The sequence below is a fragment of the Psammomys obesus genome, unplaced genomic scaffold (genome assembly GCF_907164565.1).
Source record: "Psammomys obesus unplaced genomic scaffold, mPsaObe1.curated_primary_1811, whole genome shotgun sequence".
Lineage (NCBI taxonomy): Eukaryota > Metazoa > Chordata > Mammalia > Rodentia > Muridae > Psammomys > Psammomys obesus.
In genome coordinates, this window is record NW_026596040.1 from 27,971,542 (window position 1) to 28,089,522 (window position 117,981).

A 117,981-nucleotide genomic window follows, 5' to 3' on the forward strand; every position below is an offset into this window, starting at 1 on the left:
TTTTTTTTTTGAGACAAGGCTTCCCTGTGTGTAGCTTTGAGTGTCCTGGAACTCAGTCTGTAGATGAGGCTGGCCTCAGAATCACAGAGATCCACCTGCCTCTGCCTCCCAAGAAATGATGGCCATTTCTTTAATCCTCTGCCTGGGATTAAAGAAATGGCCATCACACTTGGCTAAAAAGTATTTTCAATTAAGAAAGAAATTCTCACTGTTTTTGCAGAGGACCTGAGTTAAATTCCCAGCATTTACATCAGCAACCACCATAACTCCAGCTTCAGAGGGATCTGCCGCCTCTGGCTGCCACAGTTACCTGTATTCACATGCATGTACACACAGGCACACACGCGCACACACACACATGCACACTCACACGCGCGCGCACACAAACACACATACATGCACACTAACACACACGCGCGCGCACACACACACACACTATAAACTAGAGATGGCTCTGCAGTTAAACGTATGTACAGATCCAGGCTTGATTTCTAGCTCCCATGTCTGCTGGCTCACAGCCTCCTGCAACTCCAGCTCCAGGGGAACCTGATGCTTTCTTCTGGATTCCTCCAGCCCCTATACACAAAAACAGACACACACACACACACACACACACACACACACACACACAATTTTAAGGATAAAACAAAAATTTTTAGACATATGGCTAGTTCAAAGTCCAAAAAACTGTACACATTTTTGGTTGTTGTTTTATTTTATTTTATTTTATTTTATTTTATTTTATTTTATTTTATTTTATTTTATTTTATTTTATTTTATTTTATTTTATTTTATTTTATTTTATTTGTTGTTGTTTCAAGACAGTGTTTCTCTGTGTAGCCTTGGTTGTAGACCAGGCTGTCCTCAAACTCACAAAGAATCGCCTGCCTCTGCCTCCCTGAGCGCTGGGAACTGCACCCGGCTCTATGTACATTTCTTAGAAACACCTGGAAGGAAGGTACTGTGAGTGAAAAGCCCCAGTTGTTAGGCTTAGTCCCTGTCTGCAGCAACACACAGGAGAGGGAGAGAGAGATTCCAGCTGAATAAAGATAACAAATGGCCTCTTTTGGCTTCTCAGAAGTATCTGCAGGTGCCGTACCAAGTGTTTGCTTACAGTGGTGTTGACTGACCTGAAGAACAAATAGATGAGGCTAATAAAACTCATTCAGCCAGCATGAACCAATTCAAAACTGCTTCTCTGAGCACTGTCCACAATAGATCATTTATGGACTCAACCTCGGTATCCAACAGGAGAGAAACAGGTAAGGAAGATGTGTTCACATAAGAATGGATTTCTCAGCTATTAATAAGAGCAAAGCTGGGTCATCCACAGGAAAATGAATGCAGCAAGAGGTGATTAAATGGAGTTGAATTAAGCCAGTCTCAAACAAATATCATATGTCTTCCCTCCTTTGTGGTTCCTAGATTTTTATATAGATACACAAAATCACATACATATATGTGACCTGAAAGTGAAAATAAAACCATTTAGGGAACAAGTGGGAGGGGGAGGCAGAAAAGGGGAGCAGAGGGCGTGAGGTGGTGTCCTCAGCGTACAGTAGTATATACTTACAAAAACGTTAAAAATATATTTCTTAAACTCCGCTTGGTTTTAACTTTGTTGCTTGTTTTTGTTTGTTTTGGTCCGTAACTGAAACATACATTTTTTATTTTAACAAAAAAGTATGACAGTCAAGCCCATCATGGTGGCAACCACATACAAGCCTAGCACTTCAGAGGCAGAGTGAGACTCTGTCTAAGGAGTCCAGGAGAAAAAGAACACAGTGGAATTTCTGTTTATTGGAGAACTTTTTGGTTCATTGTTTGGCTAGTTACTGTTTGTGTGTGTAAGAGAGAAAGAGAAAGGAGAGGAAGAAACTGAACTGAATCATGTAGCCCAGACAGGCCTTGAATCCTGGATGCTCGAGCCTGCCTCGCCCAGACGCTGGGATCACAGAAATGCATCATCATGCCTAGCATTGTTAAATTCTTTATTCACTACCACATCTGAAATGCACAGCCCAGTCCCTTAAATAGAACATAACTGATTGACAGGTAACTGGACTTAGATGTTGTATGCAAAAAGTTAATTTTGATGGGGACTTCAGGGTATTTTTTTTTCCCATCTGTGTCTACAAGAGCAGAGATGCAGCTCCTGCAGCTGCTCTCATTTAAAAACTTGTGGGTTCACTTCTGTAGACAGCCCCAAGTCCCTCCAGTGTTTCCTGAAGAAGGAATGTTCTCCTTAAGGAGAGAAGCCCTCCCCTCCCCAGCCTTGCTCTGGGCTATTGAAAAGGAAACTGTTAAACACCTACTACAGCTTTGTCTTTCTGAATTCTTGACTCTCATTTGTATGCACATCTTCATTGTAGAAATGAACAAAATACTTTTTAGCATGAACATATGTAATGGAATTATGATTCAAGACTAAAAGAAAAAGTGTAAGCTTTCTGCTATATTTTTCAGTGATAAGGTTGAATCCAAGGCCTCACACTTGCTACACAAGCCCTCTAACCACTCCCAAACTTGATTTCATTTCTTTCTTTATTTTTTGAGACAGGATCTCACTATGTAGCCTTGACTTAGCTAGAACAGGCTGGCCTTGAATTCAGATATCACCTGCCTCTTCCTTTGTATGCGGGGATTAGAGGAGTAACAATCACATCCAACAGATATTTTTATTATTAAGCTTGTTTGGGTTAAGGATATAGCCCAGCTTTGGCTTTTTTGTTTTGTTTGGTTTGGTTTGGTTTTGGTTTGGGGTTGTTTGTTTGGTTGGTTGGTTGTTTGGTTGGTTGGTTGGTTTCTATCAATACAGGTTTTTTTCTGTGCAGCCATGGCTGTCCTGGAACTTGCTCTGTAAACCAGGCCGGCCTCAAATTCAGAGACCTGCCTGCCTCTGCCTTCTGCATGCTGGGGTTAAAGGTGTGCACCACCACCACCTGGATGATAGGATGATACAGCCCAGTGTTAAGACACTTTCCTAGCATGTGTGAGGGTCTAAGTTCAATTCCTCAGAATGCAAAAAGGAAGGGAAGGAAGGAAGATTTGGAAAGATATATATACATCAGATGCATGCCTAGTACCTACAGAGATCAAACGAGGGTGTTGGATCCCCTAGAACTGGAGATACAGATGGTTCCCTCATGTAGGTGCTGAGAATGGAACCCAAGCTGCAAAGGGCAGCAGGTACTCTTAACCACTGAGCCATCTTTCCAGGCCTCATGTGTTATTCTTTGATGTATGAAGGTAAGGATTTGTGTTTCCCTTGAACTTTTTAAGAATGTAGATGTGACTGCTTAGTTATAAATGAAAATTTTTTTTGACTGGCCTAGACTCACTACGTAGCCAAAGCTGGCCTTAAACTTTTTTTATTATTTTATTTTCACTATTTATTATATATCCGATTGAAGCCCCCCCCCCCTTCAATTGCTCCCAGTCCCACCCTCCCTCTTTGCCCCATCCCTTCCCCTAGTCCACTGAGAGGGGGAGTTCTCCTCCTCTGCCATCTGCCCATAGCTTATCAAGTCTCATCAGGACTGCTTGGATCCTCTTCCTTCACGGCCTGGCAAGGCCAACTCACCAGGGGCGAGTGATCACAGAGCAGGCAACCGACTTCATGACAGAGGCAGCCCCTGCTCCCCTTACTCAGGCACCCACATGGAGACTGAGCTGCCAATCAGCTACATCTGAGCAGGGGGTCTAGGTCCTCTCCATGCATGGTCCTTGACCTTAAACTCTTGATTCTCCAGCCTCTAGCTTCCAGGTACTGGAATTACACATACGCACCATCACAACTGGCTTTATCATTTAATTTCAATGTGCTAACAGTTATAATGTGCTCACCATTACACCCACTATAACCATGTAAACTCACGAAGAACAGTTCAGAGACAACTTAAAGTGAGTGAGGTGCTACATAGTTTTGTTGTTGTGTTTATAGGCTCAGGAGTCAAACCAAAGCCCTTCCATATGCTAAGCATTCATTCTTGCCCTGGGACTCAGTTCCACCTCAGATACATGGTTTTGCAGCATCCCTGTAAAGTTGACTAAGTGAACATTTTAAGATCACTGAGCCCGTAACCTCTATCAGATCCCCTTGGAGTAGACGGAAATTAGCACAGAGCTCCATGACTGGACAATGTGCAGAGAGTGAGAGACTTTGGAGCACTCCATCCTAAATGGGATGTCTTCATCAAAGTCCTTCTCTCAAGGCTTGGGGATCCATGTGCAAGAGGAGGCAGAAAGATTCTAAGAGCCAGAGGTGATGGATGACTCCAAGAAAACACTGTCTTCTAGACACAACAGGACCAATGCACACATGAACTCACAGAGACTGTGACACCACACACAAGATCTTCACAGGCTCAAAACAGAAAAATCTCAGCACTGAGAAGGGGATGTGATCACAAATCGCTACCCCTAGGCAAGATGCTAGCTGCATTTGATGCTTGCTGGGAAAGGGAATATTGGTTTTCTCCAATGTCACTGAGTAGATCGACCACACTCCCCAGCAGGCTCCATACCCAGGAGTAGTCAGCCAACACTAAGCAAACTCTGTGTTTGTTTGTGGGTGCTTTTTGTTCTGTTTTGGTATTTTCCTTTAGTTGATTTCTTTCCTTCCTTCTTTCTTTTTTGGTTCGTTTGTTTGCTTGTCTAATTTGATTTTCATTTTATGGGAGTTTTGTTGTTTTTCTTGTTTTGTTTTGTGTGTGTGGTTTTTTTTTTGAGAGAGAGAAAAAAAACATGAAGTTAGGTAGGTAGGGAAGTGGAAAGAATATGGGAGGAGTAGGGAAAGGGGAAAGAATATGATTAGAATATATTATATAAAAATTTTTAATAATTTTGTTTGTTTTCTGAGACAAGGTTTCCTCTGTGTAGTCCTGGCTGTCCTGGAGCTCACTTTGTAGACCAAGCTGGTTTTGAACTCAGATCCACCTGCCTCTGCCTCCTGAGTTCTGGGATTAATGGCATACACCACCAGTTCCCAGCTAATAATTTTTTTCAAGACTTCTGAGCTTGATGAGGGAGAAAGCCTCTTTCCATCCAAATTAAGGAAGTTGAGCATCCCCCCCCCCTTTTTTTTTTTAAACACAGAGTCTAATCTTATTCCTACACAGTTGGCAGGAGCTACATGGTTACCAGGGAAACAGCACACACCTGAAAGCATTCCACTCAGCGTCAGAAGAACCAGAGCTGGAAGGTTATTTACATGATGCCAATAAAAGTCATTCCAGTAAATAAAGTGTAAGCCACAGGACACCAGCTGCCTAACTTCACCACAAGTTCTGTATCTCTGTTTCCCTCTATTTTTTCTGACTAGAGTTCATGCTGTAGAAAGCACTTTGTATACTACTGGAGGAGACCAGTAAACACCAATGTCACCTAGCTACCTTCCTGCAAGACCTACATGGTGCAGTGGTGGCGCAGACGTTACCAGAGCAACCAACTACTGTTTGATTGGACTTAAGGCCCACTCCATGGAACTCCTGTCTAACACTGCTAAAGTGGCTATAACCTAAGACTAAACAGGGCGTGGGTTCTAGTTGAAAACCTGTTATTAGTCTGCTAAAGGAACATGGCAGCAAAATGATTCCTTATAAAATATTTCTACTTGGACACTGAGTTGCCATGGGCTACATCTGAGCAGGGGTTCTAGGTTATCTCCATGAATGGTCCATGGTTGGAATATCAGTCTCAGGAAACAACCTTGTGTCCAGATTTTTTTGGTTCTGTTGCTATCCTTGTCCCCTCCAGCTCTTTCTATCTCCCCCTTCTTTCATAAGATTCCCTGTACTCTGCCCAAAGTTTGGCTATGAGTTTCAGCATCTGCTTTGATACTCTGCAGGGTAGAGTCTTTCAGAGGCTCTCTGTGATAGGCTCCTGTTCTCGTCCCTGTTTTCTCCCTCTTCTGTTGTCCATCCGCTTTGCCTTTCAGAATGAAGATTGATCATCTTACCCAGTGTCCTCCTTCTTGATTAGCTTCTTTAGGTGTACAGATTTTAGTATGTTTATCCTATATCCATTTGACTGCAAATTTCATGATTTCCTTGTTTTTAATTGCTTCGTAGTATTCCACTGTGTAAATGTACCACATTTTCTGTATCCATTCCTCAACTGAGGGGCATCCGGGTTGTTTCCAGCTTCTGGCTATTACAAATAAAGCTGCTACAAACATGGTTGAGCAAAGGTGGGTTCTCTAGTAATGGGAACAGGGTCTGTCTCTGACAAACTGATTGGCCTGCTCTTTGATCACCTCCCCCTCAGGGGGGTGCAGCCTTAGCAGGCCACAGAGGAAGACAATGCAGCCACTCCTGATGAGACCTGATAGACTAGGATCAGATGGAAGGGAAGGAGGGCCTCCCCTATCAAGTGGACTGGGGGAGGGGCATGGGTGGAGAAGAGGTGAGTGAAAGTGGGATTGGGAGGGGAAGAGAGAGTAAGCTACAGGTGGGTTACAAAGTGAATAAAGTGTAATTAATAAAAATAAAATATAATAATAATAATAATAAATAAAATATTTCTATATCCATAGATCAGTGCACTGCTCAGACCTGAGCAGAGATGCTTCTTCTTGCAGTGCATAGGTGATTTCTTATCGTTGAACATCTCCCAGCACTGAAAGTCTCGCTTCAGGGAAACTGTCTGGCATACACATTCCCTGCATCAGGCACACTGCAGCTCTCCTGCACAGCAGCTCTATGTTGGGACCTTTCAAGATAACGGAGCTATAACCCCAAAAGTACCAGAATTTGAAGGCACACAGTACTATTCAAATAGCCTGTGCAAAGGTCACATTTTGACCAGAGGAGCTGAAAATAAAAATCACCCTAGGTCTGGGTTCCTTCCAGGAGCTGGAGGAGCCCCCTTCCCCCCTTAAGCAAGAAGAGTCTGCCCAGCACTCAGCTTACATTCTATCCTGCCATCCAGGTCATCTCCGTATATATACTGGGCTCAGAGTGAGGCCACTATTGGAGAGTTAGTTAATCAAAGCAAGCCACAGCTTTAAGTGTCCCAGGGTAGCGTGACATTGAAACACGGCCTGGCTGCTCATGTAAGGATTCCCCAGCCACAAAAGCTTCTGTGCAGATAGTTTCTCTCTGCTGCCATCCCCACTGCTTCTCATCCATAGTGGATCTAATAAATTGTGCTTGTCTTTTTCTACCATAGTGGATTGTTTTCTAGCATTGGCCTGTCACTGTTGTCTCACACAGTAGAAAATGAGGGAAGGGGGACAGAAGAGGAAGGGAAAGAGGGAAGAGGAAATAACGCTATGAACAAAAGCATCGAGCGTGTGTTTGTCTGCTAGACCAGTGTTTCTCAACCTGTGGGTCACGACCCCTTTGGGCAGGTCGAATGACTCTTTCACAGAGGAAAACACATATATTTACCTTACAGTTCCTAACAGTAGCAAAATTACAGATGCGAAGTACAATGACGATAATTTTATGCTCGTGGGTCACCACAGCAGGAGGAATTGTATTGAAGGGTTGCAGCATTAGGAAGGCTGAGGACCACTGCGCTGGCCCATATCCTACAGGTTATACCCTAATTCTCCAGAAGCATTACGAGAATATGCATGACCTCTGTCAATCTCCCAGAAACATACAGTCTAACCTAGAGAACTGTTTCCCCGCCTGCCTGCCGAAGTTTCGTTCCGTTGCCATGGAGAGATCCGGAGCACCTCATCCCTATTCCTTTCCTCCTCCCCTCTCGCCTTATAGGACTCTGACACTGGCTGACAGGTGCGTGGGAGGTGGGGGATGGGTACAGAGACAGACATTCTCACAAGCCCCACCTGATCCTGTAGATTTTAATAGCTTGTTAAATCCCCACTAGGGGATGCAGACGCCTCCAGAGTAAAGTCCCCATCCCCCAGGTGACTTTTAAGAAACAGCTTTTGTCTGGAAAAACTAACTATAACACTGGGGTGAGGTTGTGGGTGTTTCCTGAAGCCAAGGCTGATCCATGAACATACTTTGTGGCTGAGACTGACCTTGAACTTCTGATCCTCTTGCCTCCCAGTGTTATGACTGTAAGTATATACCACCACACATACATACATACATACATACATATACACATATTTTTACATAATATATTAGTTTTCTAATGGATGATTACTAATGTTGACCATTCACAGTCTTGGCTATTTACATGTCTTTTTGAAAATGATATGTATTTATTCATCTGTTTGAGGTGGGAAGTATGTGTCCCATAGCACAAATGCAGAAGTCAGAGGACAACTTGCAAGAGTCGGTCCTCTCCTTTCAGCATGAGGATTCAAACTCAGGTCTTAAGGCTTGGTGATGATCACCTCACCAGCTAAGCCATCTCACCAGCCAGTTTTCAGATCTCTTACATCATCAATTTACTCAAATACATATAATGTATTCACAATATGTAACATAGAATATGATATATAATGTGTTAGAGATTCCATATCTGTTATGTTATATATATATATATATATATCATTTATATAATGTAGAGTCAAAATTATAGCCTTCTGAGTTGTCAGCCCCCTCTAAGCTACTCTCAATATCATTTTTTATTATTTTATGCGTATGGGTGTTTTGCCTGCCTGTATGGCTGTGCACCCTGAGCGTGGGCAGTGCCCATGGAGGACAGAGACGGATGGTAGTAAGCTGCCATGTGGATGCTGGGAATTAAACCTGAGTCCTCCGGAAGAGCAGCCAGTGCCACTCTCAACACCTTTAGTATCTTTAGCGCTCCTCGGACTTAAAAGTCACGTGAAGATCCTTTTCTTTCACAGCTGGCCAATAAATGCTGGCATCGTTCCTAATAGCAAACAGATCTTTGCAGCTTTGCTTTGGTTCTTCAGTCACTCGCTCCAAAATTAAAATCTTCTCCATGGAGAAAATATTGATCATGTAGCTGTGTGGTCATGTAGGAAAACTACAATATTCCCTCATATCTGAGACTGTGGAAGATATAGAACTATTTTAGGTGCATAATGAAGAAAAAAGGGGTGGCCTGTAGCTCTTGACTACAGCCTTGAGTTTGATCCCTAGAAGAGGAAAGGGGGGAAGGGAGGGGGGAGGGAGGGAGGGAAGATGAGGGAAACTGTGGCATATGCTATTATATAAGATGCACTTCAGTGTAGGTCTTAGGATGGCTGGAATAATTTCTTACCACCTACCGTTGAAAACAGAAGTACTATTTTCCTAGGGTATAGTGGGGGCAGGGTGTTAACACCCAATTTGCTGGCTAATGATTTGGTTCACAACAAATAATACAGAACTTCACAGCAAAAAGTTGACACTTAGCAAAGCGCCGTCTTCTCACAGCTTCTCAGCTGAGAAATTCCAGTGTGCTTATCTGGAAGACGTGACCTGGATGTCTTAGAAGGCTGCATCAAAGCCATCAACCAGGCTTGTTCTGGCTATTAGCCAGAACGGATGGCTTGCAAAGATTACCTTCTCATTGGCATCCTGAATATTTCAATATCTCCCCCAGTGTGAGAAAACTAAGAAGCCAGAAGTCACAGCCTCTTACAACCTAATCTCGGAAATGACATTTCATGACTCTGTACATCATACTGATCCCAAAGACAGTTGTGTAGGAGGCTAGGGACTTGGCTATGGGTATAGAGAGGCTTGTTTCCACAGAACACATCACAGAAGTAAAACTAATTTTCTTCTAATTTTAGGTGACATCTCTTGAGCACTTACAATATACCTTTTGTATTAGTTACTTTTCTCATTTCTCTGACTAAATACCTGATAAGAAGTAGCTCAAGGCAGCTGGAAAGAAGGCTCAATGGTTAAAAAACACTGGCTGTTCTTCCAGAAGATTCAAGTTCAATTCCTGGCACCTACCTAGAAGTTCACAATTCCAGTTCCAGGGAATCTGACACCCTCATACAGACATACAAAACACCAATGCACATAAAATATAAATAAATAAATCTTTTTTAAGACTGAAAAAAAAAATGAATCTTTTTTAAGACTGAAAAAAAGCAACTTAAGAAAGGACAGGTTTTGGGAGGGGAGGAGGGAGGGAACTAGAGGAGGGATACAAAGTAAATAAAGTGTAATTAATAAAAAAAATTTTTAAAGAAAGGATAGGTTTATTCTATCTCACAGTTTGAGGGTTCAGAGAAGTTGTCAGGACATGAGGATCAGGAAGCAGAAAGCAGAGAATGCCGGCGTGAAGCTAACCTTCTTTCCCCTTTTCCCCCCTCTCAGTCTGGAGTCCTAGTCCGTGGAGTGGTGCCACCTACATCCAGGACAAGTATTCTCCTCAATTGATTCTCTGTAGAAAGATCCTCTTAGACACAGCAAAAGCTGTGCCTAACTGATGCGCTAGACAGACCTTAATCAAATAAAATTAACCGCCATACTGTGTTCCTTACTCCATAGCAACAACTCATTTAAGATAATTAAGTAAAACCCAAGCACGGTGGCTCACAACCATATTCCTGACACTTAGGAGGAATATGATAAGTTCTAGGCTAGTTTGGACTACATAGTTGAGCTCCAGGCCAACCAGGGCTACAGTATGAACTCCAGTTGAAAGAAAGAAAGAAAGAAAGAAAGAAAGAAAGAAAGAAAGAAAGAAAAGAGAGAGAGAGGAAGGAAGGAAGGAAGGAAGGAAGAAAAAGAAAAGAAAAAGAAAGGAAGGAAGGAAAAAGAAGGAAGAAGGAAGGGAGGACAATTATATATTTTAATAAGAAAAACAAACAGCTAATGAAAGGAAGTCACTACCCTCAGTATTTTACAATAAAATGGAACTAAAGTTGAGAAGGGCATGTAGCTTTCCCAAGGTCACACAGTGACAGCTGGGACTCCTTATGTTTCACTAAAATGCAATTTATCCAAGCCTTGCTTCAATATATATGAATGTAAAATGTCAACCTCTGAAATCCTAAACCTATAAGCTTCTAGGTGTCTTTACTTCCTTCACCACACCACCGTTTCCTTCTCCAGGCCTATCGTTTCCTTTACCACGCCCATCACTGGCTCCTAAGGTTCCTAAGGTTTGCCTTGGATTATGTTCAGCCTTTCCTCCACTAAGCACAGACTCTAACAGAGTGACTGCTCCCTCCCCAGTCCTGTTACTTACTTTGCTATGGTCATTATAAAATGTAGAGTGGTCTGTGGTCTTGGACTCTCTGCATCTTGGATAAGGAAATGCACACACACTAACAGGCACATCCACACATGCATTCACACATGTCCTCACATGTACAAGCAGAACTGGATATCGCAGCACTTGGCTCGCAGCACAGCAGGGGTGAAGAATGAAGCCAGAGCCTTACATATGAGCAATTTCTCCTGAAGACGATTACCTCTAGTGAAACCATTTCAGGTTGTCATCCTTCAGGAAAGAATGATAAGACAAAGACTACTTTTTATACGGTGATGTCCAGATCGGAATGAGCTCTAGCTCTTGGCAGGCCTAGGGTGCCAGGCTCACCCTACCCCACCCCCATGCTTGGTCACACGAGGAAGCTGGAATAGAGCTTCCAGACTGCTCTGCAAGCACACAGCGCGGGTGTCCTTCCCCTGCCTGGATTCACCCTCCTTATTTCCAACAGATCATTAGAAATCTTTCTATAGAAACGCCGGCTTCTGGAATTAGGTCCTGGGCTTTCTGGTTCATATTAAACGAAGCAATTTGTGCAAATCTCTGCCAGAGAAATTCACTGTTGTCATAATACAGACTACTGTGACCTCCAAGGGAAAGCAAGGGTCTAAATGCAGGCTGGCTCCAGTCACGATCAGGCAGAGACAGTTAGGGACCAGGAACTCAACTCACAAGAAGCCCTAACCCAGCAGCACACGAATGGATGTTCATCAAAACCTAGGATCCAAGGAATCCCAAGCCAGGAAGCCGGACGGGGTGCTTTTCAGGAAGTGGTGGAGGTTCCCACAGCTGTCTGCTCAGTGAAGGAAAATGCAGGAGACGAGTAAGGTCCCCACTAGGTGGCGCGCAAACTGCGTCTGCTGTCAGAAGATGCGGAGAATTCGTTTATTTATATTTTTAGGGGGTTTTTTGGGGGAAAAAATGCAATATTTCTTGATCATGTTTTACTCTCCCTCAATTCTTTTGAGATCCTACCCACCAAATTTTATGTTCTTTTTCTCACTCAAAACACCCCTCCAAAAAAATGAAAATTTAAAAAAAAGCAAGAGACCAATAAGACAAAACAAACAAACAAAAAAGGCCAAAACAAAGCAAAATAAAACAAAGTCCACAAAATACTATTGAGTTTGTTTTTCGTTATCCAATTACACCTGGCTTGGAGCCTGCCTTCGACTGTGGCTGCTCTCCTCAATGATGCATTAAAGAAAACCAATTTTCCCTTTGCCAGAAAGTATCAGCTGCAGCTGGCTTTTTGGTTAGAAATGGAATCCTGTGCTTAACCCTCTCAGTGCTGAGACCCCATTTGACTTGAACCTGTGCAGGACCTTCCACAAATACCTGCGAGTTCAGACATGTGTACCATGTGGTCTTGTTGTGTCTGGAAAACACTGTTTTCTTTGGAGAGTCCCACCACTCTGGCTCTTACAAACATTCAGCCTCTTCTGCATAGCTCCCTGAGATTAAAACATCCCATTTAGGCATGAGTGATCCAAAGTCCCTCACTCTATACATTGTCCAGTTATGGGTCTCAGGATTAGTTCCCGCCTGCTGAAAGAAGAAGCTTTTGTGATGTGGGTTGAACGAAGTATTGCTCTGTGGGTATAGAGGTATGTCGTCAGGAGTAATTGTGTCGCTATGCTCCTTTAGCAGAATGATAATAGTAGGTTTCCGGCCCACCCTCCAGACCTGTGACCTACCTAGTCTCAGGTTAGTGACCACTTTAGCAGCTATAGTCTCTCTCTCATGAAGTAGGCCTTAAGTCCATTCAAAAAGTGCGTGGTTACTCTCCTGATAGTGATGTCACGACTGTACCAGTATCTCTTGCAGGTAGGCCAGTGTGGAATATCACAGGGTTCGTAGCTGAGTGATATTGCTGATTAGTGTTCAGATACCTCCAGCAGCATGAACGCTAGTCAGTAGGGGGCGAAGCTTCTAGTTAATCACGAGCTCAATTTCTCTGTGTTGGATGGCATTAAATAAGTTTTTCCCCCCCAAAAAAAGGCAATAGGGCCTTGCTGTTAGGTTGTTGAGGGTGACCAATATCCTTGGCAATGGCCTGTGATGTTTGGGTGTTTCATGAGGCCCCTTTGGATAATGATCCAACAAGATGCAAACCTATCCTAGGCACTGGAGGTTTTACTCGGTGGCATTGTCTCCCCTGTTATTTGGCAACTCTACTTAGATCCCTTTCATAAAGGTGTTTTAGGGAGCTTCTACAGTAGTAGGCTTCCATATTGATTTTCAAATGACCTTTTAGGATTAGTTGTCCCTTCATATAGTCCTTCCTTTGCCCTTCTCCCATTTAATCAACCTATTCTAGATTCCCCATTTTTTTAGTTTGCTTGTTTGATTGTTTTAGGACAGAGTTTCTCTGTGTAGCCTTGGCTCTCCTGGAACTCACTCTGTAGACCAGGCTGGCCTCAAACTCAGAGATCCATCTACCTCCCTGAGTGCTGAAATTAAAGGCATTCCCCATTATCTTTTTTAACAATATAGTCTATTTCCCCTTCCTTGAAAGATTCCCTCTTCCACCCCAGACCCTTAACTTACCAGCTACTTAACCGCTATGGTTATCTGATTTAAATACATTTATTGGACGCTTAAGAGCTAACATCCACAAGTAAGAGAAAACATAACAATATTTGTCTTTTGTGGATAGGGTTATCTCAATCAAGATGATTGTTTCTAGCTCCACCCACTTATGTGCAAACATTATAATTTCATTTTCAGTACAGCTGAATAACATTCAATTTCACGAGGTCCTATTTATTAATTATTGGTCTCAATAGCTGTGCTATTGCTAATCTTCTCTGAAAGTCCTTTCCTGTACCAGTGAGTTCAAACTTTCTCTTCTCTAAGATCCAGAGTATCTGGTCTTAAGTTCAGGCTATTCATCCGTGAGAAGGTGAGTTGTCTGCAGGACATTGTGCACTTGCACCATAGTTTTGACCAGCATCATTTATCAAAGACACTGTCTTTTCTTCAGTGTGTATTTTTGACTTCTTTGTCAAAAATCATGTATTTGTGGGTATTATAACTGGGTCTTCAACACATCCGCTGGAAAGGTTGCTAAGAGTTCTACATCAGGATCAGGAAGCAGCAGGAGGAGAGAGAGAGAGAGTCACTGGACCTGGCTTGAGCACTGGAGACTTCAAAGCCTTCTCCCAGTGGCACACTTCCCCCAGCAAGGCCACACTGCCTAATCCTTTCAAACAGTGCCACTAAGCATCCAGGATTAAGACCCAAGATTCAGGAATTAAACCAAGAGTTTCAGACACAGGAGCTGGACCAAAAAGCCAGGCAAGGCCCCTTTAAGAACCATGGTGGCAGGCCAAACACTTGAGGGAGCAGAGGCTGGTAAGCAGTGGAACTGGGAACTGGAGCCTGACACAATTTGCTATGGAGAATCAGGCCTGGTTTCTTCAAAAGAAAGCAAAAGCAGACCAGAGCCTCAGGCACTGCCTGAAGGCAAAAAGCTTTCCAGAACAGCAGAGCAAAATGAGCCCAGACAAAGAGGCCAGGCAGAATGGTGCATGGCTTTTTTTTTTTTTTTTTTTTTGGAGGGGGGGGGTACTGCTTATTAAAAATAAATAAATAAAACTGTGCTAGGAAAACAGAAGCCCAGTTCAGGTCCAAGCAAGTAAAGGCCTAAAAGTTGGAAAGACTTAGCCAGGGCCAGCAGAAGGTGGAGCCAGGAGCCCTGATCTGGCTGATCGGCTGGGTTGGGTCTAACAACAGCACTAGACACAAAATGAGAAGCCCCAAGCATCTTAACTGGTAAGGTATGGAGTTCAGAAAACAAAAAAGAGAAGGAAAACTAAGTATAAAAAAAAAATCAGAGAAAAAAAATGGGTTGAAAATAGAAAAATAAAGTTCTTAAGGAGAGAGTTGGGGAAAAAAAATAATTTCTGTGTTATAAAATGTAAGAGGACACAATGACACCAGGCATCTGGATTCCATTTGAGCTTGTTTCTCTTAGCATAGAAATAATTTTTTTTCAGTGATGATTATAGTTTTGTATACCCTCTTTGAGAGAGATCAGAATGAGACAGACTTGAAGAAAGTAGAAACAGAGAAATTAGATGCTAGATTGGAGACCACGGAACAGAGGTTAGAAGATTATTTGAATCAAAATAGGGAACCTTCAGAAGAATCCAATGTGGGACTTACAATAACACCAAAAGAGGTAGTTCTGGATGAGAGAAATCTACAAAGGCTCAAAGAATTAAAATAGCAGCCCATAGAGATGTTAGATAAAAAGGCTTCCATTATAGCCCAACATAGTCAGACTGGATATTATATCTATGCAGTCAAGGATCAATTACTAGGTGAAGGTTTGTATTCTGTTGAGAGTACAGATCATGTTTGATGCTACAATAGAATGATGTTATGCAATAGATTATCTTTTTCATTCTGTAGAGCTTGGGAAATTAAGATATGCACACATATTGATATATTATTGATGTTTGTTCAGAATTCCAAGGGGCCTCTACCTTGAATTCTGAAAAAGATAATTTTGAGATTCTACATTTGTTAGAGATGGTAACTGTTGGAGATGCCTTTGCAGATTGGGCCTGATGGTGCTTCAACATGTTTATTCACTGGAATACAACAGTTTCGTAAACATTATGGCATAGAAAATATTACAGACATAACTTACAATCCTACAGGTCAAGCAATTATGGAGAGATCTAACGAGAATTTAAAGAGGTGCTCATAAACAAAAGGGGATAAGGAATATCCTGTTGATAGATTAAAGGTGCTTTGTTGACTTTGTATTTTTTTTAAAGTCAATGACCACTTTTAATCCCAGCACTCAGGGAGGCAGAAGTGGGTGCATCACTGTGAGTTCAAGGCCAGCCTGGTCTACAAAGCGAGCCTGGGACAGCCAAAGCTATGCAGAGAAACCCTGTCTTTGGGAGGTGGGGGTGGGGGGAGATGAGACAAGCAGCACAGCTGTTAAAAAGCACTGGAATTTAGAAAGGACTGACCAATTAGATCTACATATACCCGGGATAACTTCCGAATGGAAGAGATGAGGTATATTGCATTGGAGAGGAGATTTTGCATTTGTTCCAAGAGGAAAAGAAAAGCTTTGCCTTCCATGCAAACTGTTAGAAATCAGATTTGACAGAGGAGGTCCCTCCCCCCCCCCCCACCGGAAGATCTTGGCTGCAGACAGGAAGAAGGAAATCAGAAAGACCAAGCCAGGTAGGTATATGCTGATGCCTCTACATGGGAACAGCTCTGAGACTGGCTGAGACATGAATGTCCTTTGCCTAGCCAAGAGATCTTGTTGGCTACAAGAGTCCTCATGACTTTTAGTATATGCCATCCTTTCATATGGTGTGGATGGAGACTCATATTGCACTTTGGTCCAAATTGGCTTATAAAGAAAGACACATCTTTTACCTGCTCAAACAAAGAACAGAGAATCATCTTTCATTGATCTCTGCCCATTACACATTCCATTTAAAATAATATGTTATTACAGAACTGCATATTACTTGTCAGAATTTATATGTTTACAGAACAAGAGGACCAAACGCCAAAAGAATGGAGACGGCCTTGACAAGACTCATCCTTCAGGATGCTGAGATGCTGAAACATGTTTATTCCCACACCGTGCATGATCCAGACTCAGGCTGCTTCAGTTGCTGTTTCATCAAAGCTTGCTTCCAGGACAGCTTCAAAGAAAGCTGATGATCCCAATTGGTCCAGCCTTTCAGACTGATCCAAACAAGACTTCATTTAAGCCTGCATTTACACAACACTTAGAGACTGGACAACAAATATTACATCTAGTTTTCTTAACCATTTTTCCAATTTTCTTGAGCCCTCCCCCCAAAAGGAATACTATGCTCCAAAACAGAAGGAAGCAATTCTTTTGTTTTGTCTTGTTCTGTTTTGTTTTTCAAGACAGAATTTCTTTATGTAGCCCTGGCTGTCCCAGACTTGAGGCTGGCCTTGAACTCACAGAGAGCTACCTGCCTGCCTCCACTTCTCCTCATGCTGGGATTACAGGTATGTCCTACTGGGTCTGGCTAGGAGGAAGCAACTCTAAGAGAATTCCCTTAAGGTGAGGTGTAAAGGCATACTTTTTAAAATTATTTTATTTACATTTCTTATGCCTCTTTTCCCCTTCGCCACCCCAATCCACTCCAAAACCCCAATACCAGGTAGGAGAGAAAGGTTAGTGGGGAGAGGGAGCATATAGCTTTCCTTAGCTACTTTCTCCTGGCTAGGGTTTCTTGGGGCGAATCCAATCCTCATTTCAAGATATCTCCAAATTCTTCTTGTCAAATGGCATCAACAGCAACCAGGAGTAGTAGGGAGGTTGTGGGGGAGGTTGGGGGAGAAGTGGGACCAGCAGCCTTCTTCCTTGGAGCTCCCTTTCTCTCTCTAGAGTCTAACATTTATTCCCTCTCAGAGTCCCCAGAATTAAACCATCTGCAGCTGGCAAACAACCCTTCTCAGAGCCCGCAGAGGCAAATAGTCTGCTGCTGTGTCAGTCCCATATCCCACACCTGGGATTAAAGCAAAACCATGTTCCATGTCATCCCTATCCCTTCCTGGCTGCCAGAACAATAAAAACTTTCTAAGGTCCAGTTAAAACAAAACAAAACAAAACAAAACATGTTTACAAATCATGAATCAAAACTTCCACAACAGAGGTGGGTAGTTTTTGGTCATTCTATTGGATGATAGATGCTTTGTTAAAAAAGGGTTGGTTACAAGTTATTAATTGGTCTTGATCAGGGAGGAAACTAGTTATATAGGAGTTTGGACTCAGGGATTTCTCTCATTTTTTTTTCAGCCTTTCTCAGCAAGAGGAAAGGGGTTAAAAAGGGGAAAATATAGGAATATCATATAAGAATAATGGGTTAAAATGGTAGATTATTGAACCTACTCTTAAACCAAAGAAAATTTATAAGTCAATAATCTAATATTGGTATAGATTTTGAATATTGATACAAAAATAAGGTTATTTTTGTTTATATTAGTAGAGATTTTTGTATAATCTTAAAAATTTAAGGTTTACATTGCTTTATATTATTGTATATCAATACAAACTTAAAGTTATTTATTTGGGGTGGCTTTTGGGGGTTTTTTTGTTTTGGTTTGGATTTTGGTTTTTGCTTTGGTTTGGTTTTTGAGACAGGGTTTCTCTGTAGAGCCTTGGCTGTCCTGGACTTCTTTGTACACCAAGCTGGCCTTGAACTCACAGAGGTCTGCTTGTCTCTGCCTCCCTGAGTACTGGGATTATAGATGTGTACCACTGTGCCCAGCTTAAAGTTCTTTTCGATACATATAACATATATATGTTTCAACTATTGTATAAGACATTGGACCTTCTCAACTCACTTATAAATATAAGATCTTTAAAAAGTCTTTTAAAGCTGCTATTACAAACTGTTTAGGATAATTAAGTATTGCAAGTTAATAGTCAATCAAACCCATGGTCATATCAGATACTAGTCTAGCTCTGCACAGAAATATACGTTCCAGGTTGAATAGATAGTAAATAGCTAGAAACAAGCATCATTTGATGTAGCTTTCTCTAATCTCTACTCTTTGCCACAGCCTGCCTACCACAAAAGAACTCAGATTCTTGCTTATAACATAAGCACCTTTTCTTCTCTTGGGCCATAGAAGTCAGGCAGTTAATAAAGTACAGTTGTCTCCTTTAAGCAAACAGTAACAACAAGGAAACCATTTTGCCCAGCATGACATTGGGCCACCTGAGAATGAATTCAGTTACTGTTGGTTTTCACTCTGTAGTCAGCTGAAGGTGACTGTGTGGAGCCCCAAACTCAGGATGAGAGTTCTGAGATAGAGGCTTAAAGGCCACACTGCTTTCCTGGCTCTTTTTTAACTAAGCAGTGACAAGCAGATAAGGGTTGCTGCCTGAAACACTGGCATTTGAAATTTTTTTTTTAATCTTTACTTTTAATTTTTTATTTTTATTGTATGTTCATTGGTATTTTGCCTGCATGTGTTAGGAAGTCAGATCCTCAGTAACAGAATTTACAGTAACAGGAATTACAGACAGTTGTGAGCTGCCATAGTGGATCCTGGGAATTGAACCCAGAGTCCTCTTAACTGCTGAGCCATCTCTCCAGCTCCAGCATTTGAAAGTTTTAAGCTGCTTCTTTCTGCGTCTACTCTTCTCCCATTCTCTAATTCCTTCCCTGTCCCATCCAACTTTGATCATAAGATTTTTAAACCACAACAAAGAAATGGAGATGACTCAGTACATGGAAATTCAGAGCTTAGACCACGAACTTCTGCCACAGATGCTCAATTGTAAAGGCTTGCCAGTGACAAGGACGGGTTAGCATGCGGGCGTCAGGAGCTCAGCTGCAGATGGTGGGGTCTAATGGGCACACCCACTTTGGAAAAGCATGTAACATGACCTACTATGGTAAAATACACACCTGTGCTGTGACTCGATAACTCCTCTTCAAAGACGCACCTACAAATGCACACTACCATGCATCAAAATTCATGTGCAAGAGGCTGGAGAAATGGCTCAGCGGTTAAGAGCACTGTCTGCTTTTCCAGAGGTCCTGAGTTCAATTCCCAGCAACCACATGGCGGCTCACAAGCATCTGTAGTAGGACCTGATGCCCTCTTCTGGCATGCAGGTATACATACAGGTAGAGCACTCGTGTATGTAAAATAAATAAATCCTTAATATAAAAAAAAAAATCATGTGTAAAAAGTATTTGAGGCAGCACTGTATGCAGCAGCCAAAGTCTACCCAGTGAGTGGATAGGGGAGGCGTGAGGTTCTCGCACGGTGGAGTGCAGAACAGTCACGAAGATTAATGAACTATAGCTATGGAACAATGATCACCGAGTCTCACTAAGTGAGTCAAAGAAGATGAATTAGTGCGGGGACAAATCAAGTGTTTCTATAGTCAAGGTCCCAGAAGAAGAGAAACCGAGAAACCGCACCATGTATCCTAGTGAGGTGTGACATGAGCAATCGTTAAGTAGACATATATCAGTAAGAGAACTTCTAACATTAAAAAGATGAGCCAGGCACAGGCGGTACGCTCCTGAAATCCCAGTGCTCAGGGAGGCAGAGGCAGGCGGATATCTGTGAGTTCGAAGCCAGCCTCATCTCCAAAGCGAGTCCAGGACAGCCTACAGAAAAATCCTGTCTCAAAACAACAACTAAATAAATAAATAAATAAATAAATAAATAAATAAATAAATAAATAAATAAATAAATATAAATAAATATAAATAAAAAGATGGTACCTACAGGGTCCTACTACACCACTAGATGTGGAACAGAAGAAAAGATCATGTAAGTATGAAAACAAGGCGCTGGTACACGGGTATTATCTTGGGTGGAAAGGAAAGTTCGAGAAGCTTGCAACCCTCCTGCTGCTTCCAGACTGCCGTTCCCAGCCATAGACACTTGGGGGCGCTGAGGAAGGGGAACGGGCTGGTGCTGGCTAGAGAAGGAAGTAGCGATAGCTTGATAGCTGCTGGCGCAGGCTGTTTCTGGGAAGCTCAGCTGAAAGCCCGCGATACCCCTACCCCTCGCATCACGGATGCCCGGGCAAGGGGAGAGGGCAGCGGCTGCCGCAGGAGCCCAGCGTCCGTAACAGCTCGTGGACGGCGGGCACAGGCTGTGTGAGCACAGCTCTGAGTTAGCGCCTGGCCTTCTCGGGGTCCGCTTGGCTGTCTGAGGTTGCCAACACTGGGACCCTCTCTGGTGCACGTCCCAGAACGTGTCCTCACTCCCGCTCCCACCTCCCGAGGCTTAAAAAAGCTTATCATCCCGACTTCTCGGAAGCCCCCAGAGAATGCAAAACCAGTTCTACCCATACGCCTCTTGCACCGAGCCCCAGGTTACTCTAGAGTAGCAGAGCTGGGGGCTGGAAATTGATGGTGTCCGTGAACGTGTTATCTGAGGGTCAGCTTCAGGCGGGAGTTAAGTAGCCTCTGCTTCACCCCACCACCACCACCACCAGATAACCAGGAACTTGGGGGGGTGGGGAGGAAGGGATGCGCTTTGGGGTAACTGCCTGGAAGAAGGCCACAGGGTGACGCTGGAGCACATCACCTGATTGTAAAGCCAGTCGCCGAAGTCTCTAGAAAAGCCCCTTGTTGGAAACTGGAGAGGAGCCTGGAGCTGAGCTGTGCGGTGCAGCACTTCCGGAGACCTTCGCCCTACTTGTAGCGACCTGGTTGGCTGCCTATGAGGAGCCGGCCTTTTGAGGACCTGTTCTCTCTGTTCTCACGCTTGAACTCGAACACGCACTCACCACTCACCGAACAGCCCTTTCTAGAGCTATTTTTAAACTGCTCCTGAAAGTCCCCACACCGAAGCAGCAGGTCTCTGGCCTGCCGCGCTGCCTTCCTGCAGGCTCTGGGAAGCCGCTCCCAGTCAGAGCTCCAGCTCAGGGAAGAAAGGCAGCTCAGCTGGAAACCCTGCTTGTCGCCAAGTCTGATGACCAGAGTTCAATCTCCAGGCCCTAAATGATGGAAATAACCGACACACAAAAGCTGTTCTCTTACCTACCTACAAACACACACACACAATGCATATTGAAATAAAACTATTATAGTATTTTTATTAATTCTTTGACAATTTTATACATGAATAAAATGAGTTTTATCATATTCACCCTTTTATGTAACTGTATAACTCCCTTACTTAACTATATGGAAAATTAACTCAGTTCAAAGACCTAAGACTGTATGACTCTCAGAAGAAAATAAAGCACAAAACTTTCATGACATGGGGTTCATCATTGAGTCTTATAACACTGAGTACAGGAAACAAAAGCAAAAGGGAAATTCAAGAATCTGGAGCCAGGAAGGTGAAGCCTGACAACCAGAGTACGATCCTTGGGACCCACATACAGGTGGGGGAAGAGTCCACAAGCTGTCCTATGACCTCTGCACGTACCCTCCCGTTTCAGAAGTAGCCTGCCATTTAGCACACCTTTTGACTCCTCTTGGCATCCAGCTGGTGTCCCAATCTTTGGCCTTTTGTTGGTGGTGGTCCTGGGTTCGGAACCCGGGCCCGGGCCCTCACCTCTGCTAAGCGGGTCTACTGTTGAGTGGCATCCCCAGGCCTTGTTTTTAAATGGGCCCAGACCCGAGGCTCTGGGTTGCAGGGTTGGCTGCATGGGCAGCGCTGTAGGGTTCACAAAGGCATAGTCCAAGAGTCGGCGGCACAGCAGTGATTGATGTACATTGTATTACAGCCCTCCGGATGCTGTCATGTCTCAGAGTAATTAGGAAGATCGTCACCCAGCCTGCACTGCGCCAACTCTTTCTTAGTGCTGTGTCTCGTCTGGTGGCCTGAGCTGATGTGTGTCACATCTGCCTCTGTGCAGGCGGTAGTTTAGAGAGTGAGTCATGAAGCCACTGAGGGTGACAGACAGCTGTGGCCTTACTCCTGATCTGTGAGAGAGGTTGTTTGGTGGTAGGTGGTGACATTAGAATGGTACTTGTAGGTCACTGGAAAGAAAGAGAAGTGGCAGAATCGATGACTGCATTGGCTCTTTACAAAGGGCCAGATCCTTGGGGAGCAGGGCTAAGTAACAAACTGGTCACCTCAAGTTCTGGAGGCCACCACACCTGGTCTGTGTGGTGCTGGGAGCCCAGCCCTCGGTGTTGTGCGCCTTGGCCAACACTGCTGAGTTACACCTCCAGCCCAGGTCACACATTTTAACTTTGAATGAGGACTCAGGAGTTTAAACCTACCCCTCTTTGTTCACAGGTGTCACAGGGCAACAAATCACCCAGCAAGTTCCTTAGCTCAGGTTTTCCTCTGTGAGATGGACGTAACAGTAGCAGTCTTCTGGGGCATTGGGTTACTGTGTATATTTTTTTAGATCATTATAGGCAGGTGTTAGAGCCTCTGTGATGTTGTCACTTTGTATTAATGTCCTTCCTCATAGTGTTTTATGCAGTAACTGATGTGTAGCCACTCAGTGGTTTCCTTTAGGTCCTCAGTCCTGTGTGGAGCTGTGCAGGCCTTGCGAGGTGCTGCATGCTGGACATGCTGCTCTCTGTTTGTGACAGACTGACACCATCACCCACACACCTCACATCCCCATCTCCTGGAGGTGCAGGTGGCCAAGGAGGAAGTACCACAGCAAGAAAGGATATTCTCACTGGTGGCCCAAGTTCCTGAAGTTTTGATTTATTGATTTATTTAGTCTTAAATAATTGTTCTTCCTTGCATGTTTCTTCATCTACATTCTGTGTGGCACATAAATCGATCCAAGACCATTTATTTGGTTGACAACCTGACTGAAAACATCATTTTCAACAACAAATCATGTATGAACAAATGTATCTTCTATTACCTTTTCTTAAAATTTCTCACTTGGTGTGCTGGAAAGATGGCTCAGCAGTTCAGAGCACCTCCTAATTCTTCTCAAGTAGTAATACTCCCTGTTGACTAAACATTCAAATGTATGGAGGGGAGCCTGTTTGTTTGTTTGTTTGTTTGTTTTTTTGAGACAGGCTTTCTCTGTGTAGCCTTGGCTGTCCTGAACTCACTTTGTAGACCAGGCTGGCCTCGAACTCACAGAGATCCTTCTGGGAAGCCATTCTTATTAAGGCCACCACAGATGCCCTCGCCTTGGTGCCACCATGTCCCATCTACTTAAAGTCAAGGGTGAAGGTGCCTACATCAGAAGAAGTGCAGTCCATGCAATCTTCCTCTCAAATGCTAATTGCTTTGAAGCCTCTTTGTGTGGACCCAACATGCTAACTTCCAGGGCTAATAATGATCGTTTTCTCCTCTTACCTCTAGAAAAATACTCCAAAGCTAAATGGAGTCGCATAACAGTCTTCTTTTAGGTTAAGGGGCGGGGGGGAAGGAAAGAAACTTTCATGAATACAAATGGAACATAATCTTTCAGGGAAAAAAAAAAAAAAACCTCAAAGAAACATTGCCCCAAGAGCAATCTAGTTTTAAATCACAGAAAAGGTGGAAAATTTGTGTGTACAATTCCATTCCTGTTCAGTCTCATCCCCAGACTCCATTCTCTCCCATGTGAGCAGAAATCTGAAGCTTTATCCACTGTCCTAGTAAGGCTTCTCTGGAGGAACAGAACTGATAGACGAACTCACACAGATTATATTATAATATATTATACATAATATATTATATAAGCCAGGCATTCATACACACACGTAATTGTTGTGGCGTTCAAGCACACTAAAAGACTCTTGGTCAGCTCTTGGTCAGATTTGAGGCTGCAGCCCTGGCTGGAGACAAGTGGGGGGGGTATTAAATTCATTTCTGGGACATGCACTTCTGCAGATGCAATTCCTGTGGACGCGCACCCTGGGTCTTTTGCATTCCTGGAATTCCTGGAATGTTCTTAACTCACCAAAATGTCTGACAGGCCACTCTTAGACCTTTAGGATGGTTGCTTAGGCCAAAATGGAACCATTTTAGCTGCTACTATATATATTATATTAAAAGGAGATTTATTAGAGTGGCTTACAGGCTGTGGTCCAGCTAGTCCAAAATGGTTGTCTACCAACAGGAAGTCCAAGACATCAGGAGTTGTTAAGTTCACGGAGCTCTATGTCTCAGCACCCGGGAGGCAGAGGCAGGCAGATCTCTGTGAGTTTGAGACCACCCTGGTCTACAAATCAAGATCCAAGACAGCAAGGGGGCTTTTACACAGAGAAACCCTGTCTCTGAAAAAAATAATAATAAACAAGAAAACAAACAAAGCAAAAGAAAATCTCTCATAGGCATATCCAGCTGCTTAGATTTTAGTTGATTCCAGATATGGTTAAATTGACAACCAAGATTAGCCATCATACCTACCCTACAGGGATGGGGCAGGCATTGGTTAAAGGAAAAACTCAAAACAAACCCATGCCATATAGTATAGTGCTGACAAAGAAAATAAAACAAATTGACAGCGATAAAAGGCTGTATATGAGAGCACTGTGAACCTTCCTCGTCATTTTGCTGTGAACCTAAAACAAACGAACAAAACAAAAACAGTGGGAAGACATCTGCCTTGCACACGTGAGACCCTGGTTTTGGTTCCCAGCACCACAGGAAAGTAAAGCACATCTGGGATGGAGGTGAAGAACCAGCTTGCCTCCATCTTAGGCTTAAAAACCATCATATAGTAAAGACAAACTAGGTTCATTCCTGTTTATGATTAAAATGTTTAGGATTGTGCTATGCCCCACCTGTCACCTTAACTAAAATGGTCTATCCTGCCTGTTCCAGGAATGGTAGTCATGCCTTTGTTTCAAAAAATTAATAACCATCTTGTATCCCTCTCTTTGCTGCAAAAGGGTTGTTATGGAGATCTTATGATCTCTTATCATACCTGTTGCTATGCTTACCCTGCAACCATGTCTTTGTTTCAGGAGGTGGTTGTGACTAACTTGCCATGCTTATGTTCTGATCCCGTAACCCTGCCTATTTTGCCCCTTCCAAATCCCCCATTTGGAACTCCCTTACCCCTGAGCTATAAAAGCCTTGTCTTCCTCATATCCAATACTGACCTCTCAAACCATGGTGTAGGGGAAGGCAGTCATGTACACCAATAAAAAAGCTTGCTTTAATTAATACCAAGGAAGCAAGCCCCCAGTTTCCTTTAACAGGACATTGGCAGGAGAAGGGGTGCATGGCAAAGCAGAACACCCCAACCGAGGAGTGTGGCAGGCATCCCAGGCGCTTGAGGCGTGGGACAAGGGACAAAAGTCATATAGATAACTGGTTCTCAACCTTCCAATTGTTGTGACCTTCTAATACAGTTTCTGATGTTGTGGTGACCCCCAACCATGAAATTATTTTTGTTGCTATTCATAACTGTAGTTTTGCTACTGTTGTGAATCATAATGTAAATACCTGTGTTTTCCACCGGTCTTAGGTGACCCCCATGAAAGGATCGTTCAACTCCAAAGGGGTTGTGATCCACAGGTCGAGAACTACTGCTCCAGGGAACTCTGACTAAAACATGCATCAACCATCAATCAAGAAACTAAACAAGAGGGAGAACTCAGGATGCTCAATCCCCATCCTGAAAGGCAAAGAGGATGGACATCAGAAGAAGGAGAAAACAGGGAACAAGTTAGGAGCCTGCCACAGAGGGCCTCTGAAAGGCTCTGCCCTGCAGACTATCAAAGCAGATGCTGAGACTTATGGCCATCTGTTGGGCAGAGTGCGTGGAATCTTCTGAACGAAGTGGGAAATAGTAAGATCTGGAGAGGACAGGAGCTCCACAAGGAAAGCAACAGAACCAAAAAAATCTGAGCACAGGGGTCTTTCCTGAGACTCATACTCCAACCAAGTACCATGCATGGAGATAACCTAGAACCCCTGCACAGATGTAGCCCGTGGCAGTTCAGTGTCCAAGTGGGTTCCATAGTAATGGGACCAGGGACTGCCTCTGACATGAGCTGATTGGCCTGCTCTTTGATCACCTCTCCCTGAGGGGGGAACAGCCTTACCAGGCCACAGAGGAAGACAATGCAGCCACTCCTGATGAGATCTGATAGACTAGGATCAGAAGAAAGGAGAGGAAGACCTCCCCTATCAGTAGACTTGGGGAGGGCATGCATGGAGAAGGGGAAGGGAAGGTGGAATTGGGAAGGGAGGCAGGAGGGGCTTATGGGGGAATACAAAGTGAATAAAGTATAATTAATAAAAATTAAAATAAAAATAAAAAAAGAAAATGCCTCACAGATTTGCCTGCAGGCCAATCTTATGGGGGAAATTTTCCAATTGAGGTTCTGTTATTCCAGAAGACCCTAGATTATGTCAAGCTGACAAAAACTAACCAGCACACCAGAGTACCTTGAATCTGTGTTCCTTCCTATGTCTAGTCACTCATATTTAGCCAGAATAATCTACTTCCTTTTTTTCCTTTACAACAGAGTCCTTGCTTTCCATTAACATGTCTGAGCTGTTTGAGAGCAAGCAAGTTGTTTTCATCCTACCAGGAGGAAGGGAGGCAAGAAACCGAACTTCAGTGAAGGGAAATGAAAAGAGCTACACACCACACAACTGACTCTCTGGACCACAGAATGCCAAATGCTGTGCCAGCACTGTTAATTTTCATTAATGTCACCATGAACAACTACAGACGCATAGGATGGAAAATTTTAGAGGACTATGGCCTTGTAGTTCAAGTTTAATAGAATGAAGGTGGTGACAATAGTTGAAAGGCCATTTCATAGCATCCAGGATCTAAAAAAAAAGGAGACTGAGGAGTGACTGCAGGGCAAAGCAAAGACAAAAGACAAGTCCAGAGAAGCTTTGCACTGAGTTCTCAGGGAGAAGCGGGGACAAGGTTCCACTCAGCAGGAAGGAGACTGATGAGCACGTTAGTATCTCTTCCACGAACAGGGAGGGGGCATGTGATTTTGGAGATTTTCCCAGAAGAAAAGCATCTCTAGTTTTCTAGTGGAAATAAGTGAGAAATATACTCTCAGGAGAATTATTTAAGAAATGACTCTTCTAGGGGAGAGCTACAAAGTGGATACAAGAATTGTTCCTGTTGCAGATCCAGGCACAGTGTGAGTAACATGTACCTGCCCAGCATTTGTCGGCAGCCACCCTTCTGACTTGATTTAGTAAAACATCTGGGGCTGACTGACTCCAAGAGCTAAGCGGCTCTGGGCTCTTGAGCCAGGTGATAGGTAGGCAGGGGTCTGGCTCTCCATTGCAAGACTTGTCCGCTGAAAAGAATTCTTTATAACCTGTATCTCGGGTGCACGGGGCACCACCTTAATTCCCTGTGTCAGTCTGAGGTGCCAATACAAAGTGTCATAGCTGGGGAGGTTTGCCTACTTGTGGCGATAGGGTCTGAGGCCAGGACCTGGTACATACTAGGAAGGCAGTCCACCACTGAGCTGCATCCCAGAGCATCTAGGAGGCTCAGCCACCACAAATCCTTGATGTTCCGGAGACTGCTTATCTACGATCAAGGTGTGGGCAGGTTAATTTTTTTCCCAAAGTATCTCTACTTGGCTTGTGGTAGCTGCCCCACACGTCTTTCTATATACAAGCTCCCACTTCCTAGAACTTCAACAAGTCCCTGACCAAATCCAATTCTTTAAAGCAGCCCCCCACCCCTGCCCCCAAGGCTGTGGTCCTGCTCCACATTAATCCCAGCATTTGGGAAGCAGGTAGATGTCTGTGAGACGGGGTTTCTCTGTGCAGTCCTGGCTGTCCTGGAACTCAGTCTGTAGACAAGGCTGGCCTCAAACTCCAAGATCTGCCTGCCTCTGCCTCCTGAGTGCCAGGATTAAAGGCATGTGCCATTACACCCAGTTAATGGTGGGGGGGCAGGTGGGGAAAAGACAAAATAAAATTCAGCTCTAAACAGCAGCCTTCTACACATAAGGTTTCTAATGCTCAGACATTATCAGGAGTCCACTTTCAGGGAAGCATTAATAAAATGAAACCCACAGAAAAGTAGATACAAAGTCCAGGCCAGTTTCTTTGACTTATTTGGCCTTGGAACATAATATGTCATTTCAAAGCAACCTTTTGGAGAGGTAGATAGAAGATACCTTTGCCTGGCATTTTACTTCTTTGGCCTTTGCTCTGCTCCGGAAAGGACAGAAGAGTCCTTGCACACTGCCGCCTCCTGATTTTTGGGCCCCTGCCCACATACTTTGCATGAGGCCTCCTGGTGACCTATGTGCACATTGAGGGTGTACCCTGGGGACCTCAAAGGAAGTGGAAGTTGAGAAGGAGTTTTTCAAGCCAGAGCACACTGAGACTTTCGGAAGTTAAATTCGGCAACAGGAGGCTGGCAGGTGGAGAGCTCTGTCGCTTGTCCACAGAGACTTGTCATTTAGAGGTGTGGAGTGATTTTTGTTTGTTTGTTTGTTTGTTTCATTTTGTTTGTTTTTTGAGACAGTGTTTCTCTGTGTAGACCTGGCTGTCCTGGAACTGGCTCCGTAGACCCATACTGGCCTGGAACTCACAGAGATCTGCATTAAAGGCATGTGCCACCACCACCCAGCAGGAAGGGGAGTGTTATCTATTATAAAAGGCTGATTTCAGTATTCAGTGAGTAACAGATTTATTTAATTTATTTAATTTTTGTAATGCCAGAAATTGAATTTCTTCAAGCATTCAAGGCACATAACTTAGACATATTAAATATCAGTTATATGGCACCCGGTATATTAGGCTCTTGAGGCTATGTTGGTGCATTATTAATCAGCACCTTTTGGGGTTCTTAAGGTCCTGTTCTGAGGACAGGACCCAGGGCCCCTGCACAGGCCACTAGACTGTACCTACAGAAAATGCATGAGTGTCAAGCACAGGAATATTAACTCATGTAATAATCACAAAAACCACTGTGTATTTGAATGGGAAAACAGAAACCTGGCTGGCTTCAATCTTCATACTTGTCAAAAGCACACCGTTCTGCCTCTGTCAGAATAATGTCAGTTAGACAACGACGAAGTTATCAAGATTTTCTGCAGGTGTTGATATATGCAATAACATTTTTATTATTCTAGATTGGACCGCAGTGCGGGGGGTCGGGAGGGAGGTGGCAACTTTTATTATCCTTAGCTGTCATCTGCAATGAAAATCAGCAGTGCAACACCGACCGCTTTTTACTTTTTGTTGGGGTTCAAAGAAACCCCGGGACAAGTCTCACTCAGTGCCTGTGGCTCCTCCCAGCACTCCTCACCCTTCCCCTACCCTAAACCTCTCCCTCCCAGGGGCTGGGCTTCTCTTACCCCAGCTTCTCTTCCCTATGAAAGGTAGTCGTTTTGGCTGCTCGCTCTCTTTGGTTCTCTTAGTTCTTGGCTCCCTTACTCCTCTCTCCTATCCCCAGCCCCCCATGGCCTGGTACAGTCCAGTGGACACGTTCAGGTTGGACTCTTCTTGATGTCTCTGGCTGTACAATAAACCTTTTCAGCCATACCTTGGAGTGGTCATGCTCTCGTTTTTTTAATTAAAAAAAAAAAAAAAATCTTGCATAGCCGGTCGTGGTGCTGCACACCTTTAATCCCAGCACTTTGGAGGCAGAGGCAGGCGGATCTCTGTGACTTTGAAGCCACCCTACTGGACAAAGGGAGTCCAGGGCAGCCAGGGCTTTGTTTCATAAAGAAACCCTGTCTCGAAAAACAAAACAAATCAGACAACGTATGCATGTGGTTAGAAGGCAATTTTTGGGAGTGGGCTCTCTCCTACCATGTAGATTTCAGGGGTCGAACTTAGTTTATCAGGCTCTGCAGGGAACATGCTGAGCCATCTTCACTTGTCCCACATTTCACTTACAGAAGAGGCATTCAGAGCAGTTTCAGGCATATTCTGAAGCCCAACACTCTTGAACATTATGGAAAAACCAACCAAAGAAAAAAACACGAACAAAGATGGAGGAGAAAAATGCCTTCAGAGGCTTCACACTAACCGCAGCAATCATTGGTCCCCTTTTCTGTGTCATGGGGCGAAGCAGGGTCCTTAAAGTTGACTGTAGCTAAAAGGGTTTACTGCCATCTTTAGGTTAACTCAGGAAAAAAAAAAGTCTCATCAAGGTTTTTACACAAATAACCATTCTCCCAGACTGTGAGAAGTGGCACTCCAGAATAATTTTATGTGGGTCGATTTTTGTTTTGTTTTGTTTTTCTTTGTGTGTAACCCTTGCTGTCCTGGAACTTTCTAGACCAGGATAGGCTCAGACTCCCAGAGATCCACCTGCCTCTGCCTCCCCAAGTGCTGGATTAAAGGCGTGCGCCACCGCGGCTGTGGGTTGATTTGTATAAAAGTGGTGGTTTAGAGGGACTCCTGAAGTTAAACTCTTGGACACTCAGGGGAACGCCTTCCTAGTATTTGCATTTTCATAACAGGCCTGGAATAGCTTTTTGCGGCCAAGGTTAAAAAGGTCACTCCTCGCTACAGAAATCCTAATCACAGTCACAGCGAGGGCTCCAAACAAGTTTTGAGTCTAAACAGTTTAGGAAACCCAGGGACCGTCTGGGTGTTTGGCCTGCAGCTCCCTCCCACCTGGGGACGGCGCAGTTACGTATGTCTGCGGGATGAGTTCCGAGGCCGCCCATCACCAGCCGCCAGGGGCTGGAAGTGCCCACCCTGATCTCCCGCCTAGGCTAGGACAAGCTGGGAAGTGGGCCCGTCTTGGAGCGTGGCTAGGCGGAGCGAGCACGGGCGGGGCAGGCGGGGCAGGGAGTGAGATGGGGGCGGGAAGAGGGCGGAGCTAACTCCGCAAAGGGCGAGGGGGAGGGGCGGGCCTATCGTGGAAGGCGGAGCTAATGCAGAGGGGCGTGGTCTTAAGGGAAAGGCGGGGCAAGGTCTTGAATTGGGGCGGAGACGGGGCGGGGCGGGGCGCGAGGCGCGCCTACTTGGGCTGCAGCCCCCTGTGGGCCTTCCTGCTGCAAGGCGCGCGGGAGGAGGCACGGCTTGGCGGGAAGGCGAGGAGAGCCTGCGGGAGCCTCCGGGGCTGGCGGCGGCAACGAGTGGGAGCCGAGGTTCGTCCGCAGCACACGGAACGGAGCAGAAGGTGGCTGGGCCCGGCGAAGCCGCGATGAAGCCGAGCAGCGAGGAGGAGGAGGTGGTCCAGGGCGTGGGCCCCTGGGACGAGTGCTTCGAGGTGGCGGTGCAACTGGCGCTGAGAGCCGGACAGGTGAGTGCGGCGGTCGCGTCCAGCCCCTCAGAGCCCCCGAGGCACACCCGAGATGGGCGGTGTGGGCGGGAGCGGGGTGAGTTGCAAGGACAGGGCCTGTGTCGTTTCTAGGGCGCACCTTTCCCTGGCCCTTGACCTCCCTGCAGTGGGAGGAGGCTTGCCTGGGGAGCATGGGGTCAGCACCTTGGGGAGCAGGACACAGCCACCGGGAAAGCGTGAGAGACGCGCTCCTCATTGGACGATGGAATGGCCAACTGCTGAGTACTTGACCTTGGCGTTTGAGTCACCTGGAACGCAAACGTCCCTCCCTGGCCAGAATACGGCAGCTGTTTCTTTTTAAGGAACCAATCTTGCTGCCGGGTTGTAGGTGCTACCCGTTTTAACCCCAGGTGCTTGGAGCTCTGGCTGGGTTGCCGCCGATTGTCCTTCTCCAGGCATCATGAGCCCGGGCGCCTAGGCTCCCAGCCTGAGAGCGCCTCCAGGGAGTGACTGGCCCAGACCCGAGTTTAGGAGGAACTCGTTAGACTGCCGGAAGGATGGAAACCAGCGCAAAGCTGCAGAGAACCAGACTGGGTTTGAAAACTAACTGTGGCGCCTCTGTTTTCCTTTTTCACTTTTGTGTTCGCTCCCTAACTGTTCTCTGCTTCTTCAGCAGCGCCAAATTTACAATATTGGTGGAGTGAATATGCAGTGGTTCCCAAGACGTTAGAGCAGGCCCTGTTTAAGTTAGGGCTTGTTCCATTCTCTGCTCCTAAGACATGTGTTTGCTCGCTGCTGACTTGGGAGAGGGGAGGAGGAGTTACAATAGAACTGTGGACGGAAAGGCTTATATCCAAAAAGCGTTATTTTCAGGTGTATCTGAAAAGACTCTGAAGTGTTGCCATGGTGCTGGGGATGAAGCCCAGTGGTATAGTGGTACCTAGCATGCACAAAGCCATCCTTAATTTAGCAACAACCGGAAGGACAGTACTTTGAAACTACCCTGTGCAATATGCAGAAAAGGGGGGAGGCAGCCCTTCCCTGACAGCTGATATAGCTTGTAGCTCTGGGCAGACGCTCTTCCTGGAAAGTAGCTCCTCTGTGAACTGGCAGCCCTGTTTCCCATCTCCACGCTTCTGCAGCATCCTTCAGAGAGAGCTTTGTCAGTGTATGCAGGGACTTTTAAGATTCCACCACAATGTTTTTTTGTTTGTTTGTTTCCTGGTGACTTCGAGAAGGAAATTTAGGACTCAGGCACTACTATGTAAAAGCTGATGAGTGAAGTTATAGGTTCTGAGGCTTTCCGGATTTAAAGCTTTAAGGAATTAGAGGCTTAAGCAACTTTTAATATTCAGTGATGCTCACTGGAAGCTTGCAGTACCACAGGCACAGTTCTTAGGGGTTTTATAAATTTTAACTTAAAGATATTGTTTTTGCAATTTCCCAACAAAAACAAAAAAAAAAGCTTTAAAAAAAAAAAGGCAGTGAACTAAAGATTCTGACATTAGGAGTCTGGTCAGGAAGCTTAGGAGTCGAGGCTCCCTCTTGGAATTATGCAGCTTCCTGCCTGCCTGGCATTGAGTGAGGGAACGGCTGAGAGACCAAAGGCACACAAGGACATGGTAACCTGTGATGAGGAAAAGAGCCTCTAAATGATGATCTAGAGTAATTAAGCTGTGACCGGAGAAAACAGCCCTTAGCAAGCAAGGCAGCATAGATGACCGGGAGTGGCCTCCCCTTAGCCACAGGCTCCTCCTATGCCAATGCTCTATTTCCTTGTGGGCTACTGTCAGTTACCAGCTGAGGGTCTGGCTGCTCTATGCTAAAAGGCCCAGGGCCTCAAAGGGAGGGATCTCCCAAGATATATGCCCAGGATCCCCAGATTACACTGTCTCCAAGTTTCCCTTGCTCCATCCTGAGAAAGCTTCCTGCTTCAGAGATGACCCTAGCCTTGCTGTTTCCCAGTTTTCCCCCTTACCTCTTTTGCATTCATTTAACCTCAACCTACTGGAGTCATTCCTGCCCTTAAGAAGTCCCAGCCGTGTGTGTGTGTGTGTGTGTGTGTGTGTGTGTGTGTGTGTGTGTGTGTCAGGGCCTCTAGCACGTTCCCTACCACTGAGCTACACTCCTAGTCCTTACAATATTTTCTTCCTCTTTTCCTTCTGTTCTTTCCTTCCTTCCCTCCTGACAGGGACTCCATGTTTAGCCCAGGTTGGCCTCATGATCTCTTTGGCTCTGTCTCCCCAGTAGTGGGATTATAGGTGTGTGTCATGATGCCAGCTCATTATAGTGTTTTCCCTGAGGGAATAGAAAGGTAAACAGCTGTTCCTACTGCAAAACTGAAATTATCCGTAGTTTAGAAGAATTACGCTAGTACAATTAAAATTTTTATAGTGGTCATCAACTGAGAACTTTAAATTTTCTTTAATGTTGCCATATGCTACATGGTACTTATACTGTGGAGAGAATGTTGAGCAGGCTGCATGTATTTAAAACCTCTGTTCTATCCAGTCATCTCCTTTCTCACACTGGCTGTCCCATACAGGTATATTCCTTTCTCTGTACTGAGTGCAGGTAGCAAATGGCCAGAACAATTGGTGTGGTGGACAGGAGAAGCATTTTTGAAAGCCATCCCTTTCTAGGCTGGCTAACAACTTACAGTTCAGTATGCCTGCACACCTGATAGATAGGTCTCATCAGACCTGAGTATGTCTGCTTAGACCTCCTTGCCCAAGCTGTTTACACCCACTTCAGTACCAGCTGAGGCCAGGTCTGACAGGGTTGGTCATGGATGAAAGAGACAAGGTCAGGTATACAGTCAAATAGCTGACTCCTGCCCATTTGCAAAAGGTGATCTGGGGAACTGAGACTGCGTTTCATTAGTTTTAAATGTTTATTTACTTCTTTGATACTATTTGTTTGTTTTAAAACTGTGGCACTGAAACACTGAAGTTGGCTCACCAGGCAGTGTGTGTTGATTGACTCTATCTGTAGCCTTCGCTCTGAATGTGATGTGAGGTATTGTGGAGAGTCCCGTGAGACCCAACAGCCAGAGCCCACCTGGCTGCTGCATAGATCCTACAGGGATGTGACTGAGCTGTGGAAAGAGATGGTGATTTCAAAGGCTGAGGTGAGAGTTCAGGTTGGATGTAGGTCATGAGGGAAAGATGCTAGGATGGCATCAGGGATTTGGGCCTGAACAGTAGGTTTCTTGAAGGATTTGCAGTGTCCAGAGATGGTGAGCTGCAAATAGAGCAGGTGTGGGGATGATCCAAGCTTATGGCACGTGCGTGGCCAGTGGCCAAGAGACTGACCAGATGCAGAGTGCTGGAGACATAGAATGAAGCAAGGCTGGCCAGCTGGCTGTCCACAGGACCACGTCACCCCTGCCTGGGCTCCTGCTGTTTTCTCTCTCTTTTAAATAATTTATTTTTATTTTATGTGCACTTGTGTTTTGCCTCCATGTATGTTTGTGTGAGGTTGTCATATCTTGAAGTTACAGACAGTTGTAAGCTGCCATGTGGGTGCTGGGACTTGAACCCTGGTCCTCTAGAAGAGCAGTCAGTGCTCTTAACAGCTGAGCGGTCTCTCCAGCCCCCTGCTGTTCTCTTTGAGAGAGTCTGAAGTGCCTCTGTATGAAGGCTTCCCTCTGGTGACTACCTTTCTCCTGCCTGGTCTGGGCTGAGACATCTGCCAGTGAAGGAAGTGCAGAGAAAGAGGGGAGTGAGCTCACATTGCCACAGAGGCACCCTGTCTGCTTCAGCCCCTGTGTTACCTACACACACACACACACACACACACACACACACACACACACTTCCCCAGGATCCAGCCTGTGAGGTAAACTGAAACTTTTGCCAAGATTTAGTCCTTTCCCTGCCTGCCACCCTAGTGCTGGGGGTGAAATCCAGGGTTTCAAGTAAGAATTCCACCACAGAGCCACACACAGAGCTGTGGTAGGTAAGGACAGAGTTCCTGTAAAGCAGCAGCTCATGAGTACTAAGACACAGGCGCCCTTTAGAGGCTGTGCTGGTTTCCCAGTATCCTGACCCCACCTAAGAAGCCAACTGTTGTTTTCTTTATACAAAGTCATGATAAATGGATGTGTTTCTTTTCATTTCTTTGGTTTGTTTTTTTTTTTTTTTTTTTTTTTGAGACAGGGTCTTACTAAGTAGCCCAGGCTAGTCATGACTGCAGTACCTTCCTCCGTTGGCCTCTTGTGTGCTGAGCTTACAGGTATATGCCAGCAAGCATAGCTCCTCCTTGTTCTTTTCCTTCTGTTTCATTTTCTTTAAATGAAAAAAAATTATATGTGTGTATTTGAAGGCAAAGGTTGAAGTTGGATGTCTTCCTCAGTTGCTTCCCACTGTATTTTAAAAGAATATTTTTATTTTATGTATATGGGTGTTTTACCTGTATGTCTGTGCACCACATAGGGGCAGTGCTGAAGAAGGACAGAAGAGGGAGTTGGGGCCCCCTGGACCTACAGTTACAGTGTTTAACTGCATGTAGACGCTGGGAATGGAACCTGGGTCCTGAGCAAGAGCAGCAGTTAGTGCTGTAAGCCATCTCTTCATCCCACCCCACCACTGATGTGTTTTATGAGACAGGGTTTCTCACAGTATCTAAGCTAGACTGACTGGCCAGCGAGCCTTAGGAACCACACACACTCACTCACTCACACACACCACGCACCACGTACCACCCCCATTCCTGTCTCTGTCTCCCTGGCTCTTGGATCACAGGTGTGTGTCATCATGTTTGGCTTTTTATGTAGGTTCTAGGAATCCCAAACTCAGGTTATTAAACTTACACGGCAAACATTTCACTGACTTGAGCCTTTGCCCCAGCCCCAAATTTTATTTTAGTTTTGTAATTTTTTTCCCCAGTGGGGAAGGGACTCCGGAGCTTTGGGTCCTCCTCTTTGTACTTCCCACACTCATTTTGCTAACAAAAGTTGTCTGAGAAAAAAATGGGAATGGAGTGCCTTTCCCATAGAGGGAAGATGTATAGCTGTGCCTGGTGCCTTTAGTTCTTGACAAGTAGGGAGTCTGGTGGGATTCCTCCTTGGTCTCACCTGAGCAAGAGCTGGTAGAGAGGCAGTTCTGATCTCTGAGGCCCTGAGGTGGTCCTTTGCTAACCCAAAGGAAGCTCTGCCTAGTGGTGATGATAAGTCCTTGGGGTTAGGGGAGGATGAGGCTGAAACCGTGTAGCCAGAAGAGTGAAAAGCTGGGACCCAGTTCCAGGAATTCCCCTTCCACGCCCAACCCAGCACTGGAACAAAGTGGGATGCAGAAGAGGGGATCCTGACCCGCCCTCACTCAGACTCAGCTGGCTTGACCCTTAGACTGGCCTGGTTCGCTGCTGTCTTCTCCAGGGAGTGAAGGGAAGACTTCAGCTGAGGGGAGGCTTTGGTTTCCCCACACTGAGCCAGTCTCAGGATCCTGGCGTTGCTGTCTCTGCTGGCTGCTGGCCTCTGCCGAGCACAGTCAGATGTCCCTCTGCAGTGGGCGGACACTAGCCACAGAAGCACGCCAAAAGACCACAACCATATGAGGGAACCCGAGAGGTGGGGACAGCTTCCCAAAGATTTGTAATTTGTTATTTTGTATTCTCAAGAAGGGCTAGGTGATGGGTTCAGGAGGGTGGGGGGGAAGGCACACATGATGGAGGCAAAGGTGCATAAGAAGATGGCATGGCTGACATAAAGTAGAGAATCCAGGAGCTGCAGGAGCCTTAGATGAGACCTGGAGGTCAGCCACTGGACGGGAGAAGGGGAGATGCGCACATGACTAGAATAAGCACTCGGCTTGGAGGATGATGTTGGAGGAGATGCATACTTTTCTTTTTGAGTTTGGAATTCAGGCTTTGGTGACTTGGGTACACATTTCATATATTAAACATTAACCACAGGCTGTTTGGAGAGGGGAGAAAGTCACACCAGGAGGTCTGAAAAGCTCATGCTGTTGAGAGTAACTATAAAAAATAAGATCTAAGCACACACTAACTTGTTGATGGTAGAATGATTAAAATCTCTTTAGGACTGAAGGGGAAAGAGCCATGGAAAAGGGCTTAAAAAATAACAATACACACTAACTTGTTTCTGGCAGAATGGACTAAAATCTCTAAAATTAAGGGGAACAAGTCATGGGAACAAGCTTTAGCTGGTACTCCGCATATACTCCCATCTCCCGCTGCAACTCAGCCTTAGCTATGGAGCAGGGTGGCAGGTTTTTAAGTCTTATCACTTGATTGAAAACATCCTATTGCCTTTCCTTTCAGTGTAGGAAGATTTAGAGGTTAAATTTTCTTTTGCTTCCTTTCTTCCTTCCTTTTTTTTTTTTTTTTTTTTTTTTTTTTTAAACAATGTACAGAGCTAGCCTCAGGAATCAAACTTTTCTCAGCTTCCGATTTTAGGTTCCTGCTTGACATTTACGTGAGGTATGTGTGAAATGTCTGGTCATAAGCCTTTAAATTTTGTCATGTCTGTATTCTAAGAAAAACCAGAGTGGTAAGAGTCTGGGAGTGTGTTGGCCAGCATGGGCACCTGGCCTGTACTCTTAAGACACCTCCGTCCCTTGGATGCCACTGTTGGGGCAGACAAGAACACTGTGGCTCTGGGTCTCAAGGTGGTGTTGAACTTAGAGCTCTGGCTGTGAAAGGTAGCTTATCTCTTGTCAGTGATAGGAAATGGGTAAGAGCAAGAAGGTGGATGAGCCCATAGACTGTAATTCGATAGCTGAGGTGAGTTTATGTAGCTTCCCTATGTGTGGGTCCACTAAGCAGGCAGCATCCAGGACATGCTGCTGAGGCTTACCTCCTCACCTGTGGAGGGAGAGCTTGTCCTGAAGCTGCTAAGGTTCAGGACAAGGCTTACTGCCTTGAAAAGCACAGTCCATGGAAGCGACAGTCAGTGCCACCTCCCCCCCGGTAGCCAAATGCTGCTACTACCATCCACTGACCCAGGAGGAGGGGGCTCAGCCAAGACGTAGATGTGCTGAGGTGAGCCTGGGAGAGTAGTGCGGGGATTGGGGCATAGCTGGAGATGTCATCATAACTATAAGGGACCTTGTGTCGGGAGAGACAGAGATGAGGGGAGGCATGCAAGAGGGTACCAGGCTGAGCCTGGTATGAGATGGTCCCAGGGTGGCCTCAAGCCCTGGCACAGTTCAGGCTGGGTATGAAGGGAATGCCACAGAAGATACAAAGGCTAGTTACCTCTCTGCTCTCCTGTAATCCCCACACTCCAGAAGTTGAGGCAGAAGAAGGACAGTTCAGTGCTGGCCTGGCCTGCATAGCAAGACCCTGTCTCCAAGAACAAGGGCAGGGTGGTGAGAAGACGTATTTAGTGGGAGACCAGGACCTGATGGAAGGGATGTGCTGGGTAAGAGGAGCAACATCACTTGGGGGGGGGGGTACAGGCACATTCCACCCCTAGGGCAGCCACAATAGCACAATAAAGCCAAAAGCGAACAGTGTGTTTTTTGAAAGAGCACAGTACAACATATCACCCCCAAACCAAACTGTTCACCTTCTGTAGAATCTGTAATGAAGCAAGGCTTAGTGTGGATGGAGGCTTTGGGGTCATGTCGAGCAGCCCCGAGTTGCCCCTGAGCTCCACACTCAGCTGTAGGTCCTTTGGACCTGGAAAACCAAGTTTGTAACCACCCCTGGGGTTAGACACAGCACCGCAGGAACACTTACTAAAGCCCTCCGGGGGGTTAGTGGGCGGCTCAGTGTTTGACAGCGAGGCGTCTTCATCCGCCCCATCAACAAGTGCCCCTGGAGCCCTCCAGTGTGGCAGCCCTCGCAGAGGCTCACGCCTATGAGGAGGTGGGGTCCTCACCAGTCAGCAAGTGCTGTGGGGAACTGCAGGTTGCGCCGTGCTGCAGTCAGGTGGGCAGATGCTGGTCTCTCTGGGAGGCTCCTTGTGGAGGAGGACATCTTCTGGCTGAGTCAGAGAGAAGAATGGGCGTCTTACTCACTGACCTCTGGCTATGAAGACACACCACGACCAAGGCAACTCTTAGGAAAGAAAGCATTTAAATGGGGCTGGTTTACGGTTTCAGAGGCTTAGTCCATTATCATCTTGATGGGGAGCATGGCCTCACACCTGGCGCTGGAGCAATAGCTGAGAACTATTTCCTGATCCACAGGCAGAGAGAAAGAGAGAGAGACACTAGGACTGTCAGGGGCTTTCAGAATCCACCTTCTCCACACGGCCGCACCTCCTAATGCTTATAGTCCTTTCAAGCAGTTCCACTCCTTGGTGACCAAACATTCAAGTATAGAAGCCTATTGAGGCCATTGTCATTCACATCATCACCAATGGGAAAATCTGGCATCCGAAGTGTCCTAGAAGGATGCCACCCTTAGAGTGACAGCATGGGGAGGAGGAGGGTGGACGTGAGAGACAAGGCTCTTGCTGGCCTAGAAGCTCTTCAGACCCCTATAACCAAAGCAGGTGAAGTGTAGCTAGTGCATGACCCAGAGAGGGGCTCTGCTTGTGGAGCCCCCAGGAGCCAAGCTTCTCTCTCCTGTGCCAAGGGCCTCTTGTGACCGCCCTGGTATCATTACCAAGGCTCACAAACTCTGGAAAGGAAGAAACCCACCAAAGGGAAAGTATGGTGTCTTTTTGAGGACTCGGCTCTGAAGGTGCAGAGGTGTCTCCATTTGCACCCTCCAAGCAGAGCTTGCCAAGCCCAGTTATACAAGAGGGAAGTCTGAGTAATTGATCTTTGAAGGCAGCTCTGGGCCTTCCTGAAACATGGGGGCCCTGTTCCTAAAAGGAAGAGGGGGAGGTAGCTGTCTAAGGCCAAGTCCAGAAAGTTGCCACACCCCTGCCTCAGGACCTTGACCGGCCAGGGTAGTGAGGACCACCTGTGCATTATGCCAGGGAGATATGCAATTATGGAGGTACACCTGGCTGGTTATGATGGGGGTGAGCACCTCAGGCAGGCTAAGTTTGGCTTTGAAAGCAGAGTAGGAAATGTGGCCATGTTCTCCAGCAGTCTAGAGGATAGCAGGTTCCAGATAGCAGGTTCCGGGCACACTTTGTTAGCACAACCAGAAAAAGAGCCAAGAGAACAGGCACTGGGGTGGCCAGTGTTCACACGGACATCAGTGGTCCTGCTGGAAGAAACGTGGCAGGAAGCACTCTATCCGTCCACGTGCCCTCCATTCCTTAGCAGTTACTGTTCTCCAGGCACATCTCCACACAGACAGCTAGGCAGTGTCAGGGAACGACCTCTGCTGTCAGGGAGTTCATACTGCAGTGAGAGCCACACAGCCAAGTACAGAACATACAAAAGAGCCGCAGGTGGGAAGAGGGGGTAGACAGAGGACCACACTGCAGAGGCCCTGGGTAGAAACCAATCCTGCTGTGAGCAGCAGGGATGTCGGAAACTGGTGGAGGAGAGCAACTCAGTATGGTCGCCTGCAGAAGGTGAGTGGGAGGCTGGCTGTCTAGCATTAGGGGTTCTTCTGGCTACAGTAAGAAGCCACTGGAGGGTTTCAGAACTTTTCTCATCTTTGTCTTAAATCCTCAGTCCAGCTTCTACATGGAGGTGGCAAGGGTGTGCAATTGGGATAACTGACTGGTTTCAGGTCTGCTTCCTCTTAAGCATGTCCCAGGGGGCACTGGTTCAAAATGGAGATTTCCTTATGTGTGCACACATTTACACACACCCACACACAACTGCCACGTGAGTCTGCCCCAGCCTCCTGGGTGACCCTCCTTCCTCCAAGGTATGAAACTCTCCTGGCTCCTTACCACAATGGAGCTTGCCAGAAACACTGATCTCAGACCCCAGGGCCAACCTAGTGAGCGGTTTTCTGTGAGATTCCAGAAGCCTCTGTGGACTCTTGAGATGGACCCCTCTCCTCTGCCTCCCCCACCACAGCACACGTGTTACCAGATACATTTGCTGCACCCCACATACGGAACCTCCCTCCCTGTATATACACACAGTCCCAAGTGGCCTGCCTGGACTGGCCCAGAATCTGGGATTCCTGAAGGATGTCAGGCTCCCTGTGAGCCAAACATTGAAGAGTGTTGAATTTATGAGTACCTGTGGAGACTGATTTGACGAGCGATACTGTGTGTAAATTGGTGTTGTAAGAGAATAAGCGTGGTGGTAACAGGCAGGATATTGCACATTCAAGACAGGAAGCCCTGCAGCGCAGGCTGGAGGCTGGCAGGATGTGAACAGTAGTGCTGAGCTGAAGTTAATGGACTGCAGGTGACCTCTTGGATGTCTGTGGTGTTGATCGTCTTTCAAATCATCTAGCATGCAGATCTGTTATTTTTGCAGCCCCAATTTTCTTTTTTTTTTCCAAAACACGGCTTCTCCGTGTAGCCCTGGCTGCCCTGGACTCGCTTTGTAGACCAGCCTGGCCTCAAACTCACAGAGATCTGCCTGCCTCTGCCTCCCTGAGTGCTGGGATTACAGGCTTGCACCATAGCCCCCAGCTCTTTGCGGCCCATATTTAAAAACAGTGTCACCTAGGTAGACACATGGTGTGAGCTCCTTCAGCTTGGCATCACTGGCACATAGCGTGGGCCAAATAGTGCTGGTTAGATACCAGCAGTCATAATGGGCACAGGGTGTCAAGTCTGCATAGCCAGTCTGGGTAGTACTTTATTAGTTCATTATCAGTGTGCTCCATGGCGCACAGGTGGAGACAAAAGGACAGCTTTGTGCATCGTGTTTCTCCTTCCACCTTTACGAAGATTCTGGAGACCGGATTCAGGTCATCTGGCTTGCATAGATGAGCCACTTGCCAGTCCTTGATGGCACTTTGAAGAGAAATACATGATTTGGGGAGGTAGCTGGTTCTGGAGGGAATATGTCAGGTCTACTTAGGTGTCCTGACTTCACCACTTTTATACAGTTTTGGACAGACAGACATGGAGAAAACAGCCCCACATAGAACTGGAGGTGGCATTTTTCTTTCACAGACTGGAGCTGATCCTCCTGAAGCATTCAGAGATAGACGGACTGTGCTCTGGTTTCCTGTTTGAGCCTCCAGGGTTCCTGGAACTACAACAGGACAGCAGAAATGGTGCCAACTAGGCCTTACCCTATGTTTAGTCATAGTGGGTTCAACAGATGTGCTGGCAGCTTGCCCAGCTGTAGAGCCTATGCTTTTGTGGTTCCTGAGAAGCCTCCGGTATCACTGATGTGTTCCTGTTGGTGGCTGGCTCGTGCTGTTCTGGATACAGCAGCATCGAGCCAGCCTCAGTTCCTATGACACAGTTCAGCTCTGGTGGGGATGTCTGTAGCCTGCATCACAAGCACAGCAAATGCTCGTGTGGTTCATAAGGTGAATCAGAAGAAAGTTTTCATGCACAAATCTTGCAAATTTTAAATCAGGGACTTCTAGGAAGCAAAACTGTTCTGCCGCCTTATTTTGGGGAATACCTGTTGATGAAACTTCAGCCTTTTTCAAAACTTATTCTTTCAGAGAAAACTTCTTTCAAAGGTAGTTCCAAGTAAAATCTGAATGTAGAATTTCAGGTGGGGTGTCTGGTGGTCAGAGCCAGCCAGTTCCCAAAGAATGCTGGGGTTGGTGAGGAGGAGACCCACAGATCTCACTGGCCCCCACGTTTTTATTTCAGATAATCAGAAAAGCCCTCACAGAAGAAAAACATGTCTCCACAAAAACATCAGCTGCAGATCTTGTGACAGAAACCGATCACCGAGTAGAAGATCTAATTGTTTCTGAGTTGCGAAAACGGTTCCCTTCACACAGGTAAGTGCTCTCTCCAGGAGGCTCACCCTAGTCACTCTCACCACACAAAGGCAGACTAGCTGAGAGGCATGGCCGCTTGTCACTGGAGGGCATATGGGGAACCCCCAGTTGCCAAGAACAAGCCCTGGTCCCTCCATTTTTAGGGAAGAAAACCGATTGCTTCTGTTCTCTTTACTGTCATCTTGACGACCATCCCTTCCTTCTGTCTCCTTAGGAATATCAAAGAGCCTCTACTCTCTTAAATCTCTATTTAAGATAATTTTATTAGACTCTTCTGTAGGTTTTTCCAGAAATACTTACATGTGTGCAGTCAGTAACTAAATACAGGGTTTTTGTTTTCATGGTAGGAACTAGTCATTTACTTTACATTATACTTATCTGTTGTCTTTGAAATATATTAGAATTCTTTATCCAGACACATGAGAGCTTTAGGGTTTTGTTGTTTGGGTTTTTAAGATTTTTATTAGCATATATATCATTATAACATTTTTATACACTCCTCTTTACGCTCTCTAGTCCAACTTCTGATACTGCTCTTCCCAACTGGTCTCCTGGTCGTCCTTCTTCCATGTATGTCTGTCAGTCTATCCCTCTCTCCTCTCTGTGAACCAATGAGTTTTACAAGAGTTACTTATAGGAATATAGGTGAGTTGCTTATAGGAACATAGGTGGTGAGTTGCTTATAGGAACATAGGTGAGTTGCTCATAAAAACATGGATAAAGGGGCTACTTAACAAAGCCCAGGCAACTCATCAGTGGTTGCTTCACTAAAGAATATGCTTCTTCCCTTAGCAACCGTTAACTATAGATCCTCAGGAAGGGCTGGGCCTCACAAGCCCCTCCCTATTCCGTGATGGAGTGTTGACAGACCTAGTCTTGTGCAGGTAACTATAGCCGTTAAGAGGTCAAGAGTGTAGCAGCCAGGTCCCACCTAGAAGCTAACATTCCACAATACTCCTCACCTTCCTCTGACTTTTAAATTCTCTCTGTCCCCCTTCCTCTCTGTTCCCTGAGCTGTGGAGTCGGTGACGCACCTCAGTTAGGGCTCAGCTTTCAACAGTCACTCATTCTCAGCGCTTAGACCTGCTTAGTCCTGCTTAGTCCCTGCAGTAACTGTCATCCACAACAAAAAGAAGCTTCTCTCCTCATAATTGACAACAGCACTGATATACAGACTTAAACATAAATATTTGAAAGGCAATTTGACAGGCACATCATGGCCATTTACAAAAACAAAATAGTAACGTCTCTACTAGGATCTATGATGTCCCCAGCTGCAGACTTTCCATGATACTATATATGACTCTCTCATCTGGAATGGGCCTCAAACCAGTCAGAAAGTGGGCACATCTTGCCTGGCAGGTCGGAAATACACATGCAGTGTCCACAGCAGAATAAGACCATTGGGGTCATTTCTCCCCTTAGAAGCCTTTCTAGCACCTTCCAGCTAGTTAGCAAGGAGTCAGCTTTCAGCTCATGTCCAGCTTGATTTCTCTTCAGTCCTTCAACCAAAGCATGCCTTCAGCCTTAGGAATTGCCATCTAGTTCTAATGGCCAGCCACCAACAGTGGCAATACCCTGTATTATTTTGGGGGCTTCAGGGACTAGCCAACAGCTTGTAAGGAGGTAACCCACCCAGCACTGGGTTTTTCACTTAATAATTTGTAGCTTCAGGGACAGCTTTATCTACTCACAGAAGATACCTGCTCAAACATATACATTTTTAGTTTTTTAAAACTCTCTGTGTGTGGGAGGGGGGGCTCTACTTTCAACAGCACATGCTCAGAAACACCCCCTCCTCCAGCTCCAGTCTTTTCTATAGAAGTATGCCCTACTTCTGAATCTCAGACAATGATACTTCCCTGGCCACCCAAGAACATATCTTAAGAGCACAGGGTAAAATGTGGAAGACTCCATTCATGGCCAATGTTCAGTGGTATACCCTTTGCAGGGAACAAAATCCATGGTGAGACACAGGCCTTCACAAGGATGTCACTTTTCTCCAAAGGCCAGAGGTCTTCATCTTCTTGAGCCATCCCTATAGAGGACTGGATATAAGCCATTCATCTTTTCCTTAGAAATTAGAATATTTTTTCAGCATTTTTCATGTAGCTCTAGAAGAGCCATGGACTCTAGAAGAAGCTATAGAGCAGATCCTCCCTGGACCCTGGTTTCTGCAGGATGGATCTTGAAGACCAGGGCTTTGGATTTAGGGCCTCCCTTTCCTTCCACGTGTGATATCTCATAAAGACACTGAACTTCTAAAACTGGGATAGCAGTTCTGCAGTTCTGAGTATTGATTATTCTAGTCTGGCTGTGCATCTGTGTAACCATGGGTGACAAAAAGACATAAGGTGGTCTCCTCAGAATCTATTTTGTTCATGATAGGCATCACCCATTTTTTTCTCCTGTGGATAAATACATGAATTAAAGAACAAGTTTTGGTTAAAACACAGATTCTTCTACTGCTTTTTGGTGCCCTCTTTGGGGCTCTGAGGGAGGTACATCAAGTTCGAACCCATGGCCTGAGCAAGTTATACAAGTTTTCAGCCACTAAACTAAACCTCCAGTTCCCAATTTTAGCTTTTCAAATCTACTTGTAATTCAAGAGTAATGTGAAAAGAATCTATCACATATCTTGCTTTATTTTTTGAGAGGAAAAAAGTGCTACAGCAGCCAACCAGCTATAAAGAGACAGCATGACCACAGCAACTCTTACAAAAGAAAGCATTTAATTGGGGCTTACCAATAGTTTCAGAGTGGCAGAGAGCAAGGCAGACACACAGACAGACCTGGTGCAGGAAGATAGCTGAGAGTTTACCATAGGGATCTGCAGGCAACAGGAAGAAAGAGACACAGGGCCTGGCTTGAAACTCAAAGCCCATCCCCAGTGACATACTTCCTCCCACAAGGCCACACCTCCTAATTCCTCTACGTAGTGCTGTTCCCTGGTGACTGAGCATTTAAGTATATGAGCTTATGGGGACAACTCTCATTCAAACCACCACAGTTTATTAAATCGAGAAGTTTTCAGGTGGGGTCCATAGGATCTATTCTGCATAGAATCATACCAGCTATAAGTAGGGCTACTTTGATTTCTTCTCTCCTGTTTTTAATCTTCCTCTTGTCTTACTGCTTGACCTACAACTCTGAACACTAAGTTGATTAAGAATGGAGAGGGTGGTGGTACTGTCCTTGTCTTGTTCCAGGTTTTAGAGGAAAAGCTCAGTTTTCAGTATTGAATGTAACTCTGCCTATAGTTTTGTCATATATACTTTTTATTATTATGTTTCATCTGTTCCTAGTTTCTTCAGGACTTTTTATCATGAAGTCATTTTGAACTTTGTCAAATGCCTTTTTGGCACCTATCTAGATGGTTTCCATCCTTAAGTCTGTGTGTCTGTGTGTGTGTGTGTGTGTGTGTGTGTGTGTGTGTGTGTGGTTATATGGAGCATTATATGACTTGTAATATTGAACCAACTTTGTATCTTCTTGGTTGTGATGTAGGATCTTCTTAATGTGTTCTTAAGTCATTTGCAAGTACTTTGTTGTGAATTTTTGCATTTTGTAGTGTGTGTGTGTGTGTGTGTGTGTGTGTGTGTGTGTGTGTGTGTGTTTTCAGTCTTTATCCAGTTTGGGTATTTAGATGATACTGACTTGGCAGAATGAGTTTGGTGGTATTCTCTGCTTTGTAGAACAGTTGAGAACTGTTGTCGTTAGGTCTTCCTTAAAGGTTTTGTAGGATTCAGTAACGAATCCATCTAATCCTGGGCTTGTACTTATACAGTTACTGTTTCAGTCTCATCTCTTCCTATGGCCTCTGTAAATTGTTTATGTCTTCTGTTTTTAATTTTGATACATTTATAATTAGAAAATTTATGTATTTCCTTTTATCTAAACTGGAGTATTCTGGGATCTCCTGGATATTTCTGGACTCTATTCTAACAACTCCCTTTTTTATCTCTAATTTTATTAATTTGTATTTCCTCTTTATGTTTGGATAGGGACTGTATGTTTTGTTACTCTTTTTAAAGAACTGGCTGCTTGCTAGATTCTGTTTTGTTCTCATCATCTCTTTCATTCATTCTGGTGACCTGTCACAAACCCTGTGCTCATCCATATCCTCTTGAGATAAGCTGGGGAAGAGGATGGTGGCTTGAACAGCTGCACACTGTATCCCGCTGTCTTTTGCTCCCCCTGAGGTCACTGTCATCTGGTGCCCTGTGGTGTGCCTAGCACAGAACAGTATCTGTTGAATATGTAAGTCCTTCAGAACATAAGGCTGGGCCCTTGACATAGGAAAAGCCCATTCTTGCCACCAAAGCTGGACGTTTGTGTCCATTCATCCTCCCATTGTGCTTTACCCTGGACTCACCTGTGGGCCAGCTGGTGGACACAGAACTGCTGCTTGGGAAGAGAGGACCAAATAGCATCAGTCAGCTCCTTCATGAACTGAGGAGACAGCCATGACCTACTTGACGCCACGCTCAATAGCCAGAAAAGAAGAAAGCGTCAGAAGCAGTTGACTGTCAAATTGCATGGAGATCTTGTTATAACTCTTGACTCTGAGGTTTATCTTTTCACCACTTTTGTCTGCTTGGTCCTGCATTCAAGCTTTGGCACCCATTCCTTGTTTGTGTTTTAAGAGTACAGTGTGTACTCCAGAGGTGGAGAGATGGTTCAGAGTTAAGAGCACTGGCCACTCTTCCAGAGGACCTGGGTTCAATTCCCAAAACCCAGATGGGAGCTCACAACTGTCTGTAACTCTACTTCCAGGGGACCCAACACCCCCACACAACACAGATATGCATGTAGGCAAAACACCAATGCACATAAAAATAAATAAAAAAATCTTTCTTTTAAAAGAGTATGATGTGTTTTCTTTAAAAACATAACTCTAAGATTCTCTGAAGTTGGGTAACTACAGAGGACGGTGCTAGAAAAGGTATGACTCCTTAAGACTGCCCAAGGAAAGTAGCAGAGCAAATGCCACAGTCAGTGTTACCTAAGTGGGCCAGATCTCTTCAAGCCCACATGTGGCTGGAAATGAAGTAGGAGGAGCTTCTCTGCCTTTGGTCCAAGCAGCTGGTACTAGCTGGCCCCATTTTAACAGTCAGGCATTCCCTTCTGCATATGTTCAGCTTGAGGTTTTGGCTCCTAGCAGGACAGAGATCATACTCGAGGGAGCCTTATCTACAGAGAGCCTTGTTATAAAGAGGGGTCAGCCCAGAGCCCCTTGTTAAGAACCCCTGAGCTGGAGATGGCCAATGTGGCTCCGAAGGAGCATATAAAGGGGACCACTGTGAGGACAGACACTCAGGACAGGGAACACATGAAGCATCCTAATAACTATACCACTCCCTGGTCCAGCCCAGATTTTTTCCCAAAGGGGAGCAGAGATCAGGGAAGGAAGGGTAACGGGTCCAGGTGGGGAAGGGAGACGTGGGTGACAGTTACCCTTCTATGGCCCAGCTTCTGCTTTGCATGCTAGCCAGACCTCGTGGGCCCCTGCTGCCTCGCCGCCACCTCTAGCTCCATGCTGAATTGGGAACCAAGTTTTGCTTGCCTCTGCTCTTTCGGGCGCTCTGCACTCCTGCACCTCTGCCTGGCCTGCTCTGTTTTCCTTGTGTGCCTCCAAAACTGCAACAGGGAGACTCACTCTGGTTTGGGGGTGCGCGTTTTGGTACCGGGGCTGGAACCTGGAGCCTTGTGCCTGCTACATACACTCTTGTGCCGGGTGATGGACGTTGACTCAGGCTGAGCCCCCTGCCCCAGCAGGTTCATTGCAGAAGAGGCCACAGCCTCCGGGGCCAAGTGTGTGCTCACCCACAGCCCGACCTGGATCATTGACCCCATCGACGGCACCTGCAACTTCGTGCACAGGTGAGCAGGAGTTGGGAGCTGGCCGCTGCGGGGCTCCGTGTGGCTTCTAGGTTCTCAAGAGGATAAGTCTTGAAAACGTCAACAGATGGTAGGTTTCTAGTCTTGCGGAAGAAAATCAAATCATGACATTTCAAAAAGGTTTTCCCTTTGGGAAATCTAAAGATCATGTAAGGAAATTTTATTTTAAAAAATAGTTTTGGCAAGGCATGTTGGCCCATGCCTTTAATTCTAGTACTCAGGAGACAGAGAGGGGTAGATCTCTCTCTGTGAGTTCAGGCCAGCCAGGCCCCTCCAATAAGACCCTCTCTCTCATTCATGTACGTGTTTGCGTGTGTCTGTGCACAACCGTGAGGGGGGTGTGACTAGGTAGATGCTGGGGGGAGGGGTTATGTGTGGTGGCATGCACCTGTTATCCCAGCACTGGAGAGTTAGAGACAGAGGAGAGTCAGAAGTTCAAGGCCAGCTTGAGCTACATTTTGGGGTTCTGTTTCTTTTAAAAATGTTTTGGCCTATAATCCAAAGGCCGAGATGGGATCACAAGTTTGAGATCAGCTTTCCCTGCACTTAAATATTTTACTGTTACTTTAAAAATTAAAAGCACAATTGCCTATAGATGAGACTCATTTAGGAGACTGGCTAGAATTAAAGACACTGAATTGAAGGGCGGCTGCTTTAAGATGCCACCCTGGAAAAGAGGTGGAGTTAGGAAAGGAAGCCTGGGGCTGAGGTGCACAGCCCAGATGTGCCACTGAGATTTGAGAATCACAGGAGCTGGCCTCGTGACTGCAGACAGGGCTTGTGGGAGTAAGGCTGAAGAGTGAGAGGTCCCTGACAGTGACAAGGCTGGGAGCTGTGTGAACTTATCCACAGCCGTGTAGGAAGAGCCAAAAAAAAAAAAAAGCCGAGAGGTGCAGTAAGTGAGATGGCTTCCACAGAGGCCAAGTATTTTTAACTTGCCTTTCCCTGGAGATATTGGAGATATTTCTATGCTACCAGCACTTCCCGACTCACAAGTTGCATATACATACGTCATGTTGAAACCATAGGTGGACAGAGCCAGGTATGGTACCTAGCTCTCTGGCTGCTGTTGGCCTCCATGCTATGCTTACATGCAAGGCAGTTCCAAGCACACATTAAGTGTGACCTCTGCGTAGTGACTGTTACCTTGAGAACTCAGTCACGCATGAACAAGGAGACCCTTCTGACGCTGTGGGATTGGTGCATAACGACCCCTCCCCTCAGTAGGCTTTGCTAAGCGACACACCTCTCACTTCTGACCTATTTGTCATCCAAGGGATGACATTCCACCTAAGGGCTACGTATTCCTGTTAAGGTCTTCTATGGCTCTGTTGTCCTTGGGGTCTCCAGTACTTCCTGAACTGCAGCCCAGTGGGGGGGGGGGGGAATCTGGGGCCGGAAAGAGTGTTCTCTGAGAAACAGGCTCTAATATTGACCTGGCAGTCCCAGTATTTTCAGGCCACAGATGCACCCTGTGACCTAAACCATTAGAAATCCTGCAGTGCTGGGCCATAGCCAACACGGCTGAGGGAAAGCCGGGAGGCGCCTGCCTTGGAAGCAGGGGAGACTCGGCTTTGCCTTTGAGGGTTTCTGCACAGGATTCTGCTTGTGGTCTAGGTTGGTATTTTTCCCTGCAAGTTCATAGTACTTGGTCTTTCCTTCCCCCTTCCTGTTTTTTAAGCTCCTATGATCTTCACACAAAGGAGGGATTATTTTGAGACACAGCAACAAACTGACGAAACTCAAACCACAGTCAGACTGTGGCATAAAAACCATCCCTCTACCACTGGCTCACCCTACTGTTGCCTGCTGGGAGCTCAGGCAGGAGACGGGATGGGGATATTAGCACTGTTGAAACATCGTCTGTCTGGTGGCTACAGTCCAGGGTCTGTGACATCGTCCACAGGGTCCTCCACATAATCTCTGAAATTGGGGTTGGTCTTTTGCTGAGAACCAGAAGCGTGGCTATTGTCCTCATCCCTAGTTAGTAACCTGTGGTCATTGTTACATTGCACCAGTCTTACTGAGGCTTCCACATACTGCTGTGGCTCTAAGTTAGCTACCTGACAGCATGGCTAGTTGAGCCTGTTTATACAGGAAACAGTGAGTGAAACTGAAAAGTCATTGTGAACAATCAAACCCAGCCAGAGTGCAGAAAGGGCCTGTGTGCAGGAGGAGGGCCTTTGCACAGCCACACACATGTAGCTCCTGAGGACCTGTGTCTACACGTGTCGTGTAACCCATTCTGTCTTCCCTTGCAGGTTCCCCACTGTGGCAGTTAGCATTGGATTTGCTGTTCACCAGGAGGTAATGTGGCCCCCCCTGTTTATTTTCAACCTCTGCATTGCTCTTTCACATGTGCCTTAGGCGTGCCCAGTATGTCCAAGTGTGTGTTTTTTAAATCTAAGAAATTAAAGAACCACTGACTAATGTTTGTAGGGGGAGTGTGGCTTTAGGGCTTATTTCCCAGGGTGGGCTAACCCTTTTTTTTTTCCCCTGTGGTCTAGTCATAGCTGCTGTGGAAAGCAACGTTCTGAGCAGATGGTCCGAATGAGTCTCGTCTGACCCCTAGAGCGTGTGATCTAGTCACAAACAAAAGGGAGCTCCTATTTTTGGATGACAGTTTTCATCTCGATATTCTATTAATTATTCTTCTTTTCCTCCTGGCTATTAGTATGAGAACTTGGCCCTATCAGGATTCCCAGGAACCTTTTGTACTAAGCCATGGTGTGAGACCTGCAGGAAAGGCAGAGGGCGGAGGCTAATGCAGGAAGACAACAAGAGCCCTAATTTCTTGTAGTAGCATAAGCAGAGTTGGGGTGCCATGTCTTCTACAGCTGCCCCTCTTCAGAACAGCATAATACTGTGTTCCTCAATATCAACATATGTTCCCCTCCTGGGAACAGGAGTGTGCACATACCTCAAAGCATTTCTGGTGTAGATGCCAGTTAGGTAAGGAATTGAAGAGCCGCTGGTTTCTCTGTTCAGTGTTGTCATGGAAACCAGTGAGCATTAATTCTCTCCTAGCCACCAGGTTATCATAATAGGAGTCAGGGCTTCCAGCAAAGAAGACCGGGGTCCACAAAGTTCAGTCAGGTCCTCAGCATATCTAAGTCCCACTATCCTGTCCTGTGTGTCTAGTTACAGAGCACAGGAATACTTTCAGTCACGGCCTAGTCTAGGGAGCAACTCTACCTTCCCTCCTGCCCACAGGAAATTTCCCTTTATCTTGGGACCTCATCACAGGTGGCCAAGACTCAAACAATTCTATGATACCTGGATTCGGCCACCAGGTTGCAGGCAGGGTCAGGGGAGTGGGCAGGTAAGTATCTCCAGAGAACCACACACTGCTGGGAAGTCCTCTCCAAAAATAAAACCTGTTCTACAGGCTAAGGAGCCATTTCTGGGTGGCTAAGCTTCTATCAAGACTACCTAGGACTCTTGGAGGCATCCTGACCTCCCTGAAGATGAGCGTATGGTACAAAAGCCCAGGCGTTGAAAAGCAGTCAGAGAAAGAAGCAGAATGCTGAGGGAGAGGCTCATCATGTCCATATTTGCGTCTTCCTCCTGCTGCTGCCTGTTGGGAGGCTTTATCTGATACACTGTTGATTCTGCCTGCACAGGGAGGAGCCCTCCCTGGGGCTGCCCCTGGGTTCCTGGTTCTGTTGGCTCTATGGATGTGTGCTCAGCTCCTCACATATCAGCAACCTGGAGGATGCTTATGTTTTTTGTTTTTTTTTTTTTTTTAGTCACAGTTAGCCTTTTTTGCCAGAGGAAGGATAGAGAGTAAGGCCATTCTAAACAATGAAACTTTCAGTAGTTTATTATGACGATTTTAATGTAATTTTATTAGCATTAATACAGTTTTAATATGTTTGTTTAAGAAATGGCTTGCCCTCGTGGCTGGGTGCAGTGTGAAGCCTGCTTTTCTCCACTGCTTTTTGGAAGGCGGTTTCAGTCCCACGGTCAAGGCTCTAAGAGGAGCCTTCTTCTTTACATCGCTATTACTTCTGTGTCAAGGAGTGACGTACGTTCACTTTCTTCCTGCCCCTTATAGCTGGAATTCGGAGTGATTCACCACTGCACAGAGGAGCGGCTGTACACCGGCAGGAGGGGCCAGGGTGCCTTTTGCAATGGCCAGCGGCTCCAGGTCTCCAGGGAGACAGGTGGGGTTCATTCAGCTCATCTCAGGTTGTTTCAGGTAGAGATAGGTGACTGGAAAATGCCCAGTGTTGCTATTACACAGGTAGTGGTGGACGTCTTTGGCAGAGAGTTCTAGCTCTTCTTAGGGATGCAACATCCCTAGTAGACATGGACAAGACTTATTCTGTGTGATGGCAATGTCTGTGTGGTCAGGAGCTGTGAATGCATTATTGTGTCCTCTCATGTCTATCAGCTTTAAAGTGGCAGTGACTGGTGCCAGTTTGGCCTTCTGAGACTAAGAGAACAGCTTAGGCCCAAGGCCAGCGGAGCATCCAGGTACAACTTGCTGGTACCCACGACCACAGCCATTGCTGACCCGGCTGTTGGAAGAGCAGACACCATGGGAACGAGCTATGTGGAGAAACAGTGTTTGCATGTGTCCCAGGCCTGCCACCAGGATTGTGCTTATCCTTTTTTCCCCTTAAACATAGAGATTTCCAGATATCATTTGCTTTGGGGAGGTAAACCATGGAACTGCCTGCCTTTAACAGTGTGCCAGCTGGAGGTTCTCCTTCCTTCCTTTGTCCCACAGTGATTAGTAGTTTGGGTTTTGTTTTGTTTTCTTTATTGTGTATAGCCTAGTTATGGTAGGCAACAGAAATGCCAGGACATTTGTGTATGTTGGTGAGGCAGAGACGTGGCAGTGTGGCAGTGTGCAGGGTCAGAGGAGAAGAAAAAGGATCCCGGAAGAGAAGCAGCTGTAGAAGAGGAAGACTTCAAAAGCTCCTGAATGGCCACATAACTGAGTTTGGAAAGTAGTGAGGGCTGGGGATGGGGCTGCTGGTGAATGCTCGCCTAGCAGGCCCTAGGTGGCCCTGCAGCGCTGGGCAGGACATGGTGGCAAGTGCAGCCTCTGCTCTTGTCTAACCTAGGTGCCAGAGGCTGCACATCAGAGAGTGCCTCGACCTCCGTCCCTGCTCTCTGTTTGCTGACACTGGCCTCAGTCCCAAGATGTCAGCACTTGGCTCCCGGCCCGTCTGCCTCCTTTAACAGCCTCTTCTCTGTGCCGGTTGTTGGTTTATCTTTTCACAGTTCCTCTCCATGCACCCTTACTCTCCATCTCTTCACTGTTTGGTCCTTCCTGGTTAAGGCTGGTGTGCCAAGGCAGCCTGTGAGGAGCTGACCTACTGTGAGAAGGCGCTGTGTGGATGTGCTCACAGGCCTCAGGGGAGGAGAGGTTGGATGTGAGAGTCCTGCATGGGCCCAGAGCAGAAGACGGGAACTCACAGGGCACCCCAGCAGGATGGTTGGCAAATCAGTGCTCTGACCCTGGAGCGGGCCCGGAAAACTACCTTGTCCCATTTCTCCTGCCAGAGTGTTTAGTTTGGCTTCGGAGTGGTGTTAATTCCAGCCATGCTGGCAAAAGGCCTCCATCCAAGCCTAGCTGGGAAAGGCAGTGGGAGGAAGCCAGCCATTAAACATGCTTGGGTGAACTTTGCTCCAGATTTCACTTGATATGACACTGAACTATTCACACACCCGCTTCCTGGTTGGCTACCTTCACAGTTCAGGCAGACGGTGACTGCAGGCTCTGATAGGTCCACTTCCCCTCTGTCCCCTCCCCCAACCCCAGAAGGGTGGTCTGACTTCCATTCTCCTGCCCCCCCTTCCGATAGCACCCAGGTTAGAACGGGTAGAAAGAAGCTGCTGTCCCTGGAGCTCCTGCCCCTACCAGTCACCTCCCTCCCTCTGCCTCCGCACACTGCCATACTGTGTCCTGGCCTCGCCAAAGCACAATTGTGCCTTGAAGTCCAGCGAGCTGTTCTTGCCTCTGGTCACGGATGTGAGAGAGTTCTGGGCAGAGTGCAGACTGGCTTCCAGCCCCCATTCTCCCCCCTGATGGCTGTGCAAGTCAGCAAGTCAGGTAACCTCTTGAACTCAAGGTGGAAGACAGAGTGAGTTGTGGAGGCTGGGCATGGTCTTACAGGACTTTAATCCAGTACTTTCTGGGGGCAGAAGTCAGTGGGTCTCTGTGAGTTCAAGGCCATTCTTGTCTGCATGGTACATTCCAAGAAAGCCAGAGCTGCAAAATAGAAACCAAACAAGCAAACCAGAACCTGTGATTTGTAGGTAGAAAGGCGTGGTGGTGCATGCCTATAAGCCCAGCACACAGGAGGAGGAGGCAGGAGGCCTGAAGTCTTAAATGTTGGGGAAATCTGTTTTGATTTTTTGAAATGGGCTCTCAGTATTGTAGACTTGAACTACCTTAAACTTGCAACGGTCCTTCCTTCCACCTCTGCCCCGTCAGTGCTGGGTCACAGTCACGTGCTACCATCGCTGACACAGGCTTTCCTGGATGCCAAGCTCCTCTTGAATTCTTATCTGGTGGTGTTGATGAAGCGGTGGGCTCACTTTTTCTTCTTCACTCCCAAATGTTCAAGTCCTAACAATTTTACTTTCTCAAGATCCCCTGCCTGCTTGTTTCCTTACTGTAAAGGTTACTTCCAAAGAAAAAGCCACTCATGGTTCAAGGTTCAATGCATTTGGTAGTATTCACAGCTTCGTGATTGTGCCCGCCACCTGCTGCTCTCCTACTGTGTACGACAGGAGAATGCCGAGCCTTTTAGCGCTAGTCCACGGTGAAACCAGCGGCTGCTTTGGTGAAGACGCCCACACTCCTCTGGTTGTTGTTGGCCTCTGAGTGCACGAGGCAGCATGGTGAAAAAGACAAGTGTGTTTCGATTTAATGGGGCAAATGCTTCTAACAGAGCAGCCCACGGGGAGATGGTGTCTCACACAGGCTCAGGAGAACAGTATTCCCTGGTTCCTTGTGTTCATTTCTGCTTATCATTGGCCTTATTGCTTGTAAGTTTGTTTCAAGACTTACCTCTTCTTGTGTCGAATCTCTAAAACGTCCCCACTGTGTGCTGGCAGACAGTGTTGGTGAAAGGTGAACAGTTCAAAGATGGGTTTCTTTTTTAAGACAGGGTCTCACTGTGTAGCCCACTCTGGCCTTTAACTCATCCTTCCTGCCTCACCCTGCTGGATACTGGGATTACAAAAGTGCCGCCATACTTGTTGTCAGTTTGAGTTTCTTCCACTTGTAAGGACTTTGGTTTTCCTCCTAGATACACATGGACATTTTGCTATTTTATTTTAGGGGTCTTTTGTGTGTGTGGAGGGGGTATTTTTTTTGTATGTTTTATCTACAGACTACAATAATTTTATTGAGGTAGATCTCAGAGCTGAGTCAGTTCTCCTACAGACATAGTTCTTTGAATATTTCCTATCTCCTTTTACTTCAAAAAAACTAGTCTTTAATCATAATCATTAGTATTTTTTTTCTAACTCTGTTGCTTCTGTCTTTTAAGATATCTGTTATAGGAAATTGGTGCCCTCTACTTACAAATCTGCCACGTGCAGATGCCCTCAAGAGTCCAGAAAAGGGCCTCTAGTCCCCTGAAGCTGGAGTTACAAGTGGTTTTGAGCCATGTGTGGGTGTCAGGAACCAAATTGTGGTCTTCTGGAAGAGCAGGATGTCTGACCACTGAGCCATCCTTCCCTCCAGCTCCTTTTATTCACTATCTTAAATATTTTCAATTTTTTTTTTCCTAAGCTCTGTGGCCTCTAATTTTGAGTTTTACTGTTTTCCAGGCTTTTTCTGTTTGATGGGCAGGTCTTCGGTGTTCTTTTATTGACTGTTGAGATGTTACTCCGCCCATTTTGTGTACCCCTTTATGGCTGTGTATAGGAGTCACTGTGGTTCGTTGTAGTATAAAACAAGAATGTGCCTGTGTAGAAAGGAGTGAGGGGATCTGGAATGCGGAAGGTTGTTTTGGAGGTGTCACACAGAATAAGGCCTGCCAAGTAAAACAGCACAGTAGAGGCTGTTTCCCCTGGTTGTGGGTTGGCTGAGGTTTCTACCTGAGGACACCAAGTGTGGCTCCATCATGGCTGTCCACTGAAGCAGGACCAGGTAGGCACATGTGGCAAAGCAAGGACAAAGTGCTCCTGACTCCCCCAAAGTGAGTCTCAGTCATGTCCTTGACCCACCAGCCAGGCTCTCAGCTCAGGTACCTCACACATCTGGGTGTGGGCACTTACGCAGCCCCCAGGTGAAAGCCGCCATGAGTTTCCAGGTGTCAGCCCCTCTGCATCCAGATCACACCACAGAGCCTAAGTCACCTTCTCCACGGGAAGCTATCCACTCCTATGATCAGAGCAGACAGCAGACAAAGGCCTTGAAACCCTCACAGAAAGATTTATCTGATGTGCTGGGTTTATTTTTAGTCTTCAAACATGGAACATTGCCACTGTGGGATGGTTTGACAGCTATTTTTATAAGCCACTGGATTCTCCTCCTAAAGTCTTTGTGCTCCTCTGTGTGGTGGGGGTGGTCCCTGAGAGGAGACTGGAGAGTTTTCCTCAGCATGCAGTCCCAAACAAAAACAACACAGGGCAATGACAACTAGAATTGGAGCGGGTTAGTTTCTCCTTTGCCCATCACCGCAGAAAGACCACATAATCTCAGCCACTCTAGAGCGAACTCAGGTGATCCCGTTAGAGCCGGGGCTCAGTCTTTGTGTTGACGGGGGAAATTCTTTCTTGCAGATCTCGCGAAGGCCTTGGTTCTGACAGAAATCGGGCCCAAACGTGACCCCGATACTCTGAAAGTATTCCTGAGCAACATGGAGCGGCTGCTACACGCAAAGGCTCATGGGTACAGATCCTCAGTCCCGTAGCCAGTGGGTTAAAATCAAATGTGCTCTTGGCTAAAGTGTCCCAAGGGATGTGAAGAGGCATGGAGAGGTAGGACAGGAGGCTGCTGACATCAGGCTCAGAGAGGCACGCAGTGCGCCATCACCCACCCTGGCCGCCGGGTGTCAGGAAGTGGATGGGTTCTGTGTCCTTCCAGTCTGTGTATGAAAGCCAAGTAACTAAGTTTAGGCCCTCAATCAGTGAGTCTTATGGGTCTTTAGAGTTTCTCTGTGCCCTTGCTTTGGACCAGGGGTATCTGTCTTAGTTACTTTACTATTGCTATGGTCAGATACTGTGAACAAGGCAACTCATAGAGGAAAGAGCTCACTTGTGGCTTACAGTTTCGGAGGGTCAGAGTTCACGACTGTCATGGTGGGGAGCATGGCATTAGGCAGGCGCAGTGCTGGAGCAGACAGCTGAGAGCTCACGTCCTGAGACAGCAACCACAAGGCCAAGGGAGGTAACTGGGAACATGGGCTTTTGAAACCTCAAAGCCCACCTTAGTGACACACTCCCGCCAACATGGCCACACCTCCCAATCTTTTCCAAACAGTTCCACCAACTGGGGGACCAAGTACTGAAATACATGCACCTATGGGGGCCGCTCCCGCTCAAACCACCAGAGTGTCCAACCATCTGATGTTGTGGTGTGGTGTGCTCGCTTATAAACAGGTTGGCTCACAATCCATACCTAGCCTAGGACAAATGTGGTCTGCCTGCCACAGGTTGGGCCTGCCTGCTAGATAAACTGTTGGTTATTTATTGTTCCTATGCGCTTAAGTCAAAATGACTTCATCTCATCTACGCGGTAACCCACCAGCCACTTGAAGGCCCTACATGTAACCTTCCAACGTTGAGTAGAGTAAGAACTTCAGGCTTCTGGCTGCACTGGCCACAGTTCACACTCAGGAGCCCCTTGTCACCAGTCTTGGTGCAGCGCATTGTGGAAAAGTCGACCGCCCAGGCCACTCCCTCCAGGCCTGCCTTCCGCACCCCGAACTTGCTGGCAGAATCCTGTGGCTCATTTCTGAGTGCCTAGTGTGCCTAGCGGGGGGTGGGTGGCGGGGTATACATCAAGCATGCCCTGACAGGGGCCCTCTCTCACCCATATTCGTCCTTCGCGCCCTCTAGGGTCCGAGTGATTGGGAGCTCCACCTTGGCTCTCTGCTACCTGGCCTCGGGTGCCGCCGATGCCTATTATCAGTTTGGCCTTCACTGCTGGGACCTGGCGGCTGCCACCGTCATCATTAGAGAAGCGGGTGGCATTGTGATGGACACCTCAGGTAAGCTCTGTGGCCCTTGGCCACCCCCTCACAGACACTAAAGCGGGTGACACAGAATAGGACATGCCCAGGGTCAGAACCACACTGGATTCCTCCACTTCCTCTGAATTCTGCAGATAAGACTGCACCAGGGTGCATGCCAGGCAGTGGGCAACCACAGAGGGCTGTGGTCCTGCCCTTGCTACCGCGTAAGTTAGAGTCACTGGGCTAATGGCAGAAGCAGCAGTGTTCACCACCACTGGCAGTTTTCCCACGGCTCCTGCAGCAATCCAGTGGCTTAGACAGAGTGGATGCTTCCCCAGGATCGGAGCCCAGTCAGCCCAGCACCCAGCAGTTGTCCTGTTCTCCTGTCTTTGTGCCACCGAGTCCCATCCACAATCTGATCATTCACTTACTGCTAGAAGCCCCCACCCCTGACTTCCGACAAATCTTTCTAAGTTGTGCTGCCTTTTGGTAGTGAGCAGTACAGGGCAGTCTCACACGAGAAAGCACCTTACGCTGTGGGTTTTTATCACTCGAGCACCTGGGGGCTTGAACCTGTGCTGGTTGTGAGGCTCCTATATCATACACCTCTGAAGGTGCATGGAGCATGTGGGGAGGCAGGCTCGGGCCTCCCAGACGATGCATTTCAGCCACTGCAGCCTGCTGTATGGTGAAATACAGGGCACTCCACGCCCATCCTAGTCTCACCCAGTTGCACATTTCACAGAATCATCATAACTCCAAGACGGGATGGCTTAGGGGCTCAGTTCCGTGCAGTCTTGGCCGCATTCCCACTAGGGCAGAGTAGGTAGCAAGCGTCACCGTGCCTTCCACATAGCCAGGTTCATTTCTTGGCTGCTGGCTGGGTACCGGCCCTGGGACTCCGCCTTAGGCCTGGGGGCTGTTTTTCTCTGCACGCATATGTGAGAAGTTGTACAGGCTTCCATTGCTCAGCTGTCTTCCCTCCTCTCTGTCCACAGGCGGACCCCTTGATCTCATGTCGTGTAGAGTCGTTGCTGCTGGCACCAGAGAGATGGCGGTGCTCATAGCTCAGGCCTTACAGACTATTAACTACGGACGGGATGATGAGAAGTGACGCACAGGCAGAATGCGGCTCAAAGGCTGAAATCCAACACCTCCCTGGGGAAGAGCTGTCCCAGTGGCCTGGGCTCCGAGACAAAAGTCCACCATAGCTTTCACTGGACTTGGTGCTTAGCTGACTTTTTTGTACACTCATATAGCCCTTTTCAGGTCGGTACACGTTCTTTCATCAGAGCCAAACCCAAATCTCATGTGAGGTGTGCATTAGTCATTCATCTTGATTGTTTCTCCAGAATGCAAATCTCAGGTCATAAAGCTTTAGAACTTGCTCTCAGGCCCTCCTCTGCCCATGGTAATACACAATGCAATAAATCAGAATCACAGTGTTCTGCTTCTCGTCCCCCTCCAGCCTCTGGTCCTCAGGCTTCCCGAAACCCTATGCTGGGCAGGCAAGGCTGTTTCTGCTATCACCCCACAGATTGTCTTTGCTCAGCTTGGATGTCTGGCACCCCAACCTTGGCAATGAGGAAAATGTTTTCCCCAAATATCAATCTCCTGATCTACAGGCTGTATTTAACTGCACACAGATAATCTTTAGCCATTTTTTATACTGCCTTTAGTGGACCTTCAGGGAGTATGTGTGCTACAAAAATTAAAAGGATGTGTACAGAACCTTATTGAAACCTACATGTATTAAAGGGGGGAAATGGGAACTGAAAAACAATACTAAAATATTTTGTGACAAACCTTTTTTTAAACATAAAATCTTTAAGGAGTTGCAACTTTTTAAATGATGAAGTTTTTTTTAGTTTGGGGTGTTTGGGGTGAGGTAGAACTCAGGACCCCATGCACATTAGACATGATTTCTACCACTGAGCTACATGCCAGCCCTAAGAACCAGAGTTCTGGTTTCGACTTAAGCTGTGGCTCTAGACTGTTGAGCTAGGTGACAACAGACAAGGCCCACAAGATTCTGAAGTATCTGTACCAACAAGCCTCTGGGCCTTTTCCATCTTGTAAACCTGGACAGTTCTACACATGGCATGCCATCGTTGCTGTCAGGGAGAGAGACAGCGCCTTCCTTCTGTGCTAGAAAATACCTTGTTCTTAGTGGGGCGTTTGCATGTTTCCGCCACTCGTCTGTAATATGCGCACTGTGCCCTTGTCAAGCCCTCTTTCTCTTTGAGGTAGTTGTCCATTACGTGCAGCTGCGCTGGCCAAAAGCAAAGCTCTCCATGCATCGTCCTCATGGGATCAATTGCCCTGGTCTTTTCAAGCTACTGAATCCTTCCAGAAGCAGATAAGCCATTTGGAGAGGACTTTGGGGTGCTTTTTGCTTTTTTCCCCCATCTCCAGAACTTGCTCTATTTATCTCCATGGTTCTATTCATTATACTTGCACTGTTCTGTAGGTGGATTGTTCTGTTTCTTTGAGACAGGGCCTCCTGGATCCCAGGCTGGCCTGGAACTTTCTAGATAGCCAAGGGATATCCTTGATCTCCTGCTCCTCCAGCTTCTACCTTCGCATTCCTGGGATTACAGGCGTGTTCCACCATGCCTGGCAATAAGATGTTTTCTGATTACCAGCAGGCCCAGATTTGTACTTTCTTTCTTTTTTCTTCAGAATATACCCCAAACAGCACCGGGCACATATGCAGATGCAGGAGAAATTCCTCAGATTCTTCAACATGCGTTTTGATATGTAGTGCTTAATTTTGAAGATCTCCTGGATTGAATGATTACGGAGGTTATTGTCAAATAAATAACTCCACAGGAACAAGCTCTTCTCGGGTCCTCAGAGCACTGTCTAGGATGACTCACCTGTTAGGGAAAACCAGAAATGTTTTGTCCTGCTACCCCACAGCGTAGATGGGCTTTGCCTGATTGAAAAACCATTTACAGTCTGCACTCTGGATTCTAGGTACAGCCTCAAAACACACTGCCTATGCCTCCCCTCAGCAAGAGACAACATCCATCTGTTTTTTTTTTCCTGTGGAGGCAGAGTATAACTAGAGCAAATGTGGGAAGTCTAAGCAGGGCCTGGAACACGGCTCAGTTGATAAGTTTTTGCCTGCAGGCATGAGGACCTGCATTAAGATCCCAGGCTGAGGAAGAGAAGCAGGATCTCTGGGGCTCACTGGCTAACTGCTCCAGCCAATCAGTGACCTCCAGGTTCAGGAAAGGATGGTCTCAAAAAGTAAGATGGAAAGCAACTTACCAATGTCAGACTACCAATGTCAACCTCTGGCCTCCATGTACATGCAGCGCGCACACACACACACATACACACACTGAAGGTACATAACCGAAGAGCCAACATCTATAGCCTGAATCCATTGGAACGAACCGTGAATCAATGGGGTATGCAGTGTTGTGTGCAAAGCATCAATACAGATATTCAGGAAGGGCAGGCTCTGTGGAAACCATTCAGAAGACCCCAAATCAGCGGGTAGCTTGTCCTAGCTGCTTCATGCCTTTCTTCCCCTGGCTTCCCAATTCAGCCCCACAAATTGCTTTTCTTATCGGTGAAGAGGTCAGAATAGTTGCAGTTTGAGAATGTTCCCATGGGCCTCGTATCTACATACCTGGTCCCCAGTTAGTGGAACTGTTTGGGAGGGATTAGAAGGTGTGTCACTGGGGGTGGCCTTTGGGGATTGGAAAGCCTGTGCCATTCCCAGGTAACTGTCCCTGGTGTTTGTGGATCGAGATGTAAGCTCTCTCTTACTGCGCCAGCACCATGCCTGCCGCCATGCTTTCCCCCATGATAGTCATGGACTCTAACCCGCTGCAACTGTAAGCCCCAAATAAACTCCTCTACGAGATGCCTCGGTCACGGTGTCTTATCACAGCAGTAGAAAAGTAACTGAAAGGAGCGGTGATACGGAATCGCTTGGAAAAGTTACCTTTTGAGGCCACAAGAAGATGTAGCCAGCATGGACCTACTGTTTGGCACCACTGACCCCATGCTTGCCAGCAGCTGCCCCAGGACAGATGGGAAACTAGCAGGAAGGAAGAAGAGGAGGGTTGGGGTGCACACCTGTAATTGGAGCACTCACCAAGCAGAGACAGGTGTCTGTGAGTTGGTGGCCAGCCTGGTCTACACAGTGAGACTCTGCCTCAAAAGATCAAGACAGAAAAGGGGGCAGGGAAGCCTGCAGCACACAGTGTCTATGCCTAGATGCACGACAGACAGCCCAGAGCCCACGAAGCAGCTCATTTCACCTCAGTACTGAGAGGACTGAGGGGCATCTGAACCCGAGGTTCAAAGGGACTGAAGAAGAGCAGAGAAGGAACTGGCGCGGCCTCTTCAAGGGGTGGAGGTGCCGCTTGAAGTGCTAAGTATGGCCTCTACCGGAGCCTTTTGTTGGTGGGAGTGCTGCTGTGGCTGCTGACGTACAGCAACTTCTCACAGGCTCATGCCACCCAGGGAGGCACTGGACAAGGGCCCGGCATAGGCAAGCCCGCCAGGCTTCACGGTGACAGCGAATGACACTGGAACTGTGAGTCGGATTGGATGAGAACCCAGAGCAGGCCACCAGATGGCGAGGGGAGACGGGAGTGGGATGGAGAGAGGCTTGTAAGTGGGAAGCAGGCACTCCCACTTACGGTAGCAAGTGCAATGCCGTTTGGTGAAAATGCTGTCAGTCACAGGATAGGCGTATCCCCTCTGGCAGAAGGACTTTGCCTAGCAATACGCAGAGTAAGCCAGAGACTCGCAATGTCTCAGACTGAACGAAGGAGCAAAATGGACCCCTTCAGGATAACCCAGTTCTCCCAGAGCCACTAGGCTGCAGGCCTAGAGACATGTTCAACCCTGGGAGAGCTGTATTGGTAAGGTAATCCCTGAATGTTTCGGGGGAAGATAGGCAAGGCTGTGGGTTGCTCAGGTCAGCATCTTCCAACCACTTCCTGAGACTGAGCCAGCAACAGAAAGGAACATGGCTTGTCTCAGCTAGGACACACCCGTCTCTCCATCCAGCATTGGCTGGGAGCCTTCCACAGCCAGTGCATGGTTTACTGAAACTACGCCCCCCCCACCCTCAAAAAAAGGATGGTGCAAACCTGCCTGCCGTTTCACTCCAACTGCCGGTGACTGCAGGAGTGTCCATACCTCCCTGAGAGGAGTCAATAAGGGGCCACACCCACTCCTATTCTAAAGCTGAAGGGCTGCTGGGCAGAGGCAGTCCACCCCTCACAACCCTTAGAGTATGCCTACAGGACATTAAAATGTCTCCGCATCCCCTCCCTGCGGTGTATGGGTTGTTTGTTTCCACCTGTAATTTCCTTTGACCTTCCTGAGGTTATAATGACATTGACATTCACGGGGTGAGGGTTGCCGCTTTCTGCGCTGGACTCCTGCCTGTACCCCGGTTCCCCTGGAGGCAGATGTAAGTCTGGACTATATTAGGACAATGACTCCTGGCTGGTGGACCAGGTCTAACCCAGGAGGGACCCTAAGGCCGAAGGGGTAGCACCGGGGAAGCAGAAAATGGACTTACCTGGGGTTTTGATTTTCTCCTGGCTGCGTTTGCTGTCAGCTTCCCTCTTCAGTCCCATTTCACGGCAGCACCAAAAGTGACAGGTGGGACGGGAGAGGCAAGCAGGTCTTTCCCTCCTTTCTGTAGCCCTTTAAGCCAAAGGGAGGTGTGTTGGCCTGTGGGGTAAACCTCCCGAAGAGAAGGAGGAAGGCCGGTTCAGTCTCAGGACCCCGTGAACCATAATACTAAAATAAGAGCAGGCAGCCTTCAGCACCGGCGGGCGGGGCTGCCCTGTCCCTAACTGTGGCCACACCAAAGCTTCTGTGCTGTCATGGGGGAGGTTGAGGAGCAGCTTGTCGGCTTTGTCCTCAGTATTCATGGAGCTTCGAGGATATTGTACAGTTCTACATTGCTGGGTTCTAGTTAACCAGGCCAAACCATCGCCAGAAAGTTCTGTGAACCCCAAGTCTCTGCAACTTATTGTCCCGAATACTCTTGGCTGTGCTGGCGTCCTAAGTGGGGAGCTCGTCTTTCTGAGGGCAGCGCGCCCTCTGTTGTCCGTGCTGGGGAACTGCATCACGCGTTTAGCCCACCACATCCTCAGATATCCGCAGGGTGTCACGAGGCTGTGTGTCCCTGGAAACAGGGAGATTTTAACAGCAGTGCTCCTCTGTATCTATGATTGTATAGGCACAAGGCAACAGATCGTATGCCTTTCTGTGTTATATGATAGATTATCTCTGGAAAACCAAAAAATATCAACAGAAGCCACGCCAAAAACATGTGAAATAAAACTTCAAGTCCAATAAGAAAAAGAAAACTTGCCGCGAGATGGTGGCACAGGCCTTTAATCCCAGCACCTGGAAGGCAGCAACCAGCCTGGTCTACAAAGTGAGTTCCAGGACAGCCAAGGCTACACAGAGAAACCGTACCTCGGAAAACCAAACCAAACCAACAACAGAGGGAGGGAGGGAGGGAGGGAGGGAGGGAGGGAGGGAGGGAGGGAAAGAAAGAGAGAGAGAGAGAGAGAGAGAGAAACTTGCTCTTTCATAACTCACTTAAGAGTTTTGTTGTTTTGTTTTTGTCGTTGTTGCTAGGTGGTTTGTTTCTGAGACAGGGTCCTTCAGACAGCCCTGGCTGGACTAGAACTTGCTGTTTAAACCTGGCTAACTTCTAACTCTCAGAGATCCATCTGCCTCTGACTACTGAGTGTTGGGATTAAAGCCTGCCTTCCCACTGTTAAACGTTGGACTTGTGTTTGGCTGTGTTATTGTTTGTTCATGACTTGGAAGAGCTTCTTCTTCAGCCTGTGTTAGTTACATGGGGGCAGAGTTATATGTCTGGGCATCCAAGAGTGCAGAGTAAGCGCACCAAGATCAGAGATCATGGATTTGATCATGGATTTTTTTCAAAATCTCTCCAGAGTACTAGAAAAATAATCTTAATTCATCTGACTTAAACATGCTACCGTTTACCATATTCTAACGGTACTGTTTATTAGTGTTTATATGGCCACAGTGTAATGACCCTTGAGTAATGGCCACCCATATAGTGGCCGCCCCGCCGTGTTATGACTAATGTGTGATGTCCACTGTGGGATTGGCCATAGCGTAATGGTGACTGATAGTCACTGTGTAACGGCTACCGTGTGATAGTCATTCCATGACGGTTACCTTACGGTGGTCACTATGGGATAGTTACTGTATGGCAGCCACTGCATGATGGTCTCTGTGTGGTCACCACTGGGAGACTGGCACTGCGAAGGCCACCATGTGATGGCTACGGTATGGTCACAGTGTGATGACATCTGAGTGATGGCTACCGTGCGGTGGTAGTGACACTGTGTGAGTGTCACTGTGTTTTGGTAACTGAAGCTTTAAATAGCTTTCTTATACTACCTACGCCTGTTTTGTCACCGGTGAAATAAAGGTAACATGCAGGCCTCCTGCGAGGCAGGGATCAAATGAGATGCCCATCAGCAGACAAGAAAAATAGTTCCTCACCCTCGCTGGGCTCAACTGATACATGTCTTGTTATAAAAAAACAAAACCCCGAATTGTTCAATTTTACCAATGCAGACTCAGGAGCCAGATTCTGGGGTGAAAACTTGCTAGCTCAGAGAGACAGAGAAAGCACCCAGCTGACCTTTCTACTCAGCTCTAATCCGGAAGGGAAAAGCCAAAGGCCAAAAGTCAAAAGCCCAAGGCCAAAAACTTGCTAGCTCTGCTGACAGCCCAGGAGGGAAAGGCCTGCTAGCTCACCTGACAGCCTAGGAGGAAAAAGCTGAAAGCCAAAAAGCTCTTTCTACTCCATGCTGTCTTAAATACCCTTCAAGTCAAAGTCCCTCCTTTCTGTTAATCCCTGTCAACTGGCCACCTTTTGACCTAGGGTTAACTTTATTAAAACCTGTGTACAGAAAACTCTTGAATTAAAGGTGTGTGCTGGGGCTGAGCCACACCATAATCACCTGTTTACAATAAACAGAAAGTTAAAGGATTAAAGGATTAAACAAGAAACAGGTTTTTACGGTTCACAATCCAGGCATTCACAATGGGATCAAATACCCTGCAAGCCTACAAATACATTACATACAGATACATACAAGCCTACAAATTATACATTAAGCATTAACAAGAGAAAAGACATGCCATTTTAATAATGTGGATGGGAATTCACAAAAAAAAAAAAAGTAAAACTGAAGCAGTTTGATTAGGTAATACATACCATCTAACAAAGCAAATGGGAGGCTGAGCTTCAAAGTACTCATGAGGGTGTAACTAGGAACTATAGAGAAAGGGTTGTTTCCCTGGGGCTTTGTCTACATGTATGTAACTTGGGGTTGTCTCTATTGTAACATGAGTCACTTTCATCCTCCCAAGGATGGAGGAAGGGGACACTATCACAGGAGAAGTTTTTGTCACTTTGCAAAAGGAAGTTTATGTCCTGCTCTTAGAAAGAAGTGCAAAAAGCCACAGGTGGTCAAATAAAAAAGCCCAATGCCAGGCATGGGACATCTCCCTCTGGTTGCTGGTCCCAGGTGTCCTGAAGACCTCCAAAACAATACGGGCTGTTGCCATTGCTCTCGGTTGTTTGCCAGAACCTGATGGTGAGACCCTATTACTAAAGTCACCGTCATGAAACCAGGTTGGTGAACTCCTAGGTGCCATGGTTGAACCTTACTATTATTTTTGTTAAATGGATGTCAAAATTAGTGCAGCTCTCAGACCCACCTCCCCAGAAGTTTCCTTGTGTAATGAGTGACAGTTAATACAGAAACTCACAACTGGTCAAAATTCATAGAAGAAGTGTCTGTGGAGTGTTCGTCCACATGGGACTTCTACATCACATCCCCTTCCCCCAAAGCTCAGGGAACATCAAGGAAAAAGAAGTAGAAAGATCATAAGAGCCAGAAGTTGGGGAGAACTGGGGCAAAAGAGTATCTTTCTGGACATGACAAGGCCATTGCACTCATGAACTCGCAGCAGTTTTGGTTTGTATTATAATCCCAAAAATAAAATTTTAAAAAGAGACCTGTACAGCATCAAGCCACTCAACATTCTAGCATAGAGCAGGGAAGGACCAAGGAAGGTGTCCCCACCCGTATCTAAAGAGCCATTGATGGCTGTACGAGGAGGGAGAATCAGTTTCCTTTAGGGGTTAGCTGGCCCCAGTAGGTTGGCCCCACACCCGTGTATATAGCAAACTGGACTTCGTGTGGATCTGAGAAGAGTTATCAGGTGGAGTGATGGTTAACATAATCAAAATTCATTGTATCATGCATGAAATACCCCAATGGGCACTCTCTAAAATTATGTTCAAATTACAAAACAAGGATAGATAGATCAGCAGTTAGGAGCACTTGGCCATTCTTACGGAGGACATGGGCTCAGTTCCTAGCACCCACAGGTGGCTCACAACCATCTGTAACTCCAGTTCTAAGGGATCAGACGCCATCTTCTGGCCTCCAGTGTATTGTATACATAGGGTGCACAACTGTGTGGTTCAAACATGCATATAAACATCTATGAACAAACACAAACACAAAGGGAAAGAGCAGGTAGGGAACTCTTCTTACAGCTGCTGCTCCTAACCTGTGTTCCACTCAAAATTCTTGTACCAAGGTGGTACAATTGGGGGCAACATAGTTAGAACCTGTAAAATCCTGTGATCGCACTACTCCTGGCCTGTATTTACCACAGTTAGATTATTTTCTTATTTTCCATTCTTTGACAGTTTCATACATGTATATAAGAAATTTTAGTCACTTCCCTATCCCCATTACCCTCTCTCTCTCCCCCCCCACTGAAGTCTTGTTCCTGCCCATATGTCCCCTTCTCCTTTTGTGTTGTTCTTTGTGTGTGTGACCGACTGAGCAGAAGGATCCCCTGCATGAACATGAGTAGGGACAACGTGAGCATGGAGAACGCCATTGAAAAAAATGGCACCCACTCCCCCAGATAGTAGTACCTGCCAACAATCCCTCATGAAAGGGGCCCGCATGAACCCCTTTCATCCATGGTGACGCACTAGCAGGTTCCATCTCGTGCAGATACCCACAGCTGCTGCGAGTTCACGTCTTGTCCTATCTTCACGGTACACTTCTGTGTCTTCCCTGAGTCTCCAAAGGAGATGATGTAGACACCCTGTGTAGGGACAAACACTCAACAGTCACTTTTCCCCTTAGTCTTTTTTTTTCTTCTTTTTTAAGATTTATTTAATATGTATACAATGTTCTGTCTGCATGTACACCTGCAAGCCAGAAGAGGGCACCAGATCTCATTATAGATGGTTATGAGCCACCGTGTGGTTGCTGGGAATATGAACTCATGACCTCTGGAAGAGCAGCCAGTGCTCTTAACCTCTGAGCCATCTTTCCAGCTCCTCCCCGTAGTCTTGCCACCTGTGAGTCCACTGTAAAAAGAAGCTTCTCCAATCAAGGCTGAACGCAGCATGAATCTATGGGTGTAAATTTAAGTATTTAGGATGCAGTTTGACACTGAACTAGACAGTTTTATGTCAGCTTGGCACAAGCTAGAGTTATTGAAAGGAGGGAAACTCAATTGAGAAAATGCCTCCATAAGATTATTCTGTAGGACATTTTCTTAATTAGTGATTGATGGGGTGTCCCAGCCCACTGTGGGTGGTGCCATCCCTGGGCTGGTGGTTCTGGGTTCTGCAAGAAAGCAGGTTGAGCAAGCCATGAGGAGCGAGTCAGTAAGTAGCACTCCTCGTGGCCTCTGCATCAGCTCCTGCCTCCAGCTTCCTGGCCTGTTTGAGTTCCTGTCCTGGCTTGATGGACTACAATGTGGAAAAGTCAAATAAACCCTTTTCTCCCCAATTTGCTTTTTGGCCATGGTGTTTCCTCACACAGTAGAAACTCTAAGACAGACAGACACCATGACCATTTAGCAAAACAACACTAGGGCCCAACACCACCCTAGCCCTGGACTCTTGAATGGTTTTACAGTACCAGGCGCAATTTGTCTACCGTGGTGAAACTTAGATTCAACTGAAAAACCGCCAGTCACCCTGTTTAGAGTCACATCACTACCACACCACAATCTTGTTCGGTCGGTTTTCATTGTTGCTCACAGCGTCCACAGCTGGGAAAGGCTGTTGCCTTTTCTCCAGCAGCTGCCTGCAGTGACAGTTAGATTCTGACCTAAGTGACAGAGTCGCCTACAACACACCTCATTCCTCTCTTCAGATGTAGGAGGCTGGTGTGTCAGTCGGCTTTTTCTTGTTGCCATACCAAAACACCTGAGGCGGGCTCCTTGTTAGGAGAAGAGTTTCATTTAGCTTTCAGTTCCAGAGGCCGAAACTCCATGGCACAGATACTGGCAAAGGACCTGCTTGGCTTCATTGCCTCATGCACTGGGAAAACATAGGGGACCCAGAGGTCTGTGTCAAGACCAGAAGCCAGAGAGGTGTGAACTCCACATCCCTTCCTAGAGCATTTTCCCAACTGACCTCGCCAGGTTCCTGCTAGACTCCGCCTCTTAAAGGGCCCTTTTGCCCAGCGTCAACACTCTGCAGGCCAAGATCCCAAGATATGAAGCTTTGGGAGCTCAGAGCACGACCAATCCACGGCAGTAAGAAATAAGGGGTGGAAGGAGGAGAAACGGGTTGCTCAGGGGAGATTCCAAACCAACACTCAGGATGTTACATAAAAAATCACCTTGGCACTGGATCTTGAAGGGTAGATGACAGGCAGGCTGAAATTCAGTTCTGAGAAGAAAAACTATCATAAATAACACAGAATCATGGGCTGGAGAGACAACTCAGCAGTTAAGAGCATTGGCTGCTCCTCTAAGACGACCTGAGTTCAATTTCCCAGCTCCCACATGGCGGCTCACACCTGTCTCTAACTCCAGTTCCAGGGGACCTGGCATTCTTACACCGGCACGCGTGCAGGCAAAACACCAATGCACATAAAATAAAGACTTGTGGCTTTATTACAGAAACCCTGACAAGCAAAAGGGGCTGCAGGAAGCCAGAGTCTTTGGAACTGATCTCTTCCTGTGCCTGTCCATGTTTGCTTCCTGTTCCCGAGAGACAGTGGGGAAAAGAGTAACCGGTGGGTGACAAAAGGGAGCGAGCGTGCAGTGGGGAGAGGTGCGGTCTCCGTCTGGTCCTGAAGGTACAGGAATGAAAACTTCAGTGGCAACTTAAAGCTTCCTGAGCCAGCTGGAATGGGCGGCTTCACTCAGGCTTGAGCTTTGCTTCACTCCAGCGGGCCTGCTCTGGGACCTGTGATTGGGGCGTAAGAAAATGACTCATTGTTACAATACACCCTGCAAAGCTTTTCCCACGGGGCTACGCTAGCTGTAACCGGCTCTGTTCTAGAGTGGTACAGGGAACACAGGCATGCCAACCGTCAGAGGTGTTCCTGAGTCCCCCGGCCTTCCCAGGGATGTCACTAACAGACAGTTACGACTGCAGGTGGGTGAAGAACAGAATATGAAGGCTGGATGGTGGTAGGGTGGATAGCCGGCCGGGGAAAACCCAGCAGGCGCTCAGCAAGCTACTTAATCGGCACTGTGGTTAAAACCACCAACCTACACCTAGAAAAGGTTAGGGTGTTGGCTGCAGGCACCTACTTTCCCCTGAGGGCTAGTCATGGGACTGGTCAGCACCCCCCTCCTAGGGCTTTCTGCCCCCATGGCCGCTTGAAGAGCCAACCAGGCCAGGAGTGAGTGTGTGTAAGGACACGACCCGTGGGTACGAAGGAGGTTTGCATGCCCAGGGTCACGGTCAAACCCAGTGCTAGCAGAGTGACACCCATCAGCTGCAAGGCCAGTGCCCCGAAGAAAGGAAAAGGTGACAAAAGCCAAAGCCTGTGCTTCCCCGGCTTCTTATTTGCAGTCAACCCCATGTTTCCTATTGCCAGGGGGAGGAATCATCAGCCCACATTCGGCTCAGCCCTGAAGATGAAGAACACACCCACCGCTGAAGGCGGATGGCACTGTGTCGAGGGAAACAAGCCAGCCCGTGGTATTCAGAGCTGTCAGGCCAAAAGAGAGAGAGTGGAGGGGAGGTGGCCAGAGGCTGGGCATGAAAAAAGGGAGCAGCTGTCCAGTGGGTGAAAACAAGTCCACTTGGGAACATGAGGGATTTTGGCCACAGGGCACAAAGTGACTGTATACATGAGGCTCTATACAAAAGGGGGTTGGTGGGCTGGGTATAGCTTGCAGGAGGGCGCTTGCCTGGTATGAGCCCTGCACTGGAACTACAAGAAGAGAAATAAATCGCCAGGCGTGGTGACACACGCCTGCAATCCCAGCACTCAGGAGGCAGAGGCAGGTGGATCTCTGAGTTTGAGGCTAGCCTGGTCTACAAAATGAGTCCAAGACAGCCAAGACTATACAGAGAAACCATGTCTCGAAAACAAAACAAAACAAAAAGGCTGGCTTTGTGTTCTGTATTTTTTCTAAGCACTCAACCACTTCTCCAGTTCAATTGCTGATTGTTTGTTGTTGTTGGTGGTGGTGGTAGTTTTCCAAGACAGGGTTTCTCTGGATACTTTCTCTGTGTAGGGCCGCCCTAGAACTCACTCTGGACCAGGCCGGCCTAGTGGTGCGTTAAAGGCCTGTGCCACCGCCACCCAGCAGAGTCTTTAAAATGACTTTTTAAATATGATGCCCATGTTGTGCTTTTTGCAGGAATATTTATTTTATATTTTATACTCTGAGATGGAGTTTATCTGAACTAAACCACATTGTTATGTGTTTGTTTGTTTGTTTGTTTGTTTGTTTGTGTTGGGTTTGTTGTTTTTCTGTGTAGTGGTGCAGAGTTTTGATTGCTCCAAACTAAACGCAAACATTTCCATAATCCTGCAAAGTGCCCTCTGTCCCGTTCCCCTCAGCCCCCAGCCCAGGCTTCTGTCTCTCATCCAGATGAGAGCACAGTTTGGCTCATGAGTCTGGGGACTGTCAGTGTAGACCTCCATAATCCTGTCACTTCCTGGCTGTGCCTGAGGCAGAGGCTCACTTCTCTCCTCAAAAGCACACTGTCCCCACCTTTCAGGCTCTGTGCTTTGTGGCTGGCTCTTGCTCTGTGCACTGAGACTCCACCATGTTGAAGTGCGGATCAACCATTTGGCCCTCTTTCTTGAAGAGTCTAATGTGCAAACTCATTGGCCAGCATTTGCTGAAGTCAACAGTGTTCGCTCTCTGGTCTGATGAACATTACGACTATTGTGTCTTCTCGCTTTCAAGGGAGAGTGTGCTGTGAACGAGTATTGCATTCTCTTGGGAAATACCTGTGACTGTTGGAGTCCCTGGGTAATTGGAGAACTGTACATTTGATTTTATTGCTCTCTGAAACTGACATGAGTTTTCCTAAGTGGTTATGCCATTTTGCGCTAAGATCCCTCCAAAAAGGAATCTATTTCTGGTGCCAGTGAGATGACTCAGCAGTTAAAGGTTCTTGCCTCACAAGCCTGAGTACCTGACTGAATTCCCAGAACTCATGTAAAGGTAGAAGGACAGAACCAAGTCCAAAAACTAGTCCTCTAACCTCAGCATCCATAGGGTGGCAAGCACAGACAGACAGACAGACACACACACAAATGCATTTTTAAAATTAAAGTTGTATTTGCATAATGTTCACCCCTTTTAACCTCTGAGGTCCCTTTGAATTTTGGCAAATGATACCTTTGTGTAACTACTGCAATCATGGAAATCTACAGCAAGCCCCTCCACCCCCAGATCTCTTGTGTGCCCCTGGGAGTCACCCTCCCTCAAGCCCTGGCACCACTGTCCTGTTCCTAGATGTTCCAGAACCTCACGTAGGTGGAATTACACAGCTCATAGTCATTCAAATCTGGCTTCCTTCGGTTTCCACAACACACCTGAGGTTCATCTGGGGAGTTCCACACATCTGCAGTTCCTGTTGATTGCTGGGTACTTCATTTTCTAGCTCTGCCAAGCTGTCTGTCCTCTCCCCAGGCAACACACCTTTGGTTTGCTTCCAGTTTGGAGCCATTCTGAATACAGCCACTATGGATATTCACTTATAGGATTCTGAGGGAAGCTAAGTTTTGTTTTCACTTAAGGAAATACCTGAAAGTGGGCTGGCTAGGTTATGGTTGGAGGCTTAACTTCATAAGAAACAGAGAAATTCTGGTCCAGTTGGCATTCCCACTGGCCACTCTGAGAACCTCAGTGTGCTGCTTTCTTGTCAGCACTTGGGGTTCTCAGGGCTTCAGCTTTTCATTTTACGCAGCTAATGGGGGTATCTCACAGCTAGTTTAATTTGCATTTCTCTGAGGAGTATTGTCAGTTTTGCAGATGGCCAGCATGCAAGATGGCTGAGCAGGCAACATCACTTGCCACCAAGCCAGACAACCTGAGTTCCTCCTCCATGACTCACATGGTGACAGAAAGTGCTGGCACCCACCGGCTGTCCTCTGACCACCACAAATGCCCTGCGGCAGGCACATGCATGAGTCCCACCTCCAAGCCCCATCCCCCCAACAAAACGAAATTCAAAAGTAAAAATGTAAAAACAATTAAAAGCTCATTTTAAACAAGGCATGGGTCAAAGCTCATCGCAGACACAAGGTCATGTTCCATGGCCTCAGCCTTGCCTGTTCTTCCTCTACTGAAAGCCAAAGCGTGGGTCCATCTCCACACTCACAGCTTGCCTTTGACCCACTTTGTTTATTCCACAAACACCACACAGACTGTATCACTGTTTTGAAATTAGGTGAAGTGAGTCCTTCTTACCCTGATCTTTTGCACACATACACATGTACATACACATACATGCACACATCTCTCTCTCACACACATGCAGACACACAGACATGTACCTCTCTCACACACACAGACATATACACACGCATACAAACACATCTCTCACACACACACATTCATACATCTCTCTATCTCTCTCTCACACTCTCTCTCTCTCTCTCTATCTCTCTCTCTCACACACACACACACTCTCTCGTAAGCGCTGGTGCCTTCAGAGCCCAGAGAGTATCAGATCCCCTGAACTGGAGTTACAAGTGGTTGTGAGCCACCCAGCGTGGGGTCTGAAACCTGAACCCTGATCCCCTACAAGAACAGTAGATACTCTTAACCACTGAGTCATCTTTCCAGCCCCGGCCGTCGCCTTTTAAAGGTTAACTACTGTATTTACATATCACATTTTGTCTCTTGATGGACACGTGAGTTGCTTCTGCCTCTCAGCTGTTGTGAATACCTGATAAGGCCTGCTGCATCTACCTGAGCCTGGCTCGAGTTTGGAGACCTGTCTTTAGGGTCTGATTTAAGAAGTGCCACTTCTGGGCAAAAGTGATTCAGCATATCCGCCTTAAAATCAACCCTGCCTGGTAACTGTTACCTGGAGTTTTGTCACTGGCCCACCTCTCCTTGCACTACCTAACCTTGCCCTCTATGTCATCTTACCTCACTTCCTTAACCCTGACCCCTGACCCAAACCTATAAAAAGACTGCTTTATTCAATAAAATGAGTTCCTGCTTCGACAGATCTCCCGGCTTGGTGGTGTTTTATTCCTTGGGGCATCCGGGGAGGTCCGGCCGTCGACACTCACCATCCTGCTCAGCCACAGAGGGCGTCCAGCTGGACTGGCCACCCTCCTCTCACCTCCACCTGCCGGATATCGACCCGGCGTATGAGCATTAAACAGTGACCACCTGTACACAGTATTTCTCTGGGTGTCTGTTGCAATGTTTGGGGGATATTCCTAAAACGGAAGTTGCTAATGACAGAGGGTTTTTGTTTGTTTTATTTTTCATTATGTTGGGGATTGAAGCGAGCACCAGACACATGATAGGCTACCATTGAGCTCTACCCCATCCAAACCATGCACATTTGGAAGAACAAACACTCCCTTCTCCTACATCATTTCCCTTCCCATCAGCAGTGTGTTACTGGTTCCAGTTTCTTCATATTCCCCAACATTTGTATTGTCCTGTCTTAAAGCAAGTAAAAGAAGTGCAGTCCCAGAGTGGCGCCTTGCTAAGGTTCTGATTTTCACTTCTCTAACGACTTGTGCTGTGACTGAACATTGTACTAATTGCCTTGCTCTCTGCTGTGACCAATGTCTGACAAGACACAGCTTAAGGGAGTGTGGCCTTTGTCTCACGGTCTCAGGAGGACTGCAGTGTGTTGTGGTAGGAAGACATCACAGGGGCTGGTCACCGTTCCTCTGAAGTCAGAGAGCAGAGAGCAGAAAAGAAGCCAAGTCAGACTAGTAAGCCTCAGATCTGACCCCAGGGGACCCATGTCCTCCAGTGAGGCTCCACCCTCTAAGCGTCCTAAGAGTGAACAGAGGACACTTTACATTCAAACCACTCATGGGTGTTACAGCCCAGTGAATGCTGTGTAAACAGGATGCAAGTGCGAATAGCACTGTTTACACTGTGGACCAATGGGGAACATCTCCAGTGTTCAACAAAAGGAGATGTTGACTAGCCTGTGCTGTGCATAGGTGTGACTGGACTTTTACTACTTTGTGGGTTTCTTACTCTCTTCCACCCTTCTCCACCCTTATTCCACTCTTCCAACCCCCCAACACTAGGTAGGAGAGAAAGAAGGACAAAGGGGAAAGGGGGTGTTGTTATCATTAAACTACTTCCTGCTGATTAGGGGTGCGGAGGTCCTTGGAGCAGGCTTGATCTTTGCCGACAGGATATCCAATTTCTTTTTTTCATCTCTTTGTGCACAACCACTTGACCAGCTGCAACAAATCACAACCAACAGCAACTAGCAGCAGCAGCAACAACAGCAGCAGCAGCAGGAGCAGCAGCAGCAGCAGAAGGAGCAGCAGTAGCAGGAGCAGCTGGAGAAGTAGCATCACCACAACCCCTCTCGGGGCTCCCACATTTACATACCCTCTCAAGAGTCCCCCCAAATCCAAATTTCACACATTTGCAGAAACTGTCTGCAGCCAACAAAAATCACACCCCTGCTAGAGCACGAGGCAAATCAGAGCTGCTGTGGACACTCTGAAGCAGCCCCATATCCCACAACTGGGATTAAAACAAAAACATATTCCCATAACATTTCTGTGTTTTTAAAGAAACCAAAAATTCTCACTGTGAACATGCCCTGAGCTAGTACACAGTAGTCTAAAAGGCAGGGGTCAGTTTTTTTTTTTTTTATATGTAATGACTGTAGTAATCAGTTTATTATACAGATTAATCATTCTTGAATGTACAAGCTCCAGAGGAGCAACTGGGTCTTTAAATATACACAAGTATTTCCATCAAATGAATTTTCACCCTTACATCAAAATAGGCCTAAAGCAGTTAAAAACATAAGAAAAATAAGAGCTATTAGCTATGTATTAACTGAGAAACCACATACAAACCAAAGATTATGGAAAGGGGCTAAAAGGAGGAAGGCTGAAAGGGCAGGGAGATGTGAAGTGTTGGGAACAAAAGCCCACCACACTTTATGTACTAACAGCTCCAGTCCATTTAAATGTTGATCAGTTAAACTTAGACCTTAAAATACAGCATGTAGGTAGAGTTTACTGTTTGCTTATCACTTTCACCTACATTGTAGGTCCTTCAGGATGAAATGAATACAGAAACAGCTTCATGTTCTTCACCTTGCTTTTTATGACTGTTTAAGATTAGATGGATTCCACTTAACAACAATCTCCTACGGTCACTGGAGCTTTTTTCCTCCCATTCAAGCACACACTGTGTACCCACTAACCCTCACATTTGCCATTATCCAAATTTAAATCAATAAGGAAAGCTTTTAGTCTCACACCTAGGTTACGCCCGGAGAACTGGCTTCTCACACACACACTTCTCTGCTAGGAGGCAATGTTGGTACAGAAGTACAGTATTTCTAGTTTGTTGTTCCAAGTATGTACAACACGCAGCACTGCTGTGTCAGGTAAACATGTGCACAGGGGAAGATGAGGCGTGGGCTCATAGAAAGCAGTCAAATGGAAATCAAAAGGACTTTCTCTTTCAGAGTTCCCCTAGCTTTATTTGTAGAGGTTATCCAATAATTTCTTTAATTATATCGCATACTTCTGAGTCCATTCCCGAGCTATTCTGTTGTACTTTTCTCTATCTGTTTTGTAGATCCGAGCAATCTCAGGCACTAAAGGATCATCTGGATTGGGATCACACAACAGAGAACAGATGGACAAAAGTACTTTTGAAATAGTTAGTGCTGGAGACCACTGTGACCGTAGAATATCAAGACAAATGCTGCCATTACTGTTAATATTTGGATGATAAATTCTTGTTGTAAATGCAACCTTAGGTGGTTTGAAGGGGTAATCTGTTGGGAAATGAATTGTCAAGAAAAATACTCCACCCTGATAGGGGCTGTCATTTGGCCCCATTATTGTAGCTTGCCAATGAAACATATCATCTCCAACAGGACCTGCTGAACACTGTGCTGGGGGATCTCGAGCCAGGTCATTCAATTCCTTGTGTATTCTCTTCAGGGCCATGGTGGGAAACGGTGGCGACGGCCCCCGGGCCGGGGACGGGGACGGGGGAGGGACGGGGAAGGGACGAGGGGGCCTGAGATCGCCCGAGCGGTCGCGAGTCGACCGGAGAAGAGCGGGGGCTCCGGAGCGCGGATCCGACGAGCTGAGGGCCGAGGCCCGCTCAGCTTCTGGGCCTGCCGCAGCGGTCACCGCATCACCCGGCGGCGGCCCCTTTATGCGCTGCCGCCACAGCCGCCGCTGCCGCCGTAGCTGCCTCTTCCCCGTAGGCTCAGCGCCGCCTCCTCAGCCGCCGTGGATCCCTCCGCCTGTGAGGAAGAGCCCCAAGGTCCGGGCTCGCCGAGCGCCCCACGGTCGCGGAGCCGGGAAAGCCTGCCCAGGGGTCAGTTTTTAATGTCCTCAGAGGAAGAGATGCATGCTGTTAGGGAAAGTACATTGCAGAATATGGTATGGAATGCCATTTATGTAAACAAACAAAAGAAAAACACCACACAGAGTGTGTATACGTATCATTCATCAAGAAGAAAAACGGCAGGAGTCCAACTGAACTGAGAGAGTCGGCAAGAAAAGGCCCAGAGTCATTGCTGAACATAGTCTGAGAAGATACTTGCTTTATCCATAATGCCTTCACGAAGGTAGCCAGTGACAACACTGTGCTTCTGCCACAGAGACGTTGATAAAAACCTCTTCCAGCCAGGCATGGCGACTCGTGCTTGTAATCCCAGCCTTTGAGAGGTGAAGGTGGGAATTCCAAGACAGCCTGGGCCATGATAGAACATGTCTCCAAAAATAAATCTCCTGGGGCTGGAATAATGGCTTAGCAGTTATGAACACTGCTCTTCCAGAGGTCCTGAGTTCAATTCCCAGTAACCACATGGTGGCTTGCAACCATCTATACTGGGATCTGATGCCCTCTTCTGGTATGCAGGTGTACTTGCAGATAGATCATATACATGTATAAATAAATACATATAAATAAATGAACAAAAACAAAAACTCATATACATTAATAATAATAATAACAATGATGATGATGAAGAAAAAGAAATCTTTTTAAAAGACGAGGATAATCATATGAGAAAACCAGAACTATGCTCTGGCACAGCTTATCTCTTTGCTCTTATGCTCAGTTGTGGAAGACGGATGTGGAATTTGCACAAATCAGAGAAAAAATAAATGAAAATAAAATTTAAAAAAAATCACCTCACACTGAATTCAGCAGCAAAGAACATCAGCCTTGTTCCTATGCTTGGAAGGAAAACAAAAACCCAAGCCCAGCAACAGCAGCAAGCAGAGAGGCGCCAGGCAAAGCCAGGCCAGCACCCAGGGCTATTAATAGCGCTGGCCGAAGGTCTGCCAGCTACCTGGATAACCCTTCTCCCAGCAGAGCAGGCTTCCAGCTGGAGCTCCAGGGACTTCTGGGTGTTGGCATGCTGCTGGGGGGAGGGTCATTGAGTCCTTTAGTCAAGAGAGGCCACGGCCTCTGTTAGATAGATGTGACCTTGAACCCCAGAAGGTTACAGGGCATAAAAATATTCAGTGCCTTGTCACAGTTTAATACTGAGTTTCGGTTTTGCTTTATTTATGGCTTTGGTTTGGTTCATACTTTATGCTACTTGCCTCACTCACACTAGGCAGTGTTCTACCACTAAGCTGTATTTTCAACCCCAATATTAAGTTGTTGTTTTTTGTTTTTTTTTTTGACACAGGGTCTCACTATATACCCCTGGCTGTCCCGGAACTCACTCTGTAGACCAGGCTGGCCTCCAACTCACAGAGATCCGCCTGCCTCTTCCTCCTGAATGCTGGCATTAAAGCATGCACCACCATACCTGGCTCCCCATATTAAGTTTTAAAGGAAGCTATGCACAAAATTGGGAAGATGCTAATCTCCATTTTAGAACCCATGGCATATTCGCCTCTAATCTAGTTGAAGAAATAACTGTATAAAGCACGGGTTCCTTGCACAAGTGTCCTGACCACACCCCACCTCCCCACCCTGCCTCTCCTAGTCTTATCCACATTTGCCAGCCAGGGCTCTTACTCAGATGGCACAGTGAAGGTGACTGTCTTCAGTCTTCAAAATGTAGCTGGCCTCAGGCAGAGTAGAGGTCCTGCACCCAGCAAGCAGCAAGCTGTCCAACTCTAATGCTCCTACACCTGATGGCGCCCCACTCTTCCAGTACTGTCCATTCTGTAGTGGAGCTGAGGGTAATCAAGAGAAAGACTTTGATGTGATGTAATTCCAGAGAAAGGTGTGGAGGGCTTGCCTACCTTGGGACTTAAAGGATAATTAGTCAGTGCTCCAGCCACAGCCCTGGGCTTTCAGGCTATAAACACCTGCATTGGGGCCCCCCACCCTGACTTCTCCCCTCGGTCATCAACAGATGGGGAAGCACATCCTGCTCCTCCCTCCCGCATGCTCCTCAATCACTTTGGAATGCACTTCTTCAAGTTTTTGCTGTCACTAGCTCAGAACCATGGCATCAGGAGCATGCGGTGGTGACTCTGTCTCAGAGGCACCTGGATCCAAACCAAGCCTCCTCAAGCTGCAGGTAGCAGGACACGACCACATAGCCAGCCCCCAGCCCTTCCACCCAGGCCTGCTCCTGAGGGACTAGGCTTCTCCACCCAACCTGCATTCCTGACACTTTCAGACTTGTGCCACTTGGATGTGAAGGGGCAGCCGCCTTGACACAACTGCAGCCATCTTGACGTGAGACTCCATGGCTTCCTGGAGTCACCCTGGCTGCTTTTTCCTGAAGTATCCCAGCAAACTACACACAGATAAAAACCGTTAGCATCGTATGTTGAGTTTTCTGCCTAGTCCCAGGCTCACAGATGCACCTATCTCCTCAATGGTATCTTAAGGCAAGTTAGGTACAGTGAAGCCAGGATGGTCACTTTTGTCCTGGGCCATAAATACGTCTTTCTTCCTGTGGTGGTCTCAATGAGAATGGTCCCATAAGTTTATATATTTGAATGCCAGGTCCTTAATTGGTGGGACTGTTTTAGGAAGGATTAAGTGGTATGGCCTTGTTGGAGAAGGTGCGTCACTAGGGGTGGGCTATGAGTTTCAAAAGCCCATGACAGGCCCAATCTCATTCTCTCTGACTCTATCTTTTGAATCAGGATTGGAGCTCTTAGCTCCTGCTCCATCCCGATGCTGGCCTTCCTGCAGCCATGCTCAGCAATATGATGAGCACAGACCCTGCAACTGTAAGCAAGCCCCCAATTAAAATGCTTTCTTTTATTGGTTGCTTCAGTCATGGTGTCTCTTCAAAGCCATGGAACAGTAAGTAAATAAGATGCTTTCTGATTCAAAATCCAGCAGTCCAAGTGCTCTTGTTGCTGGTCAGGCTCCTGCTTCTGTGATAGTAAGTGCCTCACTGAACTGATCTGTCTCTCTCGTTGGTCAGTCTCACAGTACCTGGCAGAGGGTCCTTACATAACAGAATGGAATCACTCCAGAGCATGTATCCATGTTCCCAAGACCCAAGAGGAAACAGTATATACACACATACATACACACACACACACACACACACACACACACACACACCACAGAGAGAGAGAGAGAGAGAAAGAAAAGAGAAGGAGAGAGAGAGAGAGATGTCTTAGTCCTACCAGCCAAGCCATAACTGTAGAATGGATAATTGTATTTGATACTTGATATATATCCTACATTGGAATTCTACTTGGCAAGAAAATAACAACAATAATAGTAATAGCGTATCAATGTGAATGAGTCTCAAGGTGGGGAACTAGCATCCAGGCACAGAAGAGAACACCCTATTAAGAGTCTGCAATCCCAGCTTTGGAGGGGGTGAGTCAGGAGAATCATGGGTTCCAGGTTAACCTGAACACCTCATCAAGCTCTAGCTCCAGTTATTCGGACTTCCACAGGAACCAGTCACACATGTGACACACACATATATGTAGGCAAAATATGCATATACACAAAATAATTTTTTTTTCAGATTTTTTAAGAGAGCTGGTGGGGTGGCAAATAGGATAATTTTTTACCTTCCTGACAATGCTGCTAAGGCAGCGTTGGTTGTGTGCCCAGCAGCATTTGAGTTTGCCTCTTTCTGGAGCACTAAGATGTGCCAATGCCAAACATGTAGACCGTATCTCACCCAACCCACACGGGACCACTGAGAACTCGGAACCAATGCCGCCAGGGATTATCAGTCATTTTTTCTAACCTACGTTAATTAATTACACAAAAGAATGGGTTTCACTGGGATACTTTCACACATTTATGTAATCTGTTTTGCTTATATTCACCTTCATCGCAGATGATTAGAAATAAAGAATGAAGCCAGGCAGGTGGGGGCCCAAGCCTTTAATCCCAGTGCTTGGGAAGCAGAGGTAGGATCTCCAAGGCCAGCCTGGTCTACAGAGTGAGTTCCAGGACAGCCAGGGCTACACACGCACACACACACACACACACAAATCCCGTCTCAAAAACAAACAAACAAATAAAAACATAAAAAGAAAAGCATGAATGGATAAAATTGCACTGAAATAATAAAAAAGAAAGCTTTCCTCTGTGTCTCAGTTTGCTCTTGCTGTGAGAAACACCATGACCAAAAAAGCAACTTGGGGAGGAAAGGGTTTACTTCAGCTTTCAGTGCTTGCAGTACAGCAGGAAGAGAAGTCAAGGCAGGAACTGAGGCAGAAGCTGTGGAGGAGTGCTGCTTACTGGCCTGCCCAGGGAGGAGCTGTGCACACCAATCATTAATTAAGAAAAGGCCCCCACAAACATGCCCACAGGCAATCTAACGGAGGCACCTTCTCAGTCTAGGTTCTTGCTTCCCAGATGACCCCAGTGTCAAATTGACCTCCCCCCCCCCAAAAAAAAAAAAAAAAACAAAACAAAACCTAACTAACCAATGCATTTAGCCATAGGATTTATGGTAGCAAGGCAGGAGTCTGACTCAGAATTCATCGTTTCATTCAGTCGGTTGCCAAAAAACAGGCAAAAAGCTGAGTTACTAAACTTTCTCAAGAACTTATGTTCTCCATAGCGATGCCCATAACTGAGGAGGCACCCAGCCTTTATTTACTTCCAGCAGGGAGCTCCCCTGAGCAACACCCCCATGGAGTGGAGATTTTGGAGGAGGTGAGGGGCATCTTCTGCCAGGGTAGATTCAGCTTAACCTCTACTCCAACCCCAAACCAACCCTCCTGTTGTTTCTCACCTGCCAGGGTGCTATGCTGTCTCTCCAGCCATCCAACTAAAAATACCAGGGGCCTCCCCTCTGTTATCATCATGTCCTTGAAGTGCCCAGCCTCCCCTCTTGTCCATGCCCACTGCTGGCACCCAGCACGGCACTTGGCATCTTTCATTTGGGTCTTACCCAGTCCGGTCCCCTCACTCCCGCTCCATTGGCTCTCTCGAATCCAGACCTCAGCCGGTCCCGTTCCACCCCTGCAGGCTCTCCACCACTCTCCCGGCACCCACACCTACCTGCCCTGGACAGCTTTCCAGGTGACTGAGGTCCCATGGGCTTTTGCTCTTCCTAAAAGCAACTCAGAGCAGTCTTGCTGCCTCCTCCCCCTCCTTTAACCTGAGAATCACTGCACAGCTTCTGTGCCCTTGGGACCGAATGCCCCACTTTTTCCTTCTACAGTTTGCATTCAGATGCCCCATGGTGCCCCATCTATCTGCTTTCAAGTCTACATGAGTCAAGCAGCTCTCTAGGCCCTAGGGATTAGAACCTATCTCCATGACCCTGACCTTGACTGCTCCAGACTCTCACGCCAGTATGTGACTAGTGCCTTATGTATTCAAATCAACTGGCCTGGATGGTTAGGGCATAGACTACAGACTGCCATCTTTGTGATGAGTGATCCCGTGGATCGATGGGAACGTTTTCTCATATTTTCGCTACCTTTGTTATTTGAGAATCCCAAGCATTATAGAATACATTCTAGTTACTCTCTACCCCCTCCCCTCCCCTCTCCCGTTTTCCTCTTGCTCCTGTCAACCACAACCCAGCCACCGTGACCGACCCCTTAGCTTAAGCAGGGTCACCTGGATGCCAATCAGATTGGAACTGTCCATCTGAGCCTGATGCAGCACTCAGTGGGTACACAACTGAAGGTGATGTTATCAGTAGCAAATTGCTCTGCAGTGAAGGCAGGCCCCCTGAGGCCCTCCTCCATCCATGCCTGACATTGTGATATGGGAGTGCAGTGAATGTGTGTGATGTGGGGACAGAAGGAGAGTGTCCTACTCTATTACTCTCCGCCTATATTACTCTCCACCTTATTTTCTAGAGCTAGGTTGGTGGCCAGCAAGCCACAGCAACCCTCCTGCCTTTACACACACACACACACACACACACACACACACACACACACACACCTGCCCCCACAACACTGGAGTTACAGGCTCCCATGTTTCCCCCAGCTTTTCTTTTCTTTTGTTTGTGGTTTTGTTTGGTTATATGTTTTGGTTTGGTTTTGTTTTTTGAGATAGGGTCTCTCTAGGTAGCTCTGGCTGTTCTGGAACTCAGTATGTAGACCAGGCTAGTGTCAAGCTCACGGAGATCTTCCTGCCTCTGTCTCCCAAGTACTAGGATTAAAGGTATATGCCACTATGGCTGGCCCTTCCCCCAGCTTTTTGTTTTGTTTTGTTTTGTTTTGTTTTTTTGAGACAGGGTTTCTCTGTGTAATATACCCCGGGCTGTCCTGGACTCATTTTGTAGTCCAGGCTGGCCTCAAACTCACTGAGGGCTGGGATTTAAAGGCATGCACCACCACGCCCAGCTTTTTATGTGAGTGTTGGGATCCAAACTTACATCTCTCCAGCCCTGAGAGGTTTTTTTTTTTTTAACTTACTTGTTTGTTTATTAAATGAATATTTGCTGTGAGTAGTGACACAGCACTCAAGAGGTAGAGGGACCAGGAGGATCTTTATCTGTGAGCTTGAGGCCAGCCTGGAAGAAAGAGACACAGAGACAGAGATGGGGAAAGACTAAGGATTTCAGTCAAAGGTGTTTAAAGAAACGAGCAAATGCATGAGAGCGCTGGGGATTCTGAACCTGGCGGTGTTTGCTCCGTTACCCCGAGCATCGAGCATCCGGACGTGAGAATTTCTTTACAGTGAGACGTTTTTGAAAGGGTGGTTTGAATTGGCTGGTTCCATCTTCTCACCTGGCAGGTGAGGCGTCAGTGGGAGGGTTCGCCAATGACCTCCGGTGGCTTTTGTCCAGCCCTATCGCTCTGGGCAGGAAAGGCTGCTCTGCGAGCCTCTCGCAGAGCGCAGAGTGTTCACAGGAAATTGCTGCTAGCTTCTACTTCCCTGCAGGTCAGGTGAGGTCTGTTGACACCAACGACCCTGAAGAAGGAGCAGTCCCTGCTCCTGTGCGACGGCCTGGGGAGGCGAGCTGGTGACCGTGCCTGGAACACAGCAACAAGCTCCTGGACGGCGATGGGGAGCAGAAAGGAGCTTCCAGCAACTCCGGGTTCAGGCTTTGTAGGGGAGGCTCTGCTGGATGTCCCGCTACACACACACACACACACACACACACACACACACACACACACACACACAGCTCTGTGGGCATGGGGCAGCCGCTAGGCACTGAGTGAGAAAAAAACCCTTCCTGGCAGCATCAGCTTTGCGCTTTCCTTCTGTCTCTCTAACCTACAACTCTAGTCATTAATGGTGGCAGCCTCACGCTTCCTCTACTCCCTCCTCTACTCGATTGTCTTCTTACCTACAGGGAAGCCCCAGCTCCGAGAACCCGAAGCGCTGAGCTTCCGCGTGGCCCCGGCAACTTCCCTCTGTCCCCCGGGAACTCTCTGGCCAGCCGCCCAGCCCTAGTTCGGGTTCTGGAGTGAAGACAGACACTCCCCTTGCCCCCCCCCCCCCCCGCGCACACCTGCGGTTCCATTTTCAAGTGATGGCTTTGGTGATGTCGCCAGTCACCCCAGCCTCCAGAAGAGAAGGACAAACAGACTGACAGCAGTGACCAGCACCACCAAATCTGGTGTTCCAGGGCCCTCTGCACCGTTTGCCCGCGAAGGGGCGTGGCCCCGGGGCCCAGCGTGGGAGCCAGAACTCACGCCTGTTCTCAGCAGTGCCGCCCGTCGCCAAGGTCTCCGCGGGGCGGGGCGGACGCAGCAGTGATTTAAGAGGCGCGACTTGGGGACAGGAGGACCCGAGCCAATGGAGACTGCCAGAGACTACGCGGGAGCCCTTATCAGGCGAGTGACGCCCATGTCCCCCCCATGTGCCTGCCCGAGGTCACCCTACCCTCTGTGTACTCCGCTCGCTCAGCTCCATTTCCTCTGCTCCCCCCCCCCGGTCCTCCTGCTCCTCCTCGAACTTCTCCTCCCTCTCACACCCCATCCTCTGCCCCCAGTCTCTGCTTCCTGGCCGCCGCCGTGGTCCCCCTGCCAGTCAGCACGGCCCGGCCTGTCTCCACCCTCGCCAGCCAGCGCCCACGGGCCCAGCAGCCCCAAGGTTCCTCCCCAAAAGGGACACAGGTGCCCGGTAGGGCGCTCCCCAGGTGCATGGGAGTCCGCAAAACAAGTGACAGGGGTGGCCGCATCTCTTGCAGCTCCTACAGAAGATGAGGTACTGGGACCTCTGGAGTGTCTTTGCTGGTCAGGGCCTCTTCATTTCCTGGGACTTAGAATCAAACTGGGGGGACCAGGGGAGAGTGCAGACTTAGATCGTCCGGGTGCGTGCGGATCACACCTATGGGGGAGGCTGGATTCGCTCAGGTTTTTGAGGGTCAATTTTGGTTGTCTTGGAGTGGCCTTACCAAGCCACTGGTATGGCTCCCCTTCTGTTTATCTCCACATGCTGATGGAACATTCTTCTAGTTCTTGGTAATAACCTAGACGGTATGAGGCAGAGGGGCGTGTGCTTGTGTCTGTGTGTGTCTGTGTAAGAAAGAGACCAGAGACACAGAGCGACACTGAGGCAGAGACATGGGGACAGAGACAGACACAGTGAGGCTGAGAAAGAAAGAAAGAAAGACTGACGGACATAGAGGGTCTCCCTATAAGGCTCAGCGTAGCTTAGTACTGGCAATATAGTCCAGGCTGGTCTCGAACTTACAATTCTCTTGCCTCTGAGTCTCTAGTCTAGATGACTGGTTTTCCGAGTCAAGGCTTGCTGCAGGGCAGTGGCTTTACAGAACAGGTTAAACAGTGAGATCTTGGTTCTCTAAAGATAGTGAAAGTACCACAAAAGGGTGGAGAAAGCGAAACACGTAGAAACACGTAGAAACACGTAGAAACACGTAGAAACAGGCCCCGCAGTGGCAGTCCTCACTTCACATCCTCAGAAAAATGTGGGCCAGGAAGAATGGGGTCACCAGACTTGGGTGCTCCAGCAGCTTGTGAGGCAGCGACAGAAGGGAAACTATGTTTCAATTCACAAAGTTAAAGTATCTACCAAAATGAAAAGCAGGTGCCTGGATGGTACCTGCTTCCTCTTGAAACAAAGACTTAACTTTGGGGGTTGAGAGATTTGTAAAGTCTCCCAAATAACACTGTATTCTACCTGGCAATGGCAGAAGACCTGTGGGTGAAACATCAATGTTTAAATGGGGAGGATGATGGGGCAGCCTCATCGCAGGCAGGCGAGCAACTCTGTCAGATTTCTGAATTCCACCTGCAGCCTTCCCCTTTTCCTCCTCCAGCTTCCTCTGTTCCTGTCTATGCTTGTGCTGGGAAGCCTTATTTCCCCCGTATCCATCTTGTCCAGGGGCTTCTCTTTGCTGCCTTTACAGCTGGGCATGCCCTCTTCCCTCACCAAGAGCCATAGTTCTGCGGTTTTCTTCCCCTTCTCCAAGGGCTGAGGTTTACAGATGTCGGCGTTCACTAAGCAGTGACAGTTTGTTTGCCTCAGAGGAGGAGGCGTGAAGGCTGAGGTCAGCCTTGTATCTGACCATGCAATGGTTTACTGAAATCCAAAATGTGGAGACGTGGGTGATGTCTTTGTGGTGTCATGAGGGAGGTGGGCGTGACTCAGTAAATCAAAACACTGTAGAACATACGATCTACGACACTCCATTTCAGACTGACTAGTCCCGGGGGATCAGGGCTTTTTGTTAGTGACAAACTTGCTTCAGTTCTCAAAATATCTACCTACTTCCAGACCAGCCTGCTCTAATTCCTTGGCATGACTTGATTCCAAACAAAACCAGAAGAAAACAACCTATAACACTTGCTGCCTGGAGGGAAATGTTTTTTGCCCTTCCCCACCCTTCTTTAAAACCCTAGCCAGGCTAAAGAGCTACAGGCAAGGTACACTGTTTGTCCATGGTCGGCTGGTGCCCTGTAAACAGCCAAGCACGGTGCACTGTAGTTGTTATTCACTTGCTAATAACTGGATCCTACCAGGGAGGTAACTTAATCAATAAACACATTATGAAAAAGTTAAATACTTGTACCGGGAGTGTGGCTCGATAGTAGAGTAGATTGGAGGAAGCCTTGGACTGAGATGGGAGAAAAATACTTGTAAACAATTAAAAAGTCTTTGGGGCCAGAGAAATAGCTCAGGGGTAGGCGTGCTTGCTGTCTAAGCCTGACTCCTGAACTCAGATCCCAGCGCCCTCACATAAAGCCAGGCGTGGTCACAGGCACCCAGAACCCCAGCCGTGTGGGAGATAGAGACAGATGGGTGCTTGGGGTTCAGTGGCCACCAGCCTAGCTTCAGGTTCAGCAGAAGACTTGTCTCGAGGGAATGAGATAGAGAGAATGATGAAGCAGAACACCAGGAGTCCTCCTTCAGCCTCTGTGCGTGCTCACAGGTGTGTGTAAGCACACCACATTCACACAAATTACAAATTCTTCCCTAATGATTTAAAAAAAAAAAAACTTTTTTATTTGTGTGCAATACCTGAAGAGGACAAAAAAAAAATGTTTGGGATCCCCTGGATAGGGAGTTACAATTCATTGTGAGCCACCCGATGTGGGTGCTGGGAACCAGACTGCAGTCCTGTGCAAGAGCAGTGGGCACGCTTACCTGCTGAGTCATCCCTCTGGCCCCTAATTACAAGTTCTGAAACAGCTTGTTGACAAACTGGTAACCACTGGAGACCTTGGTAATAAGGAAAGAGGCCTGGGGTCTTGCAGCAAAACTCTGGATATTTGTAGGTCCTTATTATCACAGAGTCTGCTTTGGCCAAACTCTGACGCTGTTACAAAGCTGATATTCATCCTGAAAGGGCATCATGAGGATTTGTAATTATCTACAAATCCTGCATACAGCGACTGCTTACCAAGTCTGACACCAGAAATGGTACAGGCTCCATCTCCCATACCATTCCAAAAGGGAATCAAAATACCTTCCCTTTTATAAGAGCTTGGTTTTGCACAGCTGCCCTTCCAGCTCAGAATTTATCCTGGCTTCACTGGTGAGGTCAGAAAGATAACAAGTTTGCTACGAGCAAATCTCCTGGCTGGTTGCTTCTGGAGCCAAACGTCCTTTCACAATAATGTTGCAAAGTGTTCAAGGGCTTCAGTCTTGCATTCTGTGCCCTAATAGCAAGCATTCTGTTAGGTCACTAAGAATAGACAAGGGTCAGGCAGCCTGTGTTGGGCAAGCACGGTCCAACTGTGTGTGCTACCTACAAGGAGCCATGTGAGGAGCTTGGTGATGGAAGCCTACTTTGCTGATACTCACCATTGGGTGTCACTACCCTTGGACTCTGCCCTGCATAGACCCCTCTCTAAGCCTGATGGACACTTCCAATCATCACCTTCTCTCTCTCTTTATGGGTGGTTTGACCTCATCATTGGTCTGGCTTAATGTTCTCACATATTCTTGGCCCTGTGAGGGTTGGCTGATAAAGTTCTGTTCTTTTACTTCCCTCATGTACATTCCTCACTTTCTGAATAACAATGAAACACACAGCAGCTATTGCTGATCCCTGCGTAGCTTCTATCACTAATAACACCCAAAGTACCAAACTACACCCATGCAGCTGCCTCCAAGGGTTCAGCCAACTGCAGCGGGGCGAGGGGAGGGGCATGGTGTTTGATTGATTTTGTTTGGAGAGGAGGTTTGTTGGTTCCTTTTCTTGATCCTAAGACTACACTCTCCTATGTAGCCCTGCCTGGCCTGAGACTTGCGATCTGACTGCTTCTGTCTCTTCAGGTACTGAGAGTGAAGTAATTTTGAATCACCTGAAGTTGTGTACCACCTGAGGACCCCAGTGTGTGCCACCATCTCTGGCTCTTGTAAACATCTGTACTTTTCAGTTGCACCTGTACAGACACGGTCTTTTCCCCCATGATTTACAGTAGTTACACTGAGCTTGGCATACTCAGTAATCTACAGAGTTAAATATTCAAGAGGATGTATAGGTTCTACAAACATTCCATCTTACATAAGAGACCTGAACATCTGTGGATTTGAGGATACTGGGACTCCTGGAACCCACCCCCTGAGGATACGGGGAGGGGGAAATAATCTGTTTTTCTCTCCAAGAACTAGTTCTAGGGTCTTCCTTCCAGCACTTTCAGAATAGACATCAGCCCATGGGTAGCATTGGGCTTTTTATGGACTTTGGGGGGAGGGGGGGTATCCACGTAGAATGGTGGGCAAGGCCAGTGGGGACAGTTGGTAAAAGAATTTACCAGAGGCACAAAGGACAGAGAATTGATCGAAATACACTACAAAGAAGCAGCAGACGAGCTCCCTGGTGCCTGAGAAGGAGCAAAAGTCTTTCACAGAAGCTGATGGCGAGTAACCCAGTCTTTGTTTCATGGGCCCTTTGTATGGGGTCCGAATCTGGTGAGCGCTCTGTTATCTTTATAGCAATACCTTCCACAGCATGCATTTCATTTCCGGTTGAGAATGGTCTTGCTCAGGTACATTGGTTGGATCATGGGAATTAGGCTCCTGAGTAAGACATGGAAGTCAATAAGGTGAGGTTGCCCATAGTCATGGCCTTGCTGTTAACATGCTGGGATTTTGATCTTGTTTATGGCCTTATTCCCCTCTGGTGCATAAGTGTATGTCTGTGGGGAAAAGTCCACGTGGAGAAAAGTCCACGTGGACTGTCACTCTATGGCTTCTTGCTCTGTGTCCCTCTTCTGAGAGATCTAATGTATGACAATGTTTGAGACTATTCTATGAAATCTGATTTCTACCATTGTTTTGATTTCCTCTAAATAATCTACTTCCTTAAGCATCCTGTTTCCTTATTGTCTTTCCTCAATGATTCATAGAACTGTCTGCACCCATTTTGCAAGGAATTAGGGAGCAACTGCTTTCTCTGTTTTGCTTTTGGGGAGCTGGAGAGGAAGGAGGACTGACCCCCGGGCCATATGTCCTGCTAACTACTAAGCCACAACCTCAACTCTTCTTAAAAAGTCAGAATAGTGGGAGGTAGACATAGAAATGCCCCATTTTGATCAGTGTGCCAATGGCTTACCTGTGGGACAAAGTGAGTAGGAATTACTCATAGCCTGTTCATTAACACCTTGCTCTGCTCACTTAGCAGCTTGGCCCAACTGGTCATTTAGTTGGAGCTGCCAGTACTCATCTATGTTCGATAAGCAGATTTAGTGTGAATAAATGTTCATTTAACCCCTTCATGAACTCATGGAGATCTGCCTGCATCTGCCTTCCCAGTGCTGGGATTAAAGGCATGAGCCAGCATTACCCACATAAGACAGTGTTGATTTGAGAGACAGACTGTTAAAATAGGGTCTCCCTTTGGGACCTGGGGCTCACAGATTATAGAGTTGGCTAAGCTTAAGTGACACCTATGGATGCACAAGTTTTTTTTTCCATCTGAGCCTGATTTCTTTCTTTTTTTTTAAGATTTATTTCTTTATTATGTATACATTATTCTGCCTTCTTGTATGCCTGCAGGCCAAAAGAAGACACCAGATCTCATTATAGATGGTTATGAGCTACCATGTGGTTTCTGGAAATTGAACTCAGGATGTTTGGAAGAGCAGCCAGTGCTTTTAATCTCTGAGCCATCCCCACCCCTCCCACAAGCCTAATTTCTTATAATTTGACACATGAAGGTACTCATCCTTGATATAAATGGTTGGTTTTGATTTGTGTGCGTGCGTGTGTCTGTGTCTGTCTGTGTGTGTGCGAGTGTGTTCTAAGAGTCTTATCTCCAGCAATGAGCCAGTTCTTGGTTAGGAAACAGTAGGCTAAGTACAAAGATCCACTGTCTTTCCTTGCCAAGAAGGCCGCCCTGAGGGCAGGTAGAGGCAGCCAGGGTCACAGTGATTGCCAGCCCTTATCTTGTCAGGTGGGAAAAGACAATGAGGACTTTTGAACTCTTCAGGTCAGGGTACTGGAGTGGCTCTTGGGAAGGTATGTGACTCTTTTCCAACAAGGAGACCTGGGTCCAGGTACCTACGTCAAAGTTGTGCCTTCTGCTGCTAGTGGTTAGAGCAGGCACTTTTGGTTTTTCTTGTGTGTCTCTTTTGACTTAGCAAATAAACAACATATAGGCTTATAGTTGGGGGGGGGAGGTTGCTCAGGTAGACCCTGCACTCTCTGAGCAGCTTCCAGAGGCCTCATGGGTAATATCAATGGGCTCTTACTGAAGAGCAGGAGATAGACTCTCTCCACAGAGGCTTAGAGTCTCCTGTGGGAGAAAGATAATCCGGGGGCTGGGCAGACACCAAGGTAAGAGCATCATGGCTAGAGAGTCAGGAGTGGTGACACAGGCCTGCAATTGTAGCACACAGGAGACAGAGGCAGGAGGATTGTGGTTTCCTGGTCAGCCTGAAGTACATAGTAAGATCCTGTTTCAAAATGCGCCTCCCCCCAAAAAAGTTGAGTGTATATTCAAAACTCCAAACCTGGCACTGCTTAATGGCCTTCTCCACTGCCTGCTGTCCCGGCATGGCTTACAAATTTCTCTGTAATCCAGTAACGTACACAGGTGTTTGCCTGACATAGCACTTTTCTCTCTTCCTCATGAGGACTTGACCAGCTGATTGAAGTCTCACAGTCCAAGTAGGCTGAAAACAAAGCCAGGGTTCTGAATGGGAAGCATAAAGGTAGCTAGTCCCCAACCTCTGCCTTCCAAGTCACCAGGTGTGACAGCATCGCATGAATTCTGCCCTAGTGGTGGCTCAGCCACATGTGAACATCTTGCTTTCGGGTTGTGCAACAGAAACCTGGTGTAACTCCTCCGAATCCAGGCAGAAGTTCAGGAGCCATCTGCCAGGGCCACTGCTGTGCTTGGACCCATCTGGGTCTCTGAGAAGGTTCCAAGGTCAATCTGATGGGAGACCCTGGCCAGGGACCCTTTGACCTACCCCGAACCCCTCAGTGAAGCCTCACAGGGAATCACACTGTGCAGCCACTTTATACATCTGAGAGGGGAAGGAACTGAGCTTGTAGACACAAACACACTGTGCTGGGGGCTGTGGTTAAGAGCGCTTCCTGCTCTTACAAAGGACCGGAGTTCAGTTCTTAGCACCCCATCGGGAGGCTCACAACCATTTGTAATTTCCAGAGCACTTGAGCATCTGACCTCTGTGGGCACCTGCTTCCACTTGCACATACCCACATCCAAACATGCACACCTAAAATGATAAAAATACAAAGCTGAGCATGGTGGTGCAGGACTTTATTTCCTGTACTTGGGAGGCACAGGCAGGTAGAACTTCATGAGTTTGAGGCCAGCCTGCTCTACAATGCATGTTCTAGGACAGCCAGGACTACATGGAGAGACTCTGTCTCAGCAACAACAACAATAATAATAATAAATATTATATCATAAAATATTATATATAATATTATATACATAATTTTAAAATAATTATGTTATGTTGTGCTTTCAACACGGTTGCTCCAGGATGCTGGTGATTGCTTGTGATCTGAAGCTCTCCCACCCAACAGAAAATTTTGGCTTAGGACAGATACCACGTCGTAGCCCATCACTTACCTTTGTCACTTTGGATGATGTTGAGAAACCATGTTGGGCCTCAGTCCTCTCTCCTGGGAAGTGGGGTGTGATGGGGTAGTGACAGTGGGGTTTGAGGAATTACCATGGCAGGTGCTCGGAGGCCAGCAGTGTGCAATCCTGGTGATGCCGGTTGCGTATACTTAAGACCAAATTGCTGCCGGCAGTCTAGGTCTGACTCCAGAGTGCCAACTTGTTGGTAGAGCTATAGGAGGGAGAGAGGGATGGGGAGGAAAGGGAAGAGGATGAGAAGTTGCAAACGGCAGGTTTGGGCACTCAGTCCTCTTCTGAGCTTCCTGAGACCTGTCAACCCAGATAGCAACATGACTTAACCTGAGAGGATTTTTTTGGTTTTGGTTTTGCGTTGTTTTATTTAAAATAATTATCTATTTTCTTTAATGTGTATGAGTGTGCGTGCATCACGTGCATGCAGTGGCCACTGATGCCAGAAGAGGGCACCAGATTCCCTACAACTGGAGTTAACAGCTGTGAACCACAATGTGGGAGGTAATCAAAACCAGGACCTCTGAGAGAGCAGCCAGTGCTCTTAACCCTGAGCCATCTCCCCAGCCCCTGGGAATCCCATCTTTATGGGTCTGTTCCCAAATGAAAAGAGCCCACCGCCTTGAGTATGTGGCTCACCTGGTTTCCGCAGAGGCTTAACCACTGAGGGCCGACAGCACTCTGTCACCCTGATGGAGTTATTTTGGGGCACCGTCTCATGCTTCACTTGCCGGGAGTAGTTCTCGAGTTTGTTAAATACAGCCTTTCTTGTCGTTTGAGAACACGCAGTGGTACGGCAGAGGCAGTTCGGCATTCTCTCATGGAGACCAGTGTCCCGCATTGACAAGCATGGAGATTCTGCTCCTCCATCGCTTGCTTAGCTTAAAGCACTAGCTGACCTGTGAAAGGTGACGGTGGGTGCCTGGGGCTCAAGGTCATCTTCTGCTACATGGGGAGCTGAAGGCTAATCTAGGCTATATGAGACCCTGACTCAAAGCGACAAAAATCAGAAACAACCCCATTATATGTTGGAAGTTGAGCTCATTAAATAGTAAACCCAAATAAAACAAAATTTGTTTTTCATAATTAACTACTACAAAAGCAGCCATCTTTATTCTTTCTCACTAGTTTAACACACTACATTTTTGTAGTTTCCCATTAACAAAAACTGAGTAACGAAGAGTTGGCTTGATATCCTCAGAAAATGTTGTTTTGATGTTGCTGTAATTATTTCCCTGGTCCATGTTGGTGTGATTTGGGCGTACATTTTTTTAAAATGTCATCAGTGAAGATCTGACTCAGCTAAAGTCTATTACTTAGTCTTTGCCTAGAAAAGAGAATATCATCTCCGAGAGTACATATAAAAAGTCTATAACCCGGTGCGTGCTTTTTCACATGCTGTAACCTGGCTGAGCAGAAGGTGTGTAAGTCCACATTTTTCGAAGAATTAAAACTAAATACAAGGCTCTGTGCGACTCAGGACCCAGAGCTTTGCCTCTCTGGTCTTCTGATGACATTTTTGATGGCAGTTCTGTTGATCTTGATCTCAAAACCTTGCTAAGCTCAGTGGCAGAGCTTAGCAAGCCTAGGGCCCTGAGTTCTACCCCCTACATTGAAAATAGAACAAAAGAAAATCCTGACATGACTGATACATTGATTGGTATTTTGCTTTTAAATTAATTTGGCGCCAGTATTACAAAAATATGTAAAATTTGCTTGTCCACAGACACCAACTCTCTCGTTTTCTAGAGTTTCTAGCTTGCTGAGGTGGCTCAGTGTGTAAAGGCTATTGGTTCACAAGCCTGGGAACCTGCATTTGATCCTCAAAAACCCACATAAAAGCAGGAGGTGTGGAGCAGCTCCACAAACATGCCCCCTGACCTCCACTCACACACTGTGTCGTGCATGCCCACACGTGCGCATCACACACATGCAGGCACTCATAACAACAATAACAAGATGAGTGTGTATCTGGGGGCTGGAGAGATGGCTCAGGGGCTCAGAGCACGTATTGCTCTTTTAGCAAACCCAGGCTCTCAGCCCCCACATAGCGGTCCACAACCATCGGTAACTCCAGTTCCAGGGGATCCAATGCTCACTTCTAAATGCCACAGGTCCCGCGCACACGTGTGGTACACATATGTATACACATGCAGGAAAAAGACTCAGACACATAAAGTGAATAATTGCATTAGTTGTGTATGTGTCTCAACCCTCTTCTTAAAAAGCCCAGCAGTGGTGGCCTACACCTTGAATCCTAGCACTCAGGAGGCAGAGCCAGGTATATATCTGTGACTTCCAGGCCAGTCTGGTCTACACAGCAAGTTCCAGGACAGCCAGGGCTATTAAGCAGAGGAACCCTGTCTTGGAGGGTGGAGGAGGATGGCAAAACCCAAACCCTTGTCTGAAGGATGGCTCTCCTCTGCCTGCTTCACAGGCCCCTGGCGTTTGTGGGACTGCAGACCAGGAAGGCCTTGCTGACACCCCTCATGCATCCAGCTCGTCCTTTCCGGGTCTCAAACCATGACCGAAGCAGCCGGCGTGGGGTGATGGCCAGCACCCTGGAGGAGCTTATCAGCAAGGTACTGTGGTCACAGCCTTGAGTACCCTTTGCTAGCTCAGAGTCCAGGCCTGGGCACTAAGCCAGTGCCAAGACACAAGCGTTAAGAAAGAGCATATTTACCAGGGAGTGACGGCACATGCTTTTAATCCCAGCACTTGGGAGGCAGAGGCAGGCAGATCTCTGTGAGTTTGAGGCCAGCCTGGTCTACAAAGCAAGTGAGGACAGCTAAGGATACATAGAAAAACCCTGTCTTGAAAAGAAACAAACAAACAAAAAAGGGGAAGAAGAGAGAGAGTATCAAACCCATTAATCCCTCTCTAGGCTTCAGAGCCTTGAAGGGAGATGTAACAGGCAGGTAGAGGATAGGTTTAAGTCCTCAAAGTGCCATGTGTCTCGGCATCACAGAAGACTCTGGTCCAGAGGTGAACACCTGAAAAGCATCCATCAACTGAAATGTAACTTCCCCTTCTTTGACAAGGGAGAATATAGAGACCTGAGGAACCTGAACAGGATAGGTAGTCCTCAAGCTAAAACAGTGTTCTCAAAGAAGGAAGAATCACTGACTCTCAGGGCTGCCTGCAGAAACGAGAAGTGGGCATCCAGCACCCAGCCTCTGAAGCAAGAGGTGTGAGGGGTGCCTCTCAGGGCCACATGCTTAACGGACCAGGTGTGCAGGGTGGCCTGCTCTTCCCCTATGTGATAGGTAACCATGGAAACTGTAAACATGAGCTACATCACTTACCTCATTCCCTGGGAAGAGAGAGGTCCAGTCAAAACCTTATTAGACTGTTCTTCTGATTGAAGGCTGGATCATTAGATACCAGTCCATGGGGTTCTTTGCCAACACAGCTTTATCCCAGCCAGCCAGCCCTCCTGAAACCTTAACATGAATGTCATTGATGGCCCCATGGCAGATAGCTCCCTTTACCCTGTTCCTCTGCTCCCTTGCAAACCTAGACTCTGAATGTCCTGGCTATCACAGCTGGCCTGGTCACGCTGGTGCTGGAGGAGGATGGTACCGTGGTGGACACAGAGGAGTTCTTTCAGACCTTAAGGGACAACACACATTTCATGATCCTGGAAAGGGGACAGAAATGGACCCCGGTAAGTACAGCCTTGCTATGCAAGCAACAACTGGGTAGATGTTCTATCTACAAGTGCGCTGCCTAGTATACGTTATGTACTCGGCTCCTAGCTAAAGCCACAGCACTCAAAAGGATTGTCGGTATTTCTAAAAAATTTGATGTCTCTGAACTTAGACTGTATGATTTACAACAAATAATTTTGAAGCATGAGCTTTGACCAAGACCTGCCCTAATCCTTTGTGTGTTTGTGTGGCCGCACTCATCAACTTTCCATCACTACAATAAAATATTGCTGGAATTATTTGGATCTGCCAGCTCTGAATAATGACACAGAGATTTATTGTTTTTTTATAAAAGCTTAGGCACCAAAGCTGAGCAGACTCTCAGCTAGCTCATCTAACTCAACTAACCTGTCTGTTCTAGTCCAGGTTTGCCCATAGTCAGACCTTTTCTGTGTCATGCTGGTGAATATATATCCCCACCCCTCTCAGCCTCTCTCTCAGCCCTGAAGTCCTGCCTTTCCCCTTCTGCCGAGATATTGGCCTTCAGCTCTTTACTAAGCCAATCAAACGGTGAGGAAGGTGTATGTTTACAATATACCAAGGTAGATGATGAGCCATAAGAATAACAGTACCAGGCTGGAGAGATGCCTCAGCGGTTAAGAGCACTAGCTGCTCTTCCAAAGGACGTGAGTTCATTTTCCAGTCAACCACACGGTGCTTCACAACCATCTATAATGGGATCTGATGCCCTCTTCTGGCATCCATGAGTACATGCAGACAAAGCACTCATACATAAATAAATTTTAAAAGTCAAATTAAAAAAAGAATAACAATACCAAAATCCAGCCAGTACTCAGCTCTCTGCCAGTACAGAATAAGCAATGTAATAATACAAAAACTGCTTTTACACAGTGCACAAAAAGACTACCCCAACAATAAAACACTTGAGACGATTAACTTAGAAGGAAGACAGATTTATTTTCTCTCACAGTTTGGGGGAAGGGTGGAGTCCAGTCCATGATCAGTGGGGCAAAGCCACTCATTGGAGCAAGGGAGTGAAGAGAGCATAGAGGAAACGGGGGGCACCATGATCTCCTTTTCCATCTTCGAGATCTAGGACAAGCTTCCCTGCCCTACAAACTGATGTTTGAAACGACAGAGTTGAAATGCAGTCTGTGACCTAGGAACGAGGATCCATCCGTGGGCACACGCCCCAGAATCACACAAGCACCCATAAAGCGGATGTATTATCAGACCACTGTGTCACCTTTGTAAGTGATGGTAAGCATTGGCAACAAGCCACATGCCCGTTGCGGTAGGGTGGAGATGGGCAAGCAGCCATCACTGCATGTCCATTTAGGTTCTCATTGGTCGACATCCCGCTGTAGATTTAAGGAATAAAATGCTCTTCAACCTTGAAGACACATGAAGTGCAGCTACAGTCTGCATAGATCCCATCACTCTGTTGAGTGAGAACAGCATAGAAGAGTGAGTGCACAGGCAGCCCACCTTCAGATGTTTTCATCTCAGGATGAACAAAAGGTAATAAAGACTTCTAGTACCTTTTTGACGTGGGTGGCATCACTGCAGTCAACAAACACCTGTCAATCAGAGGTTCTCACCCGGGATATTTTGCTTTTAGCAGCCATGGAGTAATATCTAAACAGTTCAGAATGATAAGCTGTTACCATTTAGAAGGGAAATTGCAATGCACGGCCTTTGAAACAAAGAGTCACCCAGTTCCAAATGGCATTTGTTTTGAGGTTGAGAAACTATAAGCCATACATACAGATGTTTCCAGTATTCAAGATTAAAATTGAGAAATTAGAAAATGTGTTGACTAATAACAACAGTGAAGGTTAGCTTAAACTAACCTTATATTCTAATTAAATATTTTCTTAAAATAAATAACTGCTCTACAAAAAAGAAGAGCAAGAAACTATGCTCTTTGTCATTTTTTTCCTGCAAATCTCTTTAATGTCTAGAAGACACTTGAATTCTTAGAGCTGTAGTGTAAAAGAAATTTTATTCTCCTGATTCAGTTGTTGCCTTGGAGGCTTCCTGCCTTCTTCTGCTAACCTAGGCCTAGAATGTTTTCAGCCTCTGAGACTTACTGCTGAATAAGCTCACCCTTTCTCGTTTTCCTGAGCTCTGGGCTGGCTGGTTCAACTTAGCTGTTCTGGCTCAAACTCCTCTCCCAGGTGACTTGTTTAATCTGGCTTTTCTCTTGGCCTCTGTGTTGCTTTGTTTGGCCTCAAACTAACTCAAGCAATCTTTTCTAATCTTATGGCTCCTTCTCATTCTTTGGCTCATTCAGCCTTCACTTCAGTTCTCTCTCTCTGCAACCTGTCTCTCTATTACTGTCCTGGTAAAAACTTTTCTCTCTCTCTCTAAATTGTCCCTTAAGTAACTTCCCTTTCCTCTCTTTTCTCATGAAAGTTGGATATATCCTATTCTCTCAAGTCTTTATTTGATTCATCACTGTTTCTGCCACTCAATTAGACATGACTTTCAAACATGAGTACTTCCTTCTACAAACTAACTTTACCTTCATTGTTTGGGATTAAAGGTGTGTACTACCACACCTAGACCTAAGCTTTTCTTTACCTAAAACTTGCTCTATACCAGGCTGGCCTTGAACTCAGATCTGCTTGCCTCTGCCTCCTGGATTAAAGGCATGTCTGTATTCTAGCCAGATCACACAGACCTAGAAGGTCTCTGGCTGTGATATTTTCCAGGACAGCCATGTTCTGAATTAAAGTTCCTCTACACTGAAGAAATGGTTCAGCAATTTAAGAGTGTTTGCTGCTCATCCAGAGGACCCAGGTTCCATTCCCAACACTCACATAGTTGGGAACTCACAGCTCACAGCCATCTGTAACTCCAGTTCCAGGGATTTGATGCCTCTTCTGATCTCTAAGTAAGGACATATGCATATAATCAGGCATGCACACACACAGCGCACACACACTACATAAATAACTGTCAGACATACTTCTGTGTTAACCTGCTACACTCCATCACTTGGGTGGAACTCTGAAGGAAATGTGGCCTGGCTGCACCTGTGGAGACGGAGAGGAAAGGAGGATGCTAAAGGTCTTTGCATACGGTTGAGAAGGCTCTGCCTTGATACTGCACCAAGAGTCAACAGTTGCCGGGTCCGCAAAGCTCAGCTGCAGTGGAGAATTTGAGGGGGTCCTGATGGAGTCAATCATTCTGCTACACGAAGCACTGCAGTCTGTTTTCCACTTTGAAAGGATCTTCCATCAGAGTGATCCTGAAACATCGTACTTTGGCCATTTGGGAAATGCTTACCTGGAGCCGAGGTGTGGCTTAGCGGTAACATACCTCACATGCACAAGGCCCTGGGTTGGGTCCCCAACCCCAAAAGAAAAACAGCAGAAAGATAACAACAACGACAATAAACCGATTTCCTGAGCTACACATTTCCCTCAAACATGCTGTAGAAAATCAGGACTTAGCAGAACAGAGAAGGGCAATCCAATCGTCTTTATCAATTATCGTGGAAGAAGTTTGAATCTGAAGGGGTCTTAAGCTGGATCCTCTAACTCCAGACTACACCGAGAGAATGTCTGTATCAAACCATTTCTAGATAATTCAAAACTACGAAAAATTAGCAACGTAGTGTTCATGGGAAGCTAGGCGAGGTAGTTTTCTCCTGCACGTGGTGAGATAACCAGAGGAGACACACAGGACCTCTGGGGTAGATAATGTTTCGTTTTGTCTTATTATTACATATGTACACACACGTGCACAAAGGTACCTCCTAGTTTTAAAAATTATTTTACTTTAGATGAGTGAGCATTTTGCCTTCGTGTGTACGTATATGTTAATCCCACAGATGCAAGGAGAAAGGCCGCCAACCCAAATCATGGCCAAATGAAAGCAGGCTTTATTTGTGTACATGAGCTGGTGGGGTTCAAGAGGTCGGCCCTGGATGTGGGGAAGATAAGGTTTTGACAGCACAGGAGTAGGAAGGGGTCTCCAAACAAGTGGGGTTACAGAAGCAGAACACAAACATAACAAGTTGGTCATCACAACCTCCTGAAACAAAAGCACGGTGGCCATTTCCTGGAAAAGGCAGCGCAGAATCATCTGTAGTTAAGGTTACAAGTAGAACATAGCTTAATTCTTGAAAAACGGAAATTGAATCATAAACAGGAATGAACCAGTTTGACTTTGCTTTAAGACGGTTTCCAAGCCCAAGATGGAGGCAGGTTGTTGTTTATCACAAGATGGAGGCAGGTTGTTTATCCTCGGTGTACCATTGGTGTGCTTAGCACCCTCAGATGGTGTTGGGTCTCCTGCAACTGGAGTCACAGATGGTTGTGAGCCTCCATGTGGATGCTGGGAACCACAGGATTCTCAAGGGGTGGGGGAGCAGGAGGGTAAGATCTAGGCTGAGGTGCAAGGGAAGAAGATGGCCACCAGCCAGGGAAGGTGGGAATGTTGGCCAGGACCCCTGTTCCCAGAACCTTCAGAACATAAGCAAGAGACTTCTAAGCCGAGGTTCCGGCAACTTATTATAGCAGCAAAAGGAAACTAAGACAGGTGGAAAAGGTGTTGGCTGTCAGTTTATGCAAGTGAGAGTTTAGCGGTGAATTTGGAAGTGACGTACTTAAGCTCTGCACATGAATGGGGCCTAAGAAATGAAGCACAGTGCCAAGTCAGGACAAGATGTGGTAAGTGTGACTATCATGACTACCATATTCAAGGCTGGCAAAGGATTGTGAATCTGAAGTACTGGATTGGTTTGAAGGTTATTGCTTTTTTTTGGGGGGGGGGGGGAGGCAGGGGAGTGCTGAGGATGGAACCCAGGCCCTCACAGATACGTACAGCTCATGCTAACCACTAAGCCCCGCCAAAGACTCCGGAGTCCTTGCATGGCTTAATTTCTCAGCCATTTTTCTGTAAGGTAGAAATGGTGGTGCGGGGTACAGATTGCCACATTCCTCAGGCTATCCCTGAGGCCCATTCTGACAGGAGCAGAAACTTCAACCAAGAAGCAGCCACCAGATGTCTCCCTTGCTCAGCCTTGGAACCCTAAAAATCCCCGGGGAAGATGTTCCCTGCCACCCCGGAAGAAGACAAGGTGCAGTCATGCCCTTCCTTCCCTAGAGAAGCCTACATGCCCAGGAGTGAGGACCCCTGCGCTTAGCATTGTGAGGGCATCTTGGTTTAGCACCGAGACCAAAGGCAGCCTAAAGGGAGAGCCAGATAAGCTTTGCAAAGCCAGATAACATGTGAAGAAGTGAAGAAAAGCTGCGGGGAGTGACAGACTTGAATCCTTCTATTCCCTAATCTTGAATTGTTTGTCTGTTCGTCTTGAGAAAGGATCTCCCCATAGCCCTGGCTGTCCTGATCCTTGCTCTGTAGAGCGGGCTGGCCTCAAACTCACAAAGACCTGCCTGTCTCTGCCTTGCCAGTGTTAGGGATAAAGATTCACGCCACCATCGATTTTGGATTTTGTTTTTTAAGGCTTGTTTATTTTTATGTGCAGCGGGGTTTTGCCTGCATATATGTGTCTGTGTGAGGGTGCCCGGTCCCCTAGAACTGGAGTTACAGACAGTTATGAGCTGCCAAGTGGGCGCTCATTAAGCACTGAGCCATCATCCCCCAGACCCAGTCTGGGGTTTTTAAACGGTGTTTCTTTCCCAGAGAGTGCACTGGTGGTAAAGGGGTGGCACTGTGTCCTGTGCATGGTACACGGGGGACAACCAGAGTCACTTGTCATTTACGATCTGCAGTGGCTTCAGCCAGAAGGCCTGGCACACTTTTAGGGGAACTTATGTTTCAATTTCAAATGTGTGTGATCGTGTTGTTACGTAACCTTCGGTTTTCAAAGTACTCTTAACTCCCAAAGCTCCTGAGGCATCATCTAAGGGTTTGCGTCATCTAAGCTTGACCCTGGATACAGTGGGACCAGTGAGTGAAAGAAAAAAAAGAAACCAACCCACTTAGGAAAGCAGCTCATGAACCGGGATTGGCTCTGCTCATCCCTCCCCCCTCCCCCACAGGACTGGAGATTGTACTTGGACCCAGAAGCCCGAACATGCTAGGCAAGTTCTCTAGCCCCAGAAAGAGTGCTTCCTGTTCCTCTACGGCCTTATTTCAAGAGGAAGATGACGATGTCCTCAGATACTCAAAGAGCAGCCCCAGGGCACCATGCAAACAAGCAAGCCTCAGCACCCAAAGAGAGCAGAACCTCTACACATCAGACACGGAGTCCTCACGGCCAAAGCAAACTCATCCTGAGTCACGACGGGAAGTTGATGAGGGAAGAGTGCATGTTTAGGCATGTTGTAGTACGCCGTGTTGTCCTGCTATAAACATGACTGGAATAGTTACAGCCGACATTTAGGAGACTCTAACTTTGGCATAAGCCCAGAACTGTGGGGTTCGAGTGTCTTAGCCAGCACCACTCCTAAACCCATTCCTTGCTTCCTTGATCTAGGGCAGTAAGTATGTCCCCATCTGCAAGCAGCCGAAGAAGTCGGGAATAGCCAGAGTTACCTTCGACCTCTACAGGCTGAATCCCAAGGACTTCCTCGGCTGCCTCAACGTTAAGGCCACCATATACGAGATGTACTCAGTGTCCTACGACATCAGGTGCACAAGCGTCAAGGCCATGTTAAGGTAACAGTCTCCGGGGGAGGGGGTCTCTGGGGGTCTTGAACATCCAGGCGAGGCCCAGGTGGTTCCTCCCGGCTTGTCTTCTGCCCCAGGGCTCCACAACAGGGCCTGGACCCTCCGTTGTCACCAGGTGACACCTGGTTTTAGACCACAGACAGAGTAAAAAGCACAAAGTGGGCGTATAGCTTAGTGGTAGAGTACTTGCTTGGCACATTAGAGGCCCTCGGTCCAATACCCAGCACCCACTCACCCCTCCCACACACACAATGCATACATGCACAAACACGCACACATGAAAGTTTACACACGCCATGGAATCTGGTCCAGAAAGAACACTTGTTTGTTTGTTGTTTGTTTTTTCAAGACAGGATTTTTCTGTGTAGCCTTGGCTGTCCTGGACTCACTTTGTACACCAGGCTGGCCTCGAACTCACAGAGATCCACCTGCCTCTGCCTCTCAGAGTGCTGGGATTAGAGGCATGCACCACCACGCCAGGCCAAGACACACTTTCTGTTTGACGCAGTCTGAAATGACACTAGTTCAGTCTTGGGACTTCAGAGGCTAGGGCAGGGCAAAGCGTTCCCTCGCTGTGAGGAACGAGCCGCAACACCCCAGGTACCTACCCTCCGTACCCCCCAAAGAAGCACCATAATCCCAGCCCTTGTTGAGTTTCCTCAGTTTGACTGGTCTTGATACCTTGCCTAGGGGACTGAGCAGCACGCCCCCTCCCCCTACACCTAGGCTGCCGGACTCTCCGGAGTAGGAGGAGCTCTGTGGGGCCAGTAAGTGGCCCCGGACCTCGAGAGAGTACCGGCAGCCTACCAGGGAGCATCCAGACGCTGTGGTATTCCATGGATGCCACAACTCAACTATGGTTGCCACCCCCTCGGAGCTTAGTAAGGAGGGATGGGGTGAAGCGTCCCCAGCATTCCAGCTCTGGTCGGGTCAGAATCCCAAGCCTGAAGTATCTCTGTCTCCCTGTGTTGCAGAAGTCTGCTGCGGTTCCTCTCCTATGCGGCTCAGGTGGTAGGACAGTTCCTGGTCTACGCAGGCGCACACATGCTCCGGGCGCTGGGCGATACAGAGGAGCAGCCGCCGCCCAAGCCTAGCACCAAGGGCTGATTCATGTAATCAGATCAAGCTCCGGAGGGCCAGGGGCCCACTTTTCTTGTAAATTCACTGCCTTTCTGTAGAGGCTGTGGGCAGCCAAAAGAAGGAAGGGGCCTCGGTGGTGCAAGGTGCAGGGGGAAAGGAGGCAGACGGGCCCTCTCAGGGCCTTAGGAAGGGACTGACAGTGGAGTGTCTGGGAGCAGCGTGCATATGAATTAGACACTTTGCATCTTTTCCTATGGTAATAAAACTGACCACAAGACTCCCTTTAATATATGCCGTGCTTTCTTGCAAATGGTTCATCTCTCCGGACGTGACCACACCTTCCCACAGAACGAAAACCAGAGCCCTAAACCGGAAGATAGCTATCGCTGCAATTTAATCTCTCTTTCTAATTTTATCATATTATTTTTGGGGGTGGGTGCTTTGCCTGCATGTATGTCTACGCAACCCATACATTGTCCCAAAAGAAGGCCAGAAGAGGGCGTCGGATCTCCTCAGATGAGCTACAGACAGCCATGACCCTTGCTGTGTGTGGTTGAGATAGAATCTGGGTCCTCAGGAAAAGCAGCCAGCGCTCTTAACCACCGAGCAAGGGTCCAGCCCTGTTGCCCTTTAATCTTTATCCGTACTCAATGCAAAAGTCACGATCTGTCACACACAGCCAGGATTTTATTTGCTTTAGCTTTTCCTTCTAAAGTATAATTCTCTCGTGTGTGTGTCTGTGTGTCTGTGTGTACGTATACATGTTCATATAGTGTGAGTGCAGGCACATATACACCGTGGCACATGTGTGGAAGACAGAAGACATCCCGGGGGAGGGTCCTCACCTTCCAGCTTGTTTGGAAAGCCGCACAGGCTAGCACAGGCTTCTGGGATTGCTCCTGTTTCCCACCGCCAGCTGGCTGTAGGCGTGCTGGGACTGTAGATCCACAGTAGGTGTAAACCTGAGGCTCTCAGCCTTCCTAACGCTGCGACCCTTTAATACAGTTCTTCATGCTGTGGTGACCCCCAGCCACAAAATTATTTTGTTGCTCGTTCATAGCTGTAATTTTGCTGCTGTTATGAATGGTAATGGAAATAGCTGATATGTGACACCTGTGGGAGCCATGACCCACAGGTTGGGAACAACCAATTTAAACATCCAGCCTTACATGGGCTCTGGGGGTCTAGACTCGGGTCCTTGCCCCCTGCCCCTTTAAAAGCTTTTAATGAGCCCCAAAGGCTCTAAGGCTTAAGGACCTGCACAAGGGGCCTTCTGGGTTATGGAGTAGGTTCAGCCTTGCTTTTAGGAAGAAATAAAACTGTTGGAACCTGGGTTGGAAGCCAAGGGATGCTATGGTGCCAAGAGAACCCTTTCAGCCAGGAGCCAAGCTCTGCCTAGCGCTGGCCAAGGCAAAAGCCAAAGCCCTGTCAGCTGTGGGTTCTAGCTGGTGCTCGGCTGGGCGTAGGCCCTCACAGCGCCTCGTGAGGCTCCTGTTTATCACCTGGATCTTTCTTTGAAGGTAGCTTTATCATTGGGCCACACTGGGCTCAAGGGAAACTCAAGTGTCACCCTCAGCCCATGTGGGAGGCGCCAGCTGTGTCTCCCCTACCCTGTCATCAGAGCGGGGAGTAGACTCCTACAGGAACTGAGGTGTTGTTCCCTGAGTGAAGGGTAACAGCCCCTGGGAGATACCTCTGTTCCTCCTAGATCGGTCCTGCTGAGTCAGCCGCTGTCCCAGGCTGAGACTTTGCAGATGAGAACTGTGCCGATGAGACCCACACAGCCATGTGTGTGCTCGCTCTCTGTCTGTCTCTCATTCTCTCTCTTTGTCTCTCTGTTGTCTCTGGTCTCTCTCTCTCTCTCACACACACACACATACATCCTGTGGATTTCAACCTGATAAAGCAGCAAGGTGCCCCTGCTCCGCAGCCCCTGCAGTGACAGCCCAAGAGAGAAGGGATGAGGTCTGAATGGGAGGCCTCAGAACCCCGGTTCCCCGCCCCCACCTCGGGCTTGCATCACTTCCCCAGGATCCCACCCTCCCGGGAAGCCACTGCCTGGCTTCCAAAAAAGGAATTTTCACTCGGGATTGATCCTGTTGAGTCAGCCACTTCGCTGGCTCTGCTATTCAGTTGCTAGCGGGAGGGGGGGACTGTCCTTTTCCTCACAGGATGCAGGCAGCGGGATGGGGGTAGGGGATAGGAGATGAAGGATGCCACCAACGGAGACCTAGGGAGGGCCTGGGCTCTGGCCACCCACCCCCTCTCTGTGAGAAGGGGCCTGCAGCTAGAAGGACCACCTGATGCTGGGAAACCTCTGAACAGGTGGTGGTCTGCTTGCCTTTGTCTCTAGCTCCCGGAGCTGCTCAGTGACCCTGGAATTCTCCCAGCATTCTCAGGGAAAGCAGGAAGACCTGCTGGGGGTGGGGAGGGGGGGAATCACAAAGGTTGATGTTGTATCATCAAAGGCTGCAGAGGGCTCTTTAAAGAGCCTTTGAAGCGGAGAGAGAAGGGGGCCAAGTTACCAACTACCCTATGTAAGGAAGGGCCCCAGCAAGAGACAGCTCCGTCTCTGGTTCAAATTAGGCGGCATGTTCTCCAAATGTGACACTTTCTCCTTCTACTCTTAGTTTTTCTACAACCAAGCATCTCAGAGAGAAGCAGCAGCAGGCTAGGCTGGCTCCAGCAGGACTGGCCTGTGCAGGGTGTTGGGTAGGTCACTGATGAACCTACTTGTGAGCGTCCCTGTCAAGAGCTGTGTGTCCCGGATGAATAGGGCTAAGCACAAGAATACTAATTTACTTGTGCCTAGAATAACAACTCAGAAACAAACAAAAAGGTTCTCATAAACTCAGTGTTCATGGCCTTGACACTATGTTGACCTTGATTTTTTTTTCCTAGATTTTTAAATTTTATGTATATGAATATTTCATCTACATGTATGTATATGTACCATGTGTGTGCTTGGTGCCCATAGTGGCGTGAAGACGGAATAATCACCTGAAGATAGATTTACAGATGGTTCTGAGCCACCATGTGAGTGCTGGGAACGGAACCCAGGTCCTCTGTAAGAACAAATGCTTCTCAGAGAGCCCTGAGTCCCTCAAGCCCCATCTTCATGTTTCTTAGTGGACCTCTTTTTTTTTTTTTTTTTTAAACAAATGAACCAGATGCCCATGGCCACCGTGGCTGTCCCCAACATACACAAAGGCATGCTGATGACTCTACCTTGTGGTCAGTGGGCCTGACCCAGAGCTTTCTGCCACAGCCAGGCCAGTATGTCATCCAAACCATGAGAACATACAATGAAGTATTCTAAAAGTTATTACCACACGGCCAAAGCCGGGCTCCAGTGTAAATCCCTCTGCCGGGGGCAGATGTGCTCTCTGAGCCTCTGTCAGTAAAATTAGGATTCAACTTACATGGACCAGGGATTCCATTTCTGGAAAACTCACTTTGCACACATTTTATTTTTATCATCATCATCATCATCATCATCATCATCATCATCATCATCATCATTATCATCTCTCACTATGTAGCCTTGGCAGTTCTGGAACTCACTATGTAGACCAGGCCGGCCTCAAACACATAGAAACCCACCTGCTTCTGTCTCCCGTGTGCTGGGGTTAAAGGCATGTGCCACCAGTGTGGCATTTTGCAGAAATTTTAAATATGTAAACAGCGTGCCTTTGGTTGGCTGGCATCTCTCCATGGGCCACAGTCCTGCTGTTGCTCTTTTATCTGCCCTTTGGAAAGGAGTCGCTTCTCCACCATACATACAGAATGCCACTCAATGACACTAGAGCCTACAGTACAGCTGGGATTCCGTTTCCTGAGTGCTTCCAACCCACATGGCTTCACATCTTGTGATTTTTCTTTCTTTTTATTTGTTGTAGGTTTTGTTGTTGCTGTTGTTGTTGTTTGGTTTTTCTGTTTTGCTTTGTTTTTTTCTTTTTCAAGACGGGGTTTCTCCATGTTACCCCGGCTGTCCTGGAACTCGCTTTGTAGACAGGGCTGGCCTCCAACTCACAGAGGTCGGCCTGCCTCTGCCTCTTGAGTGCTGGGGTTAAAGGCATGCACTACCACTCCCGGATGACACCCCCAATCCTGTCTATGTTTTTCATCAGAGCCAGGAAATAAGTTCATCTGTATGCCAGAGATGCCCCAGGGCATCGAGGACACAGGGCATGCTGGCTGCTTACCCCCACAGCTCCAGGCTTTTGAAGATGTGGCTCCTCCTCAGTAAGGAAGCCCTGCATACTCTCAGCATAATGAACCTTCCCTCTAAGGATGACTGTCCCCAGCCAGGGGCCTTGAGTCTCTTGCACTGGCCTAGTATAAGTCAGTGACCTATAGCTACACCTAGACCTTCCACAACCCTAAATGGAGTGGCCAGCAGAAGGGGGCTCTATTGCACTTAAGGAAGGGTAGTTTTCGGGGTGTATTCTGTCTGCAGGAGCAAACACACACCTCTCCGTGCCAGAGCCCACCACTAATCCAGATTGCCTTGGCTAGGAATGACTTTGAAGTTGTACACAGCAGTGTCTGGCACTAGTCGCTACAGAATATCTCTTCATTTCTTCAGGTGAGTCAAACAAAGCCACAGTGGGTCACATGATAGAGGTCATCAAGGTATCACTCTGCTTCAGCTGCAGGATGTCTCAGGACATGACACTTCATGCATACCAAGACCTAATAGTACCACAGACAGAGAAGAGGGTTTTGTTTGTTTGTTTGTTTGTTTGTTTTGTTTTGTTTTATGAGACAGGGTCTCTCTACGTAGCCCTGGTTGGCCTGGAATGCAATGTGTAGACCAGGCCGGCCTCGAACTCACAGAGATCTGCCTGCCTCTGCTTCCCAAACACTGGGATTAAAGGAACGTGCCGCCATTCCTGCCTGCAGGAGGCTTTGATGGGCAATTTCCTCTTCTCCACCCATTCCCTAACTGTCACTGATGCTCCTTTCCTTCTGAGTCACCTGATAGAGGAGAACTGACCTTTCTAAGCAGTTCAAGTAGAAGGGGGTTTTGCACGTAGGACCCAGGGCTCAGCACGCCACTGTTGGAAGGCTTGGGCAGGACCACAAATGGGCTCTGCCCTGCTTCTGTGTGAGGCACAGGTGGAATTGCTGCTGCAACTACCTGGAGCATCAGTGGCTCTCTCTTCAGCCAAAGATGTAAAAAGGAGAGTTCTGCTTCCAGAATGGACAGAGAAACGCACATCATTTGCCCTCAACTCTCTAGCTTCCCTACTTGGTTCAGGTATGTTCCAAATAGCTCAAGTTCTGCACAGTGGCACACACCTAGCTTCCTGAGCTCAGGAATTCAAGGCCAGAAAAAAAAATTTTTTTAACTATTAAAGAATATTTATAAGATTTTTAGTTTTTATTTATGTATGTATGTATGTGCTCTGTCGGATCATGCATGCCACATGCCATACGCAGCTGTACATAGGTGCCCATGAAGAGGGCATTGGATCTCCTGGAGCTGGAGTTACAGGTGGTTGTGAGCTGTCTGACATGGGTTCTAGGAACTGAAGAGAGCTCTTAACCTCTGAATCACATCCACATTTCCAAATTAATCTTCCTTTAAAAAAATTTATTTTTAATGCTGGGCAGTGGTGGTACATGCCATTGATCCCAGCACTTGGGTGGCAGAGGCAGGTGGATCCATAAGTTCAAGGACAGCCTGGTCTACAAAGTGAGTTCTAAGACAGCCAAAGCTACACAGGAGACTCTCTATCAAAGGAAAAAAAAATAGTTTTTAAACAAAAAAGTACTTTTGTTTGTTTGAGACAGGATTTCTCCATGTAGCCTTGACTATCCTGGACTTACTTTGTAGACCAAGCTGTCCTCGAACTCATAGAGATCCACCTGCCTCTGCCTCTCTGAGTGCTGGGATTACAGGTGTGCACCACAGGGCCTGGCTGGACGAAAAAAAAGTAATTTTTAAGCCATGCATGATGATGCAAACCCATAATGCCAGCAGTAAGAAAGCTGAGGCAGAAAGATCGTAAATTTGAACTCTGCTCAGATTGTGTAGAAACGCTGCCTCAACTTCAAGAGGGAGGTGAATCCATTTCTTGATTGCCAAATAGACAGAAAAAAAATGTTTAAGTAAATTGATGGACATGGTGGTGTACACCTTTAATCTCACCACTCAAAAGGCAGAGGCAGATGGATCTCTGAGTCTACATAACAGGTCTGAGGTCTACACAGCAAATTCCAGGACAGACCTTGATTGTGAAATATTTGCAATCTGTTGATAACTGTATTTAATATTTAAAATAAGGCAGCTAAGGTCAATACTATGGTTCTACCTGTTAGGAAGTAGATATATTAGTAAGATCTAAAAACACATGACCTTGAGCAATGATACGTGGAGGTTCATTATTTTAGTCTCTAACTTGAATATGTTTAGATTTAGAATGTTCTAGAATGAGTTGTTTAGCTGAGCTCAGTGACGCATGCCTGTAATCCCAGCTCTCAGGGAGGCAGAGGCAGGCGGATCTCTGTGCGTTCTAGGCCAGCCCGGTCTACAAAGCGAGTCCAGGACAGCCAAAGAAACCCTGTCTCAAAAAACAAAAGCAAACAGACAGGCATATAGAATGAATTGTTTTCTTTTTAATTTGGTACTGCCTCCCTCCCAGGAAGCTGAGTGAATAAAACCTTCTGCCCTCAACTCTGATGATGACTGCCTCTCAGACACCCCATCCTATAATAGCCACTGGGGTTGGGGGACAGAACCACCCCCCTGACCACACCAGGTCTTGTGGAGCGAGGTTATAGGCGCTGCAGGCTCTTGTTGCCAGCGCAGACCAGGCTTTGTGTAGATTCTTTGCTGATCAGAGTGTTTCCCTGTGAGGTCAGTAGCCTTCCAGTCAGTTGGGTCAGCTGGCCACAGTACTGGACCTACGCTGCGCCCAGGCCTCCTTTACCTAGATCACAGCTTGTTCTAAGATGACTCAGGGAGGAGGGCACTGCCTCACCCTGTGTTATGATGGGCAGAGGACCCTTCTGCTTTCTATTCTCAGACACATTTCCAGCATCTCTGGATCCACAGGCCATGGAGGGGGTTGGCCTGGGGTACAGGAAGGGGAGGGGGGAGTACCCTCAGCTGTCTGGGCGTCACCGTTTGCTCTGGATTCCTCAGGCCTGTTGTTGCCTGCCAGATCTGGTCTAGGTGGCAGATGGTCACGTAAAAATAGCCCCAAAGCCCTTAATGGGCCACTTCTCCAGCTGTTCTTCTGAGTAGGAGGCAGATGAGAATGAAGTTGGAGCTGCAGCCAGTGTTGTCACTGAGGGGCAGTGAAAAAACTCTACCCAGGCAGAACACCTCAGAGGCACAGGACAGGATTTTCATCCCAGGCAACAAGCCAGTGACCCCAGCTGTCCCTGGTAGAATTCCTTCCCCTGTTACGGGACTCGGACGGCGGAGGTCCTTCCTTTTCTCTATTTCTAATCCATTGAAGCCGAAGGCAGTGTGGTGGCTCTGCTGGCACAAATACAGCCTGATCTATGTGATGCTAAACTTGTTTAAAGATATAGGGGCTGGAGCATAAATAGCTCCTCATGATGCATCCTCAGCCCTCAAAACAAAGGAAAAACACAAAAGAAGAAGCCTGGGGGTGGGGACACAGATAAAAGCCACTTGCCACCAAGCCTGGCAATTGGGGGATTAATCCCCAGAACCCACATGAAAGAACTGACTTCCCTCTGACCTCCCCACATGTGGTGTAGAATACACACACACACACACACACAGACACAAATGTAAAGGGAGATCAGGGGAAGGAGTGACAGCAGCAGGGTTCCAAATGTCTGGCTCAAGTTAGGTTGCTTGGCCCTCCAGACTACATTTCCACAGCTCAAACATACCAACCATCAAAAGAGGTGGACACTGGACACACATCACCTTGTTTTCCCCTAGATTCTGGACCATGTATTTGGGGGTTAATAACAGATATAACTTGGAAGGGAAGGGTTAAAGAACTGAGGGATGAGAGTGGCAGGGTTGGAAGGGGAAAGATGTTTTCTGAATCACTAGGCCAGCTGAGAGCCAGGGAGTGGCTGCTGTAGAATTCCAAAGAACAGCTGAGCTAGCTGGGGAGGGGCAGACTCCTGCGGGAACGGAGTTAATTCTCCACACAGCTACAGTTCTCCCTTCCCGATGAGATTCTTACATCTCTCCTGATTGCCGGCTTGTCCCAGCAAACCTCCAGGCAGAGTGCCTGTCCCATCCCGGAGCCTGAGCCCCAGAGTCAAGGGGAAAAGCAGGGCTGTCGGTAGGACAGAAGCAAACACTGCCACTTGTGCCTTTGACAGTGAACATGCCACGCAGCGGTGTGTATCTCTACTGGTGGCTGTTCCCTTCCTAACGGTGTAGGTGGGGGTGGGAGGGGGGAGAAAGACAGATCCAGATGTTCCAGAACAGTCCCCTGGGCAGAAAGAGCCAAGAGGGAGCGGTGCAAGCGACCTGATGGGCTCTTGCAGAAGTTTTAGAAGTTGATGAACACGCAGTCAGGCATCCAGGCAGAGTCTAGAGGTGGAAACCTGAACCCAGGGACAGATAACTGTGGCTGTGGAGAAAGCAGGCAATAGGAAGTGGGGCTCCCTCCACCCCAGGGAGTGGCCCTGGTATTCTTGCAGGACTCTGGGAATTCAAGATAGGAAAACAGAGATATGTGAAGGGACCAGCACAAGACTTAGAGCTGGGTTCAACTAAAACAGCCGTTCAGCAGATAACATCACCTCAGAAAGATGAAAGTAGCCCATATGGGCACAAATTCTGGGGTACAAAACTTTCATCAGGAAAGGGTATTTGCTGGTGACAGGACTGGTCCATTGGGAGCACAGCTGGAGAGACCATGGAGAGCTTGGGGAGGGAGGGCAGAGGTCACTGGGCTACTCCTGATGAAATAGACTATGAGTGCCACTCGGCCATACGGCCTGCAGTCTGTATCCTCACCAAGTGGTGTTGCTCCAGTTCACAGACGAAAAGCCCAGCAGCAGCCCTCACCATTGAGACCCTCAGGTCCTAGGGACCCCAGGGACCCACAGACCCTAGGATCCATTGGATCCACAGATCCATAGGTCCAGACCATCCATTTCTAGCTTTCCTGAAGGTCTGCCGAATACATAAAAATAAATCCCACTGAAGATCTCCTCTGAGGGGCTGCCTACCTGTCCCCTCACATCCCTACAGGCAGCTTCTGTGCCACCCCTTCTTCTTTAGCAGTCATGTAAAACAAACAAACAAACAAACAAACAAGTAAATCAATGCCTTCCATGATGGCTGTATTGTTAGTACGTTCCTGTGATCCTAGCACTTGGGAGGTTGAGGCAGGAGGATTGTGCATTTGAGACCAGACTGAGACTGTGCCTCATTCCAGGAAAGAAACAAACAGAAAAACCAAATGAAGAATGGTGGAAATCACTGGACCATCTCGTCATTCTTACTATTTTTCTGTCTTGTTGATGCATAAAGATTGTGCATGTTGAAGGGACACCAAGTGATATTTTGATTCAGGCGTCCATGGTGTGATGTACAAATCAGAGTGAGTGCACTTACTGCTCTGCTCCAGTTTGCTTTCTATTGCTGTGATAGAACTCCATAACCAAAAGTAAGGGAAGAAAGGGCTCATTCCCACCAACAGCTTACAGCCTACCATGAAGGGAAATCAGGGCGGCTGAAGCAGAGGCCATGGAGGGGTGCTACCTACCGGCTTGCTCCTCATAGTCTGCTCACTCTGCTTTCTCATAGGACCCAGGACCACCTGCCTAGGGGCAGCGCTCCCCACACTGGACCCTCCCACATCAATCATGAGCCGAGAAAACGCCCCACAGACTTGCCCACTGACATCTCCCTAACACTGCTGGGCCATCTTCACCTGTCGCCCCTCCCAGCTAAGTCTACCCAGCTTCTGATAACCACTGTTCTGCAGTCAACATCTTATAATTATGCATGTGTACACATATAATTTTTTTTCAGTGGTGGGAATTAAAATAAGGGTCTTGGGTGTGCTAGACACATGCTGTAAGGCAGAGCTGCATTCTTGACCCAGCATCTGAGACTTGCTTCTTATCTGTTTCAGATGTTCCCAGAAGCTCCTCAGGATGGCCATTAGCACCTATCACGGGGGCTGGCATGTTGCAAGCACTCACCATTTCTGGAGGAAAAGAGTGAGCAAATCATGAATCATCATGAAACACTAAAAATATTTTATAATGAAAGGAGGATGCCTCGCTGACACGGCCCTGACCCTCAACCTTCTACAGAGAAGGCCTTTCAACTCTGGGTCTTGTCTGTGAGTGACCCACTGGGAGGTAGGGCTGTGGAAAAGACAAGTCAGGAGCCCTTGGGAAAGCCTCTGGGGGGACCGGTCATAGGGTGCCTCTCTTCTTTCTTCTCCTACCCTCTCTCTTCTCACTCCTAGCTAACATAGTGTTTCCTCTTGTTTCTTCTGTTATCTTGGGTGGGTTCTTGTTTAGGATTTGAGGGCATATCTCGTCTCTGTATCATACACACAACGGCACAACAAAGCTCCCCCGCCGCAGTGATGACCAGGTAGCTCTCAGCCTCCGGTTCTGCAAAGCCCGCTCACCAGCACTGCTGTCCCTTTTCCGGAATGAGGGCTGGCAGCTCCCTAACTCTTCACACCCAGGAACTCTCCCTCCAGGCACCAGTCCTCAGCTCCAAGTTCAAAACACACCAGGGGGATGAAGCTGTCTGCTGACACATTTAGAGGGCTGGTAACAGTTACACTCCAACTGTTCACCTCCAAGGAACAACCGAGATAAAGACCAGGGCCAGCGAGAGGGCTCAGCCGGTAAAGGACCTTGCTCCTGGCCTGCGTTTGATCCCTGGAACCCACATAAATTTAGGAGAGAACCAACTTCACAGTTACCCTCAGACCTCCACGTGAGCTGCCACATGTGGGTGTGCCGTGTGCTCACACAGATAAATGTAACAATGTAAAATCTGAAATGAACAGCAGCATACATATTGTTATACAGCTCAGTGGCGTATCTTTGCCTAACATAAAGAATGCTTGCCTAACATCAAAAATTATATTCTATGCCTAGTAACGCGCGCGCACACACACACACACACACACACACATGGGGGTGGGGAACAAAAATTAAAAGGTTAAAGGACTTTTTATTTCCTTCTCTTTTTCCCTAAATCACCTGATTAGGCTATCCCAGACTAGACTTCACTGGGCTTCTCTCTGCCGAGGCTCCTGTCCCTCCCTTTCCCACAGCTCCTTCCTCGGTCCAGACAGATGGAGTCGTGTGTGTGTGTGTGTGTGTGTGTGTGTGTGTGTGTGTACACAAGAAGAGGGGCCTGAAGAAAAGCCTGCTGATGTCTGGGAGCTGCCAGCGCAGCCCAGACCCTTCGGGGCTCAGGAGTCCTTCCATCTGTGTATCACAGCGGAAGACTGAGGCTAGTGGTGTGGCTAGTTACGGGTCCCTTGAAGACTAATGTCAGTATTCCGTCACCCTGTTCAGGCTCTTCTAGCAAGCCACACTACAGACGGGCGTTAGGTTTGGGAAAAGCCATTGTCTGCGGTCCTGTGTGAGCACACACACACACACACACACACACACACACACACACACACACACACACACACACAC

At 47.3% G+C, this 117,981-nt stretch overlaps 3 protein-coding genes across 5 annotated transcripts; 2 read left to right on the plus strand and 1 right to left on the minus strand.

Annotated features, from left to right (window-relative positions):
* The first annotated feature begins 31,449 nt into the window (after positions 1-31,449).
* Impa2 (inositol monophosphatase 2) lies at positions 31,450-63,406 on the plus strand. Of its 2 annotated transcripts, none has more exons than XM_055622881.1 (8): positions 31,450-31,744; positions 43,344-43,477; positions 49,253-49,360; positions 51,640-51,685; positions 53,436-53,544; positions 58,133-58,241; positions 59,411-59,562; positions 60,525-63,406. In XM_055622881.1, exons 1-8 carry the CDS (start codon positions 31,646-31,648, stop codon positions 60,638-60,640), a joined length of 873 nt encoding a protein of 290 aa, XP_055478856.1. In that variant the 5' UTR covers positions 31,450-31,645; the 3' UTR covers positions 60,641-63,406. The 2 variants fall into 2 exon arrangements, with proteins under 2 accessions (XP_055478856.1, XP_055478857.1); XM_055622882.1 differs by having other exon boundaries at positions 49,256-49,360.
* A 15,105-nt stretch (positions 63,407-78,511) lies between these two features.
* Positions 78,512-79,264, minus strand: LOC129688122 (ubiquitin-conjugating enzyme E2 D2-like). Its single transcript, XM_055622859.1, has one exon. It carries the CDS (start codon positions 79,014-79,016, stop codon positions 78,573-78,575), a length of 444 nt encoding a protein of 147 aa, XP_055478834.1. The 5' UTR covers positions 79,017-79,264; the 3' UTR covers positions 78,512-78,572.
* A 7,728-nt stretch (positions 79,265-86,992) lies between these two features.
* On the plus strand, positions 86,993-106,628 carry Cidea (cell death inducing DFFA like effector a). 2 transcript variants are annotated; one of them, XM_055622857.1, is made up of 5 exons: positions 86,993-87,236; positions 97,380-97,524; positions 98,463-98,609; positions 105,068-105,249; positions 106,236-106,628. In XM_055622857.1, exons 1-5 carry the CDS (start codon positions 87,199-87,201, stop codon positions 106,366-106,368), a joined length of 645 nt encoding a protein of 214 aa, XP_055478832.1. In that variant the 5' UTR covers positions 86,993-87,198; the 3' UTR covers positions 106,369-106,628. The 2 variants fall into 2 exon arrangements, with proteins under 2 accessions (XP_055478832.1, XP_055478833.1); XM_055622858.1 differs by lacking the exon at positions 86,993-87,236 and adding an exon at positions 87,577-87,609.
* Positions 106,629-117,981: the final 11,353 nt, after the last annotated feature.

Excerpts from the sequence above, each read along its gene's own strand:
- LOC129688122 (XM_055622859.1), bottom strand. The coding sequence starts at position 79,016 with ATGGCCCTGAAGAGAATACACAAGGAATTGAATGACCTGGCTCGAGAT.
- Impa2 (XM_055622881.1), top strand. The coding sequence starts at position 31,646 with ATGAAGCCGAGCAGCGAGGAGGAGGAGGTGGTCCAGGGCGTGGGCCCC. Across the intron at positions 51,686-53,435 it reads GATTTGCTGTTCACCAGGAG|CTGGAATTCGGAGTGATTCA; the intron begins GTAATGTGGCCC and ends TGCCCCTTATAG. Across the intron at positions 59,563-60,524 it reads CATTGTGATGGACACCTCAG|GCGGACCCCTTGATCTCATG; the intron begins GTAAGCTCTGTG and ends CTCTGTCCACAG.
- Cidea (XM_055622857.1), top strand. The coding sequence starts at position 87,199 with ATGGAGACTGCCAGAGACTACGCGGGAGCCCTTATCAG. Across the intron at positions 97,525-98,462 it reads TGGAGGAGCTTATCAGCAAG|ACTCTGAATGTCCTGGCTAT; the intron begins GTACTGTGGTCA and ends TTGCAAACCTAG. Across the intron at positions 98,610-105,067 it reads GGGGACAGAAATGGACCCCG|GGCAGTAAGTATGTCCCCAT; the intron begins GTAAGTACAGCC and ends TCCTTGATCTAG.